The 132989-nt window shown below is 44.2% G+C and overlaps 4 protein-coding genes across 4 annotated transcripts; 2 read left to right on the top strand and 2 right to left on the bottom strand.

Moving 5' to 3' along the window:
• Positions 1–4259: 4259 nt before the first annotated feature.
• Positions 4260–22462, bottom strand: LOC310786148 (WD repeat-containing protein 47-like; the record flags this gene model as incomplete). The annotated part of the gene is made up of 15 exons (XM_083647321.1): positions 4260–4402; positions 5277–5495; positions 6779–6910; positions 7136–7306; positions 7699–7868; positions 8217–8374; positions 8534–8603; positions 9766–9987; positions 10987–11159; positions 13958–14054; positions 16135–16571; positions 18290–18598; positions 20151–20235; positions 21860–21943; positions 22305–22462. The coding sequence occupies 15 exons, from the start codon at positions 22460–22462 to the stop codon at positions 4260–4262; spliced, it is 2628 nt and encodes an 875-aa protein (XP_083503447.1).
• Positions 22463–29756: 7294 nt separating this feature from the next.
• On the bottom strand, positions 29757–102206 carry camsap2a (calmodulin regulated spectrin-associated protein family, member 2a; the record flags this gene model as incomplete). Its single annotated transcript, XM_083647492.1, has 17 exons — positions 29757–30062; positions 30400–30518; positions 32121–32236; positions 35491–35563; positions 36731–36954; positions 37703–37839; positions 39982–42079; positions 42733–42802; positions 43121–43152; positions 43959–44055; positions 44177–44273; positions 55077–55216; positions 56614–56755; positions 69132–69215; positions 70213–70374; positions 96213–96460; positions 102068–102206. The coding sequence occupies 17 exons, from the start codon at positions 102204–102206 to the stop codon at positions 29757–29759; spliced, it is 4284 nt and encodes a 1427-aa protein (XP_083503618.1).
• Positions 102207–103898: 1692 nt separating this feature from the next.
• LOC310786520 (interferon-induced protein 44-like) lies at positions 103899–116642 on the top strand. The gene is made up of 8 exons (XM_083647738.1): positions 103899–104032; positions 106464–107008; positions 108487–108535; positions 110897–111092; positions 112930–113082; positions 113214–113385; positions 113763–113863; positions 115657–116642. The coding sequence occupies exons 2-8, from the start codon at positions 106537–106539 to the stop codon at positions 115867–115869; spliced, it is 1356 nt and encodes a 451-aa protein (XP_083503864.1). The 5' UTR covers positions 103899–104032; positions 106464–106536; the 3' UTR covers positions 115870–116642.
• A 9535-nt stretch (positions 116643–126177) lies between these two features.
• LOC310786147 (interferon-induced protein 44-like) lies at positions 126178–132161 on the top strand (the record flags this gene model as incomplete). The annotated part of the gene is made up of 7 exons (XM_083647320.1): positions 126178–126687; positions 127947–127995; positions 128877–129072; positions 129975–130127; positions 130240–130411; positions 130773–130873; positions 131958–132161. Exons 1-7 carry the CDS (start codon positions 126216–126218, stop codon positions 132159–132161), a joined length of 1347 nt encoding a protein of 448 aa, XP_083503446.1. The 5' UTR covers positions 126178–126215.
• Between the last annotated feature and the right edge of the window lie 828 nt (positions 132162–132989).

The raw sequence follows: 132989 nt of genomic DNA, 5'->3' as shown, positions 1-132989 counted from the left end.
ACATACCCGTAACTATGAAAGCAATTCTATAATCATAAACATTTGAATTATAAACAATTCCAAAAGCCCTTGAGTGAAGTTCCTATACTTTTAAACAGGTAAAAAGAGTGAATGACCACGTTCATTACAGTAAAGCATGTAATGATTTGTATGAGATGCGTAGATCTTTTCACTCTCACATTGACATAATCCAGGTACTGACGGGTACAGTCATTTGAGAGTGAAACTGCACATAATGGTTGGCTTTTCATTGATAGTTTTTGTCTTTTGTCCTTTTCTCACTCGTGACTGTACAATGTATGCTGCACTTAATGTTACTTTACATTTGCAATGCCAATGGGTGAGTAGTATCTGTATGTGACTGAGGAGGATGAAGATTGTGGGGGAGAGGAGCAGAGTGAAGCCTGTCCTAATGCAAGATGGATGGAGATTGACTTTAATGACACCTACAGAATGCAACATTTAGAATAAATAGATCAAAAGTTAGTAAAGCAAGCTGTCTTTTTATTTTGTCATGAATGTTACAACCCAAAAGTATAACAAAAAAAACCAATAATAACCCTATCCGTTATTTGCTAAATTGCAGCAAAACTGCCATACTGTATAAAGTAAGATACATAGGCTACTTTGAACTTTGAGTGTTAAAATATTGAGAGTATTAGCACAGCTTTCATCTAAATGAAGCACATACCACAGTGAATCTCCATGCACCTCTCTATCTGTGTCTGGAGATTTGCAGAAGGGCTTACTATTTGAGCCTTCTGGAGGTAAAACACATTTGCTACTGTTGGAAATGAACTATTCTGTGGTAGGAAATGCCCTTGGGATATTCCCAGACACATACCTTGTGTCAAAAACACCCTCTTTCCATTAACAGAACATCATCACAACGTTGGACCAAAGACCCTCATCAAATAGTATAGTATAACTATCACCGTAGCTGAGGTTTTGCAAAAGTTAAAGTTCTGCAAACTTTTCTACGCCCTTGACTATTTGCTCATGTTATTGTGATACAAAAAATATTTAAAAATCCATTAATTGGGATTTCATCTAAAATCCATTCTTGAAATCAACTACTTTTGTGTAACACACATCTTAAATTAGGTTTTTCAGTCATTTTAGTTATTTTTCTCGAATTTCATTTACTGTTTTTTGCATAAACCTTTAGACAAAAATATCCTTAATTACCAGTATGCATTTTGAAACATTGTCCTCCTTGTGGACTGATTGGGTAAAAAGTCAAGAAGGATAGGACTTTGACTTTCTGAAGCGACTGTACACTTTTGATTGAGAGAACGCATCACAGTGCCAGCCACTTTTCTACAATGTGACTAGAACACACTTGGGGAATGCCATGTTTACACATCCAAATGCTAAGTGCTGATCTTTCTTTGCATAATAGTAACATGACAATAATTAATGCATAACAAGGCATAAGAAAATGCCAGGATAAATATTTTAAAATAAAATGAACTTAATCAAAACCTCTAGAAATGTTAACAAAAGGCACCTTGTTATACACATAGCCTAATATTGTTTGACAAAATAAACAGGCCAGCTCATTGCTCTCATGAATTCCAAAATGCTATAGATCCATAAAAAAAATAAAAAATAAAGTTCATCGTTCAATATCTGATCCAATGTGTAAAGGGGGTTAGGTTATCACTTTGACAGTCATGTGCTATAGTCACCTACTATAAAAACAAAACAAAATAGCATTGTTTGAATTTTTGGAGTCAACTGTTTAATTAATCTATACTGACCTGTTTTCTACCAGGTTCTGATTACTGCTTGCTAATATGTAGTTTGTCATTGCGAGGAAACAATTGGACTAAGTTGGAAGTTTGCCTGCAGTGAATTGAATTACCGGGTAAGTGTTAATCATGCCTCTCAATAATTCACATCACTATATTTTTACTATGTCTATTCAATGTGAGCGTTAATAACAATAGCAACATCCAGTGCATATGTACAGTGTATTATAGAAATGTATTACGCTCTCTCTCACACACACACACACACACACAAAATGCCAAAGTAAAATGCTAAGTACCTAAATCTAACCTCACAAATTCTGACTAGAATCCACTTAGCACTTTCCTTTTTTGTAGAGGTTTACAAAATGTTCTTACAAGTAATTGTGAGAGCAAACTGATTGATTGATTGATTGCTTATTGTATCTGTACAATAATGATCTATGGCTGTCTGATTTTAAAACGTCTCTCAGGGGGACTCTCTTCCCATCTGCAGAGCATTCCTAGAGATAGATAACATGTATGATGATATGTATCATGTATGATCAACAAAGCATCTTAGTCATTTTACCATTACATATTATTTTACTTTATTTTCTTAAGTGTAGTTAAGGTGCAGTGCATGGATACACACAGTGGCACACACAGACATATGCAGAGCAACACACATCCGCACACTAGGGGTTTCAGACTAGTCGACTATCAAAATTTAAACCACTAGTCGACACTGTATTGTATCATACTATTATGTATCATCTGTAGTTTTAGGAATAAACAATATAAATTCGGGATGTTAATGATGAAGCGTTAGTCGATTATTTGCCATTCACCGATTAAAATGTAATTAACTGAGTAACCGACAATGCGTTCTTCTGTGCATCATTTCTGTGGTGGAACTCACATAGGGTACTGTAGGCTATATTAACTTTTATACCAGCAACAGAGGACACGTTACTTCACCCAAACTAGCGGTCACCGTATGTTCTGGACTTACATGTTACAGCCCATGGAAACAGAAATGGTGAGGCAAAGAAGCTGTCAAAACATTAAATCCAGCGTGGGCGCGAGCGGACACGACATTGCACACACAGAGAGCACTTTCGAGTGAGCTGAATTGGATTTGATACATTCCCATTTCCAGTGGAGCGAGCGAGTCCTCAATTAATTCAGTGATTAATTAATTGGTGAAGTGGTTCTCAAACCATTTCACGTCAAGGACCACTAAAGTGAGCTGCGGCCAAGCTGCATATGCGAGCCCGGACAGCGGTCGAGCTGCAGGGGATACCTTAGTGCAGTGGTTCTCAAACCTTTTCACGTCCAGGACCCCTAAAGTGTCACAAATTAGACCACGGACCCCCATTTGATGTGTGAGGACCCTCCCAGTCTCCTGGCCCTGTCTTGCAGGATACTGGTGCTGATTGGGTGTACCTGGGCTTTGTGTACTCATTGGACTTAAGAAGACCTTCAAACCATTCAGTCTCTCTCCCTCCTCACAATGCACCATTTGTTCTGTTTGTTTGTTTAAGAGTTAAAAAATTATTGTTTTAACTTTTATTTGGTGTACGACTCCCCTCATTTGCTCCTTGAGTCGGGTTGTAACATACGAGGGGAGTTACACAAAAGTTAAAGTTAAAACAATAATGTATTAACTAAAACTAACAGAAAATAAATACAATCTAATTTATATTAAACAGAACAAAATATGCATGGGTGAGGACTGAGGAGGGACAGAAAAGGTCTGAAGGTCTTCTTAAGCCCAATGAGCACACTTTGAGAACCACTGCCCTAGTGATGTAAAAAAAAACAGAATTTAAGAAAGACTCCTATGTTGTTACTGCAGTCAAACAGCCGTTATCTTCAGCTCAGACAAGTTGCTGGGATTTAGTGATTTGCCAATCATTGCCAATTGAGGACTCTGCTATCTCACATACCCCCAGGTTGGTCCCACCTATTAGTTAACTCTTTACTGGCTGTTTTTGAGCCCTTTTTGACAAGAATTGATCATTTTTATTGGATGAAAAATGTATTATATTTCTCCTGTGACTATTGTCGAGTAGTCAATGACGTAACATACTAAAATGCAGTAGTCGTGAATGCCCTACCACATACATACCATAAACATACATACATGGACATACACAAAGTACCGACTGTCAACTTTAACTTTACATGATTTTCGGGCCTCAAAATAATACTTACGTGCTCAATTTATGTACACATGCAATGCTGTTAAGATTAAATAGAGCAATGCTTGTAGAGCTCACTGTATGTACGCCACACACACACACACACACACACACACACACACACACACACACACACACACACACACACACACACACACACACACACACACACACACACACACACACACACACACACACACACAGGGCAGTTAGTCATCCCATGCAGGGATGTATGAGGAGAGTGGTGTTGTGCTTGTTGCTGCTGTTGTAACTAGCGAGTGTTTCCCAGGCAGGCAGCGTGGGCTGACTGGTGGAGGGGTCAGTGGCCTTGTGCCCAGAGGGTGACGGTTCGGTCCGCAGAGGAGGAGAGGAAGGACAGGTCATGGGTGTGCCACCTGCACTGGATCACCTTATCACTGTGTTCCCCAGCCACCGTCTGAGGGAGTGGCTTCATCAGGTCACCTGGGTTCAGCGAAATGAAGAAGATTGTCATTAACACACTTCATTTGGTTGTCACAAATTTCATCTTCAGTGAGTATTATTTTTGCATGGATGCCCCAGTGGTATCAAACCCATATAACCCTGACTGCTGTTGCATTCATGTGGTGTCTGGATTATCGGATGTAGGAATTAGGCAACAGTAAGTACCAGTTAAAAGTAATTTAATAAATTTTGAAGCCTTCCTGAGATCTTTGAAAACCAAAAATGTATGGATATACAATATTTACATTTACATGTTGAGTGTGCAATACTTGGAATAAGTAATCATGAAGGTTGGACACTTCTCTCCATGTGAACATTTTAATCACCAAGACATTACGCCTTCTGCAGAGTGTCATGAAATTGAAAATTCACCTGGACCTTAAATAGAGACAGGTGTTGTATTATTGTATTTGTTGCACTTTGTATTGCACTTTGCTTGGTAGCAGTATATTATTGTATTTGTTGCACTTTGTATTGCACTTTGCTTGGTAGCAGTGTATTTTGTACTTGTTGTTTCTATACTTTTATTGTTTTTATCTGTGAAGCACTTTGGTCGGCTACTGGTCGTTGTAAATGTGCTCGATAAATAAACTTGACTTGACTTGAGGTGTGTATTATTAGTGACTAGAAACGGAGCGCGCTGCGTGCACTCCTTTCTAGCCTACCGTGCCTCATCCTCCTTCCCCTCCTCCTCATTTCTACCATACGTCATTGGTTTTCCCTGGAGGGGCTCGCAGACCCAGCTCTCATGCTATGCACGCTCGAAGAACGAAGACAGCAAGTTGTGTAGTGTGAAAAGAACAGCGACTGACAACTGTTGGGTAGTGTGTCCATGCCATAACGCTGATGGTACCTTGCAGGTCGGTGATGATGACTTTGTTGTCGTAGGAGCCGGTCAGGAGGTAATGGGCCCCAGGCGAGAAGCGCACAGAGCGAACGTCATTGCTGTGCGGGCGGTATGTCTGCACCATGCGGCCTCCTTTGATGTCATACAGCATGCAAGTACTGTCCTCCTGACCGCTGGCCAGCAGACGCCCACTGGGATCCACCGCCACCGAGGCCACCGCACTTCCTGTGTGAGATGGAGCCATAAGAAATATGTTTGACGTGATTGATTGCGGCTTAAAACTGCCTGCCTGTCATTTGATCTCTGTTTTTAATAACAATTTCCCAAGAGTCAAACTCTTCCCCCTGCACACTGATACATTTTAATGTGAAATGATGCCATATTCTCCCCAATTGTACAGTACTTGGTCATTCCCCCTGCTGTCCCGGCGTTACTCCACCCCCTCTGCCAATCTGGGGAGAGTTGTAGACTAGCACATGCTTCCAATACATGTGCAGCCGCTTCTTTCCACCTGACAGCGAGGTGTTTCACCGGCAGGGTGTAGCACGTGGGAGGATCATGCTATTCCCCCCAGGTCCTAGCCTAGGTAAACCCAGCCCCCACGTGACCTGCTCTCTCAGTTCCCAGTCACTAGTGACTGAGAACAGGTCTGAGAGCAGGTCACGTGGGGGATGGGTTTACCCAGGCTACCCAGGTCCCCCCCCAAACAGACCGACCAGAGGAGGCACTAGTGCAGCGACCAAGACTCATACCCCACAGGCTTCCGCAGACACAGCCAATTGTGTCTGTAGGAACGTCTGAACAAGCCGGAAGTGCCGCTGCCGGGAATTGAAGCCGGGTCTCCGTGGTGCTAGGCAAGTGCTTGTACCTCTACACTACCCAGATGCCCCAGAATCTTTGTATTTTGCACTGTTGAGTGACTTTTTATTACACTAAATTGAATTGAATCCCTATCTTCCCTGTCTTATCAACTAATATTTGCCTGTATATGTTATTGTGATTAGTTATGTGTTTTTAAAAATTTACTTTACAGGATAATAACATTTGAATTTTATCGCAAAGACAAATGTGCAATGTAAAGTACTGCAGTCACAGGCAGTAAATTATACTGCTATGCAATGCTCCAAGAAGCAGTAGTGCCCTCTAATGGGTAAACTGCACTATCACACAAACTATTGGTAGTTAGTTCTACACTGGTAATTTCCAGGAAAATACAGGCTGAGCTCCAAATGTAAGTGCTCTGCATTTGCTCTCAAACTTCACTCTCGCTAGTCTGTGTGCCATCTGGACAGGAAACAGGAAACACATGTTTTTATCCACAGCAGCTGATTTGAAAAGTCACCAGCCACTGTCACTATTTTACCTTGCAAACCAATGATATAACAGTAGCTCTGAATGCTGGATGGTTATGTGTCACTGTGGATGCTGGAGTAGAGAATCAAAATGTTCCTGCTTTTTGTTCTGGTGGATAGTTTGTCTTTCCCACTCTGCGCGAGTCATGCACTCACCTGTGCCATGCAGGGTAGTGCCCACCACCTGCACACAGCTGGGCACCCGAAGGTCCCAGAAGCGGACTGTCTTGTCCTGGGAGCCAGAGGCGATCATCCACCCTTCCCATGTGTACAGAGACAGAATGTGACCTGTTTAAACACAAAGGCAAAGTCTCAAATCTGTGATACATTTTTACCATCTTTTATGACACAATTGACACCAAATAAAGGCTCCAAACGAAGTAAGTGTGAAAAGGCCCTCAGAGTATGCTAGGGGATTGGCTGGTGTGAAAAGGCCCTCAGAGTATACTAGGGGATTGGCTGGTGTGAAAAGGCCCTCAGAGTATACTAGGGGATTGGCTGGTATGTGCGTACCGGTGTGTCCGCTGAGGGCGTGCAGCCCCTGTCCTCTCTGACAGTCGGTGGTGTAGATGTTGCAGTCTCCGGCCCCGGCACTGATCAGGATGGAGCCACCACTCTGAGGGCCCTCCATGAAGGCCAGGTCCCTGATAGTACCATCATGCATGCTGAACTCAAGGTCTGGCCCTGAACGGTTTGTACACATACATGAAACACACACACACACAAGCATGCATTATAACATCGAAGGTGATCATTGATGGAAAAATAATACACATACACGCACACACATCATAACGGTAACTTCTAGAACTCACAACGTACCAAAACACAAATAAAAAGTAAGACATGTCTCATGCACACACATTCACACAAATACTGTAGGAGCCCACATCCTAACATCAGGAGTAATCATTCATGGATTTCAACACACAAATGCACATAGAAAATAATGAAAATGTCATCACACATCACTTAAACACAGCTGCAAACATTGATAGGCCTTGTATACACAAGCAAATTGAAAAATGGGGAAATGTACATTACTCATAGCACAGATAAATACCCACAAATGGTACCTGTGGCATTGCAGGTGTCTGGATTAAAAGGCAGGACTTTGATGTATTTATCGTTGGAGCCGGTGGCCAGCAGTTGTCCACAGTGGCTCCAGGCCACACAGTAGATGGAGCCCTTGTGGTGTTTGTTCCTCCTGAAGCGTACCACCGGCTGCTTGACTGGACCAGAACCACTAGACAAACCAACACATTACAAGAGAGACAGGAACTGCATAAGAAGGCTTGAGTTCCAAAATGCTAAACGGCAATATTACAAAAAAGAAAAGGAAAAAGATATATATTATATCGTCAATAACATAACTATTTCGTAAGAAAAGTTCTTAGGGGGACTTGTAACTTTGATAGCCATAATATGCTTTGCTTTCATGCCTGCAAATGTTTTCAATTGATCTCTGTTCCTAAAAGAACAACAGCTATGAGAATATTGTGGATTACCACTTACTACTACTATCATAATTCGCAATCAATTCTTTTGTTAGAATGTGTCATATTTTGGAGGATTTGTGGTTACATGTGTATACCTGGTGGTGAGTGTTTCTGGGTAGGCACAGACTCTCAGCGTTTTGGAATTGGAGCCGACGGCATACAGCGCCCCCGATGGGTGGAACGCCACAGCGCGTACCGCTTGTGTGTCCTCTAGTTGGCTCACTTTAACAAACTGGCCTTTGGATTTCCCCAACTGTGCACAGAAAGATCAGTGGGGAAAAATCCAATCAAAACAAAGATAGGTCCAGGTTTACTGTAACCTGTAAAGTAGTACAAGTAAACAAGTAAAAAAAATGAAATATTTGACGCCGGTCTGTATTGGATCTTTATCTTTAGAGGAATTTTGCAGTACCTCTTGTGTCGTGGTACGCGTGGCAGAGTCATCCTGGACTGGAGGAAAAGTAGCTCTGATCCTCTCAACACTGGCAATCACAAGACACACCTTACACATCCACACAACCAGAAAGCTCTCTGTGCATATTGACAGTAGTCTTAAAATCTCTCATTCTAAATCACTATAATTCTTATTTTGCATGCAAAGATGTAAGAGGCATGACACTTATGAGTATGCATCACAGAAGGTACAGAGTAAAATGCAATGAATACTTTAAAACGTGTGAATCCCAAGTTCAAAAAGCTGAATTCTAAAATGTTACTGAATGCTGACTGATCAATATTTCATAAATTGTGAATATTTACATCTTCTAAAATGTTAACATTTTTGTGAGTATAGGGTCAAGATAGCTAGTCAGAAATGCTCTAATCGTTGAAAGGTGTTACCTTTCTAATCTAATTTTGGAATTAAATTCTTCATATCGTTGTCATGTGAAAACCTTCAACTTTGGTGATTTCCATGGTTTCACTTCACTTCAATTCAATGATTACATGTTCCTCTAACAGTTGAGAAAATTCTGCATCTCAGGCTCTTGAAACATCAAAACTCATTGGATCACACAAAAATACATGGCAGTCAATCCAAAAACAAGGGTGTTCTTTGTTCTTGAGAAGTACAAGGTTTTCACCCGACAGTAATAATGTATTCCCTGGTGACTAGATGGACACGCATGTCCTGATATCGCCGTGTTGGTATGCTTCCCGGACCATCTTTTTTCCCTAATGTGGGCCAGGATGACCACGCCCCGAACTCATTTGATTGGTCGCCGCAACTGCTTCTTCCTGAAAACGTGCGGCAAGTAAAAAAGAATGTGGTTAAGATTAGGGTTAGTTGTTTTCTTATCTAACCACGGCCACAACCAAACCCTAACCCTAAGCAAATTGTTGTACTTGACTAAACATAATGTCTAGCCCTAATGTTTTATAAAAATGTATATGGTTTGCCCGGGAATCGAACCCCTGTCCTCAGATTGGAAGGAAAGCACTTTACCCATTTAGCCACAGGACCAAGCTGCGCTTTTTTCACACCCTAACCCTAACGTTTTCAGGAAGAAGCCGTTGCGGCGACCAATCAAATGAGTTCGGGGCAGGGTCATCCCTGCCCATACTAGGAAAAAATGATGGTCCGGGAACAATACCAACACGGTGATATCAGGATGTCCGACAGGCACCTTCCAGGCAGGGTTTTACCTCTGGGGGCCAGGAATGGGGGACTCATTGAGGGAAGGCATGCCGTGTTTCCCGGTTTGGGCAGGGGTGCTGCTGCTCCTCCCACCCGGCTTGTCCCTGGGGGGTGGAGCCTCTGTGTTAGGAGTCCCCGTCACTCCTCCGTTACACTGCTGGGCCAGACGTGGCAACACCTCGTCCCCATGGTCAAGGCCCACATTCATCTCCTCTAACTTTTGGATGGATCTAGAAACAAAAACAAGATATTGGTCTGAACGAGGCTGCGCTGTGGTTGCGTTAATGTTGGCATATTATTTACTGTAAGGTAATCCTACGGTTGCACATATCGCTCTGGCTAAGAACCGACAACTAAAAGTAAATGCTCTAAACTCAAAGAATCATCTTCTCCCTCACTTTGTTGCACCTTGTTTTCAGTGCAGGAGAGAGCTCAGTGACAGTGTCAAGTGGGTAAGTGGTAAATGCAGAAACAAATCCCACAGAGCATCTGCGTTTCTCACATTGCCGGGTGCTGTTCAAAACAAGGAGGTCCTCATTTTGCATGTATAGATTGTTCATTAGTGCTTCATTTGTACCCCCAGGGTAATTGGTTGAACTGAAAGGACCAAGTTGTTGGGTCTAACACAAGTATTGAAGTAAACTATTGAGACCACCATCTTTACATTTACAGTTGTAGGCCCCCTATGCACCTGACACTCTGATCCAGAAGAACACAAGGTGTGTGAGGGACACATGCTTTGTGACAAACTCGCAATTTAGAGTCTCAATCCACCTGACTTGCATGTCTTTGGGCTGCGGGAGGAAGAGGAAAACCATTCCACACAGAAAGGGCCAGGAAGTGAACACTGGTCCTTCTTTCTGTGAGGCAGAAGCAGAGACTGTATACAAATATGGACATAGCACCGTGACATCACCCATTGGTTTGTGTACTCCTGTTTTGAAGCATCCAGTTTGGCATTTTGAGTGACCGAGTGATAAACTCATCAGGGAAGTGTTTACTGAGGTCATAAATCAAGTGGTAAGTACTGTAGGGTCATTTCCCCATTGACTTCCATATAATCTGACTTGTTTTTGCAGCCATTATAAAGAGTGCAGGGTTAATGCAGCATCTCATTGTTCAGAACCGGAGGTTGCCGTTTCTGGAGAATGACGTTCAGGAGAAAAATCTACAATATTGCTACAATTGACCAGTGCGATGTAACGTGTTGAGCCTTGGAGCTTGGTGACCTGCTGAGGAAGGTCTCGGTGAGGTTGTGCTGGGCTGCGTCCTGCGGCTTCACCCCTCCCTCCAGCAGCATCTGCTGGTAGAGCGCCCTCTGCTGCTGCTTCTGCTCCAGATGCTGCTGCACACGCACGCGCTGCCGGTAATACTCCTGCACATGCTCTGTGGAATCACGCCGCTGGAGACACACACGCGCACACACACACACATGCACACACACGCACACACACACACACACACGCACATGCACGCACACACACACACACACACACATGCACGCACACACACACGTGCACACACGCACACGCACATGCACGCACACACCCAACACGGGTAAACAGACATATTAGGGCATTGTTTGCTTTTTATGAAAAGACAAAAGAATAAGGAACCACCTGGAAAAAAGTGTTAAGGTGAGGATAGTCTCGCTGGCCAGCCTCCTCTCCCTTCTGTCCGAGGAGTCTGGTGCCGCATGTCTCCATAACTGGGATAAACCCTCCCTCTGCTCTACTCTGCTCTCCCATTTGAGCGACTGTTTCGGTGGCAGCCGGATGTCCGCTCCCGGCTTATTACAAGCTCGGTCATTGGCTCCGACCACGTCAATCAGAGCGGCTTCCGCTCCCTCCTCCCTGTGTGTCGCTGTAAATAGTGCACTGCCGCCGCAGTGAAAACAACAACGCTAACTAGCTAGCAAGCTAATGGCAGAAACCTACACACTAGCTCATTGCTACACGCTGAAAACGACGCAAGTTGGATTGTTTGAAACTATTTTCCAAGGGCACTGCCGCTAAGCGCCGCCCATCGCAATCCCACTATGGAGACCTGCGGCGCCAGACTCCTCGGACGGAAGGGAGAGGAGGCTGGCCAGCGAGACTAAGGTGAGGATGACCTTTACCTGAAATCAAGGCTCTGCTGTATGGGAGGATGAAAAAAGTCTATGTCAGCATCTTATGCCAAAGTGAAATTAAGTGAATAATCAGTTTAACACAATTAAGTGAAGAATCAGGGCACGCACCCCCACCCCCACCTCCACCCCTGGTCGCTGCTCCACCCCACCCTCTGCCGATCTGGGGAGAGCTGAGACTAGCACCATGCTTCCTCCGACACATGCACAGTTGCCAGCCACTTCTTTTCACCTGACAGCGGGGGCTTCACTTGCAGGACGTAGCACGTGGGAGGATCACGCTATTCCCACCAGTTCCCCTCCACCCCGACCAGGCCCCCCGACTGACCAGAGGAGGCGCTAGTGCAGCGACCAGGACGGACACATACCCCTAATCCGGCTTCCCACCCGCAGACACCAGCCAATTGTGCCTGTATGGACGTCCGACCAAGCCGGAGGTAACACGGGGGTGCGAACCTGCGACCCTCGCGTTGGTAGGCAGGGAATCTACTGCTACACTACCCAGACACACACACACACACACACACACACACACACACACACACGATCATAATGTACAAACTCTCTCGCATAATCCAGTACTGACAACTCTCCAACTCCCAAGGCCTCATCCTCCACCATCCGCCCCATCAAAAGTTTCCAAGGACCTCATCATATCCAACGGGTCTACATTCCCCTTCATCTCTCTCACCACATATAACACTATTCATGTACACACACACACACACACACACACACACAGGGGGGAAAAATCCAATCTAAGCCGCTCTGCTCTTCTCGATGGGACCTGGGATGCATCAAAATGAGCGATGAGTGAGGCAGTGAGGCAGCTCGGGCGTGCCCACCCATCAAACCACATTATGTGCCTCCCCTGTCCGTGACCGTTCCCCCCCTCACCCCTCCACCTCCACCTCGTCACCGGGGTTATGGTGTCGCTGGAGGGTGGAGGGTGGGGAGGGGAGCCAGAGCCTGCTGTAGCTCATCTGCTACTTCCTCCTCCAACACACCAGGTGACAGGGGAGCGTGGGCTGGTGTCCCCCCTCGGCCCACCGGGCGAGGCAGAGGATTGGGAGAGGATTTATGGGGGAGTGGAGGTGCAGGGAGTAAGGAGACGGGGTGGAGTGGCGGTATGGGGGCAATCTATTCTAAATCTCTTCAATCTGGAGTAATGACTTTTGGAGACATTGACTTCAGTGACCAGGCAGACAAGCAGGGCAATTCATTTTTACAGTTTACACGCTCATGATGACCAGCTGGTCTGTGATGTTTATACCAAAGAAAACCAAAACAATCTAGAGGAGGTTTTGGAGACAATTTGTATTTTTTGCACTTAAGTTTCGTTACTTCTTGTGGATGGAAAGATTACCACAGCTGACTCCAGAATTTCATGTGGGCAAAAAGAATGAATGTACAGCATCTCAATTAGTGGGGATGGAATTGGAACACTCTTCTCTGTTGCAGCACCACTTTGTGACTTAGGCTGAGCAGACGGACGGATACATTAAAATCTTGACTTGCATAGTGCAGCTCTGATTAAGTTAAAGTTGTATTGTGGAGATTTTACGTGAACTACAATTTCTCTAAAACAGTGATTCCCTTTTTCATACAGTATCAAGGACCCTAATTTAGTCCACATTAGGGCCATGGAGCCCCAATTTGATGAAATGTCTCTCAGAACCAAATTTGAGAATATATTAAATTGTTTGATCCCATCCAGAACTCCATGACTATCTGTATTGTAGGTAGAGATATAACAGTCATTTTTCTACATTCTCTAATTGTGTTCACTTCTTGTAAAGGAAATAATGCTGAAGTTAAACATTTCATCGATTTGCTGGGGACCCCCTGGAACCCCCACAAGGACCCCTGGTGGTCCCCGAACCCTGCGTTGAGAACCACCGCTCTAAAGCTTAATATGCGTTTGAGCTTCAATGATGTCACACGACAGGAGAATGTACTTCTGTGTTCCTCATCTATTAGTTTACTGATTAGATCACTGATGATTAATCAGGTCTGTGTGTCATCACCATAAATGCACATCTAGTTATTATCAGTTATTATATTATTATTACCTCATTCCTGTCTGTGCTACAGGGTGGCCCGCCGTCCCTCCCAGGGGCCAGAGGGGTCCGTGTGGCATTGGGACTGTCCAGCCCCTGTGGGTGCTTCCTACAGACACAAAGACAAAAAGACCCACCTGACATTTAGAGTTATACATCCACAGCAATTTGTAATGATTTCAACAGTGACATAAGCATCAACACCTACGCCATTACCATTCATTTTTACTTTGATTTAAATTGGGGAATAAATAAATAAAACATGACAATAGGTAAATATTTGACCACAGAGGACAGCTCGAGAAAATCTCACTTAAAACGTACAATTCTTATTTCCACTAATTGTCATAGATGGAAGACAAAATAATAACTTCACAAACACACTATCAAAATACCCTTTAACTCTTGTAAAAGTGACTTCACTCTGGAAGCAGTGGGGCAGTTTGTATAGTAGTACATTTATTGCATCCAACAGGTAGAGCCAAAGATAACCTGACAACATCCAATGGTCTCACCAACCACTCAACATTATTTTTCCTTCATGTGATGCCAGAGCTTCAGAATGCCACCTCCTCCTATAGTGGCATACAGTAACGTTTCACTTACATTTTAAACGTAGATTTCTTTTGCTTTGACCCTACAAAGCACACTCAGCTAACCTGCGAGAAGATGATGCCAAGGTAGGCCTCTAGAGATCAGGAGAGACTAGAGACCAAAGGATGAATAAAGTGATATTTATTACAATAAAGTGAATAATTTACGACAGAAAGAATGATGAGAATAAAGTATTGTTATTAGTCTTTGGCGGTTAGACACCGCAGGGAGATCTTGAGAGAGCTGCACCAGCCCAGATCAGCATCCAGATATATCCCCATGCAGTGTCTAGATACTGGTGGTGCTGGTGATCTCCTTCTGAGACTCATGGAGACTCTTCCGACTGAAGAATCGGATAGGTCTGCGATGATCGGGAGGAGAAGGGGAGGAGGAGGGTGCGAGCCTGACAGCAGCGATGATTGAGAGGACTGGAGGTGCGTAGGGTGAGAGGTGATGAGAGCAGTGATGTGACACTATGCAATTGGTTAACAGAGACTGGGCGGCAACCAGCTGATAGTTCATTGAAACCTGGAAATTGACAGCTTATTATGATCTTGTGAGTAGATTGAAGAGTGGAGATATAAAGTGAATTAAGGAAGTGTAAAAGATATTATAGTCTTCCTGGCTTGAACTTACGTTGAGAACTACATTTGATGAAGCAATTTAAACGCATCTCAACTTCAAGCCTTCAGAGTTCTTCCACTACTGTATTGTACCTGTAGTGGGTCTAGTATCGGTACGGTACAGTATTAGCACTTTTTAGAGTGGAATACTAAAGTGGTGTCATCCTGTTTATGGGAACAAATTGTGGCATTGTTTGTTTGGACAAAAGGACGTGTTTGTGGAAAATAACAAAGCACTGCCTTTTTACTGTATGGCCGTCTGCAATTGGCCTAAAATATCATGTTATCAGTAAATTCTTATTTATCACTGACTTTCTATATTTTTTGTCTTCCGATTATTGATGTGACCACTACGTTGCATACTTACACTAAGCCAAATTCCTTGTATGAGCTTGCTGAACTTGTTGGAGGACATCTCCACCTTCATGACTTTACGCCACCCTACCTTATAAGTAGTAGTAACATAAGTACTGTAGTAGTAGTATTACTACTATGCGTGTAGTACAGAGCTATCCTGGGTAAACCCAGCCTCCACATGACCTCTATGTACTATCAGTCAGGAAGAAACTTACGCTGCTACAGGCATAGTCTGTGACGTCACATTGAAGGCTGGGTTTACCCAGGCTAGTACAGAGCTCCGTACTAAACATGATGAAGGTGAAAGCATGCATCCATCACCACTCGGTTCTGATGTGCTTGGTGGAGCCCTGGAGGAGATGGTGAGTTTTAATACCTAAGATTGCACCAGTTAGGGATGGGACGATATGCCTATCTCACGATACGATCCAATAGGCGATAGGCAGATCATGATTCAATACAAGTACGATATGATAAAAGTTCAATGACAACAAAGTATGAATGTGCAGAACTATGGTTATTTCTGAGCCACAAATCTTTCTAGCGATGGCATTGGCTCGCTAGAACGTAAACAACAATTTCAAAATGCCAATACAAAGTTTAAATGAGCCTCACCTCTCAGGTGAATCGTCCTCCTGATGCACGTTATTCTCCACCAGACTCCGACTCAGCGCAGACTTCATGTTCCCCTCCATGCCCCTCTTATCCTGGGCACCCAAGCCGTGGGAGAGCCCGTCCAGAGCCGGGTTGAGGGACCTGGACATGTAGGTGTCGGCCGACTGGGGCCTCTGGAGGGGTGAGGCCGGGCAGGGGGAGAGGCGGTTGAACAAGGGGGTGAGGAGGTCGGCGTAGCCCACCTTGCTGGGCTTCACCAGCCGGTCCACGTGGATGCTGAGGGTCTTCTGCTGGAAGGCACAGGAGAAGGCGCCGGGCGAGAGGTTCTGCAGCCAGGACAGCAGCGACAAATCCAGCTCATCACAGCCATTCCCACAGAGCACGTCCACGCCCAGCAACACCTCGCCCTCTGTGATCTCCTCACCAGTTGCTTTACTCTACAGGACACAGAGCCACAAAGATAGTTGTTGCATGTTGTAAACAAAAGTCACGTGGACTGTAACAGAGTTTTAGTAACCTGTCATCCCACCAGAGTCTTTGGCAGGAGGGTGTCAAAACAAATCTGATTCCACTTCCTGTAACTTTAGCTCAGTACTTTAGTACTTACAGTACAATACACTAGACAGCAACAACAGCCAGGATGGCCACATAACAAATCAAAAGGAAAACATTAAAGAGATATTAAATTTCCATCCTCAATCACTGATGTCATCAGTGATGTAATCAATTATGTCATACCATCACTGATGACGTCATCAGTGATGTCATCAGTGATATCCTACATAGGCATTGTGACATAATTGTGACATCACTGATGATGCCATCAGTGACACACACACACACACACACACACACACACACACACACACACACACACACACACACACACACACACACAAGAGAGAGACTGGGGGAGAGGGAGAGAGGAGAGGGAGAGAGAGGAGAGGGATAGAGAGAGGGGGGAGAGACTGAGGGAGAGAGAGACTAAGGGAGAGAGAGAGAGACGGAGACATTGCGTGCGCCAATAGGGCAGGTGAGGCGTATGGGAGCTGCATGGCCAGCTTGGCAAGCTGCAAGGTGGACGAGGCCGTGCAGCGGCTGAGCAGCCCACGCAGCGGGCGAGCCTAGTGACAAAAATGTCCAGTATTCTCTGTCTTAGTTACCATTCATTTTCTATACATCTTGCTATGAGAAGAATCACCTTCAGACAACCAAAACAAATCAGAATCCTTCAACTGCCCCCCTCCCCCCCAAAAAAGATGATTCCTCAAATCACTGTACACGGGGCAGTGAGAGACCAAATGAAATTGATTATACACAACTGGATGATGGACTTGTTTGTGTTCTTCTTCTCTGGTGTACCAGTTAAAAACTCATGAAGGATGACTGAGCATCAATGCAGACTGCAGTTTGCCCTCACTTCATTTTGTTATGTTGGGCTTTTTGAGGAACTGCTGACTATCACATGTCAACATCCATCTCCTATACCCATAAACCCTGGTGTTTTGGGGTCATTTCCTGTAGTTGGTTCAGATTACATTCTCACTCCTAACAAACCGCACTGCAATTCACTGCGAAGAGGACCGGGACTCGCATTTTCAAGCCATTTAGGTGATGGAAATGTATTTGTGATTTATGTTTCCAGGCTTGGGAAGTAGCTGATTACATGTAATCAGGTTACTGTAATCATGATACAAAAAAGGTAACTGTAATACCTTATATAGAAAAATTACTAACATCGGCTGATACCGATATGATTGCCTATGCATTGTACATCCCTATTGTGAGTGTACATGTGTTTAAAAACGTGTCAACCCAAACCCAAAAGTTAGGCTAAATCCTCACTGACAAAGTCAAAGACTATTAAAAAAAGAACTAGGTTCATTGAAAGTTCTTATAACATCAAAATATTATTAGATCCAATTATATCTACATTAGATGAATCTAATACCCCCATAGGGAAAATTGGTCATTGTACCAACATAAAATACTTCTAAAGGGTTTTCAAAATATCTCTAGAGCTTTGTGGAACTGCTACCATGCTCATGAATGGGTTCTTCAAAGAACAATCTGGTGTTTTCCCATAACATGCTTGCAATCTCAAAAGCTCCTGGACTTTCCTCAATGCCCTTTCACATTGGAGAGGTCTCTCTACCTGACAGAACTCCACGCAGCACTCATACAGGATGCCTTTGATGAGCAGCTGGAAGAGGCGGTTCCCACTCGCCCTGAAGCCCGCCTCGCTCAGCTTCCTGTCGGCCGGGATGAACTCGGCCACCATGGCGCAGGCCTCCTCGAAGCAGTGGACGCGCGCTGTGCTGGGGTGCCACCCTTTGAACTGGGCGTGGTGGGTGAGGCACGGCAGGGTGAGCAGGAGACACAGCTGGCTGTAGTCCTCCTTGGCTGGGCAAAACTCCTCCAGACTGTGGAGGCACCGGACCGCCTCCTGCATGGTAAGATCCAGCTGTGGGTGGTAGAAGATTCACACAGGACCAGTGATTATTTGACTGAGATGATGCCTTTTCTGAATGTGCTGAGATAAAAATGCATATCCTTTATACAGTAGAAACCCACAGGTATTGGTCATGAAAATGTCAGTGAATAAGGTTGGACCCAGAGATGGGGACTTAGTTGGACTTGCGACTTGGACTCGAGTCACACACACAGTGTCAATTGAGACTTGACTTCATACTCGACCTCAAAAGACTTGAGACTCAATTCGGACTCAAGATTTGGGACTTGTGAACAATCTTTATTCATTAATTTTTTGGGTGCATTAACATTAAGGAAATGTCTACTAATAGTAATGTCAACTAATGCTGATACTGTATGCTAATAAAGGAGTGAGGATAATACAGTACAGGCTTTGAATTCCTTCGTTGCTATCCCCCAATAGCGCTTGCGCACCTGTTTGCGTGTGCCTTAAGGCAGGGAAGATAGCAGTCCGCCTTACGCCGTCCGCCAGGTGTTCTGCCGAGTTTTGCTCCCCCGCCCAGCAGCAAAAAAAGCATCCCCACCTCACGGGAGCATACTTGTAATGATTTATACAGAAATGTAACTATTTAAAAGTGATATAATTGTCTGGTAGACGTGACCTCCCTGATTTCTAAGTTAAAACAGCCCCAAAATATGTTGGGGATGCAATTCTCGGTGGGGTGCGCAAACGTTCACACCACGTGTCGCAAGCGCAAATTAGAGCCGTGCCAAAATCATCTGCGCCCCAAAATGCCTGCGCAAACGGGATTTGGGTGGTCTTAACTACCAGAATTATTCACGGGTGTGGCCAGGCAATGCTGGGCATTACGTCAAACAAAACCAATCAGATTCCCGTCTCGCAATGGCTGTTTGCGCAAGGCATGCAATATGCTGTAATTCTCTCCATGCGTAATAGAGTGTACTCACTCGTGCGAGGACAGAGAGAGCTTATTGACAAGATCGTCTGTGGTGCCAACAACCCTCCGGGTTATGACGGTAAATAGCATATGTCCATTGTCCAACAAGTTTTCTCAATTAATTTCCCTCTTTGCGATGTGATAAAAGTTTCTCAGTGAGTTATAGTTGATTGCCTCACTGAATTATCTGCTAATACCCAATTTTAGCAGCATAATTTGATGTCCTGGCATGGCAAGGCTGTGCGTAATAACATATCCAAAGGGGATTTTACTTGCACTGCGCTGCACGGAGATTATGGTGCGCAACCCAGCGCAGAGAGGTATTTGCGCGTAAGAGGTCCTTTTCAAAGCTCTTAGCGCAGTAATTGCACGCTGCTGACGATAGCATAATGCCATCTATCACCACATTTTAGCGTTGAAACGCCTGCTTTGGCTTGTGGCAGCCAATGTCCAGTACAATTATCACAGGCATGCGCTTGTGTCCGCCCCCAATTTGCATTGCACACGGCGTTAAACAAGCGCAAATGCTAAATTGGTGCTTTTGGGAAGATAGGGCCCAACATGTTTACTATTTGCTTGTCTAAGCATTATGTATTTTTCTAATTACGTATACTGTATACATACATTGTGAGGGTTTTCAGCTGCAGACATGGCATTATTCACATACAGAGCTTCCAGAAACTTCTGTTTCAAAATGATGTAGCGGAACCTGGACACACAAATCACAATATTAAGAGAATACATTTGATAAAGAACACTAGTTGGTGGAGTGTTACATTTTTTTAAATATTTATTTAACTAGGTAGGCCCATTGAGATTAACAATGTCTTAATGTCTGTTATTTCTTATTGGCTGGTCAGAGACAGACTGTCTATAGCCCCTTCTTAACATGAACTCTGGATTATAACCGTAGAATCAGGAACAGCTATTCCCCGCAGTTAGCGGAGGAGAGCGCATGAAAGGCTACAATCATTGGTTCAAGGGGTGCACTGAACCCCCTAGTGGCCATAGCCAAAAATGCATGTTTTAAATATCTAATTATACCACACAAGTAATCTTTTATTGTAATGCCTTGCTCTCTAAATAAAGGGAAAAATAATTGCGTGACTGTGATTATTTTCAATGGTTATTATAAAACATAGCTGATATTATTCTGGTCTAATTATGAGCATATCTGAGCGGCATAGCCTTGATGTAAACAGCAGATAAAACGTGTGCTTAATGACCTCTCCAAACAACGGAGAACTGGTTCTAAACATGCGGCCCATTCGACTAAGGTCTGGTTATGATCAGGAGTTCACTGCATGTTTAGAAACAGCTAATGTGACATGATGATGTCACTACAGTACTGAGACATGACCTCATTTAGTTCCCGAGGCTTCACTGCTAATCCAACCCAGTCGCTGGTGGAGGGGAACATCATCCCTATGTTTAATATCGTTTTACAATAAAAGAAAGTTCATCAAGTTCACTTATTGGACATTCTTACAAGCATATTAAAATAAAGAAATAAATAAAAAATAATCGAGGTTAACACAAAGACTCTGTTTCCAGTCACAATCTGGCCGTCTGGTAGTTGAGGACTTTTTTGTGTGGTCCTCTCTATCATCAAAGTTGCCCATCCCTGATTTAGTTGGTTCAACCGATACAGAAACTGGTGCACTCGCTTATCCCTACTACTTTGTATCATTACAAAATCAGTAGTATGCAAATGAACAATGTTTAACTCCCCTCCATCTTGTCTGGACAGAGAGCTCCCCGCCATAATGATTTATAATGGGGTATTATTTGTATACTGTGTATCAGGGATAGGCAACTTTGATAGTAGAGAGGGCCACAAAATAAATAAATAAATCTCAATAAATAAATAAACATCCTCACTGCCAGAAGGCCATATTGTGACCGTGCACTTCCACCAGTAGCCTACTGTAACCTCATCACTCAATTACCCAATTATAGCTACTAATTTGATGAAAAGAACAAAATATATACTGTTAATCAAAGTTTATTATACCAACATTTCTATTTTTCATATTCAAATGCTATTAGTATCTGTAAAGGGGAAACTTGTGGGTACCCATAGAACCCATTCTCATTCAGATATGTTGAGGTGAGAGGTGAAGGGACAAGGGGAACTTTGCTCTGGCTTTAAAACTAAGCCCACTACAGCCATTTGATTGGTGTCACTATGAAATGGAGAGATTAACGGGAGAAATGACCAATCACAGCACAGCAAAATCAGCAAAGTGGCCCTGTAACCTTCCCAGTAAAGGTGAGAAGTTCCTGATGTGAGGCAGTAACAGTCTGATATCATTGGAATAATCCCTCCTCACCTTTTCTTGTCAAACGTGTCCATGCCTTCTAAAGGTTGAATGAACTGCATCACCTCGTCCCATTGGCCATCTAGAATGAGCTGCCTGTTGAGAAAAGCCAATGAACAACTTGAGTCTTTTCCAGCTGATGAGGCTATAGACAGTTTTAACTTGACATGAACAAAACATAAACATTCTAAATTGCCCCTAGCTAACTTCCTGTTACAGTGTTTGCGAATACATTTTACAACACCCCTTGTTGATTTTTCATCAGCTCTCTTTCTATCTCTCTCGGACAAAACTTAAAAAGAAAAAAAACTTGAAACACACATGTGTGGGTGTTGAGCAGCAGCAGGCAGCTGAATGAAACCTGTGACACTCACTGCTGTTTACATACAAGATACTAGGAATAAAGCCCTCCTGCCGGCCACATGGAGCCTCTGTGCTGCCGTACAGAGAAGCCTACCTGAGAAAGAGCATGTCGTCAGAGTACAGGCCGTTGATGACGCCGCTCTCCTTCTCCAGGGCCAGCATGCTGATGTGCAGCTTCCTAGAGCTCAGGAAGCCCAGGATCAATTTGATCACCTCCACCTCCTTGATGTTGATCGTCTCATCCGCTGTCATGACTGCAGATCGCCGGTGGCAGCTTGGCCCACTGGAGAGGGGGAAGAGGAGATGTGCACATTCCAGACAAGTCTGCATCCAAAGACGCTTATGCTTCTGAGTCTTTGTTGTTCATAAACTGAATATGAAGAGTCTATTTTTCCCCCCTGATATTCACCGTTTGAGGAAAATGATCCCTACTGTCTCAAAAGGATTGATGGCACCAAAGTAAAATTAGAAAGCACAGGAGAGTGCAAACCTCTGCCAACGCTGAAGAATTCTCCACCTGTTACACCCAAAGGCATCACTCGCTTAAATATGATTTCTTCAGCCTGCAGCTACCCTTTTGATGTGGAATCAAGCCTATCTCCATACTTTCACGGTGTGGCTGAAAAATTATCATGATCTAATGGCAGAAATCTGAGATCCAGATTGCCACCAAAATCGAATCAATTGTTCCTTCTCCCAAGGCCCATCTGTCCAACAAATATTATTGAAACCTGTTCAGAAGTTTTTGAAATATCCCGACAGATGGGCAATCCTTAGCAGAGGTTACAAAAAAAGCATTATATAATTTGCTGGTCAAAAAACACGGAACTATTTTTTTTTGCATGGCTTCATATTTGTGGAGTGCATATATAAATTAAATTATCTTACTAATATAATTATCTTACTAATATAATTGCTCAACAGTTGAGCGGGCGAGGCGGGTGAGGTCGTGCAGCGGTCGAGCTGCGTCTGCGAGCACACGAAGCGGGCGAGACCTCGAGGGCAAACCAACGAGGTACAAATGAGCGATGAGGAGGAGGAGGATGAAGCGGGCGTGGCGAGGGACAGTAGCGTGCTCCGTTTCTAGTATTTTTAAACAAATCCATCTCACAACAATTGATGCTTATCATGATAGTTGTCCCTGTTCATGTATGTCTGAAGATCCAAAGACACATTTCCATGCTGCTTGCAAGCATGGCTGTGAAACTTCTGTGGGTGTTGAATATTGATCCTCTGTGAGTGCTATTCAGAGAGCTGGCAACTTAAGTGATTCTTGGTTAATAATAATGAAATAAAAAACAAAACAAAATGTGTGCCTTTACAGAAGATGTCATGTTGTCTGAATAAACTTCTATGTGTTGCAGGGAGAGATGGTAGGGTAGGTCTAGAGGTGCTGAAAGGCGAGCAAAGTGACAGTGAGACAAACAGCTTTCAGTTAACATCGCTGATGTAAACACTGACGGTTCTTGCAGACTCCCATCCAAACTGATGCCCAGTGGCTCATCAACTGCACCCAAAGGAGCACTCATCCCTACAGGGACTGACTGCTCTGCTAGTGTGTCTGTGTGGCTCCATAGTGACTGACTGACAGAACACAACACACTTTGTATTTTTCTGTCCTATGGTATCATCATCTGTGTCTGCAGAAAGAACTCACTAGTGGCCTATTTCATGGTATTTCTGTAAATACAGACGTAAAGTGCAAAAACGATTCAGTTAGTCTAACTTACATTTAACAGTAATTATTTTATTAACTTATTCATATATCAGACTTAGTAGGTTTGTTGACCAAACCTATATAAACCAGCCATAGGACACGTCACAGTATCAAGTGACGTCTCTGAGGAAGACTGCAGGAAGTCAGCAGTCGAAACATGTCAGAGGTACGACAAACAAACCTACTCAGGCTGATATATGAATCATTTAATTACTGTCAGACGTATTTTTGTAGTTGGAAGGCAGAAGTCCCGGACATTTTGAAGCTTAAGGGGAAAAGTGAATGGGGTGTTAGAATGCGGAATTCACTTAATGCATAAAATAAGGTCTGTGGTTAACAAAAGTTTATGGGAGTGGTAATTTGTGTTCAGCAGGATAATATTAAAATGTGAATCACTTTTATGACTTTTGAAGCGTAAATGCGTTGTTTTTTTAAACACTATTTTCAGAAAACGCTTCAAATGCTACTTCTGGACTCATTCCTACGGTGCTCTATTGGTCGATTTCGAATTGGCCCCTCCTCTCGTCACTGTTGTCCACAGCTCATCACCTTGCAAAGCATGCTGGGATACCTGGCAGCGGACAGCAACGAGAGGATGAGGGGCCAATTTGAAATCGACCAATTCAAGACAGAAAGACAGCAAGACAGCCAATCAAGCTGCAGCACCAAGCGAAACAGCAGGCACAGCAGGCGTCTACACTGTGAAAACTACTTCCAACGTCCTTGAATGGGAGTCCCTGAGTTACCACGACAAGTAATACAATGTGTTTGAGTTCAAATGTCTTTAGTTTGGGGCTTTTCCAAGCAAATAATGATATATGCGATTGTTTGCGATTAATGCTTCCCACACACTAGAGGATAAAAGGCCCGATTTAATGCCCGATTCCCCTCGGGGGGGGGGCGTGGCCCGATTCGAGGCTAGTCTCAACCGATTTTTTGTCAAAATAATTGTCAAGTGTCTGGTGTCAATAAATTATTGATTGAATCGGAGCCTGCCCGATCTCGAATCGGGCATTTCAAACATGTTTGATATTTACGATGGCTGTCTCCCGACGGAATACCCGCAATAGCCAATGAGAGCGAGCAGACCGGGACGTGTCATACCCGGATGTTAATGCAGCGCTCACAACAAACGAGTTGTGGCAACAGCAGTGCCATGTAGCTCCTCTCTCCCCAGCATCCTCACAGCAGCTTAAAACAGCAGACAGCGGCGGATGGCTCTCCAAACATGTGCCGAGCGGTTTGTTTGCTTCAAGGGAGCGGATATGCTGTAATATGAGCTCTCAGACAGGACGTTGTTTTAGCTCATTTTGCGAGGGTGTCCGCCTGCTTGAAGTAGACCCGCCGCTCGGTGCATCTTTGGAGAGCCATCTGCTGTTGTCTGTGGGAAAAAATTGCGGTTTTGTGGGATATAAACACCCTACAGTACGGTGGGGTACGGTGGTGCAGTGGTAAGCGCTGTCGCCTCACAGCTCAAAGGTCCTGGGTTCGATTCCCACCTGGGACGCTGTGGGCGCTGGAGTTGTGACCCCCCCCCCCCCCCCCATATCTTCAGTGCCCACTGCCCAGGTGGGCTATCTCGTCGAAAGGGCCTTTCTGTGTGGAGTTTGCATGTTCTCCCCGTACCATAACCCCCCACTAAAAGCATGCAGAAGATCGTCATCCGACCAGTGACGCCAACATCTGAAGTTGGTCCAATGAAGGTCCCCGGGCGCTGGAAAGAAATAGCGACCACTGCTCCTGGCCTGCCCCCTGGAGGAAAGGACAAGCCTGGATGGGTCAAATGCAGAGGACATATTTCACCGGCCACTACACTGTGTAGTGTAGTGGCCGCATGCATGTGTTGTAGTGTGTTCGTGTGACAATAAAGACGGGCTGCCGTCTGAAATCGTGTTTTACAGTCTAGTTGCTGGAATCGCTGTGAGTCGGTACTTAAAATGGCTGGTGTGTGGTCTCGCAGTCTGGCCGAATCGTCTAGTGTGTGCGTTCAGGCGATTTTAATGTTAAAATGTGATGAAATTGTCCTTATGTTTGTGGTCTCTCATGTTTTTAAAATCGGTTAAGATTTGAAAATCCTCTAGTGTGTAGGCAGCATAAATTGGCAATAGCCTATATATTTCTGCCACCCCTTAAAATCTTCATGCCACTCCTTTGCCACCCCATGAATATTTCGACTAGATCCGCCCCTGTGAATCTGTGATGATGCTATGTAAAGCCCTTTGATACATAGGATAGGAGCTATAAACATAACTGAACTGAATGTGGATGATACTCTTGTGTTTGGCAGTATAGAGCGAGGCAGAGTGCAGTCAGACCTCCGGCTCAGTGGGAGAGAAGCCACCGCCCTGCTCCCCGGAGAGAGCCAGTCTTCTCCGCAGGCTGGCAGCCCAGGCAGGCAGGCTGGCTCGGGTCTGCAGAGGCTCTCTCCCTCCCGGTTGACTGGTCATGACAACACACGCACGCACGCACGCACACGGTAGACCACCCGGCATGCAGGACAATAGAAGCAGCCGATGCCATTAATTGTAACTAAAGTGCAGGTCATGTAATTGTAGCAAATCGTGCAAGGAGACAACAGTGTGTCTCACGCCAGCTCCCGTCTCCTCACCTGTCATGCACCACCGATACCGCGCCGCGTCGTCTGCTGCTGGCTCCAGACGCAGTGCTGCGCAGAGCAGAGGTGTGCAAGGTGTGTTTGTAGCTAAATTCCCCGGGCGGTCAGCCCCGTGTTTTTCTGGAAAGCTTTCTGGTTGCTGCCGTATTTCTTGTACACAGCTCGCGGTTGCCATGCGGACACCGCCGCAAACCATAAATCAACTGTGGTGACAACGGCCCGGTCATCTGCAACTTTCCACTGAGTGGCGCTGCTGGTGTAGTGCAGCGAAATACAGACTGTCTGTAGCTGCATCATGACGCCAGCTGGTGATTATCACTACAACTACAACTACCGATATAAACAAGACATCAAGTAGGCTATACTTTAGTGAGTGATCATGTTTACGCCTTTATCTGAATTATATAATTGCATTTGTGTTGTTTTGTTTAATATAATGCGAACAGCTATTTTATGCCGTTTCACAGCTGTCAGTACTTGCTGCTTCTGTAGCCTATTTATTGATCAGCTGCATGTATTATTCTCTCATATCATGTTACTTTTTTATTTCTCTTCTGTAGCTGCTGCAGTGACCCAGTTTCCCTCATCAACATGTCATCTATCTGATGTAGGTAGTTATTCTTCATATATATATATCAGAATTCTATATAGCAGAATTCTGTCTCTCATTTCCGTGGGACAGTTTAGCAGGGAAGGATTTATGACATCACTGATGACATCACAATTCAGTCTATGACATCACTGATGCCACAATGTCTGTGACATCATCATTGTCTTTCATAAATCATTGAGGACATCACAAGTGACATCACTGATGACAGTCTATGACAGCACTGATGTCACAACATCACCGATAATTGTAACGATTAATGTCATGATATAATCACAAAAGTCAAAACACTTTTTTTTACTGTGAAAACCACACCAATAACCCGACGCTGCCAAATGGTTTTGTTGATTTGTTGTGTGATCATCTCATCTCACGCAAATCCACCTGCCTTGCAAGGTTACCACACCAATGCTGAGGCCATGCTTCGTTTTATTCAATGCAAAAAATGATAAAAATAAATAAATTAAACTATGTTCAGCAATATGTTGAATGACAGCACAGAGTCTGATGATCAAAACAAAGTTATGGACAGGTATATGAGCGTACATGAACACACTGTACAATATTACCTTCTTTGCAGTTTAAATAATAATCATTCCCCTTGGCCTGAAACAGCCAAAAGCAGACATATCAACAGTGAAATATTTCTGCCCTACCAGTTTACATCTTCAGAGACATGTACAGCTGTCTCTTTTGGTCTTAAATATTCCCACATTTGAAAACAAAGCACCAACGTTGGCAGACGTGTGTGTGTTGGAAATTGTACCTGCAGGTGTTGATTTGTGGCAAAAGCTTTGCCTGTATGCAGCAAAAATGTGTCCTATTCTGCCTTGCACTGCTTTGTGAAATTAAGTTTCCTGATAGAATACTGTACAATAGAAAGTAAAGGAAATTGGACAGAAAAATAATTTTGACCAATCCACTGTTTTAAGAACATGTTATGTATGGGTCACCACACATTTACTTTGAAAATAAAACACATAAAATAAAAAACACTATAAACAACACAGGCTGTTGTGTTGTGCACAAACTAGATGCTGAGGCGTTTTGTGTGAAACTTAAATTAATCTTGCAAGCTACTTGCCGTTTCTAACTTTAAGAAGGTGACTGGTGATAGAGTGCCTGGTTTTGTTGTATTCTCAGTTTTGGAAGTCAGAGCAGTTTAAATGAACTAGTCAGCAATATAAACCTACACAGATTGAATTTACAACATAGCTGTTTGGTACATTTCATGAGTGGAGTGCAGGCTCCACTCATGAAATGAGTGGGGGGGCAACGAGCTTGCCCCCAGTATATATGTATATATGTGTGTGTATATATATATATGTATATATATATATATATATATATATATACATACATATATATACACACATATACATATATACTGGGGGCAAGCTCGTTTCAATACCTGAAACGAGCTTGTTTGTTCTTTGTTCGTTGTTTTTGTACTGTATGATTGTGGTAGGCCTATGCTATTCGTTTTTGACTTGTACAGCACTTTGTTTTCAACCTTGTTGTTTTTAAACGTGCTTTATAAATAAAGTGGATTGGATTGGATTGGATTGAATAACGGAAATCAACACTGAGGCCCTTTATGCTAATTTTACCAATGGCTATATCCAGTTCTTTACGGTTTTTTTCTTGTGCACTTTCAGTTTGAGCTAGGTGATTGTCAGGCCTATCCACACATGTATATTTGTCTTTTTATTCAGAAAATCTGTCTTGAGAGATTAATTTGTATAGGAGTTTTTTCACATACCATAAAATCATCTTACAACTCCCCCTAAATCGTCCCAGACCCCTCTGGGGCTGCTGGAGCCGGCAGGTTGAGAACCAGCGATCTAGAATGACGTCCTGCATTCTTTGAAATCACTTTTTCAAGAGGGCTTCTGAAAAAGCTTAAACCGCTTGGCTTTGTCGAGCTGAACACACAGTCATGTACTGTGTGGCTAACACTAGCTGTATGCTATTAGTTTTTTTGGCCCTTTGGAGTCTTACATAGCTTAACTAGACAAACCGTTTTACGCACAGAGATGAGGAAAAAAGTGTTCTTCCAAATACAAAAAAAACCTCTCGAAGGTATACGTTACTTTACAATCACCTCATTGCACTCGCACACTAAAACAAAACGAGCATAAGGCCACACATGTCCACAAAAATCAATCTGTACAAGATGAATGGAAAACATTCAGTGCTTCAGTGTACCAAATAAAACATCCTGGCATTCATACTGTCTCTTTTCTTTTTACATTTGGCACATAGAAAATAAAAACAACATAGGCTACACGCATGCTGTTGCAAAACGACTCAAACCTGGCAATCTCTGAAAACACATACTGTACATGAGAAGCATTTACATTTTTCAACAGTGGCGTACATTCTAGTTTTTCATAATCTTTGATGACTGAGTCCTGTCGTGTCCAGTCGAGAGTGTGTAGAAAAAATACTGTCAGGAATGAGACGAGAAAAACAAACGTAAAAAAGACATATATGCATTCATCTAACTGGCATTGCAGGTGTTGGAATCCTTATGGATATGTACAGTGAAGTGCAAACTGAAATGGAGAGGGACATGGAGATGGGTGAGGGGTATTGAGTTCCATTAGCACTGGGAAGGTAGCACTTTTTTGGGGGTGGGTGGCTTCTTGGTGTGCCAGAGGTGGCTGTGGATGGTGACGGCGTCCACGCTGGCCGACATGGTCTTGGCCGGTATCTGGCTGAACTGCTTCTTGTCTGAGTTGTACTTGTAGAGGCCGTCGATCATCTTCCGCGTGATGCTCTTTGGGCCGATGCCCGTCAGCTTGGTGCTCTCCTCCGTCTCGGGGCAGTACGTGTAGAGCGAGCGGAACTGGCAGCCCGCGTCCCGGAACAAAACCAGGAAGTTGTTGGCCCCGGATTTCTCCATTTCCTGTAAAGGTGGCGCACAGAAATGTGTGCATTACGAGGTGAAGGTCTCTGTGTGTGAGTGTGCAGAAATCAGCCGCAGCTACGCCATTTTACGTGCGATCACGCTGAATCTTTGAGGAAGTGTAAAGAGCACACCCCCTAATCTAGACAGATTTTTTAATTAGGTAATTAGGGCCGATTAATGGCTGAATTTGCGATGGCTCCACACAGGGACGCGCATCACTGCACGCTTATTCCGCTAGTACGTGCAATATTTGAAGGTGAGAGTATCGACTGACTTATAAGACAGTGCAGGTATATGCAGAAAATAAAAAGTATAATAGACATGATGCTGTTACCTCCAGTATCTTGTTCTTTGGGCCCTCGTTGACCTTGCCTGCCATGCAGCAGTGGGCCAGAGCGTTCTGGATGATGTGCTTGTTCGACTTGGCGCTGGGCTCCTTGTACAGCTTCGGCCCTGAACAGCAACACAAGACAGACCATCACACTGTTGTCATAGCAACCACCCTCTGTCACAGAAGGGGCTCGGACTCGCTATCCCACACAATCTGCTGATAAATCATTCAGGGCCTTTTCCTTTGGAAGATTTCTGCTGCTATTCATGTGGATGTAACGGTCTGATGAAGGAGTCAGAACAATGAAAGTACACACAATCATACCATCGCTTTATTTGCACCGTCATATTAGATTTACAGGCATCCATACAGCAAAGCAGATGGAAACAGATGCAAACTCAACTAATTAATTCATAATATAATTAAATATTATAATTAAAATATACACCAAAATTATCCTTGGATATTGTTGAAATGTGAACCGAGCTGGAGACAAAATTACACAAGACGGCCCCAATCAAAGGCTACAGTAACTGGATAGGAGACACGTCCATGTTTGTCCATAACATCAGCAGCTAATGTTAGCAGTCAGCTACTTTGTGTTGTTGATGTTATATTTATCTATGTCACCATGTGCTTTTCCATTAAAAAACAACAGGAACAACTCAGAGTGACAATGCAGGGAGAAGAAATTGAGACGGTGAACGAATTTAAGTATCTAGGTATTGTGCTAGATTCCAATCTTAAGTTTAACAAACATGTGAAAAAGATGACAAAGTCGGTTAAACGCAACCTAAGTTGCTTTAAAATAATCAGGCATCATATACCACTAAAAGCAGCACAGTTGTTTATGCATGCCATGGTCTTTTCTCATATGTCGTACTGTATTACTGTGTGGAGCCAAGCCTCCCAAACCATAATTCAACCAGTTGCATCCCTTTATAAGCAGACTCTAAAAATAATGGCAAAAAAACCCATGCGATGGCATCACTGCCGCTTACTGAAACAATATAACCTGTTAAGCTTTGATAACTTTGTCAAATTTTCCAATCTTAAACTGGTTTTTAAATGTCTACATAATTTAGCACCTGAGCCTCTGAGCCGATTTGTCAGTCGACAAAGCGGCATCAGGGTTACCAGGGGCACGGCTAGTGGAAACTGCAAAATTGCACGCCGCAAAACCTCTTTCGGACAGTCCGCGTTCTCCATTAAGGGGTCTCAAATGTGGAACACACTGCCGGAGGAAATAAAACTAAACCTAGAAATTAAGGGTTTTAATAAAAAAGTCAAAGACTGGTTGAAGCTCCAACAGGTTTGTACACACTCTTAGGAGTGTGTACAATAAACACGCACTTTTAACTAAACTGAACATAATTGGAACTGTCTTAACTGTGATATTTGAATTGTTACTGTACTGACATTTGACCTGAATTTTACGTTTAGTAGCCTATCTGATCTTTGATATGTGTCTTTTTATTGTATTTTGCTGTATTTTTGTGTATTATTATTTTTATTTTACAGGAATGTCGGGTTACATCTAGGGACTGGCATTGCAAACTAGCCCTGGCTATACATGCTTTGGTACAACTCATCATAGGTTTACTGACATTTTATGTTGTGAACACTATATGTACGTGTACCTGTCCCTATTCAAATAAACAAATAAATGAAATGAAATGAAATCTACAAACCAGCTTGGTTGAATTGTGTGTAAGATGACCTACCAGTGTACTCTGTGTTGGAGGTAACAGAGGAGGTGGTGGATCCATTCTCCCAGTCCTTCTCGCCATTTCTGCTGCTAGAGCGACTGGGGGACAGACAGCCATCCGCAGAGTCAGGCCTGGAACACACGCGCATGCACGCGCACACACACACACACACACACACACACACACACACACACACACACACACACACACGCACACACACACAGTTAGGTCACCTCTCTTCACGGGTGCTGCTGATTTCTCAACACTCAGCAGTTCCAGCTTGTCCTACAGCCAGGGCAGGAAAGTACATGTTTTGTCCACCAGGCACATTTGCTGCCACATCCACAGATTCATCAGACACGTTCAGTATCACACTAGATTCATCAGACACATTCAGTATCATACTAGATTCATCAGACACATTCAGTATCATACTAGATTCATCAGACACATTCAGTATCATACTAGATTCATCAGACACATTCAGTATCATACTAGCCAACTAGAAATTTTAAAATAAAATACCGCCTCCAAATAACTGGTCATGTGCCAAAATGCCTGGATTTTGTGTGTGTGATCAAGTCCCCCCTCCCCGCCGCCAATTCCCCTGTCCCGGGTCATTGCTCCACCCCCTCTGCTGATCTGGGGACAGTTGTAGACTCGCACATGCTTCCTCCCGATACATGTGTAGTCACCAGCTGCTGCTTTTTACCTGACAGTGAGGAGCTTCACCGGCAGGACATAGCACGTGGGAGGATCACGCTATTCCCACCAGTTCCCTTCCACCCCAATTAGGTACCCCGACCGACTGGAGGAGGCGCTAGTGCAGCGACCAGGACACATACCCCCAATCCGGCTTCCTACCCGCAGACACCAGCCAATCATGCCTGTATGGACGCTCGTGTTGGTAGGCAGGCAATCTACCGCTACACTACCCGGACGCCCTGACCCTGACTACATTATATGACATGTTTGTGTGGATTTCTCCTTCACAGTGGGAAAATGTAAATGTGCTGTTTTGGCAAACAGCAAGACCAAACAATGTGATCATCATCAGCACAGCAGGGATTGATGCTTTGCCTGGAGCATCTCAAACTGTTCATCAGCGTAAAGCTTGCAAGCACAGGCAGTGCAGTGCAGTGATGTGAAGCAGTCTGCCACACAGGCAGTGCAGTGAAGCAGTCTGCCACACAGGCAGTGCAGTGATGTGAAGCAGTCTGCCACACAGGCAGTGCAGTGATGTGAAGCAGTCTGCCACACAGGCAGTGCAGTGATGTGAAGCAGTCTGCCACACAGGCAGTGCAGTGATGTGAAGCAGTCTGCCACACAGGCAGTGCAGTGAAGCAGTCTGCCACACAGGTAGTGCAGTGAAGCAGTCTGCCACACAGGTAGTGCAGTGCAGTGAAGCAGTCTGCCACACAGGTAGTGCAGTGCAGTGAAGCAGTCTGCCACACAGGTAGTGCAGTGAAGCAGTCTGCCACACAGGTAGTGCAGTGAAGCAGTCTGCCACACAGGTAGTGCAGTGAAGCAGTCTGCCACACAGGTAGTGCAGTGAAGCAGTCTGCCACACAGGTAGTGCAGTGCAGTGAAGCAGTCTGCCACACAGGTAGTGCAGTGCAGTGAAGCAGTCTGCCACACAGGTAGTGCAGTGAAGCAGTCTGCCACACAGGCAGTGCAGTGAAGCAGTCTGCCACACAGGCAGTGCAGTGAAGCAGTCTGCCACACAGGTAGTGCAGTGAAGCAGTCTGCCACACAGGTAGTGCAGTGAAGCAGTCTGCCACACAGGTAGTGCAGTGCAGTGAAGCAGTCTGCCACACAGGCAGTGCAGTGATGTGAAGCAGTCTGCCACACAGGCAGTGCAGTGATGTGAAGCAGTCTGCCACACAGGCAGTGCAGTAATGTGAAGCAGTCTGTTGTGTGGCGTTGAACAAAGCAAAACCATTTACTTGGATGATTTCTCAAGTGTGGAAAAGCCATGACAGCAGGAGTGGACACAGCAGAAGGGTTAGTGGGAAAAGTGACAGTGATTGTTTTGTGGTGACGGCGATAGAAGCGTAGCACTGGGTTGTGTTCTGAAGTTAGCGTAGCATTGGGTTGTGTTCTGAAGTTATCGTAGCATTGGGTTGTGTTCTGAAGTTAGCGTAGCATTGGGTTGTGTTCTGAAGTTATCGTAGCATTGGGTTGTGTTCTGAAGTTAGCGTAGCATTGGGTTGTGTTCTGAAGTTAGCGTAGCATTGGGTTGTGTTCTGAAGTTAGCGTAGCATTGGGTTGTGTTCTGAAGTTATCGTAGCATTGGGTTGTGTTCTGAAGTTAGCGTAGCATTGGGTTGTGTTCTGAAGTTAGCGTAGCATTGGGTTGTGTTCTGGAGTTAGCATAGCATTGGGTTGTGTTCTGAAGTTAGCGTAGTATTGGGTTGTGTTCTGAAATTAGCGTAGCATTGGGTTGTGTTCTGAAATTAGCGTAGCATTGGGTTGTGTTCTGAAGTTAGCGTAGCATTGGGTTGTGTTCTGAAGTTAGCGTAGCATTGGGTTGTGTTCTGAAATTAGCGTAGCATTGGGTTGTGTTCTGGAGTTAACATAGCATTGGGTTGTGTTCTGAAGTTAGGCATGAGGTTCTTGCTTTTGCTTGCTCGCATGATCCCTAAGAAAAGCCAGCGCAGTGCAGTTCCAGTGCAGGGTTGGGACTCGGGGGCGGGGCAGCATGGTGGTGTGCCTTGGGATTGAACCGTGATGTAGAAACTAACCTTCTCAGTTTAGGAGAGTGCAGAAAGAAGAAGAGACTGCCAGAGGCTAAGCTAGCACTTCTGACAGGTGCAAAACAGCAGGGGAGAAAGCGGGCAGAGAAGGAAGACGGGGAGAATACAGGAGAAATATTAGGCCAGAGGGAGTTAGTCTGCAGAGCCTGGCTTTCAAACAAGGTCAGGAAACACACTAAAAAAAACAGTGTGTCAAAGGAGAAGGTCACCCTAAATTGAAAGTTCTATTGATTGAGACAAGATGATGGCTCGAACCTGTGACCCTGACCTGTGACCAACCCCTGTTGGTAGGCAGGGAATCTACCACTGCACTATCCGGGCGCCAGCAACTCAGTTTTAAAGAGTGCTGTATTAAAATGTTGGAAGCATCCCAACAGGGTTCTCTCTCTTTAGATTTGATATTTCTGGACTATATCACTAATTTAGGAATACAGCAACGGGATGTGATGAGGAACACAAATAAACATAACATCAACGTGGATTCTTGCTTATTTGTGTTCCTGATGGCATCCTCTCTGAAAGCATCAGACAAGCCCTGAGTCTGAAGTGAAACGTTCCCACGGACACCAAACCTTGACGTCGCATTTCGCACGTTACACCAACGTTTCTAGCGGTATGAAAGCGTCTTACCTTGGCGCTCTCTTCTCGGAGTGAACACTGTCGCTGTCTCCCAGGGTGAGGGAAGCCAGGGACAAGCTGGAGACTGAAAAGACATGTTGGCGTGAACCTGGAGGTGAAACGGCGAGATGTGGCACAGCACGGGACACACGGTTACACCTACACCACAGATGATGACCACAGCTCCAGGCTGTTACACCTACACCACGGATGATGACCACAGCAGCTCCAGGCTGCCCGCCACACTTTGTGCCAAACTAGTCGCAGAGCAATGCAGCCTCGGGCTTCAGACATGAATGTACACTCACACAAATTATACACTGTATGCAAACATAACTATACACACACGCACCACCAGGGAAAGGTTTGGACACACACCACATTTTTTATTTATTTTCACTATCTTTCACATTAGAATAATAGTAAAGACATCAAATGGAATTATGCAGTGTCCAAAAATGTGTTAAACTAATCAGAACTAAAAAAAAACTAAAATCATATTTTATTTAGATTTTTTATAGTAGCTACCCTTTGTCTTGATGGAAAGGCAACGGCTTTGGAAAGAAATTCATAACATACATAGGATCAACTTCACTAATCTATTTATATTTGTCTAAGAAACACATTTTAAGCATTAAGCAGTCTTTAGATCAAAATGGCTTAGAGAACATTCAATCAGGTGTGTCCAAACTTTTGACTGGCACTATCTATTTATGCATATTACAGAATGCATACCATAATCTACACAGAAATATCTAAACAAACAAACACACACACACACACACACACACACACACACACACACACACACACACACACACACACACACACACACACACACACACACACACACACACACACACACACACACACACACACACACACACACACACACACACCGATGCTGCTTTGCTCCTTCGGAATGTTAAAATGTTTGATTTCAAGCTCCATATTTTGTGGTTACAGTATTAGATATCAGATACAATACAAAAAAATCCTGTTTATTAGAACTGATCTCCCGTGAGAAGAACCCCCAATAGTACAAATTGATACTTTTTGTAGCTGAGTGTTAGTTATTGCACAATTTATTAGAAGCTCATATTAATAGATGGGGTTAATTCGATGGTTTACTACATTACTACGTTACTACATTTTGAGTTGGCACAAAGCAGGCTGGCTGCGGGGCACAGACAGACTGGACAGACATTGTGGGTGAGGGGTGACCTCTGAGTGGGGTAGTCTCCATGTTTACCTGCAGCAGCCCTGAGGGTTTTTTTGGGGGAGTCCATGCTGTCTCGGCGGATGGACTTGGGCCGGCCCCTCCTCTGCTTGGCTTGACTGGGGGGCCGGGGTTTGAGGACGATGTCCATGTCTTCCATCAACTTCAGCTGCTTCCTCCTCAGGTACTCCTGCTTGATAAACTCCCGCCTGGCCTTGTCTTCCTGCTTCCTGAGGCGCTCCTCCTCTGCCTTCACTCTGAAGGTACAGATTTTTGTAGTGTAACAAATATGTAATTTTCCTTTGAGTTTGGATGATAATAATATCAACACCTTAATTGACTACACTGGATTTCTGATGAACTGTGATGAACTGAAGGTTGATAGCAGTGTAGCACTAGTATGCATGTCAGTTAGTAATTATTTGGTTGTTTACAGGATGTGCTAAGACTGTCTAACGGATAACACATGCTGGCTTAGCATCAATTCAAAACCACTAAATCCTGGGTGAAAATGTCACCAATGCTCTTGTTGCCCAAGGGTTAGTTGTTCAACTTATTTATATTTCATTAAGTGATGTAAAGTAAGTAAGTTAAGCTATGAATAGTAACCCTATACAGTCTATGATAGTAACAAACAAATTGGCTATGTATCAATTTTGGGAATAAAAATATTACCAGAGGTTCATTGTTGAATATTTACGTTCTCACAATCATCTTGAGTTTCTTTAGAGAAGTCAGTAACTTACAGTAAATGACATTGGATGATGAAATTCCTTTTCTAGCCACACATTAAAGTTGGTCTCAAGTCTTTCCAATGGTGCATATTATTCACTTTTGAATGACCGTTTTAGTATAGATATGCTATTTGTTCCCCCAGACTGAAGGGGGGGATCCAAAATCAAGGACACCAGCCACCCACACAATGAGCAGGTGACATCCCTGTGTGCTGTGATAATAGAAAGGGGGAGTGTATGAATGTTTCTAGATGTGCCACTGCCAACCCACCGAGCCTCCTCCTTCTTCTGCTCCACCTCGGCCTCCAGCTGCAGCTTCTTCTGCTGGCTCTCCCTCTCCCTCCTCTGCCTCTTCTCCAGCAGTGCTGCCCTCTTCTGGGCCATATCGTCAATGCACTTCCCCTCCTCCTGGGGACAGAAGGAAGGAAACACTGTCAGCTTTCTCTCACTGTGCTAAGACTGAGAGCAGTGTTGGGCAAGTTACTGAAGAAGTGTAATTAGTTACTTATTACTGATAACTCCTTTGAAAAGTCGCTTGGTCTAAAACCAATCAAATATCAGTCAGGGAGAGAAAGGCAGTTTTTTATCTGTGAAGGTTTTATTGGTTGTATTTATTGTTGTATATTTATTTATGCCTACTGCTGCAGCATGAGGTCACTATTAAAGACACTCTCGCCACAGACAGCTATAGCCCTCTGAAGCTTATTATATCCGTTAATTTTACCTACTAATGTCAACATCGTTTGAGCATAAAGCCTAACCGCACGGAGCATTCCTCCTGGCGTCCGTGCAGTCATGATTGTATAGGCTACTTTTTTTACTTTCACTCGTGCACTTTCTTGATACATGAGGTGATTTCCCCTGTAATTTTTTTATGAATGAGCTGACCATTCGCACCTTTTCCGGCTCGCTGCGACGACGCTTTCAAATGGAGGCGGGTTGCCAGGTAACCCGGCATTGTGACTACCTACCGTGGCGGGACAAAAGGCGTAAAACAATTATCCACCAACGCGCGTTCACGACTTTCACATCGGAGGCGCGAATCCTATTTTCCGTGCATTTTTCGGCTTTCAAGGCCGGTGTGAAAGAGCCTTCTGTTGTCTACGTCTAGGAAGTAAAAGCCCTGGAAGTTTATTTCAGACAGGGTCGGGGACTTGATTCTAGGCCAGCAGGTACACGTGCTTCCAGAGGTGGGCCATCTTCACCCCTACAACCTCTGTAGGCAATAAAGTGGTTATTTTTAATCCACATATCTTGTATTATGTGATGTGGAGCTACAGTACAAGAAACCCCAAAAGAATAATTCCCTGGACACATAGATATTTTTGGCCACTTTTATCTAAAGAAAGGTTGTTGCATGAACCTTGACTGGTCTCCTAAGGAAACAAGGGACTATTGAATTGAAGGCCTGATGTTTTTCCTCCTGTATCAGGCTTATGTGGACGTGGATTTGACCAATGGCTTCTCTATAAGTGGTTATCATTCAATATCACACACATTCATTGATATTGGAATATGAATCATGCCTTTAGTACAACAATCGCAATTTGAACTTGTTGTTTTTGACCCATGGCTGTTAATTTCAACACTAATCACAGATCATCTACATCAGTGGTTCTCAACGTGGGGTCCGGGGGGGACCACCAGGGGTCCTTGAGGGGGTTCCAGAGCGTCACCAGCAAATTGATGAATTGTTAAACTTCAGCATTATTTAATTGACACAAAGTTTCACTGTGTTATCACTCTACCTACAATACAGATAGTCATGGGATTCTGGACAAAATCACATCTAGCAATAAATAAAATTGTCGGATTTGGTTTGGAGAGACAACATTTCTGTAGTCCGTAATGTGGACTACATTAGTGGTCCCTGATATAGCAAAGGTTGAGAATAACTCATCTAGGCGATTAAAATTTCATGTGAACATCTCCCACCCACATAACCACCCTCGCAATCTAATTCAACATCTCTATAACCCCACTTTGCCACAGCTGTGTGTGAATTATTCACAACAGCCCCAGTTTTCTGACCTAGATCAAAGCCCAGACTGCAGCTACAGTAGCAAGCTAGCCTACAAAACCACTAATGGAAAAGATGACGTTGTCCTCAACTTGCCCATTTCCTGAGCCATTCATCATCTATTGGAAACAGGAGCATTTCCTTATAAAAAAACAAACATGGCTGCCACCCGGTTGAACCGTACACGGCTTTGTCCCAGAACTGGGACACTGCATTTGAAGGTGCAGTAACTCCAGCGATGACAGTTGCAATTCACTCTTGTCTTGATGGTATTGACTGAAGTAAATTATGCATTTGGCCTGTATCCAAAGCCACCAGCTTTTGGTTGTGAAAAGAAACGACGCTGAGAATGAGACGTATAGATAATGGGATAAGAATGTGTTGCTACAGAATGCTACAAGGCCATATATATATATATATATATATATATATATATATATATATATATATCCTTGCAATGACATGCAAGGAAATACATAATACTTCTTCATGTGTTATGGTGGCAGACATGCTCTGGAACAATACAGTACCTTGAAGAAGAAGCCACGGCACACCTTCTGGTCATCTTCTGGGTCTTCTTCCTCCTGCGTCTCCCCGGCATCCTCCAGTGAAAGGCCCTCCAGTGGCTTCAGGACGGACAGAGGAACCTCAATCAAGCTGCTCTTGGCTTGGCCCAAGGCTCCCAGCTGAGGAGGGCTCTCTGTGGGCGTCACCGTGAAGGTCTCTTTCACTGGTTGGGACAGGACTTCAGAGACAGATGAGTCCACGGTAGGTTTGAGATCTGCAACCGACTTTTCATCTGTCACCATCTCACTGATCTCGGATTGGCTGTAAGTGTCCATTTCCTGGGTTTTGGCATGTGTGTCTAACTCTGAGTTGGCTATATTGATACTGGCAAGCTCCCTTTCTGGGGAAAGGAGTGAATAATCCTCCTTGCTTTTATCCCCATCTGTCTCTGGGTTGGCAGTTGCCGGTTTCTCCCCCATGTAAACAAAGGCGCTTGCCAGGGGATGGCAGGGAGAAAAGCGCCGTAGTCTGGGGATGCTATCGACAGACTGCGGGGCAGTGAGGACTCGGTTGTAGGGGGCCAGCTTGAGCTCGTTGGGGCGAGGGGTGCGGGGATTGCGGGAGTGGAAAGAGGCAGATTTGCGTTTGATGCTGGTTGGGGAGCGGTGGGTGGAGCGAGGGGAGTCGGCAGGGGACGAGGGGCCCGACGATCGAGTGACAGCCCCGGCCCGGCTGTGTTTTTGTGGCGAAGGGTCCGTATGTGAAGGGGGGATGACCCATGCCTGCTCATGCTGTTTCTCCCTCATGGCCATGATCACTTCCTGTTGCCGCGCTAATCGCTGCATCTCAGTCTGGAGGAAGGCCAGCGAGTGGTTGAGTTTCTCGATGGAGCGAGTGTACTCAGCCAGGTCCACCTCGGTCGGCTGAGGAGTGCTTGGTCCGCTCTCCTCTCCTCCCCCTGGGGACTTTAGCCAACGGGAGCCTTGCTCGGCTCCATCGGGCGTGTCCGCCTTGCTCCTCCCAGTTCTGAAGGATGGACTTGTGCTTCCTGCCTTGCCCTCCTCCTCCTCCTCCATCTTCCTTCCTTCCTCTTCCGCTCCGCTGGCAGCTCCATCCCCCTTTCTCTTGACCACAGTGAGGAACGCCGAGCGACCCATCCTTTGGCGATGCCTTGTAAACGCGGCTTCCACTTTCTTCTTCTGTGCTTCGATGGCTTTCCGTTTCTCCTCCAATCGCATCCTCAGCTGCACCATCTCTGTAGCCATGGCCTGGGCAGGATCGCTGGGTGGGAGTGGTACAGGTGGACGCGGGGTTTGAGTGGTAAGGGTCGGGGTGGTTTGTTGATGGATGGGGCTGTGCTCGGGGGTGGGGGCCCAGGACACCGATAGCGGGAGGCCCAACTCGGAGCCCTCTGGGGTGGTCTTGAGGGAGCTGCTGCTGCCCCTCCCTGAGTCCGGCGCTGGAGGGGTGAGCTTCCTCAACTTCTGCTCGGCAAAGCTGGTCATCTTCACTCCTGGGGGAGATTTGCCGTGGCTGCTCGGGCAAGGGCTCGGCGTGTCCATATCCAATTCCATGTTCATAGAGCAGTCTTTCAGTGAGGAATCCTCGTCCAGCATGTCTTCCGTTCGTATATGGTTGCCGGTATCCACACCAGCAGTGTCTGTGGTGCTCAGAGGCCCTTTGGAGTCCGACTCCGACACCGGCTCCAAGCCGCCTACACCGCCTGGCCTGCGGTCCTGGCTGTGCAGGAAGAAACCGCTGTTGATCCCCTCCACTGGGGGCCTGCTGGGGCTGTGGATGATCTGCAGAGCCTCCTTCACTGAAGGTGGTGGGGCGATGAGGTTCCCATGTCCGTTGGGGTACGTTCGGCTGGGGCGCATGTCAGTCTCCATGCCAGCAAGGCTGTCCGGGCAGCCCTCCTCTTCAATGCCGACACTCTGTCCGTCGACCGGCTGGAAGGACAGGTTGCGCTTCATGCCGCGGGGGAGTTGGTGGACCTTGAAGCCGGAGCCATCATCGGTGCTGACGGAGCGGATCATGCTCCGGGTGGATGAGGGAGGGCTGCACACAGAGTCCTCTTTGTCAAAGGGGATGTCAAAAGATACGCCATAAGGCCCAGATCTGAGAAAACAATTATTATTATTGTTATTTCGGGTGCTTTCACACTGGCGCCCCAATACCGTTCCCGAGCACACTTGTCCCCAAATTTACCCCAGGTCCGGTATGTTTGATGAGTGTGAATGTTGCGTTCCGTTCCATTCCGTGCCTGGGCGCAGAACGGGGAACCATGAGAGGGTCCACTTGAAAAGGTGGTCTGACTGGGGAACGCTTTGGCGTGCCCAGGGACGGAACACTTGCGAATGTGAACGCCAACCTTACCGAACCACATAGACAACACACGGGCGAGGATACACTCCAGGCGTAGTTGATGACGCAAGTGTACTCTGCAAGTGTTCCGTTCCCGAGCGCGAAATAAATTGTGTAATGTGAAAGCTGACCAGCGGGGAGAGGGGAAGGGGGCAATAGTACTCGGGTACAGAACGGAATGGAACGAAAGCAATTGTTCCTAGTGAGAAAGCACCCTTAACCTGGATACTGCCTAAGAATGATATATATTTAAAACAAACAGATGAGGAAGGAGATTGCTTTGGCAACATCACAATACAAAACACTACTGATAATTACAGTAACTGGATTTTTCTGTTCGTTTTTTTTCCTTCCCTTTTTTTCCTTTATTGGATAGAGAGGCAGGGAAGATCAACAATACCACCAACCTTTTCTCTTTGGGCCAGGTTCCAAGGTTTCCATCAACAAAGGACATTGAGGTTGATCTCTTGATTTCACCTGAATGACACAAGTAAAGATAATATTTGCAATATTACACATGCAAATGAGACACATGCATAACTTTGTGTGTGTGTGTGTGTGTGTGTGTGTGTGTGTGTGTGTGTGTGTGTGTGTGTGTGTGTGTGTGTGTGTGTGTGTGTGTGTTTTCTTTAGCACTTAATTCCTCCTTTAGAAGGCTGTCCTAAACAATCACCTATATCATTGATAGGCTTGAATTATGCAACTGAATCTAAACAGCAAATTGTACATTTTAATCAAAATCCACAAGGTAATCTAAAGCAACTGGATTGCTCCAGACAGAAATAAGGAAGTCACCTGAGTTTCGAGGTTGGGGTCGAAGTGGCAAACTAGAGATTGAGAGAGAGGAAAAGAGAGGCAAGCGTTCAATTAGACACCACAAAATAACTATTACCCAGCTATCTTTTTTTTGCCATAATTTATTCAAGCAAAGGTTTTTGCTGAGTACGTAAGCACAATCTTTTTCAGCACTGCCCTGCTTTAAATTCATACAGTTCATTTATGCCAGAAAGCTGCCCACCACAACCGGTTTACACTACCGGCCACTGAGCTGCTCCACTAGAGCAGTGGTCCCCAACCACCGGGCCACGGACCGGTACCGGGCCGCAACGCATTTGGTACCGGTCCAATTTTTTTTCTTTTTTAATAAACATAGGCTATAATATTATAGGCCGTGTGTGGTAGTTGAAACATAGTTTCAAGTTGACGTTTATTTATGTTTGTAGTTAAAACAAAAACATAAATACTGTATAGGCTACATAGAGTCTAACACAAAAGGCTGTTATTTACCCTTTGTCGCCACCTGCTGAGTAAATATATATGTAACTAAAACCAATAAAATTGACAACCCATCCGCAACTTTTTTTCCCATGTATCTACCGGTCCTTGGCACAAAAAAGGTTGGGAACCCCTGCACTAGAGCACTTGGGAGTGAAATGCCTTGCTCATGGGCTCCTTGGGAGCAGTTGTTGAGGAAGGACTGAGTGTTACTCATTCACTCTTCTCACCTTGATTTCGTTTTTGAACACAACTCAGTCACAAGACTGTGTCCACCACAGTTTGTGTCCCAACAGCACATGCACTGCACATTATCAGCATAGCTTCAGATGGAATGCCACGGGTGGGCCTAGTGTACCTGGGTCTCTCAGGACTGGGGGGTCTTTCCATGAAGCTCCTCTTGGTTGCCTTGGAGATGGGGATTGCTGTTATATTCTTCAACAAGGACGACGGATCTAAGGTCAAATAATAGAGAAGTCTGATCAATCAGAGTATGTTTAGGATAAACTATACCACTAGTATTATTACTATTACTACTACTACTGCTATAGTAAGAACAGTACTTTTAAGCCTTACCTGTGCCTTTGTTTTCCAGGATTCTTGGTTTGACAAAAGACGGCTTGACCACCTCAAACCACGAGAACAGCTCTGCCATGAACACCAGGTAGTTATTCTGGGGGGAAGGTAGACAGGACCCAGATTAAAATCATAGGATGGTGTAACATTGAACCAGTGAATCACATTTAACCCAAGGAAGTTAAGTTTATTTGTATAGCCATAATTCACAAGCATGTATAAGAGAGAGAGAGAGAGAGAGAGAGAGAGAGAGTGTGTGGGGCAGAGAGAGGAGGGGAGAGAATAGGGGGAGGGAGCGGGAGAAAAGAGAGAGAGAACAGAGGAAACAGGGTGCATGGCTGCTGCAGGGAGCCAACGTGTGACCTTTCAGTTACAGGACTCTCTTTAAAGTCAAACTGAACCCGTAGTGGCGCATGGGTCAGAGTCCGTTTCAGACTGAAAACATAACTTGTCTCAGATGACAGGTTGAGAGGCGGGTCATACTAGCATGTCGATGATTTGATTTGACAATTCTGGGGACTGGCTTTAGCATTGGCCAATCCTGGCATGTCCGACCCCCAAATCGAGTGGGATTCAGCGTGTTGTTGTGCTACACAAGTGGGATCCGCCGAGTACCATGCAGCCAGCTACTTGTGTGTAGAACGAGCGGTCAATCTGATGCATGGGTGCTGCCCGACCGGGCTGGAATCTCCGAGGGGCGACCCCTGACAACCAGGCTCTCAGGTGCACGCCATTATTGCTATTGCGGTAAATACAATATTCCTGGAATGTGAGTTTTAACGAGCCAGTTACATTTGTTTGCATTCTTAGGCATTACCGTTTTCTTTATTGTGTGTATACAGTATCAACATACAATTGGCCAAGTTAGCAGTTAGTTTATGGGATAGGAATTCTGCCAGATGACAGGCACTAGGCGCCATTTTCTCTTTCATTTGGATATGATTGTTTGAAATGGGGTAGAAATTTGATAGTACTAGGTGATGTCAGCAAACTGTAGATTACTGTTATGAATGAAATAATGAAAAAATGAACTTTTGATGTGAAAAAGTGTGAAAAACTAACTTTTTGGCATACATTATTAAATAGGTGCACTGCATACCCAGGTATTTGAACTAAAATAAAAGAAGTCATTTTTGGGTTCAGCTCGACTTTAACCACTATAACACATGTAGTGTATCTATTTTCCCACTAGGTGTCTCTGTTAACCCTAGAGAAAACCTGTGATGAACAGGATCTCCAGTATCTGCCAGTGAGCACATAAATAATTCACCACCACCCTCACTCCATTTCCCATTGAACGGGGATTCATAGCTCAAACAACTGTGCAGCATTTAACAAGAGAGATTATTTTCATCATTCACCTCAGTAAGTATAAGAAAGTAATTTCCCATGAGTGTGCTTCAAGTTCACTTGTTTTTTTGTTAGTTAGGCTCCTGTAACTGGCACCATTTTGTCAGTAAGCCATGCTGTATTTTCCCATCAATACAAATGAGCTCGTAGTTCAATATTAAAGGTGGCCTCTCTTAGTTCTCACAGGCTTTTCACATGGTGGATATGCTAATCCTCCCTTGACAACAGAATAACAGCAATAGTCCCTGTGGTTCTGTGTAGAGTGAGGCAATAAGCCATTAACCTAATTTCAACAAAGAACGCATGAAGGTCACCTATTTTTCCACTGTTCTTAATCACCAGCATGCAAACCATCAGCTAGGCTAGATTAGACCAGGTAAGAATTGTTGGCAGGGTTTCTGCCTCTGCTGTGCCAATCCACGTTTGACCACACTCTCTCTGGTCAGAAACCAGGTCAACATACTGTACACTGGGAGGTCACACTGCCTGAGGCACTGCACTGCAAAAAACTGTCCACAGAAATGTCCCGTTTTAAAATGTTATTCTCTCCAACTTGAAACAAGGGATATCATCTGCCAATTGTGTGAGATAATTTCAGTTTCATCTCAGTTTCATCATTTTCTCAAAACAAATTCTCAAAGTAATCATTCAATCCAAAAGCTTGGAAGCGGGGTCCAAGATTCACTTTTTTTGTCCCCCGGCCAAATGGCTAGTGAATGTTCAAATTTGACCAGCCACTCAATAGATCACCATTGTTTTTCCATGGTGCCAGCGTAGCTTGAAGTGTGGCTACACACTGCAATGTCAGGTGATCACGTGGAACGGAAAGGACGGAAATGTGATGTGCTTCATCACATGTGGCCTCTAGAGGGTGACATTGAGTAAGAGTCTTGACTGAGACTCGTCCGTTGCTGTACGATGGCTGCAGCACACGAGTCGAGTCGAACAAACCCCATGGGGCAATGAATGTGAGGGCGGGTGTGCACCGGCTGAGGTGGGATGTTCAGGATGTGTGCTTGTTTTGGCTGATGAGTGAAGCAAACTACTACAAGCAGAAGCAGCTACTTGCATATTTTACCATTATTTGGCTGGTAATTTTGGACCCTGCTTGGAAAATGACTCACTTGTCTCAATATTAACGCTGAATGGTTTGAGAATAATATGAAATGTGGATTATCTTTTTTTTTCTCCAGTTGTTTTGAGAGCAGTAAGATTTACACAACTTCTACAACTACACTCAAGAACAACTTGCTCACTTGGATTATTTTTTGCAGTGTCTTTTTTTTAAGCACACAGCAAATCACTGACCCAGGAATAGCCTTTCTCTATGATCAAATCACTCAAGCGTTCTCATCAAATTAAATGTGTGTAGCCCACTAGTGAAAGCCAGAAAGAGGCGTGTCATGTCTGAGTGTTACAGTAGATAGCCTGCAAAGAACAATATTGTCAAAAAGCACCAGAACAGTTGTCAGATTCCTTTGTTACCCTCCTTGCCAACACTGCAAAAAAAGTCCATCTCAAGTCATTCAGTCTGATACCCAATGTGTTAAAATCCTTTCTTAAAACGAGTGAAAGATTCTGCTAAACGGGGGTGAGATGATCAATCCCACTTGTTTCCTATGCAGCTTCACTTAAGTGTCAATATGATGAAACAAGGACAAATAAAGCAGATCACAGCACGAGTGCAAAAGAATTACGTTTGATTCAAGACCAGTTTTTTAAAATGCAAACATTATTTTACATCGGAGACAAGTGAAATCACCTCAGCTCAAAGGCAGATGTTACATTGTAGCTGGCTTTAGAGAACAGACAACATACTCGATGAAAATGATTTGGGGAAGGACATTTTCTGCAGCGTATACATGCCGGTACTCAAAAGCCCACGTGCACGAACATATGCAAAAGAAGTGCTGTGCAGGAACGACCTTGAGGAAACAACCACCCCACCAACCCCCTTGCCACCCCACCACCCCCCATCCTCCCAATATCACCCCTCCTCCCTGCCTTCAGTCCACAGTCTCCAGACAAAGACAATGCTGCCTGGCTCAGCTCGAAACAGACTGATGATTCACCTTCTCAGCAATATTTCACTCTGATATATCCACCAACCCCCCCCCCCCCACACACACACACACACGCACACGCACACGCCCATCACCAGGGGAGGCAGAGGCATTTAACAAGGACAACTCTGGCTTCCCTTGGGTGCTGTTGCAGCATTTTAAGTGACTTGGGGGGGGATCTCTCGTATGCAGAGCAGCAAAGGTGTGAGAGGGCATGCCGGCTATAACAGTCTGGATACGAGTAACGTAAGTAGCATTCAAGGCTACCAAAGTGATTAAGATGCTACATACATAGTAACAGAATCATGTATAACTAGATACAAGCCTCACATGCAAACCATGCACTTGATCATTACAGCCAGTAATCTTGTTCATAACCAGTTTCAACAATTAGATGTACTTATCACTAAAATAAAACTGTTCAGCTGACAAATACTAACTCAGCAAGTCTTATAACAGGCATGCAAGTAGCTAGTTACCTCTAGTGAGTGAAGTATTCCTCTCTAAAATGGACAGAGGTAGAGAGAGAGAGAGAGAGAGAGAGAGAGAGAGAGAGAGAGAGAGAGAGAGAGAGAGAGAGAGAGATTTCTGCTGTCGACCGTCCAGCCCAGATGGTTTGGTGGAGAAAGCCCAGCCTCTCTCCTCTCTCCCCATCTTCCGTCTGACTGCTACTGCACCCACAGACCAGGTGTGAGGGCTATCGCTTAATGCCACCAGTCAACAGTCACACGCATGCACGCACGCACGCACGCACACACACACCTAACCACCACTCTGCGGGTCTCCCCATTGACTGGCATTATGATTACCTCGCGGGTTGCCAGGTCTGCCACGTTGCCAGATCTGGTGTTTAGAGACTGGAGAGTGTCATTCTCACAGGATGACAAAAGGAAGCTGATTGGTGATTATTGGAACAAAGCCGAGGGAGGGGGAGGGGCTCATCCACTCAGCATTGAGGGACCACAAATACACACACACACACACACACACACACTGTATATGCACACACATAACACGTTGTTATGATCAGCCACACGCAGCAGTACTGCTAGACTTGCACATGCGCGCGCACACACACACACACACATCTATAAATTAGGTTACACAACTTACACACAGACGTGCGCGCACACACACACACACACACACACACACACACACACACACACACACACACACACACACACACACTCAGGGCCATGGGGCAGTGAAGTGATGTCATTAATCATTGGTCAGAGGGCTCTAGGTCCAGCAGACAGACTCAGTCCAATCTGGAAAAGCCACTCTGCTGATTTACTGCCCAGCTGAGCTGCCCGCTGAAAACCCCCAGATCCAGCTCAAAAACACAGACAAATGAGTTGTGATATTACCTCCATCTTATTCTGATGTAGAAATCACAAAAAAGACATCTGATGATCACAATCTTTCAAGCTCTCGTCCAAATGACATTATCTGCACTTTGTAATGACATTTTTCAATTGTCGTTTACATTCTAGCAGCCAATTGAAGTTAATACACCTGCAACACTCACTGCAAGTCACTGTCAGCTAAATGGCTAAAATGATCCGATATCTTTAAAATATACAGACAGCTCAGTCTGGAGTTTCATGATCATTTTGCTTTCCTTTCCTTTAAAAAAAATCACCATCAATTGTTTTTTGTAAAGACATGGCATTTGATTGAGATTGTGCAGCATCCTTCACTTGTTTTACAGTGTATATTTAGCAGTCAGACTGTAGAGAAAAGGAGTGATATTGTTTTACAGTGTATATTTAGCAGTCAGACTGTAGAGAAAAGGAGTGATATTGTTTTACAGTGTATATTTAGCAGTCAGACTGTAGAGAAAAGGAGTGATATTGTTTTACAGTGTATATTTAGCAGTCAGACTGTAGAGAAAAGGAGTGATATTGTTTTACAGTGTATATTTAGCAGTCAGACTGTAGAGAAAAGGAGTGATATTGTTTTACAGTGTATATTTAGCAGTCAGACTGTAGAGAAAAGGAGTGATATTGTTTTACAGTGTATATTTAGCAGTCAGACTGTAGAGAAAAGGAGTGATATTGTTTTACAGTGTATATTTAGCAGTCAGACTGTAGAGAAAAGGAGTGATATTGTTTTACAGTGTATATTTAGCAGTCAGACTGTAGAGAAAAGGAGTGATATTGTTTTACAGTGTATATTTAGCAGTCAGACTGTAGAGAAAAGGAGTGATATTGTTTTACAGTGTATATTTAGCAGTCAGACTGTAGAGAAAAGGAGTGATATTGTTTTACAGTGTATATTTAGCAGTCAGACTGTAGAGAAAAGGAGTGATATTGTTTTACAGTGTATATTTAGCAGTCAGACTGTAGAGAAAAGGAGTGATATTGTTTTACAGTGTATATTTAGCAGTCAGACTGTAGAGAAAAGGAGTGATATTGAGGAGGCTGCTTATGAACAAACAAGAGTGTGCTAATCGTCTCAGCAGGCTGGCTGAAAACCTCCTGCTAAAGAACAAGCAAAAGCTGGCAAAAGCCCAGAGCTGCTCCATTTCATTTCTCCATACTGCATCCACAGATGGCAATTTAGATCTGCAGCCAATTAATGAAATGAAGAGTCGGTGAATGGTGTTGGGCTGACGTGATTTACTAGCTCGCTGTCCTTTAAGAGAGAAGGGCACGGGTAATGTATGTATTCAGGCTGTGGGTAATGTATGTATTCAGGCTGTGGGGGTGGGTGAAGACACAGGCACATGTAATGAGGATGTGTCTATTGTCTAGTATAAACAGCATTATTGAACATACTTGATGCCATCCAATCAAACCATGTTCACCTGACAATTAACATATTCTGTTTTGTGGAGATGTCTGTGTGTGTAGTGTGCATGTGTGTGTGTGTGTGTGTGTGTGTGTTTGCGCGCGTGCGTAGTTTGTGTGTGTGTGTGTGTGTGTGTGTGCGTGTGCGTGTGTGCATGTGTCTATGTATACCGAGTCCCAAACCTCTAGCCTGGCTCCAGACCTTCAAAGCCACGCCCACTCCACAGTTGTGGATTTGGCTGTTCTTGGTCTGGCATCGTCATGTGCAAAAGCCTTTTCTCCGGTTGAAAACCCAATCACGGCCGCTGATTGGCTAACGCTGTTGTAAGTCAGTCTTGCCTGCGAGAGATCGCTGCCTGCTGGAGCTTTATCTGTCTGGGCAGGGAGTAACGTTACAGCGGCCGCGGTAAGTGAAGCTCTGCTCGGCCAGCCGCCCAAGGAAATGTCCCAGCGCAGCCTGGCCTAGCGGAGCTGTTGATAGCTAGGGAGATGTTGATAGATGGATTCATAGCTTGCTTGTTATGTCCAAGTCACGTTTTTCATCAATGGTAAAATTCGTTTTGAGAATCCGTTGCTCGTTGATATAATTGTTTTACAACTGCGAAATTTAGTAGCCAAAGTAGAGATGCCTGCTGTGTCTGTTTCTGTTATGCATGACTACTACTAGTGCAGTGCTGCCGCCGGTTGCCGTGGACACCTTGGTCTCTAGTGATTGGTTAGGGAAGCGCGAAGCCCGCCCCCTCATAGAAATCCTCTGAAGTGACTGCAATCTCAGACGAGAAGAGGAAATGAGTTGACGAGTTGACAATTCAGTCTGAATATCAGGCTGCCACACTTCAGCTCAAGCCATGCATTTACAGCAGAAATAAACATGTTGACAGCTTGGTACAAAAAAACTTGTTTGATCTCTATAGGAAATTTCATCGTTCATGACAACTGTACGGGTGGTGAATTTGTATATAACGCAGCCATTTATACACTATGGCTGCAAAAAGAAGTCAGATTGTATAGAAGTCAATAGGGAAATAACCCACCGACATCTCACTTGATTTATGACCTCAGTAAACACTTCCCTAATGAGTTTATGGTCTCAATTGCTAGTTTCAAGTCTTTTTGTTTTTTGTTAACAGTTATGCTTTGGGGCGTGATTGACAGGTCGCCTGTCCAGTGATGGCGCAGTGATCATGGACCAATAGCAGGTGGTGCTGCGGCTCTTCTCGTCCAAATCGTGGATCTATAATAAGATAATGTGGTCCAAATATGGTCACTTCTGGCTAAAAAGAGAACCAAGATGGCGACGGTCACAATGTGAAAAGAAGCAGTAGGCATGCCTGAGCAGGTCTGGCTGTGAGGAATCACTAAGTTCCCTAAGGATGCTGTTCCTCTTTCTCTCCCATTCTCTCTCCTGTCTCTCTCCATCTGAACACCTCCCTCTCTCTCTCTCTCTCTGCATCTCTCTCTCTCCCCTCCCCTCCCCGACACAGTCCAATCTCTATAATAAGGTCTCCATTAGTATGAGGGGCCACGGGGCAGTGTGACTGCCTGCCTGGAAAGTGGGTCAAGGTGACTGACTGTAGCGGCTGTGGACCTGCAGTGCTGCTGGCAGGCAGTCTCACTCACTCTCTGCTGGGACTCTATCCCTCATCACATCACTGTCAGCAAAATACTGCCACCAGCTAGTACACCTCACACAATTATTATTTGATGTCCTATGTGTGTGTGTGTGTGTGTGTGTGTGTGTGTGTGTGTGTGTGTGTGTGTGTGTGTGTGTGTGTGTGTGTGTGTGTGTGTGTGTGTGTGTGTGTGTGTGTGTGTGTGTGTGTGCGTGCGTGTGTGCGTGCGTGCGTGCGTGTCTGCATCTGCTTTGTACTGTTTGAAATGGGTGGGGTATGCACTTTTCGAGCAAGCAGAAACATGAGTGTTTTATCCCTCAAATATCACTGAATCAAATGCAGTTTCAAACTCTAAAAGAACACACCTCTTTCATATAATAATATCTTGTGCAGTTTGTTGTATCAACTTATTTTACCATTACTATTTAGGCATTTGTTTTATTCAGGCTGTTACCAGACCTGTGGCTGATCTATGGCCAACACAAGAAGACAAGAAGAAAGTTTGCCAGCTGTTTGTAGAGCAGCTACTCACACAGACTGTGTCAACACAACAATGACAGAAACAGAGAGGTGAGGGAGAGAGAGAGTGCCTTGCGCAAATTAATGATTGGATGTGCCAGAATTTTCTCCAACTTAATAAAGACAAAACAGAGATAATTGTCTTCGGCAAAAAAGAAGATAGGCTCAAAGTTACTGCTCACCTCGAATCCCTATCTCTGAAGCCAAAGGACCAGGTAAAAAATCTTGGCATTATTATTGACTCTGATCTAAATTTCAACTCCCACATCAAGCTTATAAGAAAATCTGCCTTCTATCATCTAAAAAATATAGCAAGGATTAGAGGCTATATGTCCAAACAAGATCTTGAAAAACTAATTCATGCTTTCATTTCTAGCAGGCTAGACTACTGCAACAGTCTTTTCAATGGTCTTCCCAAAAAAGCTGTTAAACAACTTCAGCTCATTCAGAATGCGGCTGCTAGAGTTCTAACAAGAACCAAGAAAGCTGAACACATTACACCAGTTCTCAAATCCCTGCATTGGCTGCCAGTAAATCTTAGAATAGACTTTAAAATTCTGCTAATAGTTTACAAATCTCTCAACGGGTCAGGCCCACACTACATCTCTGAAATGCTTCTACACTATGAACCATCCAGATCCCTGAGATCTTCAGGCACTGGTCTACTAATTGTCCCAAGGACCAAATCTAAACATGGTGAAGCCGCGTTCTCCCACTATGCCTCTCATAACTGGAACAAACTCCCTGAACACATTAGATCTGCCCCTACTCTGCCTATTTTTAAATCCAAGCTAAAGACCTTTATGTTTACTCTTGCTTTTAACTGCTACTAAACTACTGCCTCTCTCGGCCTGTAATTTTAAAAAGATTTTTCCTGTACATTTCCAACAAATGGACTGTACATGTAATAATAATACTGAAGAGTGCCTTGTAACTTATTTAAAACAGAAATAATGTTTCATGTTTGTTAATTTGAGTATATATTTTAACTAAAACTGTCGGCTGTGTTTTTTATGTGTTTTTTTTATATGTGCATTGCTTTGCTGCTTGTTTTTTCGATTATTTTTTTGTAAAGCACCTTGAATTGCCTTTGTGTATGAAAGGTGCTATATAAATAAAATTTGACTTGACTTGACTTGACTTGAGAGAGGGGGGGTGAGAGTTAGCAAGAGAGAGAGAGAGAGAGAGAGAGAGTCAGCAAGAGAGGGAGAGAGGTCAGACAAAGAATGACTGAAAAACCGAGTGACAGAAAGAAAGAAAGAAAGAAAGAAAGAAAGAAAGAAAGAAAGAAAGCGTGAATGAGTCGACGCAGGCCTCAGATGGTTTAGAAGAGGCAGTTTACACAGGTTTTTCCACAGAGTGACTCACACAGGCACAGTGCTCGCTGTGTTTCTGCTGCTCTCAACACTCATCAATGAATCACCAAGAGAAGGGTTTGTTCAGCTTTGGAAACAGGGATTTCTGCTTGTAAAGTGTGAGCATTTGATCAATAGACAGCCCAAGCTGCCTCACATAGGTATAAAAAGTATAAAAAACAACACACGCACATAAAAAGTACCAGCATTTGTTTTGAAATATAGAAACCACCATTCTGCCTTGGCACCGCTCTTCTGTTGGCTAGGCTGGTGTTTTTTTTATGCAGTGCTTACGTCAACAAATCCTATGAAAATAGCAAATCAGCAATGATTTTGTTTCACCGACAAGTCTCGAGTCGTCCATGTAGCTGGTGCCCAATGCAGCCATAGAACTCCATTGTATTAAAGAAAGGTTTAAAAACACATCAAAGAGCCATGCTGCTGATCTGGGCAACAGATCTCATCATCGTGATGCACCGGGCCCGCCCGCTTTTCCCTCAAACAACTTAAGTAGTTCTGTAGCACCGGAAATAGTCTGTTGCGTAATGAGGAATTTGTTCCCATTTGAATTGGATTTGGTAATAACTCCAACAGCCTGACTTTTCAGGCTAACAGAGTTAGCCATTTTGAAACTATGTCTGTTTGTGAGCTGTATTTCAAGGTTTTTAGCTTACAATTGCAGCCAATGAGTGATAGTATAGTAAGCAATGCATTAAAAGACCAGCCTTATCCTTTAAGGGTCAATGCATCTATTTCATGTTTCAGTCGTTCTGACATATATTATTATATTGCTCCACAATTGTAACGGCAATCCCATATCATAACTGCAAAAGCCTGCTTTTCATTTTGGAATGCAATATCACTTTGTATACAGCAAACCTCTGCACACTGACCAAGCATGATCACTATCACAATACAGTCACATTTCTATATGTAGAAAGAATGGAAATGCCTTCAAATTATTATTGTACTCGACATTTCCATTTTCAAACTCATTTCTGTCCATTTTGGAGAAGAAAATAACTGGCTGCATCATTCTCTCTAAAATATAGACGTTTCCAGTCTGTAGTGTTATCATTTGGTCAATGAAGGAGGACTTACATTACCTGCTATCCTTCACAAAGTACCATGCTGTTCTGATGTTGTGCTATCAACCCCACTACAAGAGCAAGGGCGTGGTGCGCTGCAGGCAGGTGGGAGCGTACCTTGACGGTGGACGAGGCGTACATCATGTCCTCCAGGCTGAAGTGACAGCAGCTGCTCAGGTGCTCTTTGCAGAAGTCCTGGATGAGCTGCAGGTTGTAGAGGCGGTCGGCCAGCGTCATGCTCTCCTTCAGACACACATCTGGGAAGGCAAAGGGAGCCATAGTGTCCTGGTCAGAAAGCTCTGTGCTGCGCAACCGCTTTAAAGACCCCCTAAAGTCAAACATATCTTTTTCTTTTGGACGTCTGAGCTTCACTGTGCAGAACGATGTCTGTGCCGAGGCTGTTGCCACAATCGTCTGCTGAAAGTGGACAGTTTCTCTGAGCTCACTGAAAAGGTGGTTTTCAACTACGTAGAATGATTTGTGACATCACAAATACTGGAGCCAATCCCTGTCTAGTATTCAGCAGTTAACACCCTTCTTTGTATGCTGTGATTGGATAGTTATGCTGTAGATAACACAGATTTTTTTGCTTTGGAATTTTTAATGAGGCAGAAGGAGGGAAAGTCATTTGAAGGATTTTAACAAGATAATGTGTGTGGGGAAAACATCAGACACAAACTATTATTTAAAGTAGAGTATTTTATATACATCTTAAAAGAGTTTAAAAAAAGTTAAAAAGAGTTGGTGACTACAGTGATTCTAATGAGTGGTTTGCACTGTGCTGATGGTATCTAGATAAGAGTGCACAGCGTTACGATGTATCTTTGGGTCAGGAAGTGTGGATGGATGAAAGCCTGCCGATGACCAATCATAGCTCAGCAATGAGATGTTCTCATCAACAAAGGGGCTGAGTTGATGTGGTAATGTACTCAAAGAGGACATAGTCTGATTGATCAATTGTCTCTGTGATGGGGTCTGTTCAGTTGAACGATAGCCCTTTGTGTGTGTGTGTGTGTGTGTGTGTGTGTGTGTGTGTGTGTGTGTGTGTGTGATCAAGCAAGTAATGATGTCTTGGACTATTTTCAATAATGAAGACTACTTAACAGCCAACGCCCAGTTCTCGTCATATCACAGTGCACGCCCCCTTTCTTTGAGGTTGTATAACCCATTCATTGTTAGGCTCGCCCCCTTTCTCTGATGCTGTCTCCTCACCCATTCACAGTTTACCACACATGTGGCAATAACCAATCAGCCCAAGGTATTCCTCTCCAGCTGATCCCAATCACCTAATCAGCGTAGTATATCAGGGTCCATGTTTTACTCTGTTTGCTATGTGCTGTGTATGTGCCATGTGTCATTCTCAGTTGCTGATCATCATCGCTGAAGCAGTTGTTTTCGCCCCACCTCCTCCCCTGACCACCACCATCGTCATGACTCCTGATTGAAGAATTCCCTATGGGGGATTTCCTATCCTATTCCTCGTTGACGACGCCCTCTCATCATCTCAGGAGAGCGTCGTCATATCATGGATTCATACGCCAAAATTAATTTGTTGTATCATTAAAGCTTGTTGTACTTTCTACTAGTCTCTCATTATTGAAAAGCACCCCCCCCCCCCCCCCCCCCCCCCGGTCCTGCCCAGACCGGAGCGTACCTTCCAGAGGCAGCAGCTGGGGGCAGTAGAAGTGCAGTAGGGCGGCCAGGGCCGAGCCATCGCTGCTGTCCTTCAGCAGGTTGTCCACCGGGGGGATCCACGGAACCGGCTGGCACGACGCCTGGTCCTTCCTGTAGCGAGCCTGCATAGACATAATACAACACACTGCTTAGTGGCTGCTTTGTTTGATCCAAAGTGTCACAGTGCACACGTTTCAGCTTCCTACCTCTACCGGCTGTGATACACACGCAATGAAACCCAGGGTGTCTGCATGATTCAGAAAGCTAGATTCAAGACCTTTCAACACTCTTTTCTTTTCATGCTATCTGAACTGAATTCAAAGAAACAAAGTTGGCAAAACCAGACTAGTTTTGAATTTGTGTAATGTAATGTGCATACTGTACCACTACATTAGTCTAAGAGTAGACATGCAGCGCAGAACATTAATGGTGAAAAAATAATATCTCTTATAAATGGATTTAAGATAGTTTCACAAGTCCTTGAATTTAATCATTTATACTTAGGACCCACAGATACCCTGGAACCTCTAATCATTTTAGTGTTGGTGCCTTGGGGGGGAGGGGGGATGAAATTAAGTAACTAAATACAAAATTAACAAATAAATAAATAAATAATTCAGCTACTCATTGAGAATGAGTGACAAAGCTTTAGTGGACTGCACACTGTCGACAACAAATCCACAAAACACGACATTGAATACATTTCATTACATTTACTGTTCCACTCCTGTAACCCTGATGAAGGCTAGAGATAACAAATATTACACACGCACGCACGCACGCACACACACGCGCACGCACGCACGCACGCACGCACGCACACACACACACACACACACACACACACACACACACACACACACACACACACACACACACACACACACACACAGACACACACACACACACACACACACACACACACACACACACACACACACAGACACACACAGCAAGGCTTCAGACCCATTTGGTTACTCCGTTTCATAGATGAGTAGATCTAATGAAGCCTTCAGGCCAAATGCATCTTTTGTTCCAGACATTACAAACTGGGCTGTGAGATGAACTGATACAGGAGTCAGGACTCATTTTGAATATCTAATTAAGGATTTTAAAAGGAGTGGAACTAACGACACCTGAAAATTACAACGCTGATTATATCAACCTTTTCTCATTAATTTCCCCCTCACATACCATGTGTGTGCTTGTGTGTGTGTGTGTGTGTGTGTGTGTGGTAGAATACTTTAGTCGATGTAAAAAGCCCAACTGAGCCCAAGGAGATGAACAGAGTGCGGCTGCACAAATAGGGTTCACATGATAATGCTTGTGAGGAAAATAAAATTACCATATGAAATTGTAGCCCTAAGTAGTATCAATGTACACAGACTGAATACACACATGAGCATCCATGACAGATACAAAGGGCTCTATTTTGGTGACGGTGCATGCTGCATGCTGCATGGTGCATGGTGCATGGTGCCTAGTGCCTGGTGCATGGTGAGGCTTTGTGCCGGCAAACTAGCATTTGATTTGGGTGTGTTTTGGGTGTGTTGTGTCCCTTGCATGCTCCTGTTTGGGGTTTTAGTGTGAACATAGTCTCGCTGGCCAGCCTCCTCTCCCTTCCGTCCGAGGAGTCTGGCGCCGCAGGTCTCCATAACTGGAATAAACCCTCCACTGCTCTACTCTGCTCTCCCATTGGAGGCGTCGGTTTCAGACGCTGCCGGATTTCCGCTCCCCGCTTAAGAAGCTCTGTCATTGGCTCCGACCATGTCAATCAGAGCGGCTTCCGCTCCCTCCTCCCTGTGTGTCGCTGTAAATAGTGCCCTGCTGCCGCAGTGAAAACAACAACGCTAACTAGCTAGCAAGCTAACGGCAGAAACCTACACGCTAGCTCGTTGCTACACGCTGAAAACGGCAAGTTGGATTGTTTGAAACTATTTTCCAAGGGCACTGCCGCTAAGCGCCGCCCATCGCAATCCCACTATGGAGACCTGCGGCGCCAGACTCCTCGGACGGAAGGGAGAGGAGGCTGGCCAGCGAGACTAGTGTGAACGTGACTGTACTGAAGTGGGAGGGGGTTGAGGGGTGGGGTGTGTCACTGAACACTCAAGCAATTTTGGTGTCACAAGGATGACTTCACCCGCTTGCTCAGATCAGTCCAAAAGCGCAAGGTGCAGTCATGTTCTGGGCCTTTTTTCTGTGCCTTTAAAATAATGCACACATGAACAGATCTTATTCAACTGCTTACTGAGCTTTTATGTTGCCCAATTTGACTACTAAATCCCTCAAGTTGGAAGGAAATAAGATGCATTTCCCCCTTAATCCCCCCTCCCCTCTCTTAACCAAAACGTCCCTGTGGTGTTCGCTGCCAACTTCTGTCTGGCTGTTCGCCTAATATCACTGAATCATTGGCTGATGGTAACCAAATGTGTTCTGTTCTCCCCTCCCATGCCAATTTCATTTAAAGTGCCATATATTCTGCACCTCTTGCACAAAGACATCAGTTTCGTCTTGGGAGAAGCTTTTGTGCTGGATCTGCTCTGGACTGTTCTCTTCTCTCCATCACCAAATTGTCAGAGTGCTATGGCAAAGAGCACATTCTTTTTTATAGGGGAGGAAAAGAGGTGATTTGATTGGTCATGACTGACGCCAATCACTAGCACCAGCTGATAAGTGTATTCCTCCTAATCCACCTGAGTTCCACCGCTGCACACTGCTGACCACACAAATATCAGGACAAACGACACAAATCAGTTGCTGTGCGCCATGGATTCACAAAAATAGAGCCCATAATGTTTGAGCAAAAGGGAGAAAATGCTGTGAGGGCTTAAGCACTGACATAAGGAGTCTGAAAACATTTCATGTAAAAAAAATGCCTCCAGATGCAACTGTGCCACCTCTCAAATGAAATGAAACTGCTTTTTTTTTTTTCTGGACGTCTCATAGGAGCTTGTTCAGGAAAGCCAAAATAGACTGCATCACATTAGCAAACATAAAGATTAAAGAAGTGTGTTTTTTTTAGGTCAAACATACAGGAATACTCTGAATGTCTGTACAAACACTGCAGGTGAACAAACTCAACAGCCGTCATGTGCAATACACAATAAAGAGAATCATGTGTGATTATAGGATAATTGAGTTATAATGTCACCCAGGCTCTACTGAGTCATCTTGGGGCAAGAGCAAATCATTACATTTTCAGTGCATTTTCATCTGTGTCATGTTTTTGCATGCATTAGTGCTGCGTGCATTCTGCAAGAAATCACATGATACCAATAATGCCACAAGGAATCACTGATTGATCGGAGCAGAAGAAAACCAAGAAATACGTTTTTTTTTAAATCTCCCATTTTCTCCCCCAAATTGTACTTTGTACCCACCCCCTCTGCTGATCTGGAGAGAGTTGTTGACTAGCACATGCTTCCTCCGATACATGTGCAGTCGCCAGCTGCTCCTTTTCACGTGACAGCGAGGAGTTTCACCTGCAGGAAGTAGCGTGTGGGAGGATCACGCTATTCCCCCCAGTCCCCCCCTCCCCGCCGAACAGGCGCTACAACCAACCAGAGGAGGCGCTAGTGCAGCGACCAGGACACATACCCTTAATATGGCTTCCTACCTGCAGATGAACTAAAAGAACAGCTCGGTTTGTGTGTGAGTGAAGTTACATGCTGATGCGCACGTGACAGAGTGACATAAAGACATTGAGTGAAACAGAGGCAGGCAGACGTCACTATGGATACACAGATGAAGGACATGAGTGCAGCGCTGGGTAGTTGACTTACAGGCACAAGCTTCATGTACCACTTGGTTGGAGACTGCAGCAGCAACAGCAACAGAAAAACAACAACAGAGAAAGACATATTGGTTAGTTAGTTAGTTATCTGGTCAGTAATACATGCAAAGACAGGACAGCCATCCACTATAATGTTGGGGTCAACGGCAGATTAGCTGAGCCAGCGTTAGCATGGAGGACAATGAGACACAACACTGGCAAGAAAGCTAAATAGCCGTATTGATTGGTGGAGATGCTTCAATGATAGGGACAAACAAAGAGGGATGCCAGGTATATTGTTATTGTGACTGTGTACGTGTCTTTTCAACATGGCTGTCAGTTCATATTGGCATCAGATGGGTTACATCCTGGAATACATATGAACAAATAACAACGGAGAAATGAGCAGCATTACAGAAATGAGCATGAAGTCCTGCAGTGTGAACGCAGCCTCAATGTGTGTGCACATCACATAATGTGTGTAGTAGGCCAGTGGTTCTCAAGCTGGGGGTCGGGACCACAAGTTGGGACCCCTCAATATATGTTTTAATTTGGGGTGTGTGTGGGAGATGATTTATGGAATAGGAAAAATTTATTATTGTGTCAATTTCTTCAGATGTTTCTCCAATTTGTGAAATGCTGTTTTAAGCTTATAGCCTCTGATAATGAGAGGAAACAACAAGCTGAAAAGGAAAAATCATTCTTTCGATGAACGGTAACGAGGGTGAGTGGGCATTGCTTAATTTCATGAACGTGTTTCAAGAGACTGTCGTATATGATCAAAAGGCCACAGGTTTGAACCCTGCGACAGCCAGTGTCCAGTAGTAGTAGCCAGCATCCTTCATTCCAGGAGCCAACATCCTTCCTTCTAAAGTGTCTTTGAGCAAGGCACCTAAGTCTCTCTCATGGCCAAGTCACTCTGGATAAGAACATCAGCTACTGTAACCAAATTGTCATCCCTGCTTTTCCTCTGACAATGTAAGCTGATTCCAGAATAGGGAAGGCTTGCCTCAAGTTATTAGCTCATTCCCACACCACCAACAAGTATCAAAGAGTCAACATTAAGCGCCACTCAGTTTGGTTGGTAAGTACTTCACAGACAAGCCATCACTGATGATGAGAAAATACAACGCTTGAGTCTGAAAAGTAGTGAAAAACAGCCGGTGTGAACCTTGAAGGAGGCAGATGAACAGATCAATTGTAGTTTCCTGGATGATTCGATTGACCTCTCTTTGAATGGTAATTTGAGTCACATGTGGTCGTACGGGAGTGATGCGATCAAAAACACAAGAAAATGAATCCTCTAGGGCGACTGTATAACTGAGCTAATCTTGTTTACCACATATCAGTTGATAAGTTTGATCTATTTACCATTGACTGGACCTTTGAAACTGCTATGACAGCACAACAGTCGCTGTCTTGATGTGCTGTGAGGCAGATGAATAGGGTGGGAAATCAAATGAAATCTTCTGATGGGTGAAACGCTTGGCTTTCCTGTCAAGTATTTCAAGTGTTGCTACAAACTATTTATCATATTACATGTCTTTACTATTAACCTTTACACTTTATATAATGACTGCCATGTCTTTACACACTACTCCATTTAAGCCTTAGGGCCGGTGTCCATGCTCCACAAGGCTCAAGTCAAAACCTTTATGCATTTCCATCCTTCTCAGTTTAACTATCACATGATGATTATGAAGGAATGCTTTTTTATATATTTGATTTGATTTAGATTTTATTATAGTGTCATAAACCATACACCATACTGGTGCCCAGCACACATGGGCTTACAAGTCACTGTAAAATAAAGTGATCAAACAAAAGGAATGCATGTTGTCCGTCAAATTTGATTACAAACAATTAATTACAATATTGTATCAGAATTCATTCGGAAATAAATAAGGATTCCTCCCTTCTTTCACATGCATTAGAGATATATTAATTATATACATGTATGTACTATATGTACTATGATATGTATAGCCTTCTGTCTGTATATCCTGCACTGTCCCCTTGCACTAGGTGGGAGGTCCTGTCATCCATAGACTGTAAAAAGAGATGGATGGAGTGAGTGTGACATCACCCATTGGTTTGTTGACTCCTGTTTTGAAGCCTCTAGTTTGGCATTTTGGCTGCTGCCATCTTGGTTCATGTGCAGCTTGCAAGGGACAGTGTGAGACCAGGGGCTTCCCACAGAGCAACAGCGCCACCTGCTATTGGTATAACGGTGAACTGCGTGATCACTGGACGGGCGAGCTGTCAATCACGCCTAAAACATTGTCTTTTCTATCAACTATTTTACTCTAAACACAGTGAGTTATATAAAAATTCACCCCCATACAGTTGTCATGAAAGGTGAAATTAGCAAACAGTTTTTGAACCAGGCTGTAAGCATATTTATTTATTTATGCTGTAAAGTCGGGCATTTTAACATAGGGGGTGAATGGGGAACGACTCGCTTTTGGAGCCAGTCTCAAGTGGCCATTCGAATAACTGCAGTTTTTGGTACTTCTGCATTGGCCTCAAAGCGACAAACAAAACTGCCCCCTCGCTGTCATCCCACTATCATGTGTTCAATTTACTACTAGATAACTCTTACTAGTTGTCGATATGTAACCAAAAACCAACCAAACTCCTGGACATTTATCATACTTTAATTAAAGGATGGCTTTATCGATAATCAACCCACTTTGTATCATATATTATAATCTCGGTAATATTTGCACATGGGCAGTGTTTACCTTCTCTTTCTGTTTTTCTCACAAAAATCCTCCTGCAGAAACTCCACCTGCCAGCTGCAAGTCATTAAGGCTCGTTAAGCCTCTCCATGCCATACTTAAAAAAATAAAAGAAACAATAACAGCCGTCCTCGGAGCAGATTCCGCGTCTCGAGCAGAACTTCCGCAGCTCCGTTGTGACGTAAAATGCGTCACAATGAAGCACTTTGCCAGAGGAGGAAATGGGAGATCTCCATGAGGAAAACACAGAGAGAAGGTAAACACTGCCCATGTGCTTATATTACAGAGATTCTTAATGATACAAAGTGGGTTGATTATCGGTAAAGCCATCCTTTAAGTGATCATGATGATTCTGTTGCTTGTCCTTTAAAACCACAAGACTCAGACTTTAGATTTGAGGAACAGTCACACAGTCACTGACTGGAGACAGAAGGCAAACTCTGCCCTCACGTCACCTCTCCAGGCCAAGTGGCAAAAGAAAAGCACTGCCCTGCTCTCCATATGAGCCACACAGTCACATGCTCACTGCCCTGTTCTCCATATGAGCCACACAGTCACATGCTGCTCACTGCCCTGCTCTCCATATGAGCCACACAGTCACATGCTCACTGCCCTGCTCTCCATATGAGCCACACAGTCACATGCTCACTGCCCTGCTCTCCATATGAGCCACACAGTCACATGCTCACTGCCCTGCTCTCCATATGAGCCACACAGTCACATGCTCACTGCCCTGTTCTCCATATGAGCCACACAGTCACATGCTCACTGCCCTGTTCTCCATATGAGCCACACAGTCACATGCTGCTCACTGCCCTGCTCTCCATATGAGCCACACAGTCACATGCTCACTGCCCTGCTCTCCATATGAGCCACACAGTCACATGCTGCTCACTGCCCTGTTCTCCATATGAGCCACACAGTCACATGCTGCTCACTGCCCTGCTCTCCATATGAGCCACACAGTCACATGCTCACTGCCCTGCTCTCCATATGAGCCACACAGTCACATGCTGCTCACTGCCCTGCTCTCCATATGAGCCACACAGTCAAGACGGGCTCACAGGCCAAGGTAGACATTTGGTTGGCAGCAGGGGGCAATGGAGCAGGGAGGGATCAGGCTTTCGGTCATGACAATATGCCTGGCTGTCATTGAGATTCCTCTCCTCTATGAACCCTACAATCAAAGAGCACTTTGCTTCTACAAAGTCTAGATTTAAAAAGACCCTCTAGGGTCCCCAACCTTTTTTCTTTAGGATGAGAGCTACTTACAAAAAATAAAACTAGTCCCAAGCTACTACCTTCCCCCTTTTTTTTAGCAGAGTACATATTTAGCACATTTTAATGTTAAATAGCTCTATCAGAGTTATAGTACAGTAGATATAGATCACAATACATGAGTGTGATTTAGTTCATATGCACTTCTTTTACATGTTGGATTGCAATGAAGATTGTTGTCTTTATCTTGTTCTTTCTTGTCCTTACATCTTGAGTCTCTTATGTCGCTAAACTCTAAACCTATTTGTGAATATCCTCAATATCTTGTTCTATCCTGATTGAAAGCACAAATTACTACTTTACGACCACGATACGACGTAATAAATAAAAGGGTTGAGTCTGAGATCTGCTAAGACCACCTGAAACAACCCCCCAGGGAGAGTTAGAGCCCTGATGCCTCGTCCCCATGAGGTAGCTGCTAATGTACACAAACACACACACACACCCATCACCACTTCACTCATCCCACCACGCTCCCTCTCCCTCAAACCCTAAGTACATCCTCTCAAGCCAGACACGCCCGGTTGAGCTGCCGCTCAGCTTTTGCTACTTAAAAGGATTAGTCCTGCCTTCTCTGCCCTCTCTGTGCTGATGTGCCTGTGCTGTGCAACAGCCGTTATTGTTGTTTTTAATCAAATGAGGAATACAAATGACAGAGGAAAGAGATTCTGTACTGTGCAGGAGAGGAAATGGTCTGAAACATGTTTCATCTGGTTCCGTAAGCTTTCAGAAAACATGCAGAATTAGGCAGGAAGTGAACACAGAGTACAGACAGAAAGCTCCATCTGTATCTGTATCTGTATCTGTATTTAACGTTGAGCATAATTAGGCCTTAAGTATGCAGCGTAGCGGCCACATCAATAGTTAGAAGACAAAAACAATACAGAAAGACAATACATATTTTTTAAAGGTGCAGTCCCACTCCAATGTTTCTATAGTGACATATGATGTCACTGACATCATATGTCACATGACGACATTACATGACATTACATGACAGTAAGGTAGATTCATGTCAGTGGGGGGGTCCTGGCCTGTTGCACAAAAGACACCAAAATCAATAAGGTGTGACCATGAAGTGTTAATTTTTCTCAGTTTTTACTTTTTCTACTGGCACTGGCAAAAAACCATTACTTTACTGTCATGATGCCAATAAAGTGATTTAAATTGAAAGCCTGGCTGGAGACAGAGACAGAGAGAGGCAGAATCAACTTGTTCCAGCCACTGCAGGCAGACACATCGACTGATACAAGTGGACTTGAATGTAAAAGTCCATAATGACATCACTGAATGAATGTGACTACCACCAGAGTTCAGACAGAAGCAAGACCAGCCACGAGCGAGAGAGAGACAGAGAGAGAGAGAGAGACAGACACACAGTCACTACGGGTACACATAAAGGAAAAATAACACACACACACACACACACACACACACACACACTCCAGTCCGTGTGAGGCCCTGCGGTTAGGGATGATGTTATTGGGGGGCCAAACAAGTGGACGTGTTAACGCTCAAGCATGGTTCCACATGTGAGAGCAACACTGGGTCTGTGACAGAGTGAATACACTGTTTAGTACAGAGCCTTCAAATGTTGTCTTCCTGTAAACACCAGCCACAATGTAATGAGGTCAAATCAATGCAGTTTCACCTGATTCGAGATTCTTTTTAAATGAACAGTTAAATGCCTTTTTTCCATAGCAGTGGTGTGTGATCTGTCTTAGGGTGCTTTCTCACTGGCATCCCGGCACCGTTCCCAAGCACACTCGTCTCCAAATTGACCCAAGTTTCGGAACGTTTGATGAGTGTGACTGAACGTTGCGTTCCGTTCCGTTCCACGCCCGGGCATGCAACGGGGAACCGTGACAGGGTCCACTTGAAAAGGTGGTCTGGGGAACGCTTTGGCATGCCCGGAACGGAACACTTGCGAATGTCAATGCTAACCGTTACGAACCACATAGACAACACACGGGCGAGAGGATACACTCCAGGCGTAGTTGATGACGCAAGTGCACTCTGTTCCGTTCCCGCGGAAGAATTGTTGTAATGTGAAAGCTGACCAGTGGGGAAGAGGGGAGGGGGGGCAATCGTGCCCAGGGCGGAACAGAATGGAACCAAAGCAATCGTTCCCAGTGAGAAAGCACCCTTATGCTGCTACTGACGTTTCTAGAAAATGACTCAAAACTGCATTGGAAACAAAGATAACTAGAGAGTCGTAGAGACCATATTGGGATGGGATCACAGCAGCCGTGATGAGCGTATTACATTCAGAGCTTAATACATTCATTTGAAAATGGAACAATGAGCAACACATCACTATGGGGATATGTCTTTACTGTCAGTGGAACAGATTACTGAGTCATGGTGACTAGTCTTGAGGTCCATCTACTGCTCACAGATCAGTTTTTGCATTCTCTTTTAATGCTTAAACGTAGGATCATGGAGGCTGCACTGATGCCAGGTTACACTACTTTAACTTTTCCCTGTATCCCTACCTCTGTCACTGCACTGTGTGTGTGTGTGTGTGTGTGGGGGGGGGGGATAGCTGAGGCGTGCAGAGCAGCATCTGCGCACTGACTGGTCACATCAGCATCAAACACAGTGAAGGCTGCACAGCCCTGGGACTGGAAACACACACACACACACACACACACACACACACACACACACACACACACACACACACACACACACACAGTCTCACACACACACACACACACACACACACACACACACACACACACACTGCAGCACTCCATTCCAACTCTCTGTAGGCTAAAACACACGGCACAGCACAGGGTGGTGATATTCTCCCCATGGGGGCAACTCATCGAAGGATAAGGCCTCTCTATGGAGCAGCTGGACTGAAGGTGTTGTGTGAGACAAGAGGGAAGGAAAGGAAGAGAGGAAAGCAAAGGAAAAAGAGACAATAGGGAAGGAAAGGAAGAGAGGATGGAGAGATGAGAGCGGAGCAAAGAGGTGAAGAAGGGCGACGTTAACGAGGAGAATCTGTTACTGCTGTCGTGGAATAATCACGTAACTGCAGTTTTCCTGTTTCTCTTTCAGCCTCAAATTTTAAACATGGTAATTTGGGGGTTTTGTGACTTCCGGGGGCCTTGAAACTTGTTAGAACCCCCATAGTATCAATTCAAATAGATGAAAAGGTCATTGAGAAATTAGGCTTTTCTCCATTCCGTCCAAGCGGCAACCTCTGGGGGCTGAAAAACACACGCCCGCCCGCCACCATGACCACAATGCCCTTACAGTAGCCACCATTTTATTTCAGGCACCTAGTGCCTATATCGCCCCCTACTGGTTGCTGCACCTTCATACATTGTGTGGGTATTGTTGTGTTTTATGCTTTTGAGACATGTCTGTGGTGGAACCAAAGACGAATTTCCACTTGTGGACAATAAAGTTTTCGTAATCGTAATCGTAAGTTATATACAAATGATACTGCATTACTTTTCATAGGTACGAACAGTGAGAACAGCCTGTTAGATAACAGCTGTGGACTGCAGGCTGACCCTGCTAACTGACTGCTGCTACGTCAGATATGATTGAATGGAGATTTCAGTGGACGCCCACTGGCTTAGTGTCTGTGTCTGTGGAGGAAACTGGTGTCAGAGAGTGAAGTGACACAGAGGTCTGGGACAAATAGCTGTCAGTCAAACACAGAAGCTGCTGTTAAATCCATGACATGGGCCAGAGGATTTCACTTGACTGGTTTGAAACTGTCCGTCACATTCCTGACGTCTGTGTGTTAAAGGTGTGATCATGAGAGAGGAGAGGAGATGAGACAAGAGAGGAGGAAGAAATAGGAGATGAGAGAGGAGAGGAGACAAGAGAGGAGGAAATGATAGGAGATGAGCGGAGAGGAGAGGAGACAAGAGAGGAGGAAAAGATAGGAGATGAGAGAGGAGAGGAGACAAGAGAGGAGGAAAAGATAGGAGATGAGAGAGGAGAGGAGACAAGAGAGGAGGAAAAGATAGGAGATGAGAGAGGAGAGGAGACAAGAGAGGAGGAAAAGATAGGAGATGAGAGAGGAGAGGAGACAAGAGAGGAGGAAAAGATAGGAGATGAGAGAGGAGAGGAGACAAGAGAGGAGGAAAAGATAGGAGATGAGAGGAGAGGAGACAAGAGAGGAGGAAAAGATAGGAGATGAGACGAGACAAGAGAGGAGGAAAAGATAGGAGATGAGAGAGGAGAGACAAGAGAGGAGGAAAAGATAGGAGATGAGAGAGGAGAGACAAGAGAGGAGGAAAAGATAGGAGATGAGACAAGAGAGGAGGAAAATATAGGAGATGAGAGAGGAGAGGAGAGGAGACAAGAGAGGAGGAAAAGATAGGAGATGAGACAAGAGAGGAGGAAAAGATAGGAGATGAGAGAGGAGAGGAGAGGAGACAAGAGAGGAGGAAATAGGAGATGAGAAGTGAAGGGACTAAGGGAGACAAAATGGATGGGAGAGAAAGTGGAAAGAAGCAGGCCGGCATCCTCACAAGGAAAACAACAACATTGATCAAATTCCAAGGCGGTTAAAAGGACTGATGTTTAGGAATGCGACATCTTGCTGTCTGTGATTAAGTGCATGCATGAGAGAGAGAGAGAGAGGGAGAAAGAGCGAGGGAGAGAGAGAGGGAGAGAGAGAGAGGGGGAGAGAGACAGAGAGAGAGAGAGAGAGAGAGAGAGAGAGAGAGGAGCACCCACCCGAGGACTCCCAGCAGGCTCAACGCTCTGTGTTTCCTTCTTCCTCTGCTCCTGAGCCATCACGTCTTTCAGATAGTCGTTCACCTGGACGAGTGAGGCAGGAAAACACATGATATATATACAGTACAACTTAACACTAACAAGGAAAAGACATTACAGCTTTACACTTCAAGCAGACCATTACATACAGAGCCATGCTTACGTGATGTGACACTCTACCATAACGGCTCATGTGACTTCACTGTCTTCTCACATTTCCTACTTCCATGTTGTTTCCCATTCACTTGTAAACTACACATTAAGTAACTGCCGATGACGCATGTAAACACACAGCATACCAAGTATCAATAGCAGTCGATTGGGATGTTTTAAAAGCCCTAGTTAGGGCCTGTGTCGACCTAGTGTCTTTTCATCAGCTCCAACGTCTTTTTTCAGTTGTTTCCAATGAGGAGCGAGCGTATGCGGGTGCACACGGACGTCTAGAGAAAGTGCGCTGCGCCCAGCGTCTATTTTCACAGCGCTCCGGCGTTTTTGTGCGCCGGCTCCCAGCGCTTCCAGCTGAAAATATTTTTACTTTTCAGAAAGACGCTGGTGTTGGGTGCTCCTTTTCTGGCAACTAATCATGGAGAAACTATCACAACAGAGACAGAAAGGCTCAATTGTGGAAGCAGATTGGCTAGACACTTAATATTTCAGACGGAACTTCTCAATGCAGTGAGTCAGTTAATGTGTGTACGTCATAGAGATTGTCCCCAGGACTTGGATACAGAAGTGTGCACATGCAGCATATTTTGGTTGTATTTGGGTCAGTGCGCTTGACTAAAATATCCTGTTAGAGTCCCGGCTCTCTGGATGAGACAAAACCTAACTGTCTGACAGTGGGGGCTAGGGATAGGAAGGTTGTAGAGAGTCTGGGTTTCGAGGGGTGGGTAGGGGGAGTGGCTATGGGGATGTGGGTGGTGGGAGGGGGTGTGGTCATGAAAGGGGCAGGGCTAGTGCAAAGGGGCCATAGCTAGGGTAGGGATAGGAAAGTAGTAGTGAGTTGGAGTTCGAGGGGTCGGTAGGAGGAGTGGCTACCCACCTTGTTGATCCAGGTGGTGACGGCGTCCTCCGTGTCGTAGGGCGTGTCCACTTCGGGGTCGTGGGGCGAGTACTGGCGTATGCAGGCCATCACCTTCTCCACGCTCACCATCTCCACCGTGTACGCCATCATCAGGGTGTCCATCATGGCCAGATGGGCGCTCTGAGAAGGAACGGGACAGAGAGAGTATTACAGGGTTAGGATCGGTTTCTCTGAGAAGGATGGTGAGATAAATATCGGCAGATGTTCCTCTGTGGTTCCTCCGTCTCTTCCCTTTCTCCTTTCATTTACATTTTAGATTTTAGGTATTTTAGCTGAGTGTTTGCATGGCTGAAGGGGTTAATTGGATAGTGCGCATGGCAAATATACATTACTTATATGGGCCATTCATAAATGTAACACCTTGTGTTTTATTGTACAACGTATTGTCATGTTTATGTTCAATCTTTGAAAATCCAATAAAAATACTCGGAAATAAAGTGACACCACCACTTCGCTCAAGGAGAAATCTAATCTCTGACTTTGACATGTGTTTTAAGAGATTGAGCTCTGTAAAACCACAAGACAATCTGATGCGCTAAAAGCATCAGGAAAGATAACACACACGGATAGAAAATGGCAAACTGCATCTAAGCGATCGCAATCAAAGCCATTTGACAAAGTCCTGTCAAGTCCACTGAGATCTGTAAGGAGACATGTCAAAGAGAAGGAAATGAGAGAGGCTGCAGAAAACTATGTGTCGATATTGTGATCGACTAGTGTAAAGAAAATGTAACTTCACCGAAAAAGGCAATCCTTGAAAGGAGTTAATTTGCAGAGGATGCAAGTGAACGTTATTGTTTTATTTAAGAATTTTTTTTTTTTTTTTTTTTACCTTTTTATTTATACAGGGGGAGTCTCACTGAGAGCAATGCTCTCTTTTTCAGGAGTGCCCTGTTCACATTCACACACACATTCATACCTGGAAGCTGACCAGTACAACCACAGTCTGATCTGCTGGCCACTGAACATTTGATCAGGGGACGTTAACGGAGCACCTCCAGCATCAACCCACTTCACATTCATAGCGTACACAGACTTACTCAGGTTGGTATCATGGAAAAATAAAGGAAAAACATAATTTAAGATTCAATACAACACTACATGACGGGCATTTCTGAGTACCAGGCACCGGGAGCAACAAGGCCCTGAACAGGGAGTGATCTATATGGGATTGGAGTTGAAGTGTGGACTACTACAAATCCAAATCCTCCTCCACTATACTCCACTCCATGGTACATCTGAAACTCTCCTGTCTCCAGCCGGTCACTCCCATGTGGCTGTTGCCCTGGAAACAAGTGAGTCCCTGGTTGCACGACCCATTTTGCTACAGTAGGAAGCTTGAGTTAGATGTCTTCCTGACAACACAGTCCAATTAACTCAATTGGTATCTGTTATATGCGGCTCTGCTCATCATTATCAATATATGAAAAGTTCTATTCCTGAACGGCGATGCTACAATTAGTATATATCCAGTTTGCGGGAAAATATGAATATAATATAGAGGGTCTGTTCTGTAGGAGTGGGATCATTTTGTTGACCCCATTTTCCTTTGAATGATACTTTGTTTTGAGTCACTTTTGATCTGTGTGATCAATGGATTTGTAAAAGTAGCAGCTGTAGTCGTTACATCTTTTTACGGCATGTTGTATAACTACTTCTGCACTTCGTCTCTGTTCCCATGAGGAACTGTTTGGAAATATCAAGTTTCACTGTCTTCAGTTCTCAGCCATCCAAAGTTACGAGGAAATATGTGGTAACCAGTTTTATTATGCTGCAAAAATGTTTCTGCTGTATACATTAAAGAAAGTAATGCAAAATAAATACACGAAGAAGGACTTCTACTGTTGTCAGTGTCACATTTTCAAATGGATTGATTTTTTAGAATGAAACGCTTAGATAAAGGCTATGACAATGTTCAGCCTTAGTGTATGAAAAGCATTGGTTAATGTGATGAGACTGCCAAGGGTGAAACAATTGCTATCTCATTTCTGTCAGAGGAAGATGTGATCTACTTCAAACCTTTTCTTTTTGTCATGAAAGTTTTTATTTGAATTTTCGGATCTGTAAGACTTCACACCTGTTTTTGTGAATCCATTAACAAGCAGCATGTGGGACGATGCACTTTCTTGGAAGAATCCCTTTCGTCTGCTCTTCAACTAAACGACTGGTGGGTGTAAGTGAGGAAGTCTCTCTCTGAGCAGGGTGAGGAAGTCTCTGAGCGTGGTGAGGAAGTCTCTCTCTGAGCGTGGTGAGGAAGTCTATCTGAGCGTGGTGAGGAAGTCTCTCTCTGAGCTGGGTGAGGAAGTCTATCTGAGCATGGTGAGGAAGTCTCTCTCTGAGCAGGGTGAGGAAGTCTCTCTCTGAGCGTGGTGAGGAAGTCTCTCTCTGAGCGTGGTGAGGACGTCTCTCTCTGAGCGTGGTGAGGAAGTCTATCTCTGAGCGTGGTGAGGAAGTCTCTCTCTGAGCGTGGTGAGGAAGTCTCTCTCTGAGCGTGGTGAGGAAGTCTCTCTCTGAGCTGGGTGAGGAAGTCTATCTGTGCGTGGTGAGGAAGTCTCTCTCTGAGCGTGGTGAGGACGTCTCTCTCTGAGCAGGGTGAGGAAGTCTCTCTCTGAGCGGGGTGAGGAAGTCTCTCTCTGAGCGTGGTGAGGACATCTCTCTCTGAGCAGGGTGAGGAAGTCTCTCTCTGAGTGTGGAGAGAGGAAGTCTCTCTCTGAGTGTGGAGAGAGGAAGTCTCTCTCTGAGCGTGGTGAGGAAGTCTCTCTCTGAGCGGGGTGAGGAAGTCTCTCTCTGAGCAGGGTGAGGAAGTCTCTCTCTGAGTGTGGTGAGGAAGTCTCTCTCTGAGCAGGGTGAGGAAGTCTCTCTCTGAGCAGGGTGAGGACGTCTCTCTCTGAGCGGGGTGAGGAAGTCTCTCTCTGAACAGGGTGAGGAAGTCTCTCTCTGAGCGGGGTGAGGACGTCTCTCTCTGAGCGGGGTGAGGAAGTCTCTCTCTGAACAGGGTGAGGAAGTCTCTCTCTGAGCAGGGTGAGGAAGTCTCTCTCTGAGCAGGGTGAGGAAGTCTCTCTCTGAGTGTGGTGAGGAAGTCTCTCTCTGAGCAGGGTGAGGAAGTCTCTCTCTGAGTGTGGTGAGGAAGTCTCTCTCTGAGCGTGGTGAGGAAGTCTCTCTCTGAGCGTGGTGAGGAAGTCTCTCTCTGAGCGTGGTGAGGAAGTCTCTCTCTGAGTGTGGTGAGGAAGTCTCTCTCTGAACAGGGTGAGGAAGTCTCTCTCTGAGCAGGGTGAGGAAGTCTATCTCTGAGCAGGGTGAGGAAGTCTATCTCTGAGCGGGGTGAGGAATATTGTGTAAATATATTGTGAAAGCACCAATCAATATTGAGAGGTATTTGGTCAAAGGTATTGTGATGTTTGATCTTGTACACATCACCCTTGCTTTTCCATACTGATGTGATTTCTTTGCATGAACAATAGCTCCGCCTGGCAGGTGAGGCTGATTTTAATCAGAAGGTTGATTACATCGAAAATGTGCCAGTTCTCTGCAGATTTAATTTGATAGGCTACAGGAATAATCGTCTCAAAAATGGTAACGATGGTAATATCTGAAATATTATGTGATTAGCCCTTGCTGGCTAGTTTTGTTATTTGTTCAGTGCCGTGGCGTACACGTGTAGCTACTGCTACTTTCCAACGCTAGAACCTAATTAACTCATCAAATCAAAATCAAAGGCTATGAAAGGTATGTAAAAATACATGATTTGCATAAATACATTGTTTATTTTCCAAGATCAACCCTTTTTGTCTGTAGATCACTAAACGGATGCCATCGGAGCTTCTCACACTGGCTGAAGACCCAGTTAGAGGAAGACACTGAACGCCACACATACTCAATCATTGTAAGATGGCCCGGATAAGAATGTCAGCTAAATGTAAATGTAAAATGATGAACTGATGAAAGAAACACTGTCTTTACAGCGCCACAATGAGATATGTGAAGCCTGTGGAAAGCCTGTAATCTGTATTCCAGCTCTTGGCTCCCATCTTTAGTCTATAGATCCACTACACACACTTCCCCAGGAATGAAACTTCCAAATATTTATACTTGCGCTTCAGCTTTTCCATGAGCTAACCCAATTAATAAGCCATCAACTAAAAGAGGCCAGCGAGACGAACCACAGTCAGGCCAAACGAGACCAGCGAGGGACAAACAATATCTCTGCAGGGTTTTGTGTTGAGAGTGAAGGTGTTTTAGAGCTCTCTAACTGACATGCAGGGTTTTGTGTTGAGAGTGAAGGTGTTTTAGAGCTCTCTAACTGACATGCAGGGTTTTGTGTTGAGAGTGAAGGTGTTTTAGAGCTCTCTAACTGACATGCAGGGTTTTGTGTTGAGAGTGAAGGTGTTTTAGAGCTCTCTAACTGACATGCAGGGTTTTGTGTTGAGAGTGAAGGTGTTTTTAGAGCTCTCTAACTGACATGCAGGGTTTTGTGTTGAGAGTGAAGGTGTTTTTAGAGCTCACAAAATGACATGCAATTCATGGTTTAATGTTGAAGATTAGAAATGACTGGGCCTGTGAAGCTCAGTTCAGTGTATGGAAGTATAACACTGCCAGGGTTAAATGTTCCATTCCTTCTAGGAGCAGGAAGGTTGGAACTATTTTCTGTGAGGAGGTGCTGTAAATGGGGTGCCACATAGGGCATGGTCTACGTCACTATAGAAATATTATAGTCATATTACAGGAGACAGAAATACCATGATGAGGTCACTATGAACTCATAGACACTACATATCGGAGTATTGTAGGAATATTATAGGGCTATAATGATTTGCCATCACAGAAATAACAAAATAAATGGCTTGTTGGAAAATATCACAGCATCATGTTCCCTTTAACATTAGTATCTTATCTTTAATATCAAATAGTTATTTATGTCATGTTTAACTATGTAATAATGCATTTACTGCACTCTAAAAAAGAAAATATCCTGGGCTATATGGGAGCTAAAGCAGAGTCCCAACATTGAAGTCATGCCTCAGTGATACTGATGATAAACCCTGATGTTCTGCAGAAATGTGTTGGTTCATATTTACCAGTAATTTACCAAATCTGCTGTGTACTGTGAATCACACATTGCATCATTTCCACTGTCTCCAATCTGGCAAAGCAATCCCATTTAATAACATAGTGCCGAGGTGTTTCCTATCAGCCTTCATTTAGCCTGTCCAAACACTGTGGCAATACCACATTAGCCCTGAGACATGCGCACACACACACACACACACACACACACACACACACACACACACACACACACACACACACACACACACACACACACACACACACACACACACACACACACACACACACACAATCTGTCAACAAACTACAGTGAAACATTAGCCCTCCTTTTCCCCAACAAAACGATAAACCCTAGGCAGGACCAGGGACCGGCTTCAGTCCTCGAAGGCCTCTTTCTCCTCCCAGTTCAAGGAGATTGATTTGGGTCTGCTGTGGTCTGCTGAGGCGTGCTGACAACGAGGAGGACTAATCTTGTTTCCTGGAGCACAGAGTCTCTAATCATATTGGATCATCATGTAGGAGGAAGAGGCCTGTGTCGGGCAACATGCTATTTCTTTGTTTCACACGGGGACTGTATGTGTTACAAATAGATGCACTGAAAGCAAGGCACCTTGGAAGAACCCAAACCACCCACCGCCATGTTTTTATCAAAGAAGATATATTCTCAGTGCTTTAAGGAGCGTAAAATGTAAACGCGGTTTGCATAATGTATAATACATACAAGATACAATACAAGATGAGATGCCATGCTTTGGGCAATGGATTCAATTCCAGAGTTTGCTGTATACGAGGCATCAGCCGAGCAGCAATTTGGTTAAAAAAAACGCGTCACTGGAGGAAAACGCAATGGGACCCTATGGAGCCAGCCTTGAATGTCTCACTCTAGCCCCGTTGTAAAAATGTTTTAAAAAAAAATGTTGTTAACATTTTTAAAAACTGCAACAGTTCACACAACTTTAACACGACATGCATATATTATACATCAAACTCTTGAGCTATATCGCCTGGGTCGCTGTATAGCCTGGATCGCTGTATAGCCTGGGTCGCTGTATAGCCTGGGTCGCGTGTAGCCTGGGTAGGTGTATAGCCTGGGTCGCGTGTAGCCTGGGTAGGTGTATAGCCTGGGTCGCGTGTAGCCTGGGTAGGTGTATAGCCTGGGTGGCTGCATAGCCCTGGTCGGTGTATAACTTGGGTTGTGTATAGCCTGGGTCGCTGTATAGCCTGGGTCGCTGTGTAGCCTGGGTCGCTGTGTAGCCTGGGTAGATGTATAGCCTGGGTCGCTGTATAGCCCTGGTCGTGTATAGCCTGGGTCGCTGTATAGGCCGGGTCGGTGTATAGCCTGGGTCACCCTGGGTCAGACAAAAACTCATCACATTGATAAGAAGTGACACAAAAACCTAAACCAAACTCAACTTTACCACTATTTCTTAAGAAGTTGTAGTTGTCATAGACTGTGTTGCATAGTTGATTGCTCTATTGCTGACAAAAATGTGTTATTGTAAGTCGCTTTGGACAAAAGCGTCTGCCAAATGACATAATGTAATGTAATGTAGCTACTTCTGCTCTCACTCAAAATGTCAAAATACATATATAAGCGATGTGATGTATAGTTTTTGAGATATGAACGTTTGTTTGGCACAACTCATACTAGTTAACTGCCGCGCTTACGGGGGATTTGCGGTGTTGTGACGTCACGCTGATTCCTCGTATACGAGGCTATCTGAAATGCCTTCCCCTTCTAGAAAACAAAAAACATAGCTGCCCCTTGCAGTTTGAACACTGCCATAGTAAGAAGAAGTTTGATTTGTATCTCTATTGATTAACTGTGCAGCCCTAGGCTAACACATGCTGAGCGGACAGAAACAGCTTGGTACTAGAGAACTCATAAGGCTTCTATGGGTAAAGGATTAGTATGACTGTCTGACCTGAGACCAGACTCAAGGCTGTTACAGCACCACTGGCTGCTGTCTTGTACGTCACAGTGTTTACACAGTGCAGAGACATCGCTACTGTTGACCAAAGACCCACAAGTCACCTTGATTCACCAGTTAGAACTACTACGGTTCAACTAATATGGGTGTGTCTGATAATGAATCCGATAGCCTATGTTTTGGATTAGAGGTGCTGATAGCTGAGATTTTGTATAAAATCAAATACGTGTTTGATAGGCTATTTACGCCTGTTTAGCCCAATTTTTGGGTGTCTTTTAATCAATCACCTAAACGCTAATATATTATATCATATTCTATAATATTATTTGATAGGCTATATTATCATAATTTGATCTGATCAGTGTTGTACATTACTGATGTAAAATCTTATTTTAGGGGTTAAAAAAACAAGAAGAAAAACACCATCCCGCAATGAAATAATGTTTGAAAAGTCTTGGGTGATTGATCTAATTATCTATCAGAAAACATTCACTTTAGTAAACGTAAACACACCTAACGTGATCTTTACACACTCCGAATGTATTCGGTGGCGCAAGGCACTCTGGGTATTGGATTCCTCCTCGCTGTCTCCCTTTGTACGCTACGTACGTAGCGCAAGATGGCGATATACACGTTCTTGAAAGGAGAGCAGTAGCGTGTTATTTCCCGGTTATATCCTTTCAGAAGTTTAATTTACAAACAAGACTCGTGTGTGCGGAATCGGATGATAGTATCACATCAACTCTGTAACCGGGGCTCCGTTTATCTCTGAGGGGAAGAAGCAGGCAAGCAGCTCCTGTCTTATGGGACTCGGGTAAATGGTTTAGCTGTGAAGCTAACGTTAGCTGTGAAAGAGAATGTTTGTCTAGTCTAGACTAGCCCAGGAGGAAAAGTTGCCGTCACTGTGTGAAAATGTCTAAAGTCCAGACGCTGAGAGCTGTGGTGAAGCAGCGCCTAACTGCGGCTGTTGGAGAGATATTTGGGCTGTTGTTTGACAGAACGATAGCAGACTACGAGGAGGAAGCTACTCGTTCAAGAGAGGAGATCGACCGACAAGGAAAACTGCTGGACGCCGTGCGGTTACACAGGGAAGCCTTGCCTCCAGACGTCCAGCAGCTGTTGGTTCCACTTCCCGCTGAGCAGCAGGAGTGGAGCCCCAGTCTGAAACAGGAGGACACAGAGCCCCCCCACATTAAAGATGAACTCTGGACCAGTCAGCAGGAAGAGCAGCTTCAGGAGGACCCAGAGCCCCCACATATTAAAGAGGAACAGGAGGAACTCTGGATCAGTCAGGAGGGAGAGCAGCTTCAAGGGCTGGAGGAGGCCCATATCATTAAGTTCCCATTCACTCCTGTCTCTGTGAAGAGTGAATATGAGGAAGAGAAACCTCAGTCCTCACAGCTTCATCAAAGCCAAACTGAGCATAACAGAGAGGCAGAGCCTCTAGCCAGCAGCTCAACTGAACAGATTAAAACAGAAGCTGATGGAGAGGACTGTGGAGTATCAGAACCAACCAGGAACTTAGATCCAGCTAGTAATTCACAACCAACTAGTGCTGACAAGACTTCACACTCTCCTGAACCTGAGACTGAAGACAGTGAAGATGAATGGATGGAAACTAGGGAACCTCAGTCAGGTTTAGACTATGTGTCAGTCTGTGATAAAGGTTTTGGTTGTAAAGAACACTTGAGACACATGATAATTCACACAGGCGAGACACAATATAATTGCTCAGTCTGTGGTAAAGGTTTTGGTCGTAAAGAACACTTGAAGAGACACATGATAATTCACACAGGCAAGACACGATTTAATTGCTCGGTCTGTGGTATAGGTTTTGGTCTAAAAGAACACTTGAAAAGACACATGATAATCCACACAGGTGAAACACGATTTAACTGCTCATTCTGTGCTAAAGGTTTTGGTCGTAAAGAACACTTGAAAAGACACATGATACTTCACACAGGTGAGACACAATTTAATTGCTCAGTCTGCGGTAAAGGTTTTGCTCGTAAAGAATCCTTAAAGAGACACGTGATAATCCACACAGGCGAGAAACAATTTAATTGCTCAGTCTGTGCTAAAGGTTTTGCTCGTAAAAAATACTTGAAGACACACATGATAATCCACACAGGTGAGAAACAATTTAATTGCTCAGTCTGTGCTAAAGTTTTTGGTCGTAAAGAACACTTGAAGAGACACATGATACTTCACACAGGTGAGACACAATTTAATTGCTTGGTCTGTGCTAAAGGTTTTGGTCGTAAAGAACACTTGATGAGACACATGATAATTCACACAGGCGAAACATAAATTAATTGCTCAGTCTGTGGTAAAGGTTTTTGGTCGCAAAGAAAACTTGGAAGACACACATGATAATCCACACAGGCAAGACACAATTTCTAGATGGAGCCATTTCCTCATATTTGGATAATCAATTACATGGAATTGATCCCTATACCAAACATGCGTAAATGATGGAAAATAGTAAACACCATAAAAATTACAAATTTGAAGCCTTAACTCCAGGATGAATGTCTAACATTATATAATTCATGCAAAAATGGCTGGAGGTCCAACAATTTCCCCTTTTGCAGTATTTATGGGCTGTGGGTTGTGAAATCTGATAGTGAGTGCTCAACACTCACTGTATGAACCCCTTTCACTTGCAGCTATTATTAATGAATGTGTTTTTGGTGCTGGTCCAACTTGTATCAATGTTTGTGTGTTTTCTGACTGGTGAACGGACCGGCGGTGGATAAATGTGTCCTGCTTTATGTATTTGTGAAGTGAAAGTTATTGTTTTTTTATTTAGTGTTCAGGTTTTCTCTCATTTGCTCCCCACTTGTACATGGCCAATTCCCCCTGCTGTACCGGTCGTTGCTCCACCCCCTCTGCCGATCTGGGGAGAGCCGTAGACTAGCACATGCTTCCTCCGATACACATCCAGCCGCTTCTTTTCACCTGACAGCGAGGAGTTTCACCTGAGTTTCTTTTTTAAACAATAATAGCAGCAATGAAATGCAGCTCTACGTGAACATGTTGATAGGGAGGGAGCTGGACAAAGTAGGAGGACATGACTGTTTAAGTTATGAAACTTCCTCTCACAAACAGCTGGTCAACTCCAAAGCTTTTTTATTTTTTTACTTCCATTAATGTTTGTGTTTGTAACAGGAACAGGAGCCGAGATGTGTTGTCATGAAATTAAATGTTTTCCAATAAACCTGTTTAGATACCACTATTTTGAACTCTGATCATTGATCTACTTAAATGTTGGATGAAGTGGAACGAGTTGTGCTGCAGCCTCATGTTATGATAGTTTATCCCATAGAGCCTATGGGATAAATATGGCATAGATATGGCATAGACAATAAACAATTGAGCCAAAATAGCCTGATATTGCTGTTTGACATATTTCAGACAGACTACACCAAATATGGTATATAAAAAGGTCTGTCTGAAGGTATTTGTAACTCTGGGAAAGTGGGAACAACTGTCAAATTCCCCACAACTACTGTATCTCTGAACTACGGTATATTAAATTACACACATTTATGCTATTCTATGTGATCTCCTTTTGATAACTAATGTAACATTTTTTCACTTCCATTCACTGAGCCTCCCCTGAAACGGTTTGGAGCCCCCCTGGGGAGGCCCGCCTCCCACTGTGAAAACCTCTGTTCTAGGAAGTACAGCAGATCGTGAACTGCGCCGGATCGCATGGCTGTTATTCGAACTACAGATTGTACACAGTAATTTTTGTATGACCGGCCCGCATGCACCGAGAACGAGCCGTAACGAGCCATGCAAGCTGGCAGGGGCTGCTGGCAGATGAACGGGGAGCTCTCGGTGTAGGCAACATGGAGGGAATTTAAACATTGCTCATCTGCATACTACTACCCACATTATAATGATACAAAGCTGGTTGAAAAGCGGTGAAGTGGCCCTTTAAGTGCGACTTGACCGTGTGCAAATGTCAGATGAAAGCTAGAGGGAGGAGGAAAGGCCTCAGCAGCTGGATGGATGCAGAGCAGCAGCAGGGTTGGCGGGCAGAGGGCTGGGTGGGGGATGGTTAGGCAGGGGTGTGGGGGTGGGTAGAGGTAGATTCTTCATTGCCTGAAGAAAATGTTAGCCTTCCTCAGAGTAGACCCGTCTGTCGTCTACAATAAGACTGTTTCCTCTCTGAATAACCCATAGCATCCTGTTTTTTTAACCTTCATTTGCTGGGGGAAGGTCTTTGCTGAGCGCATAATATTCTTTCTTTCAGCATCACTCACTAAGTATAAAACAAAGGTAAGGGTACTTTTATTCTCTGTCATGGATCAACACAGGAAAATTGTTGCTGTTCCTGCCGCCCTTTATCAATGATTATTATTTTCTCCTCCATGTTGGATTCATATTCAAGATTCAATCATGTATTACTTTGTCAAAAAGGTACCATACACAAGATACATACAATATATAAAACACTAAATAAATAAATACAAATGGGAATGTGGAGCTATAGGAACTAATCTTTGGCAAGGGGGGAGAATTTGGACAGTAGATATTTTGCTCAAATCTGATTGTTACCGTGCCATGATTTTCTGCTGTATCGGGGTTGAAGTTGAAGCTGAATCACAATCACACCATGCACAAGCGGTTTAATGCTTCGCATTAAAAATGAATAAAGGTGGTGCCGCCGTCTAGCAAAACTGCTCACAGTGGGGCTTCATGGTTAGAGATTAAATGTAATGCTCAAAGGCATCTAGACCGTTGAGAGAGGGGAAATGTGTGGTTAATTCACTCCACCCAGATTTCCCCAGGATTCAAATTGGCGACTTTCCGATCACAAGCCTGTTTCTCAAACCTTTAGAGGAGAACTTCACAGAAAAAGAATGCTGATCTATTTTGCACATGATCTCACACATACTGTATCTGAAAACTGTCAACAGTTATTGCAGTCATTCATTTAGTTTGACAGTTATTGAGAGTTTATTTGAGTTACAGTTGATGCCAGTGATGTCATTCATGCACAATTGACATAACTGGCATCAACTTACACTCAAATCAACTCTCAATAATTGCCAAACTAAATGAATGCCTGCAAAACTGTTTACAGTTTTTTCACATGTGTGAGAATGTGAGATCATGTGCAAACTAAATAAGCACTGATTTTTCACTGAAGTTCTCCTTTAAGTAACTGCATTCACAATGATACTGTGCCTTTATCACAAGCAGACAAAACGTTGAATGTACAGGCATTAACAGCTGCTTTCTCAGCCTAAATGCACTTTCCTCAATATGCAAAAGCACATGCAGACACATAAAGACATGCACAGGCTCACACAAACACAACACACAAACCGACACACACACTTCACTGCTTTCTCATCTAAGCTGATTGTGTCCATAAATCTGCTAGTGATATCTCAGGGGTTAAGAAGATGATGTTCCACTTCCTTCATGGTCAAGATCCTGTTTTCATTGCCCTGCTGGCGCTCTGTCTTTCCACCCAGGCAGAAGTGCAAAACAGAGAGAAGAAAATCCACCATAGAAGACCGATTTAACGGAGCACAAAGGAAGTCGACTTACAAAGGACTGTGGGTAATGTATAGGCTACTGTACTTCACCTCCGCCTATGTTTGCTGTCAAATTTACAACAAATGAACCTGAAATCTCTATTGTCAGAGAGCTGTGGGCTGCTTGTGGAGGTCTGAACTCGAGGCTGTGTCCACAACATGCTTCAGTACTACTACCCTGATCAGAATAACCAGATAGTGACTTTATCCCAGAGGGGAAACTCATCTGTCACAGCACCAACACCAATGTTGCACTAATACGCCTTTTTTCACAGGAGCCATTTTGTGTCTAAAAGGCAAGAAGTAACACAGGTGCAAGCAAAACATTAATGAGGGCGCCAGCACTGTCTGGAACGCCTAAATGGACTCGAAGTTGGAAACCCTCATTGATGTTCTGCTTGCACCTGGATTACTTCCTGCCTTTTAGAGACAAAATGGCTGCTGTGAAAAAAGCAGAGAGGCCTATATGAGAGAAGTCAATGATTGATCACTGTAAAAATGGGCTCTGATCTGAACTGAAGTAATAAATTAATATATTTTCCAATTTCCATTAGGTTGATGTTTTAAGAGTCTCTGCTGGGTCACAGCTAGGGCTGCAACTAAACTAACTCTTCTTGATTAATCGATTAGTTGTTTGGTCTATAAAATGTCAGAAAATGGTGAAAAATGTTGATCAGTGTTTCCCAAAGCCCAAGACGACATCGTCAAATGTCTTGTTTTGTCCACAACCCAAAGCTATTTAGTTTGCTGTCATAGAGGAGTAAAGAAAATATACACATTATAGAAGCTGGAATTGGAGAATTTTGACTTTTTTTTCCTTAAAAAATTACTCAAAACCATCAATCAATTATCAAAATAGTTGTCGATGAATTTTCTGTCAATCGACTTATCATCAGCATATCCTTATCTGACCGCGAGGCTTCATTGTTCAGTGATAATCATCCTCAAAGTTTTTGGAAGAAACTTTTGGCTGAAGAAAACAAGCACACAGATGGAACTGATCTAGATCCTCAGCTCTCTGCATTGCAGTCCCCTGGAACGCAATCAGGAAGTCAGGAAAGCCGCAGTGATTCAATGTTGGCTAAAAGGTGATGTCATATTAAAATGCAGTCTGCATTTTAGGAGTACAGCTCTTCTGTCCAGGCCAGAGTCTGTATAGCTTCAGGTCACTTCACGCCAACTCAGCCGGACATGGAAAAGCACTCAGCTGTGCCTCTCTCTGCTCTCTTCTGAAGGTCACCATCAGTACAGATAAGTAGAAGAAAAAAGCTGGGCCTCTTATTGTTAGGGGTTTTTTATATTCTCTTGCCATTTTGACTTCCTTTCATAATATAGTCAAGAGAATCAGTGAAGAATGAAGATGGGAGAAAGTGAGAGACGATGACATAGCACAACATTTAAGAGCTGGTCTTTTTAGTTTGTGTTATCCTTCTGGGTTGCCAGATGGGTGTGGTTTGATGCATGGCAACACTAGTGCCAGAACGTTCAAGCAACCACAGGAAAGTAGTTGAAAGTCAATTTAGGATACTTTTCTGTGATTGGCAAGTTACCGGATGTTAACTGAATTGTCCTGATGTGGTAAACAAACCCCACCTGGTACTCAAAGAAGAATAGAACAAATACGATTGACTTGTTAATGCTGTTTGAGATCTGACTCAAACTCCCAAAATTGCAACTACATGATATGACTTAGCCCTGCTGTAAAACTGAGCATCCTGGGGGAAACTGAACTTCCCAAAATAGACTCTGAAAGAGAGAGAGAAAAAAATCATAATTGAAGCATGCTTCTTGCCAATAGGAACAGCTGATGAGTCACCGGTCAAGCAAGTAATACTGCATTTCCCATAGACGACTGTTAGAACCACACAGAACTGCAATTTGATATTCGACAAATTCCTTCGCGCTCATCAGAAATCTTCCTGCAATCTCGCCCTCTCTCTCTGTCTTTCTCTCTCCTTTGTCATTTCCCCTGCACTCTCCTTTCTTTTCAAACAGAGGGATAGTATTGTTTATTTGACAGTCTGCCCAGTCTGCCAGTGGACAGGCAGAAATACATACGGCCACACGCCAGAGGTGTAAAGTAACAAAGTACAAGTCCAAGTTGGATTTGTAATTTTATTTTTATTTTTATAATGCTATATGTTTACTCTTAGTCGAGTAATTTAAATAATAGATATTCAACTTCACTACTTTTAAATGTACATTCCGTTACGGAGTAAATTCAGATTTTTGTTTTGCACACCAGACTATGAAATTAGCAATTTAGCACAGTAGAATTGAGATGGCTCACTAGCAGTCTCTGGTATTTTCTGAACTTGTATATTTGTAATTATAGAAATCTAACTCGTGATGCTACCAAGTTTTTATCCAACTGATTATACTTGATTTGGTAATCAATATTTAGACTTGGGACTTGTGCCTCAAGACGTGACATTGACTTGGGCCCTGGCGCTAATGGATGAGCAATTTAAATGTCCTTTCTGTTTGAAGCGTTGTGTAAAGCTCTGCACATAATCTGCACAAAAATGTGTAGAAACATTAATTCATTAGGGATTAACTGTGATCCTTCCCTTTGTCATTTCAATAATCAGGAGAAAAAAGACTGTACCAGACCTGCCACCAAATCCTCAGCTCTACTCAAATGAGAAAATGTTTTTTTTTATATATATATGTTAATATAATAAGCTTACAGTGGGTCAAAGATATAGCATTTAATCCTTCTGAACATGCTTCAAAACCTAGCACTTAAAGAATTGTATTTCTACCTGCTGTTTCTTCAGGTATGGCTGCAACACTGACTGACATTAAGTGATACAATCTTGGATTAATCTAAGTATTACAGTAAATAGATGGATATCTGATAGGTTAATAAGTACCTAACTAATAAACAGTTCTGGTCTTTGTCTACTGAATTGAGGAGTTACATCAGCTGTCTTATATTTCCCCTCCTCTCTTGAGTCTTTAAATGCCTCTAGATAAACAGGCTGCTGTTTGTTCAGGGCTGAGGACATTCTTCAGATGCTGAAGTCAGCCTCAGATCTTTTTACTGAAACACCTGAAAGCCCTGCAAGATGAATGTAGGTGGGTCTGGAAGCTGATGTCAGATCAGATGAAACACGGTCAGGTTGGTCAATCCAGCTGCATTTGGAGATGGACTCCTATCCTTTATACATGTTGTTGTTATTGATGCCCTATTGATGCAGCTCACCCTGGACATGATCTGTTCCACTCTGCCAGGCGCCACAGAGCACTGTACCCCCAAACCACCAACCAGACACAAAAACACTTTCTACCTACAGGCCATCACTCTGATTAACACTGAAAAATCTCTTTCACTTGAACACTTTCGCAGAACACTGGAACCATTTTACTTTGAACATTGTACCAGTTCAAACACTCAAAGTGCAGCAACCAGTAGTACCTACCCCATGTATAGAGCCCCCCCATGTATGCACACCACACACACATGCGCGCGCACACGCACACACACACAGCGAAATAACCATGGTTCATCCAACAATGGCTCAAAAGTGGCCCAACAAATAATCTCATAAAAAAGCCATATGCGTGGAAGCGTAGCCGCCGCAGAGCGATATTTATTCACTATTCAGGACTCAGAACATCTCGTAATGTGCCCGCTGTTCGCCCATCCATGAGAGCCGCCGGCACTGCAGGGAGTCCAGCACATGTCTGTGTAAAGACTTGGACAGGCTTCCATACTGCCCTGCTGCTCCTCACATCAAGAGCAGAGGGAGAGGACGAGAGAGAGAGAGAGAGAGAGAGAGAGAGAGAGAGAGAGTGTGTGTGTGTGTGTGTGTGTAATACAGGGGCTTATATATGCCGTATGTCTGCTTGTATGAATTCAACCCTCAAGTATTCTCTGCCCTAGAGCTTGGCAATGCTCACAACTACTACAACCCCCACCACACACACACACACACACACATACACACACACACACACACACACACAGGGGGGGGGGGGCACGGTGGCACAGTGGTAGTGCCGTCACCTCACAGCAAGAAGGTCCTGGGTTCGATTCCCACCTGGGACGCTGTTGGTACTAGTGGCACAGTATGTCTCTCCATGGAGGAGGACGAGCCAGGATGGGTCAAAAGAGGAGGTCAAATTTCACGGCACCTCCAAAGTGTGTGTGTGTGTGTGTGTGTGTGTGTGTGTGCGTGTGCGTGTGTGCATGCCACGATGGTGTTCTGACAAATAAAGACGGGGTTTGTCCATCTGGTTTAATATTAAACACACACACGCTAGCTCCACAACCACATATACACACGATAATACCCATTCAGTACACATTGCACATACGCAAGCAAAAGCACCCGCTCTCACCCTCCCCACACACACACACACACACACACACAGGCTGCCTGCTGGAGTGTAACCATAGTAACACAGCGCCTGCTCAATAGGGGTTGGGATGGAAGCAGAGGGAGAGAGAGAGAGCTGGAAGAGTGCATTCACTCTATTCATCCACTCTATACATGGATTGATGAATCAATTAAAAAGTAAATTAATAAGCACTCTGTATGTATCTACTGCTAACATGGATACATATATGATGACTGTAGCAGAAATGTTGCCATATCCAACACATCATGCAGAGGATTCCAGTGCCCATGAAAATGACTGTAGAGTCGACTAATGCTTTTTCTTTCATTCATCTCAATGCAGGCGGAAATCCTCCTTCCCCAAAACACAAGACCTTCACTGTACTTACAATGATCACAAATGGAATTACGGTAGCTTCTTTTTACAATTTAGAAATGCAGCAACTGATAATGCACTAACTGCTGCATAACGTAATAATGACTAAAATTATGACTTCATATGTGATACTTTCATCTGATGATGTAATAATGATATGGACTAATAACATGGTTATTATTCAAATGTTTTAATTGATTTTCAAAAAGAAACTACGACACATTTGACAAACTGTACCTACCTATTACCTACTATTTTAATGCCTGAATGAGTTTTCGCTTCATTTACATTATTACAAGTTTGCCAGGCAGCTGGCTGCTGGCCGGACAAATGACGTCTTCAGCATCCGACAGACAGACAGCTAGCTGCCTGGCAGCCAGATGACACATGACGTCATCAGTGATGTCACCAGTAACACCTGCATGGCGAATTCTGGCTTGTTTAGTAATGCAGTTCACAGCATTATTCTAAGATCGTGTCTTTCATACCTAACCAGTATTGGTATGGCAACTCAAGTAACCCTAATTTAATAGATGTTGAAACGAATCGATATCGAATCAAAACATTATTGTGAATCGAATTGGTATATCGTCGCTGATGCCCAGCCCTGTTGAAAAGTACCTCAAATGAGAACATTCAACAGAGTACATCAATGTCAGCCTTTTGCTCATTACTTCCAGCTATCCTCCCCGCTCACAACCACGCCTCATGTGGGCTGTAATCTGCAATCAATGCTAGAATAATATCCTCCGCCCACCTCCTCATCTCTCTCTCTCTGTGAGCACTCCAGGTGGGGGAGAGTGCCAGCAATACAGAATGTGTGTAGGCGACTGGGTGGGCGGCAACTGCAATTTGAATCAGAGGGAGAGAGAGAGAGAGATAGAGAGAGAGAGGGAGAGATAGAGAGGGGGGAGAGACAGAGGGAGATAGAGAGGGAGAGAGAGGGGGGAGAGAGAGGGAGAGAGAGAGGGAGAGGGAGAGAGAAAGGGAGAGAGAGGGAGAGAGAGAGAAAGAGAGAGGGAGGGAGAGAGAGAGAGGGAAGGAGAGGGAGAAAAGGAGAGAGAGGGAGGGAGAGAGGGAAGGAGAGGGAGAAAGGGAGAGTCTGCAATGCAGCCTTGTGAAAATGTGACTAATATGTGTTCAAACATGACATTATAGTCCTGTTTACATAAGACATTGAAACTCATGCGAAAACATGCTCTGAGCAGACATCATCAGCATTTAAACTGCTGTGGATTCTGTTCTACTCAAAACCATCTCAAACATGTCCTAAAAAAACATCCTCGCTTATTCCGAAAATGTCCGATAACTGAGCCAAACTGCTGGCGTGAAGAAAATCCCTCTCTTTCCTTAAAATATCATGCAACAGCATTCCATTACAATCCACTGCATTTAGCTGAGTGCAGCAGGTGGTAGGTGCTCAGTGTCTTGCTCGTGGAGACCATGGCAGCTGCAGGAATCAAACCCGTGACATGTATGAATGTGATAAGACGATCTTTCAAAGCATTAGACCACCCTGCCACACAATGTCCACCCCCATGTCTTTTCAGTGAACACCCCCCCCCTCCCCCTTGCAGATGTCCCGCCCCCACGCACAGCTCCAATCAGACAGCTTGGCCAGATCGACTCGTCAACCTTGAATCTTGGAGAAAAAGTCTTAAATAATAGACGAGCCGTCTCCTGAGCTGACATTTCATTGCTGCGACGAGCAACACTCGTCTTAAAAGGCATTTTAAAGGCTGCATTACAGTAAAGTGATGTCATTTTCTGAACTTACCAGACTGTTCTAGCCTTTCTATGATTTGCCTTCATCCACTTATGTAGTAATATCTACATGACTGATGATTAATATTGATCAAAATGTTTATTGTATAAATATTTTGTGAAAGCACCAATCATCACCCCCCTACCATATTGTCGCAATATCGATAGATATATTTGGTCAAGAGATGGTGTCTGACGTAATACTGTAACCGTATTTGTAATAATACTGTAAAATACAGATATTCGCCATTCTCATTAAAAACAATTCAAACTAAAAAAGATATATTTGGTCAAAAATATTGTAATATTTGATTTTGTTCATATCGCCCAGCCCCATGTTGTTTCAATAAAAGTGCTTGTGACATGTCACAGGTGGCTTTGACTTACTTACAACTGCACATTTAGCCCACTTTGTAGAAAATACCGACATTGTATATTGTGTATCACCATTCAGCCTAAAAATACAGAGATATGACTTTTGGTCCATATCGCACAGCCCTAGGTCCTGATAGGGAACAATAGCAGTCGTTTTCGAAAATCGCATTCAGTTGATTCAAGGCAAATTGTAAGAAATCTCCATCTAGCTTTCATCTGTTAGCGTTGATCACGACCCCACGATGCAGACTTCCTTCTATATACAATCAATGAAGATGTTTGGCATTGTGATGACTTGATGTAGTGCCAGTAATGATTCAACTCTGAGCTGTGAAATGTGTGAAATATCTGCATGTTGTGAGCTGAGCCCAACCTTCAACACTGTCATCATTATCAAAGCAGGGGGGCGGAAGATGGATGGCAGGAAGATGGCGGGAGGTAGGGGGAGGAAGGAGAGAGAGTGCAGGGGGGGGGTGTGAGGGTGTGAGGGAGATTCCCAGAGCATCATCAAAAGTTATAGAAAAGCCATCCTACAAAAGTGGGTCAGTCAGGTGATCTATAACAGGAGGGGGAGATTGGGGCAGCAAAAGTGCAGCTGATTTTGTTTTTTTAGATTTGGCACGTGGGATAGCCTGCAGGTTTTGGATGGATGCAAGTTTGTAATTTGGGGGGGGGGGGGCAGAGGGGACATGTCCCCCCACTTCTATGAAGGCAGTATTGGACCCCTGCACTTTTTGAAGTCCAAAAACTAACGTTATATTTTAAAAACGGAGATGCGGTAGGCACTAGGACCATGCAGCCGAGCTCAACAGTCATGTGACGTTACGTGACGTCTCCCGGTCAGGAAGAGAATTCCCCACTCATTTTCCCCATCTCCCGCTTTTTCTATTTTTACCTTTTGCTGGGGACTCCCTGGAACCCCCCCAAGGACCCCTGGGGGTCCCTGCCCGGACCCCACTTTGAGAGCCACTGGTGAAAGGGCTTAGTAGTGTGGAAATGTAAACAGAAGCTAAACCGTGTAGTGCCTTATCAGTGATTAAAATAATCCTCTAATCGATCCTGAACTTCACTGGCAGCCAATGCAGTGAGGCTCAAATGGCAGTGATGTGGGACCTACGGCCGGTCCTAGTCAACAGCCTATAGCTGCTGGGTGGGAGGAAGAGAGGAACGGGGGAGAGGAATGGAAGATGGATGGAAGAAAGGAATGCTATATTATACATTATATGCATGTATTTGTACCAATTGTACTGTTTTCCTTGTTTACCCATGCTTTTGTGTGAAGCACATTGAGTTTCCCTGTGTAGGAAATGTGCTATATAAATAAAACATTTCCTAAATTGTATTTGCCTGTATGGCCTGGCTTTAGTATCAAAAAAGCGGACTCGTATGCATTGAAAAACAACAAACAGAAATGCTTACATAAAAACAAATAGCATCAAATTCCACTTCATATAAAATGACGTTTTACTAGTATGAAGTGTAAATCCTAAAACTTAAATAATGGTTAAATTAGCATAATCAAGAAATGAAAAGCAGCCAGACTCTTCAAACAGACTGCAGGCATAGCGGCACACTGTGTGCTAATCATTTCTCAATTGTAGTTCACTCAAGCAATAAAAGCCTCCTATTGAGACTGAGAGAGACATGTCCTGTCTGTACTGAGCAGAGCTCCAACACAGACGAGCTAGAAGATGGAGAGAGATGACAGAAAGCCACGGGGCAGCCACTAGGGGTGGGCGGATCGATCCCAAAATATCGATACTCCCGATACCTGAGTCTCGTTTTGAAGATCGATCCTGACATCAAAATATCGATACTGAACACAGCTTTTGTGCGTGCATTCATGCAGGGCTTCTCCGCCTCGGATTTGCTGTTGTCGTGTCATCACATGTGCACTGAAACAACGAGTATACGTGCCTGGGCCAATAATAGTGCTTGAACGATATGCAGGGCGGGTCTTGTAAAGGAAGGCAAGCAGCAGAGCACAGAGTGGGATTGAAATCCGACGCGCACAATCGCATACAAAAACACACATGCCATTCTGTGATCTGATCACGGCTCAAAGGAACAGGAGCAGATCGTTGGGAGTTATTTTACATCAGTAAATGACTGTTGTGAAGTGTGACGTAGCCGCATGCAGGCTGTCCACTACTGTGGGACCACTAGCCTACTACCAACTTGTTTAAGCATCTGAGAAACAAGAAAGAGAGCTCTGACCTGCAGAAAAGAAGGGAGGAGGAGGAGGGAAATATCAGACAGACACCCCCCCCCCTCAACACAGAGATAGACTCCACGGGCAGTCTTTTCACAGAGGAAAATAATATCCAGGTATATAATAGTTAAATTAATATTAAGGATCTTCAGCATTGGTTAATGTTACATTTTCAAACTGTATCGGTCATAATTTATAGTGGTTGATAAATTGATAAACCTATTGATAAACCTCATAAATAATGACACACTGCTCTCCCCTACATGAAATTTCATAAGCCATATTTAATAATAAAAAGTATCGGTATCGATATCGGCAATTCTGGACCAGTATTACTTGGTATCGGATCGACACCAAATTCTGCAGTATCGCCCACCCCTAGCAGCCACAGCCCCAAGGCCTGAAGAGTGAGCTCATCACAAGAACCAGTTTGAATCTCCATACAGGCTCGCATGGGTGAAGTCAATGAGTAATACTCAGCGGTGGCACAATACAGTATATCAAAATTCATATCACAATATAAAAATGTGACAATACGTAATAGTATGGGGGGGGGGGGGGGCAGAAAGATTTACTGCAATATCAGCTACATTTTATTCTGCAGTAGTAATCACAAATGAAAAGGCTTGACCATCACGATTCCACATGCTGTACATTGATTTAATTTACATCTTTTTTATTTTTTTTAGCATTTTGCAATTTGCAACATTTGTAAATTGTTTAGATTCTAGCAAGCCAATGCCATTGTACTTGTGGTAGGGGTGTGTCAAATCGCATTGTTACAATTCATATTAATATCGTCAAAAGCATTTCGCAAAATGTTTTTGCAGCTTTTTGTTTTTGCTCCAAGTGAAATGTTTTATGGTCACTCACGATTCAGTAGGTGGCTGGTTGGCTTGGTTCCAGGCTTTTAAAATCTTTATAGAAGGATGTTTGGAAACATCTATGGAGAAAATGAATGGGGAGTTCTCTGATGGAACGGGAGCTGAGAAAAAGTAGGCGGTCGCTGTTGAGCTCTATTTGTGGTGTACAAGAGTGTGAGTATGTGAAAGTGTGTAACCCCTCCTCTTCCTGCAACTGTGCTCCTAGTAAACCTGTAACCCCTCCTCTTCCTGCAACTGTGCTCCTAGTAAACCTGTAACCCCTCCTCTTCCTGCAACTGTGCTCCTAGTAAACCTGTAACCCCTCCTCTTCCTGCAACTGTGCTCCTAGTAAACCTGTAACCCCTCCTCTTCCTGCAACTGTGCTCCTAGTAAACCTGCCTCTCCAAAACATGTGAGAAGACAGACAGACAGAGAACAGAAGAGAAGAGAGCATGATGAGCGTGAAACAGGCCTCAGGGACGGAGGAAAGAGGAAAGTCTGTAGAGGCTGTAAAGCAAAACAACATCAAAGATGATGATGACAGAAGGACCGGGTTCAAATTCCACGACCACTCTTGGGAATACACTGAGTTATGACATCATAAATAACCCCATGCTCACAAAACCGTTAACTGTGTTTTGTCTACATGCCACAGTGGCTGGTGAATCCCCACATTAACTGGCTTCTGATTATATGAGCAGCCAGTTCTATTGTCAGAATACAAAGGCACTTCTGGATGATGGTTGGTGGCCAAAGTGGCTGGTAGAGTGGACGAGGCTGATCAGTCTCACCCCGCGGCTGGTGGCTGCTGAAGAGATAATTAAGTGATCATTTGGCCGGTGGCTGGTGGTGATGTCACACCATGCTTCCCACTCCGCCCATGAGAGACAGTCCTAAAATTAAATGGTGTGTCCAGCAATAGACCCTTCTCACGGGGGCCATTTTGTGTCGAAAAGGCAGGATAAACACAGGTGCAAGCAAAACACTAATGAGGGTTTCCATCTTCCATGATTGGAAGTTGGAAACCCTCATTAGTGTTTTGCTTGCACCTGTGTTTATCCTGCCTTTTCGACACAAAATGGCCCCCGTGAAAAGGGTCCATTCTCAGGAACCCGACCGTCCAGGTTCTTGCCAATATTAAGAAGAAGCCGACACTATGGGACTTTGTCTCACTGATGATGATTAATGACAGCTGGAGAGACGGAGGACAACACTGCCTTCTGCCTAGTGGTCAGCCGAAGCCAGCAGGACTGAGTGAATCAGAAGGGTGTAGAAAAACCCTGGGTAGGGGGCGCCAAAAACGGTGTGTTTATTTGCCAAAACAAAAGCCTAAATGAAGATGGCGATAACAATCAAAACAATAGAAATTGTAAGTTTGACTACAGCAATGGCCAAATCACAAGAGGTTGCAGGGTTTTTGAGACTGATAAGTCTGCCAAAATAACAATCTCCCTGGCCTACAAATCAGGTTGCCTTCGTCAAAAGTCTTTCATTATATTCAGTACATTCCAAGGCGTAGCACCTCACCTTTAAAGCTACAACATGTTTGATGTGTGTTCATGCCTAAATCCCCAAGTTAGCCTGGAATTGTCATTTCAATAACGTTTGTGATGTTTTGGGCCATATAGCATTGGCTTTGGGGGACTGGGTTGTGGCTATAAAGGTGTTGCTGTGTCTGCTTCTCCCACAACCATGGAGACTCCTCCTTGTGTTTGTCTTACATCACTCTATGATTTTCTACAATTGATTGTTGATGAGTTAGATCCAGTTGGGCTCATTCTCTGTGAAGTCCTTTCAGACATGCTTGAGATAAATGCAAATCAATTAACCTGAACTTAAACTAGATGCCATTTCAAGGTAGACTCAACTCATCAAGATGAGTGACAGGTGTTGGGCCAGGAACTTGACCGACTGAGGCGGAGAGAGCGAGTTAATTTAATTTATTATTATTATTATTATTATTATTAACTCATTGAGTGCCAGCCACTTTTGGAGAACGGACGCTCCCAGTGCCAGAGTTTCAGAGCGTTTTCAGTGATTTCTCGAGGCCCACAGAATATTGTGTGATATTACTATGTAAACACTGAACACGCACAAAGAACGATGAGACTCTATTCTATCATCTGCAAAAAAAAGTTTATTGATCCCAATTTCCGTTCTTTAGTTATGAGCCGGAGAAGATAGCTTGATTCATCCAAAAACAGCAATTTTTTTCTAGAAGCTGAGATAATGGGCCTTTTGTGAAATTAAACATTTCAAGCACATCACTGACTCTGAAGCTAATCTTTTCTAATGTAGTCACACCTCAAAAATAATTTCCTTCAATAAAACAGTGAAGGCCAGGGAATTTTGTTTGGCAGAATAATATTTTTTAGCTACAACCAGCAGCGCTGGCCCCTGCGTGCGCTGCTGGTTGCAGCTTCTTGCTGGTCTTGATTTGCTGCTGGTGGGCATCGGATATTCTGGCTTGCGTTTGTCAATCCTGTCCTGCTGCCTGGGTCTGTCTGGGTGTTGTGTGCTGCTCTGCGTGCCCCCCCCCCCCCCCCCCCCCCACCCCACCCCGCCCCGCCTCGCCTCAACTGCACACTCCTCCTCCTGTCTGTGGTGGCTCTCTGCTGAGTTTGCTGTGCGCACAGTGAAGGGTGCGCGACATCCAGCTTTTTTACAGCGTTCCGCGTGTGTTTGTCACCGGCAACCATGCTTCCAGTTGAGAATAATAACAACTCCACGGCTGATCATGCCGATGTGCTGTCGCAACCGACACGGAGCGGCTCAATTGTGGGAGCAGATTGGCTGCTGCAGGCACAGCTGCAGTAACGTTATGCTTCCTGCATATCGATGCATACGGATGCGATGCGATTTCCGTTTCCATAACGACTTCTTCTTTGTTTTTTCCTTGCCTTTCTGTTATGTGGAGAGCACTGTCGCCACCTAAGGGTTCTGTAAAATAGGTTAGACACATTCAATAGCAACCATATTGTAAGAGGCGATGTAAGAGGCTTAGATCGACACCCCCCCGTCAAAAAACACAATTGACGAACATGTCCGTCCTTGGCACTCTACGTTACTATTTGAAATGACGAACATGTTCGTCCATGGCACTCAATGAGTTAATAATATATATTTTTTACCTTTATATGGGGGAGACTCACAGAGAGCAATGCTCTCGTTTTCAGGAGCACCTTGTTCACACATTCACATTCACACCTGGAAGCTGACCTGTACAATTACAGTCTGATCTACTGGCCACTGGAGCGGTTGGGGTTAGGGGCCTTGCTCAAGGGCACCTCAGTGGTGGTAATGAGGGAGGGGCAAAGTGCTGCTTTTTCAATTTCTCCACCCAGATTTATCGTGCCGGTCCGGGGGATTGAACCGATGGATGATGGATATAGGAATATTCCCAAATGTATAACAATTCATATAACATTGCTAACAGCAAGCCCACACACTTCCCCCAGTCTCTTACCATGTGGAGAGGCCTCTTGCACAGGTCCCTCTCCGTGACGAGTCTCTCCTGGTCAGTGACGTAGAGTCCACGCTGGGCGAGGGCCTGGATGACGGCCTCGTGGCCTAGCAGAGGCATGGTCAGGATGAGGCTGCCCACCCTGCAGTACAGCTCTGCGGACAGCAGGAGGCCCCGCACAGGAGGCTTCAGGTGCTCCTGCTCGTACTGGTCGGTGTAGAAGGGCTCCCTCAGGTCTGCTGGGATGCTGTCTGGATGGTGGAGGGGAGAAAATGATTTTATATGTGCACCAGTATTCTTCAATAGAGCATAAAATATAACTATGACCCTAGAGTATAACAGAGAAGTGCAGGGGAAAGAAATAAGTATGAGATAGAAACATAGACTGTGACAGATGGAGAGACTCTGGTTCCCTGACTCCCAACTCGCTCAAGTTTTTGGCCTACTTTGACAAGGTTAGGAATGAGAAGTGACTGAGGTTAGGGGTTGGTGTCTCATGGACCCCTTGCGTGGGATCATGCGCATTGTCTTTTGCAAGCACATAAGCACTTTGTGCAGCTGATAGCACCAAGTTGTAATGATGAATGTCAATGACGTACAGTATGTATTTTTTGTTGTTTTTTACCTGTGTCTGAGCCTGTTTGTCTTGTTCGTATGTTCTATAAAAATTAATTAAATTAATTATAATTAAAATATATATTAAAAAAAAGAAACAGACTGTGACGTCCCCCATTGGTTTGTGAACTCCCATTTTGAAGCCTCGAGTTTGGCTTTTTGACCGTCTTGGTTATTTGGAGCCAGAAGCAGCTAGCGTGAGACCAGTGGTTTCCCACAGAGCCGCATGCTACTGGACAGGCGACCTGTCAATCAAGCCCCATAAACATAGTCTGCCTTATCATCTATTTTACTCTAAATGGGAGAATAATTTACAAAATGAACACCATACTGTATTGAAGAAGAGTTGAAACTGGCATTTGAGACCATAATCTCATTCGCAAAGTGTTTACTGAGGTCATCAATCAAGTGAGAACTAGGGTCATTTTCCCATTGACTTCCATACAATCAGACTTCTTTTTGAAGACAGTGGAGTCGCCCCTGCTGGCCATTAGAAATAATGCATTCATCAGAGGACAGGAACTAGTACTACCCAGTCGAAATTACAGTATTAAAGAGTAGAAATGTATGCTGCCTTTGTGCCATTTCTCATGAATGAGGAGGAAGATAGTTGATTCTCTGTCATTCCCTGACTTTGGCGAGCCTGATTCATCTCTCACCACCGTGTCAAGGCAGCACCTCGACATGGAGACGTGCGGATAGACCTTGCCGTTGCTATAGCAACTGCAGCAGGAGTGGAACCCGATCGATTCATAGTCTGTATCGCTGCAGCCTTCGGCTCCCTGGGAACACCCCTCTCACATAAAAGAGAGAGGCTGTGTGTGTGTGTGTGTGTGTGTGTGTGTGTGTGTGTGTGTGTGTGTGTGTGTGTGTGTGTGTGTGTGTGTGTGTGTGTGTGTGTGTGTATCACCTCGAGCAAGTCCACTGAAAGCACCACAAATAATTCAAAACATTATATCTGTTGAACAGCTAATTTCTCAGATAAAATGTAATCACAATGACTTGGCTTCAGAGTCAATCGATCGGACCATAAGACCACTTCTTGTGTTGGCATTAGGTGGCGCTATGACTATGCGTGTGCGTGTGTCAGAAGTTCGGCACGGCACTCCATCCGGTTCCCAGCACTGTGCCTTCTATTCTCCATGCACAGCTAGCTTGTTGTAAAGGGGAACATGGTCGGCCCACTCTCCACTCTCCATCCCTGGTTTCTCTCTGGAGTTCTATTTTTGGAATCAGCCCATTTCATTCAGTCCTGATTGAAAATACACAGAGGACCTGTGAGGGATCTCATGTATTCTACGAGTGGTGAGGAATCATCTGCTTTGTGCCTACAGCAGTGGCACGTCATTTTGTCTGCACACACCCTTACGCTGTCTGTAATACTCAGACACACCAAGCTCCATTACTTAAATGCAGCGGTGAGACTGAGTATATAATCATAATCTGTATTTGTACTTTATTTATATATTTCAAGTTTTTAATTGTTGAATTTTCCTTGTTGGCCTTGGGAAGAATGTCTATTACCATCCATGGCAATAACTAATAGGGATCATCTGAATAGAATAGAATAGAATAGAATAGAATAGAATAGAATAGAATAGAATAGAATAGAATAGAATAGAATAGACAAATCGCCACCTCAGCTGTAGAGCTGCAACGATTAGTCGATTAATCAATTAGTCGATCGGCAGAAGATTAATTGCCAATTTTTTTTTTTATCGATTCATCATTCAGACTAATTTTTAAGAAGAAAAAAGAAAAAAAATCTCTCGTTCCAGCTTCTTAAATGTGAATATTTTCTGGTTTCTTTAGTCTTCAGTCACTAAAGTGTTGGTCAGGAGGACAAAAGAAGACATTTGAGGGCGTCATCTTGGACTTTGGGGAAAAAGTGATCGACATTTTTCACCATTTTGTGACATTTTATAGACCAAGCGACTAATCGATTAGTGGAGAAAGTAATGGACAGATTAATCGATAATGAAAATAATCGTTAGTTGCAGTGCGGCTCACACCTGAAGCCTGATAGCTCATTTATTTGTGCATTCATTGTACAACTGGATTCACTGTGTGACTGTGTCTGTTGATCTGTCTGTAGCGGTGCTATCAAGACAGATTCTCCCCCAACATACAGAGCATGGAGAGAATTACTTTCTCTTTGAACTTACAGCTTGACAAGTATTCTAAGTACTGGGAGAAATGGATTGTGTTTACATGTACGAACTGAGTTGAATCCCCCACTAGTAAGTATATGTATGTAAAGGTGACCAACTGTCTGTTTTGTTTTGTTTTTGTTTTGTTTTCCAGTATGTTCTACTTGTGCTTTGTTTCATGAAAATGTACAAAAATAAAGTATAAAAAAAAAAGACAGATTCTCCCTCGCCATTTATTTGACTTGGTCAACCTGGTGATTGTGATTCTGAGGGGAGACTAGTGTGCAGACAAACGGTAAAATCCTGATACTGGAAGATCAAAATGGTGCCAATGTGACTGCGACAGGCACAAGTACATAAATGCTGCATATTTTATAGCACCCACTCTCACTTTCAAAAGCCACTGAAAGCTTAATTATCTCTCTTGCATGAGTAAGCTGAGCGTATCGGTATCGCAACTCGATAGGTATCGACCGAAATAACCCAGTACCAAGTACTATCGAAACTTCCCAGTCAAACGATACCTGCATTCGATCCTTTTTGTAAATGGATCTACGTAGGGGAAAAACTACTATTTGTATGGTTCTGAAAACAGCCAATCACCACAAGCGTTCTTGGATTGAATGTGACGTGTGATTGGCCCAATAACACAGCAGCTTCAACCCATACTGTCTGTGGTGGTGAAGTGTATTTGACAGAGTTGGCAATTCAGCGTGCCAAGATGCCACTAAAACATTTTTAAGAGCATGGCTATACTACATGCCTGTGGCGTCTGATAAATAAAGCATACAATGCAGAAGGATTATCTCAGGAAAAACTGGGAATACGAGACAAGACCTCATCAAGCATGGACAAAACTTGGAGGGGGGGAAGGATTTAATGTACTCTATTGGTAATTTGGTATCATATCTTTTTTTCTCTCTTATTTTTTTTGAATGATAGCCTACCAGCCCTAACCTCAGCTACGAACTCCTGGGCATTTTACTTCAGTGTAAGTGAATGTAACAAATGTTAACTTAGGGTTTGCATTGCCATGTCACTTTGTTATTGTGGCTGTGGTGATCCTCTTGTTGCGTCGCGTATTGTCATTATGGAATAAAAATGATTAAATAACATAAATCACAATAATTAAAATCAATCACACCACATGCTTCCTTGCTCAGTTCTGAATTGCTGCTCATTTTGGGGGGATGACTGTTTTTATCTACATGTATTCTAGGATGTAAGCCATATCTGATTCAGCCTACATGGTTGCCTAAACCTACAACCTGAAGGGAGTGGCTCAGATTCAAGATTGTGGTGAAGTATTTTTCACTCATTTGCAGGGAATGTGGGTGAGTGTTTTTTTTTATTTCTTTTGGCCAGGAGAGACCCTAATTATAGCTGTAGGGCCTGGTGCCAATCAGACAAGCTTTTCCACATTAAAGATTTCAGTCCAGAGAAGTTCCTCCTCTCTGCTCTGTGACATCATCTGCTCGAATGTGTACAGCAGAAGCCTTGTGCGTGTGCATGTGTGTGTGTACATGTGCATGTGTGTTTGTGCGTGTGTGCGTGTGTGTGTGGAGGGGGCCTAGAAGTTTAAGAGACCATCCAGCTGGAAGGTCATAGGTTTGATCCCCACAGAAGCCAACATGTCAACAGCCATGTGTCCTGTCTCTGAGAAAAAACACTGAATCCCCACCTGAACTACCATGGCATGTTGCCTAGCCTATAATGATGTTAGCTAATTAAAGGGCAATAAATATATTTACGGTCACATGGCACAGAATTATCATCATATATCTGCACAGCGGGTTGATAAGAACAGAATGATCAGAATATTAATTTCTGGTTTACAAAACTAACTTTTTCAGCTCTGTGGGGAACGGTGCTACAAGCAAGCAAACACCACCGCTAGACATTTCAGCAACGGACGCTACAAAAGCCTCATTAGGCAAAAAGCAAGTGACACAGCAGTATTATTGTTGCAGTATTTTACATGGTGGTATATTACCTCTTCACTCCATGTCTCTGTTGGTCTCTGTTCTAATTAGCTTCAGTAGCTTTCTCCTCTCTACTACTGTGAAAAATGTGACTTTTTGTTTGTGTCAGACAGTTGTAGGCCCCCCTGACTAATTAAATGGGGACAGGAGAGCTGCTGTAATTCCTACTGGTGGATAGAGATGACTTCACGCCCCTTTTTAAACATGCAAATCCATCCAGTCAGTGAGACCAGAAGAGATTTCAGTGAGCTGATGATATACAACAAAGACTGATTCAAGTGCTACCAGGTATTTCACATACAGCGGGCAGCACTACACTTGTTATAACATTTGTATTCATACTAAATAGGGTTTAGTGGTTTACCCACCTGTTTAAAGTAGACTGGCATAGACATTTTATTTATGATGATATGCAGAGTTTACATCTGAGGGAATAGCGTCAAAGTGATGTAATAAGATAGCAGGCCTTTACAGGAAAAACAAAATACAGTAATACCTTTCTGAAAATAGGTTGCATATTCTGGTTGGTGACTTAGGCCTATCCACCTTTTTTTTATTTACCACTACATCACTGCTACTAAGGCAAATATCATGATAAAGCCCTGGACCCTATAGGCACAAATGCCCCATGTGATTTGGCCCTTTTCTAAGCTTGACAGGGATGCAGTCAGTGTGCTTTGAAGATGACATCACCTGGGACAGTCCGTCACCTTGTTTACACTGAACGGCTCCCATCCATCCCAACATGGAGGAAGACATGTATTGATCACTGAGAACCACCAGGAAATTGGTTTGATCTATCCCCTTGGGACATTATGTAGATGCTCCGCAATGGGGAAATAAGGCTGTTCAAGATTGAGAACCAAATCTCTATGACATTCCTGTAGTATTCATACCTGAGATAGCCCCCACTACAAGTCCCTATTATAGGGACTTGTAGTGGGGGCTATCTCAGGTATTCAATAATTGCGAGCTTTTTTTATATGGTATATCTATAGTTTTTTTGTCATATCAATAATAAATAGGCCTAGACGATTTTACAAAATAAAACTTGTAAATATGATTCTGCATGCATTGTGCACTGAACTATGCAGGCAGGCACATCACCTACCTGTCCCATACGCTTTGGCCACCAGCCATGTGAGGCTGCAACAGATCTTGGCTCGGGAGAAGTCATAGTGGTCGAAGGGCTTTACTGCTGGAGCAACGAAGGTCTTCTTCAAATCCCGGACGTCCTGAACTTCACCCATATCTCCCTCTCTCAAGTGTCCTCTGAAACCCTATGAAGCGACAGAGACCCAGCGCATCCCACAGCAACCCCCTGCAAACAAATAAACCACTGTGGAATGTGGGGATGCTGCGCCTCTCTGTATCCTATTCACAATTCATTCAGTGAGAAATTGTGTTTGAATTGTCGACTATTCGTCCCGTTCCTTCTCGCTGACACAATGACTCGCTGCTCTTGGTGTTTCTTCGTCCATTCTGCTCTCTACCAGTTGAAATGGGCTCCGTCCAAAGAGCTGTCAAGCATTCCCTGGATTTCACAGGAAAACCTTCCCGCCAGCTGCAAGAAGAGCAGACATATTCCCATTATTTGGATCCACCAGACTCACGGCTTCTTCCTGTCATGCCCATGTCCGTCTGACTGTGAGCGTGTGTTTTTTTTGTATTCCTTCCTTGCCTCCTCTGTTCACTCTCGGTGCCTTCGTGCAGTTTTCCTGCAGCACTGTTGAAGCGCTGCTGCGGCTGTATTACGCATGCGCGGACTACCCAGCCAATTTCTGTGCCACGTCTGCTGCATTCAGGTGCTGTAGGGGATATCCTAATTAGGATTTGGGGCCCGGTGTTAACATTACTTTACTTATTACTTTACTTATTACGTATATCACCTGGTCTGCTTTACAGTTGCAATGTAATGAGTATCTTCTTAACAGCTTGCAAAAACAAAACCTGTTAATTATTATCCCAGCCTTCCCCAAATAGCACTTTGTACCACCTCGGCAGTAGGAGCATACGAGGAGCACTTGAACGGAGCATGGAAAGAGGGCAAAGTGCATTAGTCTGGGCTAGTGTCCTCTAGTAAGAGAGTGGCGTCAGCGGAGGACCAAAATGCAAGAATCATTAGCCAATGAACAGCCAGGAATGGGTCTCGCGCTACTTTTGCATGCTAAAATAAAGCAGATAATGTACAATTTGATTCATTTCAAGGGATGAAAAACCCTTTCAAAGTACAACACTGTCTATTTTGATGCAACTCGACAGTGCTGCTTTTTTTACTGAAGAGTTCCACTTTCTACTTCCTGGAAAAAAAACTGGTCCATTGGAGTGAATGGAGATGTCAGAACTCTTCTATTATACGGCTCTGGTCTGGGCACCTTCCACCCCGCTTTTTGTCATGGGGGCGTAAACCATGGCGTAAACCCGGGAACCAGAATTAACACCGGATGGCAATGCGCCTAACAACGTATTTGTTGCCGTTAGCTTGACGCGGTGATGTTACCTAAACTAGAGCCTGATCAAAACAAAGCTAGCGTTACATAAAACAAAACGTTCATGCAATATGGCTCGACACACCGTCGGCCAGGTTTGGAATACTAAGCTTTTCCCAAAACCAGTTGGTAGACATGCGAGAACGTCTCTTCCCTCGATTAATTGTCTGATGCAAAGCTTCTGTATTGGCTTAAAAGATGTGAGATTGTGAATCCGCAATGTTTCTAAAATAACTTCTTCAAAAACTTCGTTCGGTACGTCCATCTTTTGTTTTGTTGTTTGCCGTTCTGATACTTGGGTCAAATTGTCAAGTTAACGTGAAAGTTGACGAGCTAGAAACGCTGCCATCCGGTCTAGGGCGGGCTCTAGGTCGGAACCAGTAGGGTGACAAAATCAATTGTGGGCGGGAGCCAGGCTCTTTCTCGCCGAGAAGAGCCTGGTGACGCGAGGTTAAAAGTGCCAGTTTCGTTTCCCTGCTTTAGCTCCTTGGGAAAGAGCCAGCTGGTGGTGACGCGAGGTTATCCCTTAATTTATACAGTCCATGGGTTATCCTCAGCAAACTGGTTTCGACTTTCTGCTCTTTAAAGTAAGTATTGCTGCTCTCACATATACTTTAAATATGGTGAATTACCTTCACGTAGCCTATCTGTAGGCTACCTAACAATTTTATGAGACTTGCAGCTCCTGACGGAGTTTTACGAGGAATCGAAATTGATGCTATTGTTTCAGCCATCAGGAGCAGGCAATCACTCTGATCGCATATCGATATTAACTGAACATTACATTTCCACATGTGAGTCGGCTGGGTAACGTTATGTGATTACAAAAATGATGTGCGTTGTGTGGGTGTGTAGCCAGACAAGGAAGGACAGAAGGAATGTAGCTATATTGTTGTAGTTTGACTAAATAATTCGCAGTGCTGCACGGCACGGCACCTATCATATCTTATCTTTAAGTTAAATTGACTATTAAAAAGTCTCCTATCAGCCCTGTTCTGAATCATTGATCAAATGGAGGAGAGTCTTTAGAGGAGACAGACCAGCAGAGTTCAGGTGACTCGATGTGTGAAGCTAAAATAAGTGTATTCCGAGTGCAGAGCTAGAGCATGATGCAGCAGATTGGCAGAGAAATGAAAGTGAAAGTTAGAGGGTGTTCCTGAACAGTGTCAAGCTAACTAGAATAAACATGGACAGCCTAATATCTAGCCTAACAAAATAAAATCTTTACACGTTTCAACTTTTAATACAAAGTACTAGACAACTGAAAACTAAAGAAAAAGGATAAAGGAAGAATCTAAAATGAATTCAAATACAACTGCCCCCTCCAAAAATGCTCTTCTCACAGCAGTAGCAATGCAGGATGCCAATGCAATGGAAGTTCTGTAAATACTGAATTGAGAGTACACAGGAGTGGGCGTCCGGCTAGTGCAACAGTAGATTCCCTGTCTACAACACGAGGGTCACAGGTTCGAGCCCCTGTGTTACCTCCATATAGAGACAGTCTGTGTCTCGTGATAGAGATGCTGGGCTAGCTGGCTGGGGGCGTGGTCAGGGTGGGATAAATCCCCCGTTCTCCCCATTCAGCATAGTTTGCATTTAGCTGCTAGCCCAGCCCACGCAGACACAATCAGGGATTCAACCACTGCAGTAAACGCACATCTGCACAGACATCTATGTACCTGCTCTAGAATCCCCAATCCTGTAGTGTAGAGCCACAGCATCGTCCTTTGGTGAGTCAGCCCATTGAAATATATGGGGGGGTTTACCCGTATTACATTTTGTGGGCGTTCAATATTCAAGATTCAAGATTTTTATTGTCACAGTACAAGTCACAGTACAAGTATCACGTGTGAAATTCTTGTGCTGTGAACTCCGTTTACAACATAGTACAAATATAACAGGGCATATGAGTGCAAAAACAACAAAAGACACAACAAGCAATAAGGCAGTAGAGTGATAAGACAAGTCAGAGACAGTGGCATATTCACTGCACATAGGTGCACATGTCATGTGCATACTTGGACGTACTTAAACATTTTGAATTCGACGTATTTGACGTACAGGTGCAAATAGCATATACCTAATTAAACATACAATTAAACATTAGACATACATAATGGTAGCATCTACAGTGCGGTACAGTACAGCTACTACACTATTTGTGTATGTTAAGGAGTCTCGTGGCCTGCGGGAAGAAACTGTCCCGGTTTCTTCCGGTTCCCACACAGACCGACTGTATCTATAGGCACAATTGGCCGTGTCTGTGCGTGGGAAGCCGGATTAAGGGTATGTGCCCTGGCTGGCATGCACTAGTAGTGCCTCTTCTGGTCGGTCAGGGTGGCTGGTTCAGGGGGGAGGGAAGCTGAAGGGAATAGCGAGATCCTCCCACATGCTACATCCTGCTGGTGAAGCTCCTCACTGTCAGATGAAAAGAAGTGGCTGACTGGCTGGTCGCTGGTGACTCCACATGTATCAGAGGGAGCATGTGCTAGTCTACAACTCTCCCCAGCCCATGACATTGTTTTTGGCTACAGTCTCATGGCATCGATTTCAGACATTGTGGGAGTTCTGTAGAAATCTATTGGACTACCCTGGCCTGTAGATTGAAAAACCTTATGAAAAGGGGCTACCCAGTGTGTTAAAAAGTGACAGCAAGGGGGAGTTGGCACTGAAGTGTTGGTTTATACAGAAGCTAGCCCAGTGGTAACAATGTCCTGATCATCCTGTTACATTGATTTGAATAGGCACACCCGTTCAATTAATAATTCGATTAATTCAGGTTCTGTGGGGTCAGCTACAGAACAGCAGCCCTGCAGCTGGGAGGGTTTCAGTGTCTTGCTCAAGGACGCTTCAGCGGGAGGTCCATGTCCAAATCCCAGGCACTTCTGCCTCGAGGAAGCTGCTTTAGTGCTTCCTCATTGTGTTACAGCACTGCTGAGAGTTGAGTGATGCAACCTGGAATATACATGATTAAATAATGCTTTCTCTTAAATGCAACTCTGTTTGCTTTGTATTCAGTGACCACAGTGAGTGAACTTCAGAGGCTCCAGACAGTCAGGATCCTTGAACCTTAGCAGACCAAACTTCCACCATGAACCCCAGGCTGACCAAGGACCAGCAGAGAGCACTCTGCTCCCAGCTGGGACGCATCAAGCTGCAGCTGCTATACAAGGCCAGCATCCATGGTTTCACTGGTGCAGCCTTCCACCAGCAATGTGACGGCAAGGGTCCCACAGTGTCAGTGGGCTATAATCCCTCTGGCTTTGTCTTTGGAGGCTACACCAGTAAAGCTTTTAACCAGGCTGGAGCCTTCATGCAAGATGATCAGGCATTTCTTTTCACTTTCAAAGGAGAAAAAGTTCTCAAATATCAGGTCACCAGTTCTGCTTATGCAGTGAAAATGGTAGGTACTTGTGGTCCTTATTTTGGAGAAGCATTTGTTCTTGTTAATGGAAACCAACCAGTAGCCTATAGCGCTCCAGGAAACTATTACAACTTCGATCCTGCAGAAATGCATGGCAAGGACCTCCAGCTAACTGAGTGTGAAGTCTATCAAGTCGAAGGTGAGTTCAATGTAAAAAAAATAACAGAATTCTGATGCTTAGACCTACCTAGTCAAATATCAATGTAAATACAACAGAGTCAAGACCAAGACTGCGGGGGGAAGACCGAGTCAAGAGACCAAGACCGACCAAGTCACTCCTAACTCCTTTTCCTATCTTTTCCTTGACCTCACCGGACGTAAAACATGCAGTGTTTTTTTGTTTTGTTTTGTTTTTGACCCATGTATTCTACATTATTAAGCTTCTCTGGGGTCAATACGCCACTGGTGACCGAAACATTAATTTGTTAGCAAGTAGGAGGAGGTTAATGTAGCCTACATGGGGAGGGGAGAAACATTGCGTGTTTTACTTCCGGCGAGGTCAAGGAAAAGGTAGGAAAAGGAGTTAGGAGTGGTGACTATTCAGATGGAGCCCAAGACCAGGGCGGGGCGAGACCGAGACCAGACCGATGCGAGACCATTTTGAGAGACCATGGCTCTAATGATGGCTTAACCTTTACAGTTACACCATTGCTCTGCTAACAATGAAATAAATCATTATTTAGGAATTTTAGTCAAATACAATTGGCTGTACAGAGAATATACTCAGTGACAGAAGGCAAACCTTGGAAAGACTCAACACAGTGGGCAAAAAGAAGTGTAGAAAAACACCTTACTGCTGTTAAATGATGACTCCCCCAAACTGTCAGCCACTGATTGGTCAATTATACACTATATAATAACATGTATGATGATACAATATATGATCTGTATGTGGGAGTATGCTGTTAATTAACAGAAGCATTAGTCTATAGTGGTTATGTTTAAAAAATATATATATATTTGAAATGTAAACATGTTGGTTTGCCGTAGAAAATAATTTCACACAATGGAAAACAGCGTTTTTCCTGGCTCAGAATCAAGGTGGGATTTTTACACCCAATCACAGTAAAATAAAAATAGAAAATTTATAAATTGACCGAGTCAAGACGAAGTAATCCAAAAAGGTTCTATATAGTGTCTATACTTTACTTAGATCGTTAGATTTTCTTCTATATCAGACACAGGTTTTCATTCCTACCTGACATGTTTCGACGGCAATACCGGGAGACCGGGAGGGCAATGTTGTCTTGAGACCGGTCTCGAGACCAAGACCGGTCTCGAGTACTACAACACTAGTATGTGTTTTTGGGGAGGGGTTTCCCCCGTTTTTGTAGGGACCATTATTGAAATGCAAAAAACTAGTTTAAGTCATTTCGGTATTCTGTTACATTTCTTGTTCATGCACCATAAGGAAATCAATGTTTCATATTTGTTATTGAATATACGGTAATTGTTAGAAATGCTGATTGCTGATTCATTAATATTATAAAATGTTTTTTTTTAATGAATATGCCATATAAACCCCTCACAAGTAGCCTTTTATAGATGGATGATGATATTTTTGACACATTGGGTCAAAAATCTATGATTGTGAAAGTTGTTTTTATTCTTCAACAGAAAGAAAGGACCTGGAGAAGCCATGGAGGACCATAGTCTGGGAATCTGAGTAAGATGTTCTATTCTAGCCTAGGGGTGTGCCGTATCGTATAGTTCATGGTAATACTGGTACTATTCTAGCCTGGTAAACCGCCCGTCACGTGAACTCACATTTCATTTGGTTCTCCGTGACGGTCTGGACCCGCACAGGCAGTTAAGATGATTGGTCGAGCCTAGTGTCCTCTAGTAAGAGAGTGGCGTCAGCGGAGGACCAAAATGCGAGACTCATTAGCCAATGAACAGCCAGGAATGGGTCTCGCGCTACTTTTGCATGCGAAAATAAAGCCGATAATGTACAATTTGATTCATTTCAAGGGATGAAAAACCCTTTCAAAGTACAACACTGTCTATTTTGTTGCAACTCGACAGTGCTGCTTTTTTTACTCAAGAGTTCCACTTTCTACTTCCTGGAAAAAAACTGGTCCATTGGAGTGAATGGAGATGTCGGAACTTTTCTATTATACGGCTCTGGTCGAGCCATGCCGGCTCGACGAATCAGCGGCGGCCGTAGGCGGGCTCTGGCTCATCTGGGCAAGTAGTGGGTACATGGTCTTTGTAGTTCTTTTCACTCGTCAACATGGCTGCCGCCGCGGAAGTGACAGGCAGTCTGAATGAAATTGAATGTAACGTTCCCAATTCTATGTATTAAATTCTAAAAAACGACCCTCAACATTTGGGAAGGCTAAGCCACACAACTAGTTCGTTATAATCTAACTAAATGCTTCGAAGGTGACTTTACGACCGTGAGGACTCAATCAATGAATATCACGGAGATCATCCACAGGCACCTACGGCGATCTGATTGGTTGAAGTTAACACCCACCAGCGGTGATAGACAGATGGGTCATCCAATCACCTCCCAAGTAGCTTGGAAAAAGTGCCCGCCTCCATCAGCGGGTCTGGTGACTTCATTCCCAGATCGACTGGTTTAGTGAAACCTATGTGGAGCTATACCGTCCATCTGGCAGCGTCAGGTTAGTACTATTCATCTCGTCAAAACTTCATATTGTGATAACGGCAATGTTACGACTTGTTGACGTAATGATGTCACACCCTTATGCTGCGTAACAGGAGTAACTTCAGTAGTGTGGAAGTGGTTTTGTTACAAAAGACGAATGAGATGACGATGAGACTCTCTTCTATCATCTGCAAAAAAAAGTTTATTGATCCCATTTTCCGTTCTTTAGTTATGAGCCGGAGAAGATAGGCTGTTTTGAGCAAAAAGACACTTTTCAAATTAGAAGCTGGCGTGCCCCACCCCCCTCTCCCCCCCTCAGCTGCAAACTCCTCCCCACACTAACACACAGCCTAACACGCACCCAGTCTATTTTCGGAGCGCTCAGTTTTTTTGTGCCAGCTCCCAGCGCGACAAGGAAATGCCAAACCGGACTGCAGGGAAAGGTTTGGCCCTTCGGCGTCGGGTGATGCCTTTCTGGCGGCTAATCGTGTGAAGAAACTATGTAGACAGACAGACAGAGGCAGAGGGGCTCAGTTGTGTGCGCGGATTGACTGCTGTTCGCAGCCAACATCAGCTGCAAGTCAGAGCCATCTATATGGCTCTGGCTGCATATAGATGTTTTCGGACCTTCGGACCTTCCTCTAATCTGGAGAGCACTGTCGCCACCTAATGGGTCGGTAAAATAGGTTATACACATTCAACATGCCCCAAAATTTTACAGGATATATATTAGGCTTTGATCCACGTCCCACCGTCAAAAAACGCAATTGACGACAATCGTCGTCATTGGCATTCTACGTCACTAAAGCAATTGACGACGATTGTCGTCATTGGCACTCAATGAGTTAATAAGCAGATGATCAGTGATGAAATCATCAATTCCCCAAAACAGCACAGACCTTAACCATGTCTAAATTCTGCTCAGACTGAGGCGCCAGCTGCCCATTTCAAAACAGAATCAGCTTTTCACAGTCACTGTTGACAAGATTTGTGGACTTCCAATATGGCCGCCAGATGGATTACATCACCTGAAAGCCAAGCCTACAGTATCTTAGTTTAGATTATAATGAAATTATTGTGTGTCTATTATACATGTAGTGTGAAATAGCTGTATGTAGCCTATGTAATCTACTATACATAGATTGAAAGATGACAACTGCAGTTTTCTCTTCAGAAATTAAATGACGCAGTACCTTTATCGAACGCTCTGTATATCACTGGCTCAATCCTAATCCCTAAAACGCAGATTCTTTTTTTAATCCTACTGGCTAATTAATTGCATTCACCTGGCATCCCAGGTGTACATCAGCCCCTTATTAGATGGTTTAAATGAAAACCAGCTGGATATGTATAACAGAAGTCTATATTTACGCCAAACCTAAAACGTTTATGTATCTGCTCTTATTCTAACAGGAGGAGGAAGGCGCTGATGGACAGTATTAAACTGTACAAGCCCCCAGTCAGTTCTGTGTCCCAGGCTCGGGTTCTGCTCATTGGACCGGTGGGAGCTGGGAAGTCCAGCTTCTTCAACTCCATCAACTCTGTGTTCAGAGGCCATGTCACCAGCCAGGCCATCGCCGGCAGCTCTGGGGCCAGCCTCACCACTCAGGTCAGTTCCTGCTTCTTATTTACATTTGAGGAGATTCTTCTTCTTCATCTCCGCTAAAAGTATGTGCAGCTCAGACACCGCAAATCCCAGAGCAACCATATTAAGGGGACATTCACACCAAAAGCGTTTTTTTCAGTCAGAATGCTATGAAAATCATGTTGAGAGTGCTTCCATTGTGCACAAAACACAGCGCACGGAGCGTTTTTTTTGTGCTCCGTTTGTTTTCCCCTGTAGTCGCGTGCAGTACAGATCAGAACACAACGACCACAAGGACGGTAGCCAGCTGGTTTTGTCTGTTTGATATTGTTCACTGTCAACACGAAAGCCAGATTATTGCCAATTCTGGCAGCAGCGGAGGTTGAGAATTCCTCGGGAGGAGAGAAGGTACCTCCTACCTTGGAGGAGTGGAAAACAAGACCAGCGCGCTTTTCCTTTAATGTTCAACATTTTTCAGCTTTAAAACACCCACAGTGCTCCTCCAAAAACAAAAGACGCCACCAGCGCTGAAACGGCAGGTGGGTTCATTAAAAGAGGAGCACGTCTAGCGCGTCCTTACATAGAGAATGAATTGCTGAAAGACGCTGGCAGCTCCAAAAATGCTTTTGGTCTGAATGGCCCCTAACGGCTCGTGCACACCATGAAACGCTCGGCGGCATGCCTCCTGTGAAAGCCTCTTTGACGCTGCATCTTGATAGGCTGTCTTGCTCTATTTCTGCGTCTGATTGGTCCATTTCAACCTCGCGCCCCCTGCCGCAGGAACCGCCCAGCGTTTCGCTGTCACAGACTAGAGGCGGCTTGTCTCTGAGCGGCTTCACGCTCGCGGGGCGGGACTAGGGCGGGACCTTTCGTTAAGCTACCCAATGACAGCTCTTCCTACACATTTCCTCCCCCCACCCTTCTGTGTACATCTACCTGAAAACGTTTCTACAGCTCCAAGCTGGAAGCTGGTTTCCACGCCCACAAAACGCTGCGACACAGCGGAAAAGCGATTTTGCCATTGTAGATGTGCACGAGGCGTAAGAAGGTGGCTTTCCCCTAAAAGGCAGCGCTTGCTACTCCCTTATTACCACCACTGAGGTGCCCTTGAGGCCCTTAACCCCAGCTGCTCCAGTGGAGCTGCTCAGTGGCCAGCAGATCAGACTGTGGCTGTACTGGTCAGCTTCCAGGTGTGAATGTGTTTCAATCATGAGAGACTAGTATGAAGGTTCAAAATCAACTTCAATGATACAATGAAACAAGATTAAGTTTTGGCGTATGGCTCCATAATGACGCTCCTACTGAGGGTGTCAGGATTGCGTAGAATAGAAATCCCTCTGGAGAGACCCCAGCTGGTCCTACTGACGTTGGTGGTGGCAGGGGAGGAGGTGGGGCAAAACAACTGGTACACAGGAATGACAGCAACTGCAGAGTGACAACATATCTGTGAGTAGTCAACCACATAATAAAATACAAGCGCTTGAAAAGAAATACTGTCAACCGATTTAGATGATTGGTTCAGCGGCAAAGCGAGGGAAGGAGATGGCTTGGACTGATTGGCTATTGATAGTGTGGGAGAGCGTGGATAACTGTGATTGGATAGGAAGACGTATGAATGAAACTGGGCGTGGATAACTGAATTAATACGGAGAAATGGGAAATTTTCAGCTCTACCACAACTGTCTATTTCTTTTCTTTTTCTTTGTGTGTCGTTCAACTTTGTGTAATGTTTTGTCAATCTGTCTCTTTTCAGATTGTGCATGGACCCCTCAATTGCAGCTTGCAGCTATATCATTTATATATTTTAATCTTTTATACAGCACTCTGCCATTGATCAACTTCACCACTTTGCACCCCACAGTTTCGCACCTACTCTGTGAAAGCTGGACGAGAAGGAAAACCTCTGCCAATCATCTTATGTGACTCCATGGGATTGGAGGACAGCACAGGGGCGGGGCTTGATGTGGATGACATCTGCAGCATCCTGAAAGGTCACATTCCAGACAGTTATCAGGTAGAGATTCCTCTGATATTCTCTATTGAAGCTTTTCCTTGCTTTCAGTGTACTTATTAACATTCTCGTGGGAATTGTCTTGTTTGTTTCTTTAAAATAAATTGTCTTTGTCTTTCATGTGTATGGCTCAGTTCAACCCTACTGCCCCTCTGCAAGTGGAGTCCCAAGGCTATCGCAAGTCTCCAAAGCTTAAGGACAAGATCCACTGTGTGGTCTACGTCATTGACGCCTGCAAGGTCTCCATCATGCCCGCTAAGCTGGAGGAGAAGCTGTCTGCTGTCCGCAGGAAGGTCAACTTAATGGGTCAGTCAGTCAGTCAGTCAGTCAGTCAGTCACACCAAAGGACCACAGTCCACAGTTTAAACATTATTTTAAAAAATATTTACAAAATACATATATTCATATATTCTTACAAAATAGCAGAATAAGTCTGTATGTTGTCAGTACATGCACAGTGTGTGCACATGTCTGCAACAGAAAACAAATGATGTTTGTGATGATGGTACTGTATAAACAAAGCAGAGTAGCTAACTTAAGTCCTTGTTGACATGGTACATGTAATAATTCTACAAACTAGATACACTGCATTTTCAAGATGAGAAATAATGTTCAGGTATTTAATGCATTTTTTTTTTGCATTTTGGAAATGAACTGTTTGTGGTGTTGGTGTTGTTTTCCAGGGATTCCCCAGCTGGTCCTGCTGACTAAAGTGGATGAAGCCTGCCCTCTCGTAGCAGAGGACCTGAGCAACATTTATAAGAGCCAGTACATTAGGGAGATGGTGAGATCTACTTCAAATTCACATTCACGATTTTATTCTGAAAAAGTAGACATTCTCCCTAAATACTAGCATTTACATATACAGTACATGTACATGTACTAAATACTAGCCATACTGGAGTGTCTGAAGTATGCCTTGTATGGCTCTCATCCCAATTTGACAATTTCAGTTTCAGGTTTGTGATATTATGACTCAAAATGTGTTCTACTGAAGCAAGCCAGGTGCTGCCTTTTAAAACTATAGTGAGAGGTTCTAGGCCCCGCCCACGCCAAGGTTTTTGCTCTGTTCGAATGTATTATTCAGCAGCCAGTTGCATCAGTTCAACTTAAGTTCAAAACATAGGCTATTTTTACATATTACAACAAATTTAACGGTTGCACCAACTGAAATAGTTCCAATGTAGACTCAAGTTACAACTGAAAACTTAGACCTACCTACTACTAGGTGTAAAGTCCTCCGTTCAATAACCGTTAATGGCAGAAAACGGCACTAACTGCACTAACTCCCCCTACCCACCCCGACTCCCTATAGTACGACTTGTCAAGACGAGTGCCCATCCCTAGCTATGGCCTGTTGTCCCTAGCCCCGCCCCCTTTCCTGACCATGGCCCCTACCACCACTCATGTATACCTAGCCACTTCCCCTACCCACCCCTAGAACCCCGACTCTCTACAACCTTCCTATCCCTAGCTATGACCCCTATTCCCTAGCCTCACTCCCCTTCCTTTTTTCCCCGATTTTTTTATCCCATTTTTATCTCCCATTAGTGCTAATTTTAATTTATTTATCCTGGTTGCTGCTCCACGCTCTGCCAATCAGGGGAGAGCCAAAACTGGCTCCATGCTTCCTCCGAGACATGGGCAGTAGCCAGCCGCTTCTTTTCACCTGACGGGAAGCTTCACCGGTAGGACATAGCATGTGGGAGGATCACGCTATTCCAACGAGTTCCCCTCCCTCCGAACAGGCACCCCTAACGACCAGAGGAGGCACCACATCAGCGACCAGGATATTGCATGTTTTGGTGAAGGGGTTCCTATATGAAGGAAACCCCCAGGGGGCATGGGGAGAACATGCAAACTCCACACAGAAAGGCCCTTTTGACGACCCCACCTGGGCGGCGGGCACTTGAGGACATGCGGACGCCACGCATTCCTTCAGCGCTCACAGCGTCCCAGGAGGGAATTGAACCCAGGAGGACCTTCTAGCTGTGAGGCGACAGCACTTACCACTGCACCACCATGCCCCCTGATCGCTCCCCTTCCTTGACCCAAAGCCGATCGGATCGGCGCCAACATTGAATGGCTTCTTCATTGGCCCATGCTACACCCTTCCACCAAGTTTCATGAAAATCGGCCCAGTAGTTTTTCCATAATCCTGCTAAAAGACAAACGGCACCAAAAACATAACCTCCTTGGCAGAGCTAATTCCACCCTGTTAATGGGGGGATCCCTAACTTTAGCTCTGTTGAAAATAACGTTAAACTGCTTGATAGATGACTGGTAGGCTATAGGAGAGCAGCTCAAATTAATCCTTATAGCCTACTTTATGTATGATAACCTACCTATTTTGTATGTGTTAGTACTTGAGTCCTGGGCTGGAATACTCATGGAAGACCCCCGCGCCCTCTAACTTGACGGGATGACAACTTACCAAAACTCTGCAAAACTACAACAAAGTAAACGTTTCCACTGTGGTTAAACCAAAGAAAACCACCTGCATGTTTGATCTCAGCCTGAACATAAACTGCCCTAACCTCCATGTCCCGGCGGTGGTGTTGTGGTTTTGTGTTGCAGGGGCAGGAGGTGAGCGCTCATCTCGGAGTGCCTCTGTCCTGCGTTGTTCCGGTGAAGAACTACTGTGAGGAGCTGGAGTTGAACCTGAACTGTGACATCCTGCTGCTCACCGCTGTCAACCAGATGCTGCGCTTCGTCGACAACTACTTCGATGACCTCAGTGACCGATTCAGCAACCTGGAGACAAAAGAAGAGGGAGAGGGATACTTATAGCAACTGATAACAACCCTCAGAAGCAAAAATGTTCTAAAGCCAGATGTTGTTGCTGCTATTTAAGTTAAGTTAAGTTAATGGTGGATTTTATTATAATTTCAGAAGTTATTACATTATGCTACATTTGTTACATTATCACTTACTATTAGGACAATCAGTCTGATGACTAATAAGACTGGGACAGATGGCTGATATTTTGGTGTAGAGTGGATGTCTGCGCCAAGACCTCTGCTTCCGTGTGCCACGGTCATTGTTTACAGTCCGATTGACGCGAGGATGGACTTGGACTTGATCACTTGTAGCTGTTTTAGCTCCGACGGCATTTTGGCTAAATCTCTATAAACAGATAACTGATATGAGACGTCGTCAGACTGTAAACAACGAAGTCTTGGTGCGGATGTCCGCTCTACACCGGAAACCCCGAAATATCAACTATCTGCCCCAGAGACTTATTCGTCGTCAGACTGATAGACTCTGGGTTCCCAGATTGCTATGAGGATCCACCATTATTTACTGCAGCATGACAGCTTGTTTGGAAAAGAAACTTGGCAGTGGGACGTGGATTATTTTGTATCCTGTCATGTGTAATTTAAGCTGCCAAATACCTTTCATAGGATAATTCATTTTTACTTATTATATTTAGGTTTTATATAGAAAGATATTCCTAAAAGCTTTTATGCAAACTGACTCAAATCATTGACGTTGTATTGCCTACCTTCAACTTGTTCTTAAAGTTCTGTTCTGTCAATGGCAATAAAGGCTCTTCCTGTTCAGCTTTGGATGTAAATTTTGGGAAATTGGATGTGTAATATCAGTGTTGGGAGCAGTTACTAAGTAACTAGTTAATATAATTAAACTGTTTTTTGCAGTAACTAGTAATCTAAATTGTTACTTTTTCAAATTTAGTAACTCAATTAGAATTATTGAAATTTAAATGGGCTAGTTACCAGTGTTGGGCAAGTTACTTTCAAAATGTAATATACTACATATTACTAGTTACTTTCATTTTAAAGTAATAAGTTACTTTACAATATTACTTTCTGTGTAGAGTAACTCGTTACTTATTACACTACTTTTGCATTACTTTTACCAAAACAACAGCAGGAGCAGAATGACATCCCCGCCCCGGAACCATCCCAAAAAAGAATGTCAAGCGCCTTTAAGTCAGTGTAAGCAATCCAAAATTCTAAATGTTATTATTTTCCTTTGTTATTGTCATCTATAGTGGTTATTTGCATAAAAACACAGTTTGATTAGGAAATGATTGTATCTTTTTTAAATATGTGCTTTGATTTAATAAAATGTAACTCAATTTGTAACTTGAGTTACTTGAGAAAGTAACTGGTATAATATTAATGAAATCCTATAAGTAATAAGTTATATTACTGAGTTACTGCTAAAAGTAATATATTACATGTAATATGTTACTTTTGTAATGAGTTACCCCCAACACTGCTAGTTACTAGCTACTTTAGGATGTGAAAAAAGCGGACAACTTCAGAGGATTAGTCCGGGCCCAGCAAAAATGTTCCACACGTTGCAGCTGCAGTCAGAGCCTATCTATCATGCATGCCCTCCACACTGCTTCTTATACTGTAGACTAATATAAGAAGCAGTGTGGAGGGCATGCATGCAAGACTGAACTGGATGAGGGTGGAGGAGAGACTAGTGTGTAGTTTAATTATATATTTGAAAAACATTTGTATCTTATAGAGCAATGGAGAGCAAGACGTGCCGCTCTGTTTTGAGTGAGCTGTAGTTTTACAGTTTCTTGTTTTGAGGAACTAGAGTCTAGACCAACCTGAACTGGCTGCAGGGGAGATAAAGATGAATGGAAGGAATCAATGAATGAATGAATAAGATAGTTTAATCAGGTATTGACTAAGGTAGCTTTCATTATTGAAAATTGTCTGAGACATTTGTTTTCAAAACATTCAACTTAAGCTTTTATTTAAAGCATAAAATATTTTTGTTGAACTATGAAGCTCTTGCAAAAAAATATAGATTTTTATTTTTATTTTCCTGAAAACTTTTCACTGACCCCCTGGCAAAGTGCCATGGATCTGGGGGTCCCCGGATCTCAAAATCTCAAAGCATCAACCTACAACACACAAATATTCAAATCTCTAAACATTCAGGTCTGTTGAGCAATTTGCAATCAGGACTGCAGCATAAAAGTACCTTGAGCCTCTGTTTTGTTTGGTGAACAATGGAGAACTTTGAAGAAAGACAACCAGAGAAGGAGAGGGGTAAGAGTGAGAGGAGGAGGAAGACTACACAGAGACATTTTACAAAAGGAGAAATGACTCATTCTCCAGAGTCTCATTGTCATTCATATGGTGTGTTCCATTTCTATGATTGTGTTTTCAATGTTGCACTTCAGTGTGCTGCAAATGCTTGGTAGTGTGCAGCAAATGCTTAGTTGTGTGTACTCAATGAATGGTATGTGGGTGTCATTTGAAAATATGGCTGTGTGTAACAAATGAAAACACAAGTTCCATTTTGTGAACAGTTAAGAGATTTGATGGCAAAGAGTCGTCTTGGAAAGGGAATGTCAGGTTTAGCATTGTGTGTGTGAGGTTTTCAGTTTTGTGTGTGCAGTTTTGAGGAAGCCATTATTGTTTTGAGAAACGTGTGTTAACAATTGTGGAAAAACTTGTAAAGTCTGGTGGGATAAGAAGGTTGGAAGGATTAGAGAGACAATTATCCTCTCTCTCACAAATATGGGGTAACATAGACTTCCCTCCTGGTCAGTTTTTCGGATTGGATGTTCAAAATAAGCTGGAGCCTCCAGCTGGAGCCTCCAGCCTCCAGCTGGAGCCTCCAGGCTGGTACGCAAGCTCAAGGATCTGGGACTAAACACAGCAATGTGCGACTGGATCCTGGATTTCCTGACAGACCGCCGCCAGGTGGTGAGGGTGGGCAACCTCACCTCCTCACCACTGACTATCAGCATAGGAGCGCCCCAGGGGTGCGTCTCCAGCCCCTTCTGGTACGACCTCTACACCCACGACTGCGTGGCGACTCAAACTTCGAACACCATCGTGAAGTTTGCAGACGACACAGCGGTCGTGGGGCTGATCTCGGGGGGCGACGAGACGGCCTACAGAGAAGAGGTGGGGGCCCTGGAACAATGGTGCCAGGACAACCACCTCTCTCTGAACGTCTCCAAGACCAAGGAGATCATTGTAGACTACAGGAGGGGGGGGGGGGCACACACCCCCCAATCACCATCAACAGCACAGTGGTGGAAAGGGTGGACAGCTTCAAGTACCTGGGAGTCAACATCCACCAGGACCTGACTTGGGCCGGCCACACCGCCACTGTTGTCAAAAAGGCCCAACAGCGAATACACGGACTCAAGCGCCTGAAGAAATTTGAGCTAAGGCCAGAAATCCTTACGGACTTCTACAGAGGCACCATTGAAAGCCTGCTGACTGGCTGCTTCACCACCTGGTACGGGAACTGTACCACCATGGACCGCAGGGCGCTACGGAGAGTGAGACGCGCGGCCCAGCACGTAACAGGAAGTGAGTTGCCAGAACTGCATGAACTGTATAAACAGCGGTGCCTCAGGAGGTCCCTGAAGATCATCAAAGACACAAACCACCCCCACAACAGCCTGTTCTCCCTGCTACCCTCAGGGAGAAGATACAGGGTTCCAAAGGCACGCACAAATCGCTTGAGGAACAGTTTCTTCCCGCAGGCCACGAGACTCCTTAACATACACAAATAGTGTAGTAGCCGTACTGTACCGCACTGTAGCTGCTACCATAACGTATGTCTAATGTTTGTATGTTTAATAAGGAATATGCTATTTGCACCTGTAGGTCAAATACGCCGAATTTAAAACGCCGAGTTTAATTGTATGTTTAATAAGGAATATGCTATTTGCACCTGTATGTCAAATACGCCAAATTTAAAATGTTTAAGCACGTCTAAAGTATGCACATGACATGTGCACCTATGTGCAGTGAATATGCCACTGTCTCTGACTTGTCTTATCACACTATACTGCCTTATTGCTTGCTGTGTCTCTTGTTGTTTTTGCACTCATATGCCCTGTCACATTTGTACTATGTTGTAAACGGAGTCCTCAGCACAAGAATTTCACACGTGATACTTGTACCATGGAGTGACAATAAAAATCTTGAATCTTGAATCTTGAATCTTGAATAAATGGTGAGAATGTATGTTTTTAAAAGACATTGAAAAAGGTTTATTTTGTACATTGATTGATTGAAACCTTTATTTATCCCCATGGGAGATTCAGGTGTCTAAAACAGCGACAGGGACAGAGGTTAAAAGTAGCCTACAGAAGTCAAGATATAGATAAAAAGCATAAAACAATAAAACCAATAAGAGCAATATTCAATTGACAACCAAATAAATACGACCCTGTGTGCTTTTATCCTGTAAAGTGCATAGCCATGTGCCACGGTGCATGTCGAGAGCAGTGCACAAATGTGTAAAGTGCCAGTTCATGTTCATTCAGTTTATCTCATGTTGTGGAACCTTATGGCCTACAACATCATAGACACAGCAGAGCCTTTTAGGTAGTTTGCCCAAGGTACGCCAGTAGGCTACATGACATATCTCCAGAATAATTGAAATAACACGTTACTATAAAAGTTAAAAGCATCTGAATACAAACAAAGCTGTTCAAACAGCTTTGTTTAAGGACCATGGCATGAGGTGACAACAGTTGCCTCTTAAGTGATGGGATGTTTTTATCTCTGCTAGCGATGAAGCCACCTGTAAACAACGAGAATAAATTGGCATTGCCCAGCTCTGATTTGCCATCAGAAGGAGTGGCATGCAGTGCCGACATCTTGGACACGGGGTGTCCACTGTCCAACGTGGGTTTGACGGGCCCCATATTTTTTTGAATTGCTACTGGCCTTAGCAGAGAGTGGGATGTCATAGAGGAGGTGTCCCCGAGCGCGTGCATATGTTTGGCAAGCTCCCACTCTGAACACAGACCTGTCCAGTGTCCAATTTGTAATGTACTCCAGTGAACAGCTTTTAACCATTTTACATAGGCTACTGAGAAGATCGTTCTCAATGTTATTAAAACAGTTGGTGTCAAACAGAAACATAATTTGTATTGTATACCTTCGTTTCGATGCTTTGTTTATTGTTTTAATCTGCAAACTAAACATTTTTCTATGCCTTTTAAAAACATGAATTACGCCGCTTTTACTCTGAAGGCTGAACGTCCAAACCGGAAGTCTTATATTCGCTAGCCCCGCAAACCGGAAGTCTTATATTCGTTATACGACACAGCTTCACTCTCGGTGCCTTCGTGCAGTTTTCCTGCAGCACTATGGCTCTCTCCCATGCATGCTCTCTCCCATGCATGCTCTCTCCCATGCATGCTCTCTCCTCTCCAAGCGCTGCTGCGGCTGTTAAACGCATGCGCGGACTACCCAGCCAATTTCTGTGCCACGTCTGCTGCATTCAGGTGCTGTAGGAAATATCTTAATTAGGATTTGGGGCCCGGCAGTTGAAATTGTCTAACCTAGCCTGCCCTAGACTGAGCCTGCCATACCCCATAGTAGAGGCATGACCAGTGTTTGGGCAAGTTACTCAGGAAGAGTAATTGGTTATTATTACCGATTACTCCTTTAAAAAGTAATAACGTTGCTTTACTTATTATTTGGTATCAATATTAGTTACGTTACTACGTTACGTTACTTTAGTAAATTACTTTAGCTAACCCCCTTCCCTAAAGTGACGTAACATGTACTTTTACAATATGTAATAAGAATAAGAACAATTATTGAATTATAACATTATCACACAACACCTGGGCTGCTTTACAATTGTAATAAGGAGAAGGAGGTGGCCAGGCGTAACGGAGACATGGCTCTGTTCAGGCAAGCTAAGTATAGCTTTGCCAAAGCGGTGAAGGAGGCGAAACATCGCTTCTCAGAGAAACTGCGGCAGCAGCTCTCTGAGGGGAATTCCTTCTCTGTCTGGAAAGGTCTCAAGACCATTACAAACTATAAGCCAAAGTCCCCACAGGCGTCTGACAACCTACCCCTTGCGAACGAGCTCAATGAGTTCTACTGTAGGTTTGAGGAAAAAAGGTTCCCCTCCTCCCCCCCCCCCCTCCCCCCCCTCCCCTCCCCTCCCTCCCCTCTCCCCTCCTCCCCTCCCTCCCCTCCCCTCCCCTATCCCCCTCGCCCTCTTCCTCCACCCCCCCCTGCCACAACCTTCATCCCCACACCCCCCTCTCTCTGTTACGGAAAGAGAGGTGAAACTGCTGCTGAGGAGCCAGAATCCCCGTAAGGCAGCCGGCCCGGATTCTGTCTCTCCCACTGTCCTGAAGCACTGCGCTGACCAGCTCGCCCCGGTGTTTACCAACATCTTTAATGCCTCGCTGGAGCAGTGTCACGTCCCAGCGTGCTTCAAGGTCTCGACCATCATCCCCGTCCCCAAGAAGGCCAAGGTGTCGGGCCTAAATGACTACAGACCCGTCGCCCTGACCTCTGTGGTCATGAAGGTCCTGGAGCGCCTTGTCCTGGCTCACCTGAAGAGCATCACAGATCCTGTACTGGACCCACTGCAGTTCGCGTACAGAGCCAACAGATCCACGGAGGATGCCGTGAACATGGCTCTGCACTACACCCTACAACACCTGGACACTGCAGGCAACTACGCCAGGATCCTGTTCGTGGACTTCAGCTCGGCCTTCAATACCATCCTGCCATCCATCCTGGAGCACCAGCTGTCCCTGCTGCAAGTGCCGGAGTCCACTCGGAGGTGGATCACGAGCTTCCTCACCAACAGGTCGCAGCGGGTCAAGCTGGGGAAGTGCACTTCCAGCTCCAGGTCCACCAACATCGGTTCCCCGCAGGGCTGTGTCCTGTCCTCATTTCTGTTCTCCCTGTACACCAACAGCTGTGTTTCCCTCCACCCATCCGTCAAACTCCTGAAATTTGCGGATGATACCACCCTGGTAGGCCTCATCTCCAATGGGGATGAGTCGGCCTACAGGAGGGAGATCGAGCGGCTACAGAGTTGGTGCAGCAACAACAACTTAGAGCTGAATGCTCTAAAGACAGTGGAGATGGTGGTGGACTTCAGGAGGAACGCAGCCCCGCCCCCTCCCATCATACTGGGAGGCACTCAGGTGACCCCAGTAGAGTCATGTCGGTTCCTGGGCATGATCCTCTCTCGGGACCTGAAGTGGGAACTCAACATCATGGCCCTCCTAAAGAAGGCCCAGAAGAGGATGTATTTCCTCAGGCAGCTGAGGAAGTTCAGACTGTCAAGAACTATGATGGCTCGATTCTACACAGCCATCATTGAGTCCATCCTCACACACTCCATCATCACCTGGTTCCCTGCTGCAGCTGCAAAAGATCTCGCCAAGCTGCAGCGGGTGATACGCTCTGCGGAGAGGGTGATTGGCCGTCCTCTGCCCTCCCTCAAATCCCTGTATGACTCCAGGGCTTTGAGGAGAGGGAGAAAGATCATGGCCGACCCCTCCCACCCTGGCCACGGCCTCCTCACCCTGCTCCCCTCTGGGAGACGGTTGCGGCTGCCGAAGGCTACAAAGGTCCGCCATAGACTAAGCTTTTTCCCCTCAGCCGCCAGGCTGCTAAATGCCTCTGGGTTCCCTCCCACCCCTGCCCCCTAGGCAGTGTCACTGCACATTTTGCACTATGATCCTTAACTCTGCACTTTATTTCTATACCTCCTGCACTGTGCTTTGTTATGTTGTTGTCTTGTTGTTATATGTGAAAAAGAGTAACGAATGCGAACACTGTCAATGTCAAAACAAATTCCTATGTGTCTTGCACAATGGCAAATAAAGATATCTGAATCTGAATCTGAATCTGTAATGTAGGCTAATGAGTATCTTCTTAAAGGAACACTCCGCCCATTTTCAACCAGCTTTGTATCATTAGAACATCAGTAGTATATCAGAAAACTGTAAACGGTTTTGAAGTCTGTCATTGAATTTGACAGTTATTGAGTGTTAAAGTGTGGACCAGTGACATCACTGGTCCACACTAACTCAAATTAATAACTCATTAACTCAAATCAACTCTCAATAACTGTTAAACTACCACTCAATAACTGTCAAATGAAATGACAGACTTCAAAACATTTTACAGTTTTCTGATATACTACTGATGTTCTAATGATACAAAGCTGGTTGAAAATGGGCAGAGTGTTCCTTTAACAGCTTGCAAAAACAAAACCTGTTAATTATTATCCCAGGCTCCCAGCCTTCCCCAAGTAGTACTTTGTTCCACCTCGGTTATCCTCAGCAAATTGGTTTTGACTTTCTGCTCCTTAAAGTGAGTATTGCTGCTCTCACATATACTTTAAATATGGTGAATTACTTTCACGTAGCCTATCTGTAGGCTACCTACCAATTTAGGCCTATTTTATTAGACTTGTTGCAGCTCCTGACTTTAGAGTTTTATGAGAAATCGAAATTGATGCTACTGTTTCAGCCATCAGGAGAAGGCAATCACTCAGCGTGCTTTGTCAGTCCTACTGCAAAAAAAAGTTGATCGTATCATATCGATATTAACTGAACAGTTCACATGTGAGTCGGCTGGTAACGTTATGTGATTACAAAAATGATGTGCGTTGTGTGGGTGTCTATAGTTATTTTTCAGTCAAATTGACTATTAAAAAGTCTCCTATCAGTCCTGTTCTGAATCATTGATCAAATGGAGGAGAAGGGTCTTAGAGGAGACAGACCAGCAGAGTTCAGGTGACTCGATGTGTAAATTAATGAAGCTAAAATAAGTCTATTCCGAGTGCAGAGCTAGAGCATGATGCAGCAGATTGGCAGATAAATGAAAGTGAAAGTTAGAGGTTGTTCCTGAACAGTGTCAAGCTAACTAGAATAAACATGAGGACTTTTGGTAGCCTAATAACTAGCCTAACACAATAAAATCCTTACACGTTTCAACTTTTAATACAAACTAGTACTAGACAACTGAAAACTAAAGAAAAAGGATAAAGGAAGAATCTGAAATGAATTAAAATACAACTGCCCCCTCCAAAAATGCTCTTCTCACAGCAGTAGCAATGCAGGATGCCAATGCAATGGAAGTTCTGTAAATACTGAATTGAGAGTACACAGGAGTGGGCGTCCGGCTAGTGCAACAGTAGATTCCCTGTCTACCAACACGAGGGTCACAGGTTCGAGCCCCTGTGTTACCTCCATATAGAGACAGTCTGTGTCTCGTCATAGAGATGCTGGGGTAGCTGGCTGGGGGCGTGGTCAGGGTGGGATAAATCCCCCCTTCTCCCCATTCAGCGTAGTTAGCATTTAGCTGCTAGCCCAGCCCAGGCAGACACAATCAGGGATTCAACCACTGCAGTAAACGCACATCTGAACAGACGTCTATGTACTTGCTCTAGAATCCCCAGTTCTGTAGTGTAGAGCCGCAGCACCGTCCTTTGGTGAGTCAGCCCATTGAAATTTGGGGGGGGTTACCCGTATTACATTTTGTGGGCGTTCCCACACAGACCGACTGTATCTATAGGCACAATTGGCCGTGTCTGTGGGTGGGAAGCCAGATTAAGGGTATGTGTCCTGGCATGCACTAGTAGTGCCTCTTATGGTCGGTCAGGGTGGCTGGTTCAGCGGGGAGGGGAATAGCGAGATCCTCCCACATGCTACGTCCTGCTGGTGAAGCTCCTCACTGTCAGATGAAAAGAAGTGGCTGGTCGCTGGTGACTCCACATGTATCAGAGGGAGCATGTGCTAGTCTACAACTCTCCCCAGCCCATGACATTGTTTTTGGCTACAGTCTCATGGCACCGATTTCAGACATTGTGGGAGTTCTGTAGAAATCTATTGGACTACCCTGGCCTGCAGATTGAAAAACCTGATGAAAAGGGGCTACGCAGTGTGTTAAAAAGTGACAGCAAGGGGGAGTTGGCAGTGAAGTGTTGGTTTATACAGAAGCTAGCCCAGTGGTAACAATGTCCTGATCATCCTGTTACATTGATTTGAATAGGCACACCCGTTCAATTAATCATTCGATTAATTCAGGTTCTGTGGTGTCAGCTACAGAACAGCAGCCCTGCAGCTGGGAGGGTTTCAGTGTCCTTGCTCAAGGACGCTTCAGCAGGAGGTCTATGTCCAAATCCCAGGCACTTCTGCCTCGAGGAAGCTGCTTTAGTGCTTCCTCATTGTGTTACAGCAGTGCTGAGAGTTGAGTGATGCAACCTGGAATATACACGATTAAATAATGCTTTCTCTTAAATGCAACTCTGTTTGTTTTGTATTCAGAGAACACAGTGAGTGAACTTCAGAGGCTCCAGACAGTCAGGATCCTTGAACCTTAGCAGACCAAACTTCCACCATGGACCCCAGGCTGACCAAGGACCAGCAGAGAGTGCTCTGCTCCCAGCTGGGACGCGTCAAGCTGCAGCTGCTATACAAGGCCAGCATCCATGGTTTCACTGCTGCAGCCTTCCACCAGCAATGTGACGGCAAGGGTCCCACAGTGTCAGTGGGCTATAATCCCTCTGGCTTTGTCTTTGGAGGCTACACCAGTAAAGCTTTTAACCAGGCTGGAAACTACATGCAAGATGACCAGGCATTTCTTTTCACTTTCAAAGGAGAAAATGTTCTCAAATATCAGGTCACCAGTTCTGCTCATGCAGTGAAAATGATGGGTAACAATGGTCCTTATTTTGGAGAAGCATTTGTTCTTGTTAATGGAAACCAACCAGTAGCCCATAGCAATCCAGGACAGTATTACAACTTTGATCCTGCAGAAATGCATGGCAACGACCTCCAGCTAACTGAGTGTGAAGTCTATCAAGTCGAAGGTGAGTTCAATGTAGAAAAAAATATATATGATGCTTAGTCATACCTAGTCAAATATCAATGTAAATACAATGGAGTCAAGACCAAGACTGAGGGGGGAAGACCGAATCAAGAGACCAAGACCGGGGGGGGGGGGGTTGTTAGACTGAGTCAAGACCTTGGCTGAATCCGAATAGTAACTCCTTTTCCTACCTTTTCCTTGACCTCACCGGAAGTAAAACATGCAGTGTTTTTTGTTTTGTTTTGTTTTTGCCCCACGTAGGCTACATTATTAAGCTTCTCTGGGGTCAATATGCCACTGGTGACCGAAACATTAATTTGTTAGCAAGTAGGAGGAGCTTAATCTAGCCTACATGGGGAGGGGAGAAACTGTGTGTTTTACTTCCGGCGAGGTCAAGCAGTTAGGAGTGGTGACTATTCGGATGGAGTGTAAAGAAACACCTTACTGCTGCTAAATTATGACTCCCCCAAACTGTCAGCCACTGATTGGTCAATTATACACTATATAATAACATGTATGATGATACAATATATGATCTGTATGTGGGAGTATGCTGTTAATTAACAGAAGCACTCAGGCATTAAATATCCACATAACACAACATAGCATAACACAGTATCACACAGTATCTCCCTAAACGTAAAAAAAAAACAGTCAATAAAATAAAATAGAATAAAATAGGGTCAATGGGATAGTAAAAGTAAGTAGAATTGTAGAATAGCATTCAATAAGTAGTTACAGTTACAATCTATGTACAGTACGTGTCAAATTGCAGTTATTGGTGGTGAATTGAATATGAAGGTGGGATTTTTACACCCATTCACAGTAAAATAAAAATAGAAAATCTATAAATTGACTGAGTCAAGACCAAGACCGGAGGGAGGGCAATGTTGTCTTGAGACCGGTCTCGAAACCAAGACCGGTCTCGAGTACTACAACACTAGTATGTTTTGTTTTTTTGTTTTTTTCCCCGTTTTTGTAGGGACCATTATTGAAATGCAAAAAACTAGTTTCAGTCATTTCGGTATTCTGTTACATTTCTTGTTCATGCACCATAAGGAAATAAATGTTTCATATTTGTTATTAAATATAATTGTTAGAAATGCTGATTGCTGATTCATTAATATTATAAAATGTTTTTTTTTAATGAATATGCCATATAAACCCCTCACAAGTAGCCTTTTATAGATGGATGATGATATTTTTGACACATTGGGTCAAAAATCTATTATTGTGAAAGTTGTTTTTATTCTTCAACAGAAAGAAAGGACCTGGAGAAGCCATGGAGGACCATAGTCTGGGAATCTGAGTAAGATGTTCTATTCTAGCCTAGGGGTGTGCCGTATCGTATAGTTCATGGTAATACTGGTACTATTCATATCGTCAAAACTTCATATTGTGATAACGGCAATGTTCCGACTTGTTGTCATAATGATTTCACACCCTTGTGCTGCGTAACGGGAGTAACTTCAGTAGTGTGGAAGTGGTTTTGTTACAAAAGACCATGTAGCCTACTACAAACCACAGTAATACTTATACTGTAGTTATTTTTGAACTAGCTATTCTATTAATTCAGGCAAATGCTTTTTCCCTTTGGAGAATTGAGCAAGAATATCATATTAATATGGTTAGCTCGCTTAATAAGCAGATGATCAGTGATGAAATCATCAATTCCCCAAAACAGCACAGACCTTAACCATGTCTAAATTCTGCTGAGACTGAGGCACCAGCTGCCCATTTCAAAACAGAATCAGCTTTTCACAGTCACTGTTGACAAGATTTGTGGACTTCCAATATGGCCGCCAGATGGATTACATCACCTGAAAGCCAAGCCTACAGTATCTTAGTTTAGATTATAATTAAATGATTGTTTATTATACTGTACATATAGTGTGGAATAGCCATATGTAGCCTACGTAATCTACTATACATAGATTGAAAGATGACAACTGCAGTTTTCTCTTCAGAAATTAAATGAAGCAGTATTTATCGAACACTCTGTATATCACTGGCTCAATCCTAATCCCGGAGGCCCAGATTTATTTATTTTTATCCTTTGCATTCACCTGCATACACCAGGTGTACCTCAGCCCCTTATTAGATGGTTTAAATGAAAACCAGCTGGATATGTATAACAGAAGTCTTTACACCAAACTGAAAAGGTTTATGTATCTGCTCTTATTCTAAAAGGAGGAGGAAGGCGCTGATGGACAGTATTAAACTGTACAAGCCCCCAGTCAGTTCTGTGTCCCAGGCTCGGGTTCTGCTCATTGGACCGGTGGGAGCTGGGAAGTCCAGCTTCTTCAACTCCATCAACTCTGTGTTCAGAGGCCATGTCACCAGCCAGGCCATCGCCGGCAGCTCTGGGGCCAGCCTCACCACTCAGGTCAGTTCCTGCTTCTTATTTACATTTGAGGAGATTCTTCTTCTTCATCTCCGCTAAAAGTATGTGCAGCTCAGACACCGCAAATCCCAGAGCAACCACATTAAGAAGGTGGCTTCCCCCTAAAAGACAGGGCTTGCTCCTCCCTCATTACCACCACTGAGGTGCCCTTGAGGCCCTTAACCCCAGCTGCTCCAGTGGAGCTGCTCAGTGGCCAGCAGATCAGACTGTGGCTGTACTGGTCAGCTTCCAGGTGTGAATGTGTTTCAATCATGAGAGACTAGTATGAAGGTTCAAAATAAACTTCAATGATACAATAAAACAAGATTAAGGTTTGGCGTATGGCTCCATGATGACGCTCCTCCTGCGATGATGAGGGGAGAGGAATGCGTAGAATAAAAATCCCCCCATGGGGAATCCCTCTGGAGACATGACATTGGTGGTGGCAGGGGAGGAGGTGGGGCAAAACAACTGACAGGAATGACAGCAACTGCAGAGTGACAACATATCGGTGAGTAGCCAACCACATAATAAAATACAAGCAAAGAAATACTGTCAACCGCTTTAGATGATTGGTTCAGCGGCAAAGCGAGGAGAGGAGATGGCTTGGACCGATTGGCTATTGATAGTGTGGGAGAGCGTGGATAAGAGGTATGAATAAAACTGGGCGTGGATAACTGCATGAATACGGAGAAATTGGAAATTTTCAGCTCTACCACAACTGTCTATTTCTTTTCTTTTTCTTTGTGTGTCGTTCAACTTTGTGTAATGTTTTGTCAATCTGTCTGTCTTTTCAAATTATGCATAAACCCCTCAATTGCAGCTTGCAGCTATATCATTTAGATATTTTAATATTTTATAGAGCACTCTGGCATTGATCAACTTCACCACTTTGCACCCCACAGTTCCGCACCTACTCTGTGAAAGCTGGACGAGAAGGAAAACCTCTGCCAATCATCTTGTGTGACTCCATGGGATTGGAGGACAGCACAGGGGTGGGGCTTGATGTGGACGACATCTGCAGCATCCTGAAAGGTCACATTCCAGACAGTTATCAGGTAGAGATTCCTCTGATATTCTCTATTGAAGCTTTTCCTTGCTTTCAGTGTACTTATTAACATTCTCGTGGGAATTAATAAATGGTCTTTGTCTTTCATGTGTATGGCTCAGTTCAACCCTACTGCCCCTCTTCAAGTGGAGTCCTTAAGCTATCGCCAGTCTCCGAAGCTTAAGGACAAGATCCACTGTGTGGTCTACATCATCGACGCCTGCAAGGTCTCCATCATGCCCGCTAAGCTGGAGGAGAAGCTGTCTGCTGTCCGCAGGAAGGTCAACTTAATGGGTCAGTCAGTCACACCAAAGGACCACAGTCCACAATTCGGTCAACATTATTAAAAAAAAATCCCACATATTTACAAAAGACATATATGCATATTCTTACAAAATACCAGAATAAGTCTGTATGTTGTCAGTACATGCACAGTGTGTGTGCACATGTCATGTCTGCAACAGAAAACAAAGTATGGTACTGTATAAACAAAGCAGAGTAGCTAACTTAAGTCCTTGTTGACATGGTACATGTAATAATTCTACAAACTAGATACACTGCATTTTCAAGATGAGAAATAATGTTCAGGTATTGAATGCATATTTTTTTTGCCTTTTGGAAATAAATTGTTTGTGGTGTTTGTGTTGTTTTCCAGGGATTCCCCAGCTGGTCCTGCTGACTAAAGTGGATGAAGCCTGTCCTGTCGTAGCAGAGGACCTGAGCAACATTTATAAGAGCCAGTACATTAGGGAGATGGTGAGATCTACTTCAAATTCACATTCACGATTTTATTCTGAAAAAGTAGACATTTTCCCTAAATACTAGCATTTACATATACAGTACATGTACTAAATACTAGCTATACTGGAGTGTCTGAAGTATGCCTTGTATGGCTCTCATCCCAATTTGACAATTTCAGTTTCAGGTTTGTGATATAGCAGCCAGTTGCATCAGTTCAACTTAAGTTCAAAACATAGGCTATTTTGAACGTAAATTCTAACTGAGTCTGAATTTACATATTACAAAAATTTTAACGGTTGGACCAACTGAAATAGTTCCAATGTAGACTCAAGTTATGACTGAAAACTTACACATACCTACTACTAGGTGTAAAGTCCTCTGTTAAATAACCTGTAATGGCAGAAAACTGCACTAACTCCCCCTACCCACCCCGACTCCCTACAGTACGACCTGTCCCATCCCTAGCTATGGCCTGTTGTCCCTAGCCCCGCCCCCTTTCCTGACCATGGCCCCTACCACCACTCATGTACACCTAGCCACTCCCCCTACCCACCCCTAGAACCCTGACTCTCTACGACCTTCCTATCCCTAGCTATGACCCTTTTCCCTAGCCTCGCTCCCCTTCCTTGACCCGAATCCGATCGGATCGGTGCCAACATTGAATGGCTTCTTCATTGGCCCATGCTACACCCTTCCACCAAGTTTCATGAAAATCGGCCCAGTAGTTTTTCCATAATCCTGCTAAAAGACAAACGGCACCAAAAACATAACCTCCTTGGCGGAGCTAATTCCACCCTGTTAATGGGGGGATATAAGCTGTATACTGCACGTGTAGCCACTAAAGTTATGCTGAAATATAAAGTCGTTGTCAAGCCTCATTAATATTACAGTAAGCAGTGTTGTAGTACTTGAGTCCTGGGCTGGAATACTCATGGAAGACCCCCGCGCCCTCTTACCAAAACTCTGCAAAACTGCAACAAAGTAAACTTTTCCACTGTGGTTAAACCAAAGAAAACCACCTGCAGGTTTGATGTCAGCCTGAACATAAACTGTCCTAACCTCCATGTCCCGGCGGTGGTGTTGTGGTTTTGTGTTGCAGGGGCAGGAGGTGAGCGCTCGGCTCGGAGTGCCGCTGTCCTGCGTTGTTCCGGTGAAGAACTACTGTGAGGAGCTGGAGTTGAACCTGAACTGTGACATCCTGCTGCTCACCGCTGTCAACCAGATGCTGCGCTTCGTCGACAACTACTTGGATGACCTCAGTGACCGATTCAGCAACCTGGAGACAAAAGAAGAGGGAGAGTAGAGGGATACTTATAGCAACTGATAACAACCCTCAGAAGAAAAAATGTTATAAAGCCAGATGTTGTTGCTCCTATTTCCCCCCCCGCATAATAATGTAATAGGATTATTTTTTCTTTTTACACATTTAATGGTGGATTTTATTATAATTTCAGAAGTTATTACATTATGCTACATTTATTACATTATCACTTACTATTAGGACAATCAGTCTGATGACTAATAAGACTGATATTTTGGTGTAGAGCGGATGTCTGATGTTTTCCACCTTCTCCACCCTCCCCCTCCCTCCTCCCTCTCTGCTGATGATTTTGTAACCTTCTTTACTAAGAAGGTGGATGACATCAGCTCCTCCTTCCATCCTCCAGGTACCCTCAATAACACTCCCGACTCCAATCCTGCTTCTCTGCCCCCCGTCCCCGGATGTACTTCCTTCGCGCCCCTCTCTCCTGGTGAAGTACTTAAACTATCTCCCTTCCTCACTACTTTCATGAACTCCTCTCTGTCCTCAGGTCTTGTTCCGCCTGCTCTAAAGACTGCTAGAGTCAAGCCTCTGCTTAAGAAACAACCCTCCCTTGATCCTACTGCTATTCAGAACTACAGACCTGTCTCTCTTCTCTCATTCCTTTCCAAAACCCTCGAACGAGCAGTATCCGACAAACTTTCTCTCTATCTCTCCCAGAATGACCTCCTGGACCCCCTGCAGTCCGGTTTCAAGGCTTCTCACTCCACTGAGACAGCTATTCTTGCAGTCACAGAGGCCCTTCACACTGCTAAGGCCTCATCCCTCTCCTCTGTCCTTGTCCTCCTTGACCTGTCTGCTGCTTTTGAT

Source organism: Poromitra crassiceps, assembly GCF_964638095.1.
Source record: "Poromitra crassiceps genome assembly, chromosome: 12".
Lineage (NCBI taxonomy): Eukaryota > Metazoa > Chordata > Actinopteri > Beryciformes > Melamphaidae > Poromitra > Poromitra crassiceps.
The sequence above is the reverse complement of the archived record's forward strand: the minus strand, read 5'-3'. Positions and strand labels throughout refer to the sequence as shown.

Excerpts from the sequence above, each read along its gene's own strand:
- LOC310786520 (XM_083647738.1), top strand. The coding sequence starts at position 106,537 with ATGAACCCCAGGCTGACCAAGGACCAGCAGAGAGCACTCTGCTCCCAG. Across the intron at positions 113,083-113,213 it reads ACATTCCAGACAGTTATCAG|TTCAACCCTACTGCCCCTCT; the intron begins GTAGAGATTCCT and ends TGTATGGCTCAG. Across the intron at positions 113,386-113,762 it reads CAGGAAGGTCAACTTAATGG|GGATTCCCCAGCTGGTCCTG; the intron begins GTCAGTCAGTCA and ends GTTGTTTTCCAG.